The 108,888-nt window shown below is 51.8% G+C and overlaps 5 protein-coding genes and 1 long non-coding RNA gene across 17 annotated transcripts; 3 read left to right on the plus strand and 3 right to left on the minus strand.

Moving 5' to 3' along the window:
- The first annotated feature begins 3,265 nt into the window (after positions 1-3,265).
- Positions 3,266-11,287, plus strand: LOC139598891 (protein DGCR6). The gene is made up of 5 exons (XM_071445817.1): positions 3,266-3,479; positions 3,548-3,708; positions 4,278-4,378; positions 8,303-8,443; positions 10,529-11,287. The coding sequence occupies exons 1-5, from the start codon at positions 3,355-3,357 to the stop codon at positions 10,610-10,612; spliced, it is 612 nt and encodes a 203-aa protein (XP_071301918.1). The 5' UTR covers positions 3,266-3,354; the 3' UTR covers positions 10,613-11,287.
- Positions 11,288-14,830: 3,543 nt separating this feature from the next.
- SLC7A4 (solute carrier family 7 member 4) lies at positions 14,831-21,123 on the plus strand. 3 transcript variants are annotated; one of them, XM_071445818.1, is made up of 5 exons: positions 14,831-15,137; positions 16,266-17,318; positions 17,435-18,111; positions 18,895-19,003; positions 19,514-21,123. In XM_071445818.1, exons 2-5 carry the CDS (start codon positions 16,337-16,339, stop codon positions 19,705-19,707), a joined length of 1,962 nt encoding a protein of 653 aa, XP_071301919.1. In that variant the 5' UTR covers positions 14,831-15,137; positions 16,266-16,336; the 3' UTR covers positions 19,708-21,123. The 3 variants fall into 3 exon arrangements, with proteins under 3 accessions (XP_071301919.1, XP_071301921.1, XP_071301920.1); XM_071445820.1 differs by having other exon boundaries at positions 17,435-17,911; XM_071445819.1 differs by having other exon boundaries at positions 16,269-17,318.
- A 4,355-nt stretch (positions 21,124-25,478) lies between these two features.
- LOC139598895 (uncharacterized) lies at positions 25,479-28,565 on the minus strand. The gene is made up of 2 exons (XR_011682059.1): positions 27,960-28,565; positions 25,479-27,876 (listed from the first exon to the last, which is right to left on the minus strand). It is a non-coding gene; the product is annotated as an uncharacterized lncRNA (long non-coding RNA).
- A 3-nt stretch (positions 28,566-28,568) lies between these two features.
- Positions 28,569-53,370, plus strand: LOC139598894 (P2X purinoceptor 6-like). Of its 7 annotated transcripts, XM_071445827.1 has the most exons (12): positions 28,569-28,902; positions 29,008-29,152; positions 29,341-29,412; positions 31,452-31,527; positions 31,964-32,057; positions 32,337-32,417; positions 33,155-33,296; positions 33,472-33,581; positions 34,831-34,924; positions 36,474-36,539; positions 37,235-37,312; positions 38,048-38,227. In XM_071445827.1, the coding sequence occupies exons 1-12, from the start codon at positions 28,778-28,780 to the stop codon at positions 38,084-38,086; spliced, it is 1,122 nt and encodes a 373-aa protein (XP_071301928.1). In that variant the 5' UTR covers positions 28,569-28,777; the 3' UTR covers positions 38,087-38,227. The 7 variants fall into 7 exon arrangements, 6 of the variants coding, with proteins under 6 accessions (XP_071301928.1, XP_071301930.1, XP_071301927.1 ...); XM_071445829.1 differs by lacking the exon at positions 37,235-37,312; XM_071445826.1 differs by having other exon boundaries at positions 37,235-38,104.
- Positions 38,967-40,624, minus strand: LOC139598874 (transmembrane protein 17B-like). Its single transcript, XM_071445784.1, has 4 exons — positions 40,507-40,624; positions 40,105-40,283; positions 39,608-39,721; positions 38,967-39,248 (listed from the first exon to the last, which is right to left on the minus strand). Exons 1-4 carry the CDS (start codon positions 40,622-40,624, stop codon positions 38,967-38,969), a joined length of 693 nt encoding a protein of 230 aa, XP_071301885.1.
- On the minus strand, positions 43,915-99,761 carry AIFM3 (AIF family member 3). Of its 4 annotated transcripts, none has more exons than XM_071445822.1 (21): positions 99,505-99,761; positions 89,157-89,295; positions 81,641-81,854; positions 67,838-67,947; positions 66,366-66,475; positions 65,319-65,363; positions 64,042-64,138; positions 61,736-61,848; positions 58,847-58,933; positions 58,131-58,222; positions 56,280-56,410; positions 55,104-55,219; positions 54,702-54,773; positions 54,308-54,371; positions 53,278-53,354; positions 52,323-52,440; positions 51,328-51,426; positions 50,677-50,752; positions 46,898-47,002; positions 45,698-45,714; positions 43,915-45,201 (listed from the first exon to the last, which is right to left on the minus strand). In XM_071445822.1, exons 2-21 carry the CDS (start codon positions 89,185-89,187, stop codon positions 45,179-45,181), a joined length of 1,797 nt encoding a protein of 598 aa, XP_071301923.1. In that variant the 5' UTR covers positions 89,188-89,295; positions 99,505-99,761; the 3' UTR covers positions 43,915-45,178. The 4 variants fall into 4 exon arrangements, with proteins under 4 accessions (XP_071301923.1, XP_071301922.1, XP_071301925.1 ...); XM_071445821.1 differs by having other exon boundaries at positions 45,694-45,714; positions 99,505-99,760; XM_071445824.1 differs by having other exon boundaries at positions 45,580-45,714; positions 99,505-99,724.
- Between the last annotated feature and the right edge of the window lie 9,127 nt (positions 99,762-108,888).

Below are 108,888 nucleotides of genomic sequence, written 5' to 3' on the forward strand. Positions count from 1 at the left end.
CTCAGAGCCATGGTGATGTGGCAGCTCTCCCAGGGACTGAAGGCTTGGACAGACATCTCTTGCAGGAAGGTGTGTGCTCAGGGTTCTTGGGGACTATTCCCCATGGCAATATACCCCCATGCACCAGGCTCCACAGACACTCCACTCCTGTTGTATTTCTTGTCCCCCTACTTCCACCCAGCCTCCTCTGCACCACCAGCATGAGGAAAGCCCCACAGCTGGTTTGGAGGCTCAAGAAGCAGCAGCAGGACAAGATCAGCCACAGATTCCTCTGTGCCAAGGCAAGGAACATCTCATTCTCCCAGTGCAGAGGTCCTGTGGCCATGAGTACACAATTGTGGCCTCATCCTGCCCAGCAGGGAGAGTCCCACTGGGCTCTTCCCCAGCCACTCTCTCACTCCATGCTGGGGGTGACAGGATGAGTAAGGACAGACGAGCTTTCTCAGGACTGTCTGTCCCTTCATAGTTCAATCCAGGCTTAGTTAAGGCTCTTCCTGGGCATCACTACCCAACTGCAGGGTTGTTTCTGCTCTCAAGCCCCTGGGTCCAGCGGCCGTGGTTTCGTCCTTAGTGCTGGCATGTTCTAGGAAGCACCTGTGTTTCCTCCACCCATGCTGTGTCACCTGAGCTGCTTGTGGCACCACTGCAAACACTGTTGGCTGGTCAGGGACTACACCACCTCAGCCTGAACCCACCCCCCAAGAGCCCCCTGCACATCCCAACATATCTTGATGTACTCCCTGCCCAGACATACAAAGCATGGGACACCCCAGGTCACTGTGCTCTCCAGCCCCAGTCCCCATGTGTGCCACCCACCCACCTCTCCTACATTCCCAGAGCCAGCCTAGGGCTGCAGATTGTCCCCAATGGCTGACCCAGCTGCAGTCCAGCTCACTGAGCTCCTTCCTCCAACCCAAACCCCATGTCCCTCTGTCCCCATGGCACTTGTGCAGGTCCCAGCAGAGGACCCTGTCCCAGCTCCATCCCCACAGAGATCCCTGCATCCCCACCAGCATCCTGACCCAGCAATGATGCCAGTGCAAAGCTCCAGGTACCTCATGGAGCACATACCAGCTCAGATTCCCGCCCCCCCACCCCCCTCGGGAGCCCCAGGATCACCGCGTTTGTGTCGCCAGCCCCGCAGGCTGCAGAGGCAGCGCCCGGAGCTGCCGGGCTAATGAGAAATGCATGGGAGCCACATCTGGTAGCGATTGAGCCGGGAGCAGCGCTGGGAAGGGAGGAAGCGCAGATTTCCTGCAGCACAAAGGAAGGGAGAGGAATGTCCGTGGCAGAGCAGAGGCCCTGGCCGCTCCCTCCCTCCACCCTCACAGGGGTGCACAGGCACCAGATGGTGCTCGCTCCCTTGCTGGCACTGCTGAGTGTCCCTGGGCATGTGCCCTCCTCTTCCCCGGGCTGAGCCTCTCTCAGCTCCCCCCCTTTCCACCCGCAGGGATGCACCCATGGCCGCTGTCCACAGCCACGGCCACGCACTGCCAGAGCTCCTGCACAACCTCCTCCCTCCAATCTGCTGCTGCTCAGGGTCCCCACAGTCAGACACCTCCAGGCTTGAAAGCCCCCCGAAACAGCCTTGGGCAGGGAGCAGAAGCCCAGTGAAGCCATGAGAGCAGCAAAGTAAAGGCAGAGGCTGCCTTTACTGTGCCATGCCCATGAGGCTGTGACACTGAAGGGGACAAGGCAGGTGGGTTTTACATCCTCACCAGTGCAGGCAGCCATGCCAGGGGAGGCAGCTGGTCTGGTCGTGTTTCAGGGGAAACCATACCTGAGCATCACTGGCTATCAATGGGATTTAGGGTTGTGCTGCTGGGGGTATTCCCCAGGACAGCAAAACTCTGTGACAGCAGGTGACACACAGAAGGGGATATTTAGCAAAAGCTGCCATCAAATCTTCATGGAGGAGTATGGCAAAGTGTTTGGCATGCTTTCATCCTGATCCAGTCCTTTGCCCCAGTCAAAGCTGGGCAGCACAGCTCTCAGCTCTGTTTTAAAGGACCCGCTACCCAGCAGCTCAGCAGAGGCTGCAGCACTCAGCCTCTCACTGCTCCAGCACAGCAAAACCTCGTGGTGGCTCCTGAGGAAATCATTCCATGGAGGTGTGGCTACCAGGCTGGGGAAGGACAGGCAGGGGACAGGCTGGACAGATGGACACAGCACGATTAACTCCATTAGGTCTAAGTAGCCAAGGCATAGAGAGATCTGCAGTCAGCCCACCCAAAGCCTCTCCAGCTCTTGGGATTTAGAGATCCTTGAATGGAAATTTAAGGCATTGAACTGGGGGAAAGAAAGTAATTTCCATTCAGGGATGTTTTCAGGATACTCAATTTTGCTGGAGATGCTTTGTGTTCTCTCTGCTATTTCCAGTCCCCTTAAGCAGCAGTGCAGCATCTGTAGGCTTTGAGGTTCTATTAAATCCAGTATTTTTAAGGCATTCTTAACCCATTTCAATGAATCTTTCCTCTTACTAATTGAAGACAGGAACCTTTTCCTGTGCTCTGCTGCCATGAATGCACAGCTCATCCTTCTTCACCTCTCATCTCCCACACCCCAGCGTGCACGGGAAGGACCCATCACCATCCTAGAATGTAACATTCCATGTGATTTCAGGGATTGGAAGGGATCTGGGCAGCCGTGCTGCCTCATCCTTGCCAAGGCATCCACAGATATTGCCCAGCATGACCCTGGCACAGTGTCCATGGAGGATGTTCCCCACTTCACAGGTTGGAATTACTTCACAGAGTGCAATCCCACCAGCGCTGGGGATGCACCACATTTTTGGCCCTGGTTGAAGCCACCTTGTCACCCACTTTTGGCTCATCCACTCCAAAGCGGACAAATTACGTCTGAAACGCTCCTGATAAAGTCATTTAAAACATCTGTAGCTGCTTCTAAGCGGGAGCAGGGGGATAGTCCGAGATTCCTGCCCGTGCATCCCATGGGATGGGCTGGGGTGGAACCGCCTGGAAATCTCCGGCCGGGGCCCGGGGTGGGTCCCGAGGCTGCCAGGAGCGGCAAGGACGGGGATGAGCGAGAATCGCGACAGGGAGCGGCAAGGATGGGGATGAGCAAGAATCGCGACAGGGAGCAGCGGGGGGCGGGGCAATGGGCGGGGAGGGACTGGGTCGGGATTGGCTGCTTCTGGGGGCGGGGCTTGTGAAGGCCGGAGGGGCGAGGCTTGAGCGTCTCGGGGGCGGGGCGGGACGATGGAGACGTGGGGCGGCTCCGCGCATGCTCAAATTGCGGCAGGAGGGAGAGGTCGTACGGGGCTGCGCAAGCGCAGATCGCAGGAGGGCCGTGAGGGAGTGGGTGAGGGTGAGGGACCGGGCGGGGGCGGGGGCGATGGCGATGGCGCGGCCCGGCGGGTTCGAGGCGGCCGAGCAGCAGCAGGAGGTGCTGTCCCGGCAGCAGGAGCGGCACTACCGGCTGCTGGCCGAGCTGCAGGCGCTTGTCAAGGCGCTGCCCAGGTGAGCGGAACCCGAGGGGGGCCAGAGGCCGCTGCGGGTGCCGGCGCTGACCCGGTTTGTGCCCGCAGTGCCTGCCAGCAGCGCCTCTCGTACACGACGTTGTCCGAGCTGGCGCTGGCGCTGCTGGACGGGACCGTGTTCGAGATCGTGCAGGGGCTGCTGGAGATCCAGCACCTCACCGAGAAGAACCTGTACAGCCAGCGGCGGCAGCTGCACAGCGAGCACCGCGGTACCGGGGCCACCGTGGGGGGAGTTCCGGGCCACTGGGGGGACTGGAGAGGGGAGCGCTGGGGCGAGGGTCACAAGGGCGGCCGTCCTGGAGCACTAGAGGGGACAGAGGGAGTGGACAGCTCAGGAGAAATGGAGGTGGCACTCCAGGGAAGTGATGGGGACCCTGCGGGAGGAGACGGGCCTGGGGCATCTCTGGGGTGGGGAGGGGGTTCGGGGGGTACTGGCGGTGGAGGGACAGCAGGGAGACTGGTTGAGGGGGCAGTGGGGGCTTGAGGATGGCACTGGAGGGGAGGGAAGTGATATTGAGGGGGCAGGTTATGAGACAGTGGAGGACACTCCGGGTGACACTAGAGGGCACTGGGGGACTGTGATGGGGTCACTGAGGGTTGGGGGTGATGCTGAGAGGGACAGGTTGGGGGGGTTTTGGGATGGCACTGGAAAGGCAGGTTTGTGGCGCCGTGGGGGTGGGTTAAGGGAGCTACAGGGAATGACATTGCACGTTGTGGGGAGGGCACTGGGGGCACCTGGCAGCAGTGTGTCCTCCTGAGCCCCCCGTGCCATTGGCAGGGCTGAAGCAGGAGCTGTTCCATCGGCACAAGGAGGCCCAGCAGTGCTGCAGGCCCCACAACTTGCCACTGCTCCGTGCAGCCCAGCAGCGTGAGATGGAGGTGAGAGGGGCTGGGCTGGAGGTGGGAGTGGCAAGAGTGCAGAGCTGCATCCCTTCCCAGGACTCTCACAGCCCTGTTGCTGCAGGAGCTCTGCATCATCTCCAGAGGGTTTGGCTATTCCTATCCTGCAGCCTCAGGAGACACCAGCTGTCCTGGCTGGCCTGGAAACTAACACAGACACAGTTTCCCCACCTCGGTCTAGAGACCTCTTCCTCTTGATCTACCTTTTGTCCCCTCAAGGTAGGGGTGCAGGCTCTTGCCATCCCTGGTGTGATCTGAGAATCGTGGAAGTTCAGGAGCCTGCTCCAAAGGCAATGCTCCAATGCTCTCCACAGTACTTTAATGATCCATCATTATCTGGTGGCCTGAAGCCTGTATAGGATCGGTGTACCTATCCTACAGGAGTACCACTGATAAGGAGGAAACACCTCCAGTTTCATAATTACAGTAAGAGTTTCTGAGAGCATCCCAAGGCATTTCAAAAAGATTCAGTCCCAGAGGACTTTTCTGTCACCTCTTGGTGATAGATAGAGGCAGTTTTGTAATGTAAGAAAATGGCAAGTAGCTGGTTATGTTAATCAGTGGAGTTGAAATGTGGGGGTAAGCTACTTTGGTCCACATTAGGTGAATGAGAACAGTTTCCTGCCTTGGCCCATGGCAGCACCGTGTCAGTGCTTGCTGTTGTTGGATTCTTTGGTATTTCCGCATTCCTCATTTCCTGTCAAGGTAACTAAAGCCAGGCTGGACCTCTGGAAACTGTCCTTGTTACTTCTGTCTCTGAGTAACTTAGACTTCCAGCAGTAATCTCTACTGCCTGTTTTCAACACTTCCAGTATTTCATTAAATTGCCCAGATGTGTCTCACTTCTCCTTGTCTTACATGCTGTGCAACTTCCTCCTACCTGCCCTCTACCTTTCTTCTGTTTTCCTCTCCCAGGTGTCAATAGAGTCACTTCTTCCTGTCTTTATCCTCTGACAATTCTGCTGTAGAGCATTTTGGGAACAGATTGATCATCTCTGTTATATCTGATATGCGTGTAATTGGAGGTGCCCTCTGTGGTTAAAGGTTTCCATGACCAGCCCCCATGAGATAACTTGGGATTGGTCTCACAGGACAGGTAATACAAGGTGTATGTTTTAGGTGTTTGGCCCCTCAGTGGAACCCATGGCATTTAGAAAAGCTTAGCCCATCATGCAGGGTCTGTGGCCAGCAGGGCTGAGGCAAAACTTGTGTGCCTCAGATTCGTCCAAGATATGGCACTTTGCTCTAACCCAGAATTAGATGCCAACACTAAGCAATGTGAGGCACTTAAATTTGGGTGTTTTGTTCAAGTCCAAAGAAAGTCAGTTCTCCAGCATAGTAAGTGAAGGAGACAATGGCACACTGAGGTGGGTGGGAGGAAGGAAAATCTGGGGAATGAGGCATTTTAATCTGTTGTGTCTCCCACAAAGGGATTGAACCCCTGGACTGAAGAAAGTGTGAGGACAGAGCTTGCTTAGATTTGTTCCTCAGCATCCTTTAGTGAAGGAGCAGTCATCGCTCTGCCTTGGCTTCTGTTGGAGCTGGAGTTGTCTTCCCATTTATTGCCATGAGACCCTGCCCTGAATGTTTTCTCTGGAGCAGCTTTTGTGTGGTCACCTTCTAGTAGATCCAAGTTTTGCATCCTCCTTCATTGCAGGTGGTTCTGTGAAGGTTTCTCACTGTGATGGGCTAATTGTGGGCTCTGCATCCAGGAGATGTTCCAAGAGGTAGCTCCTGCCCCATGTGAGTGATAGCTGCTCTTTGTTAGGTCACACCTTTTCCAGAGACCCATGGATACCCTTGGTGCAGACACATCCCAGCCCTTCCCCAGACTGTTCATGGCCAAGAGTTCTGTCACACAAATTCTGAATTTTCACCAGGAATTGTGGGAGGGGGGAGGTGTTCATCTCCCCTCCAAGGCCATTTTAACCACCAGCCCCTGGGGCTTGTGACTTCTGCCTTTCTGTGCAGTGGGAATAGTTTAAGCACATGGATGTTTCCAGTTGAATATGTGGCTGTGTTCTCTGTTACAAAGGGGCAGCGTTGCATGAATGAAATGATGAAACTTGTGGCTTTTCACAGAATCACACAATAAGCTGAGTCAGAAGAAACCTACAAGGACCATCCAGCGCAGCTCCTGTCCCTGCCCAGACCCCCCAACAATCCCACCCTGTCCATCCCTGGCAGTGCTGCCCAAAGGCTCCTGGAGCTCTGGCAGCCTTGGGGCTGTGCCCATTCCCTGGGCAGCCTGGGCAGTGCCAGCACCCTCTGGGGGAAGAACCTTGCCCTGATATCCAGCCTAACCCTCCCTGACACAACTTCAAGTCATTCCCACAGGTCCTATCACTGATTACCACAGAGAACAGATTAGCAGCCCCTCCTCTTTGCCTTTCAAGTTCTTAATTTTCAGTGAGTCTCCCCTCAGTCTCCTCCAGCTGAACAGACCATCCGCTCCTCATATGGTTTCCCCTCAAAGCTCTTCACCATGTTTGTTGCCTTCCTTTGGATGCTCTCTAATGAGTTATTTATTTCCTACTTCTTGCAGGAGAAGCACAGAATGATGGAACGGTTTGGTTTGGAAGGGGCCTTCAAGTTCATCCAGTCCCACATCCTGCCATGGGTGGGGACACCTGCCACTATGCCAGGTTGCTCCAAGCCCCATCCATCCTAGCCTTGGACACTGCCAGGGATGGGGCAACCATAGCTTCTCTGGACAACTTTTGTCTTTGTGTCACCATCCTCACAGGGAAGAATTCCCTCTTTACATCTAGTCTTATTCTGCCCTCTCCATTTGAAGCCATTCCTCCTTGTTGTGTCTCTCCACCCTTTGTCCCAAGTCCCTCTCCATCTCTCTTGGAGCACCTTTAGGCACTGGAAGGGGCTCAAGGTCACACAGAGGCTTCAGCCCTTGGAGCATCTCCTTGCCCTCCTCTGGACTTGCTCTAGCAGCTCCATGTCTTTCCTGTGCTAGGCCCCCAGAGCTGGAGGCAGCTCTGTAGGTGGGGTCTCACCTGAGCAGAGCAGCAGAATCTGCCCCTTCACTCTGCTGCCCACCCTACAAAAATGAGCCTGTCACTGTTTTTTGATGGGGTTTGATGATTCCTGGTGTTCCCCGTGGCTTGCAAAGGAAGTCTGCTGTTCAGTGCAGCCTGGTGAGGTTGTATCACCTCTGCACACATGGGACTCTTTTTACTTGATCTATTCTCTGCTTGTCCCCTGCAGTCCTGCTCTCTGCTTCCACTCCTGATTTCCAGCATGCCTTTGTTTGCTGGGCTCCATTCTTCTCTGGAGGCATCACAGAATGACTCTGCTGAAGTTTGGGCAGATGTTGGTGAGACAGGAGTGGCCATGTCCTCCTGGTTGGAGCTATTCTGGCAAAGTTCTTCTTTCATAATTTTTTCAGTCTGTCAAAAATAGAGCCCAGCATTCAGATCCTTTCAGAAATAAATAGGATCTGTATGGGGTTTACAGCTCCAGTACCATATTAGTGTCCAGGGAGCCATCTTGATGAGCTTCAGGCCTAGGTTATTCCTCCAAGGATTCCTTCAGCCTTACCTGAGAGAGGCACATAGTTCTTGGGCTGAGCTCAGCCGTAGGTCAGGTGGTGACTTACCAGAGAAAGTGATTCAGATACTGTGGTCTTTCCTCATGGTCTTTCCTGGCCTCCAAACACTCAGAGAGCAGGCTGTTCCCATGACTTCCCTGCATTTTCTCGAGTGGCAGCTTTGCAGGTGGAGGTGTTAAGACCTGGGGCTCTGCTGGTTTCCCATTGCTGTCCTTGGACTCATCAGGAGAGATTCAGGGCCTGGTTGCTCTTGGGTTCCAAGTAAAAATTTTAGAGATGAGAAGAAGATGGGAAGAATGCAGATATTCCACTTTCCCATTGACTTTAATGTTTTTCAGGCTATGGAGCAACAGATCCGAGAGGAACAGCGAATGATGGATGAGAAGATAGTCTTGGAATTGGACCAAAAAGTAATCGACCAGCAGAGCACCCTGGAGAAGGCTGGGGTGTCTGGCTTCTACATCACCACCAACCCCCAGGTTGGTGTTTGAGCACGGCAGGCGAGGTGTTCTGACAAGAGCTTGGAGTGACAGGACAAGGGGGAATGGCTTCCCACAGCCAGAGGGCAGGCTTATATTAGGGATAGGGATATTAGGGAGAAATTTTTTTCTGGAAGGCTGATAAGGCACAGGTTACCCAGAGCAGCTGTGGCTGCTCCTGGATCCCTGGGAGTGTCCAAAGCCAGGCTGGATGGGGCTTGGAGCAACCTGGGATAGTGGAAGGTGTGCCTGCCCATGGTAGGGGGTGGAAATGGATGACCTTTAAAAATCCCTTCCAACCCCAACCATTCCATGATTGTTAACAGTGCTCTTGGGTTGGTATCTTTAATTTTTTTTTTAAAAATCTTGCTGTAGATAAATTGGGGATGGGTGTGTCAGACAGAACAATCCGTCCTTTGCCTGCCTACTCGTGGATGGTGTGCGCTGGACAGAACTTGTACTCAGTTCATAACTAAAGAGCAGAAACCCAGGTACCATTTGGCAGCATTCCCAACTTCCTGCAGTACTTTTTTCCATTGTGGGGGACCAAAACACTGTGCCAACAGCCTGCAGTCCTGTGAATCTCAAATGGGTCTGAAAAGCACTAAAAGAATTCATTTGCTGCATTTATATTCAGCTTAGCTATGAAAACTGACTTCAAGACTGTTTATTAGGCACCTTGTTCATTCTTGCATGTGACTTGCTGGAGCTGATGATCTCAGGCTGTGATTAAAGAATTGTTCCCAGTTTCCCCAGGGCATTTGCTCTCAAACTATCTGAGGAGTCACCTGGGTTTGTCCACATTGTCCTTATTTATTTATTCCTTTATGTCCTTTGTTCCTGCCGCCACAGGAACAAAAAACCTCAAAATTCCCAAGTCTTGTTGCAAAGCCATGCAAGTTTGCAGGGAGCACAGAGACAGGCTGTTCTTAACTCTGTTTTTTCAGCTGATTAAATGTCACTTTGATAAAAACCTACTGCTGGGAAAAGACAGCTTAAATGAAGCCAAACAGGCATTTTCTAACACCCACCTGCATGATTCCCAGTTGTGGAGCCTTGAACAAGCCTCTCATTTTTTCAGTGTTGCTATTACCCGGTTGTATAATGCAGAGAGCCTGTTCTCTCTCCCTCCTGCCCTGCCCTTCATGTTGTTTTTGTAAGCAATAAGCCTTATTAGGGTTCCTTTTTGCTGCATTTGTGTATGTTTGCCTTTAGGATAGGTGCCAAGACCAACCCGGATCTTGGCTTGTGCCTGTGAGTGCCACCAAGAAATCCCTGCTGGAATCTGTTCACGCGGTTCCCATCAGCTGATGTGTTTCCCCCCCAGTCTGTATAAAATGCTTCCTTGTGCAGGGGATATATTCTTACAAAAATAGGTTTTTATTTCCATAGCTCTGTGTCTGCAGGGCTGAGTCACAGACCTACACTCACAAATTATTGGCTCCACCATGTTGTCTCTGAGCTAGATGTAACTAAAGAACGAGCAGGTGGCAAAGGAACTGTGAGCTGATGTTGATGTCTCCAATAGATTGTGGTCCTGAAAAAGGGAGTTTTCCAGAAATAGGGAATGAAATGCTTGCAGGGAATTTGATGCACCAGCACAGCCATGTGTTGCACTCGCCTTGGATCCCACTCAGAGGGTTCCCAAAGCGATCCCTCCTCTTCCTGCCCTTCTATGCTGGGAAGGGGTCAGGAAGTTGGAGATGCTGCAGGGGGTGTGAGGAGGGGCCTGGAGAACCTTTTCTGGGGCTGCTGGCCCTCCTCAGCCTGCCAGCCCTCATAGCCCCTAGCTCATTTATCATGGTCAAGAAGAAAGAGCCTCTCTGGATCCTTAAGGAATCCTCAAGTGCTGGGATTCTTAAGACAGCCACAGTTTGCAGCAGGTCTGGTAAGATGTCACTGCTCCATGTTTTAGAGAAACACCTGAACAAGATGAAGCATTTGGTTTTTAGCTGCCTGGTTGATTTTTTTGTAATTCCCTAAGAACAAGAAGCTCTTGGGGAGGTGGTACAGGCCAGTCCTTCCTGCTTCCTGCAGCAGGGAAAGGAATCATCTCTTTGCACAAACGTTTTTCTCCCTTTGCAGGAGCTGACTCTACAGATGAATTTGCTAGAGCTGATTCGGAAGCTGCAGCAGAAGGAAGCTGAGGCTGAGAAGACTTTTTCCTGAAAGAGCAAATCTACTGTTCACCTCCCAGAGTTTTTCCTCTGACTTCCCTCTAAAGAGACTGTCCATGCATTTGCTTTGTATTGTGTCGGGAAGAGGCTACAGGAGTAGAAGAAATTGCTGAGACACTTAGATTAGAGCTGGGGTAGGCAGAGCCCAGCACAGGGGATGGTTTGGAGCCTGGGGATGGCTCTCAGGTCCTCCAGGTCCTCAGAGCAGTGTCAGCTGCATCTGGCTCAGGTGGGAGATGATGGAGCATGGTCACCTGCCAGGAATGTCCTCAGTGATGCTGAGGCCATCACTGAGCCAAGGCTGGGCTGAGCACTGAGCACACAGAGCCCCACTGTGTGAGGGTTACCCTGTGTTTAGATGATATAACTGGGGAGGGGGGAGCAATTCCAAGGATGCTTCTGTGTGTTGTTAAGGCAGAAACAACTTCTTAGACAGGCAGACCCTTCCCAGAATCTTCTCCAGGCTGGTACCAGCATTATCTGTATTCGTTTATCTGTATGCTGGCCAGCATCATCTGTATTAAAGGAGGATTTCAGGCCTCAGCCCAGAGTTACTGGAGTGGTGTTTGCAGTGTTCCCATTGACTCAGAAAGCAGAGCTTTTGCTTTCTTCTTTTAAACCAGTTTCCAAATTAACAAAAATAAAACACTTTCCTTTTGGGGCTGCAGCTTTCTGAATGCCAGTGGTTGTGTTTGTCCTGTCCTCAGTTGGTGAGTGGGGCTTGTGGTGGGTTAGATGGAAGCTGGGGAGGAACCTGGAGTGTTTCTGAGATCTTTCAGGGTGTTGGAAGAGCTTGTGGGTGGCCTTATGGTGGGGAAGGCTGGTGCTGGAGGAGACAAACACAAGATCAGAGCTACAAGGACCAAGGAGGCTTTTGAAAATTCAAGGCTGAGGCCCTCTCCCATTTCCATCATGTGTGGGTGTTCCCTCCCCATGGAGATGATGCTGTGATTCAAGAGCTGGAGACAAGACCTACTGGTTGTGTGGCGTCTTCACCTCCTGGATGAAAGTCCCCATCTGGAAAGCAGGCTGGTATGGGACCTGCACCACTGCAAAGTCCCCACAGAGCTCCTGGAACTGTGTTGCCACTGGACCCTTAGGTGGGAGCTCTGTGCCACACTGCTGAGCAGTGGTGAGGGGCAAGGTGGGCAACATTCCCCTCTGGAGACACCTTCATCCTCCTGGGAAGACACAGGGTAGCCACTGGCGCAGGCTGGGTGAAGTCAACATCTGTGGTCAGGTTTGTGACCAGAGCAATTGGCAAGGAAATTGCTTCCTCAGGTGAGGCTAGGGAAGGCAGGGGTGAACAGTGGGTTCTATTGCAGGAAAAGATGCCCAGGTGCTGGGGGTGTCATATTGCCTCCCAGAAGCTTCTCTTTCCTCTACACAAGCTCTCTGGAATGGCTGGAGCAGCAGCAGAGTGAGGGTGTGCTTGGAGGAGCTGGGGTTGAGGTTCCTGCCCGTGGGTTCAGCCCCACTGCCCTGCCCTGTGGGGTGAGGGATGGAGTCCACCTCGGTGCAGAGCCGCTGGGACCCAGGACTGTTGCTGTCTACAAGGAGAGCCGGCACCAGGGGCTGTTCTGGCACTGCCATTGCAACAGCAGCTCTCGGGCTTCCTGCTTCTGCCATCTGTTTGCAGATGGCTCTGCCAGGCAGCTGATTGCATCCAAGCTGAAATTTTCCATGCCTGTGCTCAGGCTGGGTTTCAGAAAGGTCAGGGTGGAGAGCTGCAGGGGGTTACACATGGGTAGCTGGTGAGAAAGGTTATCCTAAGGGAGCAAAGCCCCTGGGATGTTGATCAGATCAGCAGGATTTCAGGAGAGGAACACTTGCTCAGCCCCTGAAGCTGAACAGTACAACATGGAGGATACTGATATTTTTCCAAGCAAGTGTCATTGTGTCACCAGAGGGGGACACCATCCCACAGCATTGCTGTGCCCCAGCCACTGTAGTTGTGGTACTGCCAGTAACACAGGGCAGACCTGGTGAGAGCAACCCGAGGGGGCTGGAAGTTCTGTTGGGCTTTGGCTGGCTCAGCTCCTTGGTTCACTGACCTGTGCAGCTCCCAAACTCTCAACTGGTGTTCCAGGAACTTGTGTTTGGCTTCAGGCATCCACAGACCTGGACCAAAGATGCCTGCCCAGAGCTCCATGTATGCCAGAAATTACATGGAGAGAGGATGCAACCAAGGATCAAGTTCCCTGTTCAGGTGCAAGGTGACTAACATGAGACCTATGGCTCCATGCCAGCCCCATGTTCACCCAGTAGCTGGTGGAAGGTGAGTAATGGGTGGCAGGAAGGGACAAATCCTGTTTATTCCTTCATTTTCCTACATTTTGGGCTGTTGAGGAGAAGAGCAAGGTCCCCTCCACATAAGGAGGTCAATCCAGTGTGGATAAAGGTGAGTGTGTTCAGGTGGGAGCCCTCAAGAGTTGCACTGTGGGCTCTGAGTTGTGGGCGCAACTCGAGGGTGACATTTGGGGTGGTGACTGGTGGGTCCATGAAAATGTCAGTTTAAGTGCCCGGGAGCCATCAGAAAACTAGATGAAACATGAGAAGGGGATCAGAAAAGAAAATTAAAAACATGTTGCTGCTGTGAAGCACCTAAATGTAAATTCCTGCACCCTGACAAAGGCACGGTAGGGATGGAACAAGCTCTGCAAAGGCCCTGGGGACACCAGGGATCTGGAACACCTTCCAGCTGAGCTGGACTCCCTTATCTTTGACAAAGGACACAAGAGGAGGCAGGGTGGAGATAAAACTATGGGTGATATGGAGAGGGACTTCACTTTCTAGAAATACAAGAGCAGTAGCATTGCAGGGCACCTGTAACAGGCAGGTTTGGGTGGGATGAGTGACTGCTTGGGAAACTCCTGCCCCAGGGGGCTGCAGAGGCAGAAGGTTTATGGAGGTTCAAGAGGAGGTGAAGCACTTCTGGAGAAGAAACACCTTTTGACTTAGAGATGGATAGATGTAGTAAACCCCATAGATTTAGGAAAAGCACCATGGAGGATATGAACAATAGGAATGCTGAAACAGCAAAAGAAAATTCCTGTTTTCCTGTCCTCCACCCCTTAACCTATCTCTGTAACCCTATAAGGTAATGTCATGTTAACCCCTTACCCATTGGTCAAGCTTGGATCCTTTCCAACCCTATAAAAGAAGCACACTGTACCCCATAAGGGGAGAAAGAAGAGCAGAGACCCTTCACGGACCTCCCCAAATAAAGCCATCTTCGTGGAACAGCCTGCGCCTTCTCCTTCTCCTTCTCCTCTCTCTCCGTCTGCTGCAGCCTCCAGCCCAGGGCAGCACTACCTAGCAAGCAGAGCTGAAATCCTGAGAGCTTGCAATCACTATAGAGATGATAATCACCATGCTTGCTAGATGGTAGCCCTGCGGCCTTGGCATGAGCGAGCTAGCTTCGGGCACCCGGTCCCTACCCAGGGACTGAGCTCCTGAGCCCTAGTGCTCTGCTTTATGATAAGGCCAAATAAGAGGCTTTATTAGATAGAGGTGATTCCCCTTCACTGCCCTGCAGAGCCAGGTGGAAACACCACAGGCTTTTGCTCAGGATTTGTGCTCCTGGCCAGGCAGGAGGACTGTGAGCTGGAGGGGCCTGCTCAGGAGCTCCTCCTCCCACAGCTTTCTCTACACCTCAGTTTCTTCATGATAAATACAAACACCTGAGCACAGAGGATGTGCCTGCCCTCAAGGTAGCTGCTCCAGAGCAGAGTGAGTAGAGGCAGAGGAGCAGGATCTCAGCCTCTCGCTCCATCCAGAACTGCATCCAGGGGATGGGATTTGGGATAACTGCTCCATTACAGAATCACAGAGTAGTTTGGGTTAGAAGAGACCTTGGATTAGAAGCTCACAAGCAGGAACACCTTCCACTATCCCAGGTTGCTTCAAGCCCTGTCCAGCCTGGCCTTGGGCACTTCCAGGAATCCAGGGACAACCACAGCTTCCCTGGGCACCCTGTGCCAGGGCCTCCCCACCCTCATAGCCAAGAATTCCTTCCTAATAACCCATGTAATCCTGCCCTTTGTCAATAGGAAGCCATTCCCCCTTGTCACTCCAGGTCCTTGTCCCAAGTCCCTCTCCAGCTCTCTTAGAATCCCTTTAGGCACGGGAAAGAGCTCTAACGTCTTCCTGGAGCCGTCTCCAGGCTGAACACCCCCAGCTCTCCCAGCCTGCCTCCGGAGCAGCCCAGGCTGCAGCCTTTGGAATGTCTCCATGACCACCCTGCATCCCGTTTCTGTGCGGCTCCAGCCGGGCACACACTCCCGGGAGGCTGCCCACCCTGGGGTCGTGGAGAACCCCCCCCTGTGTCTGCCCCTTCCAGGGGCTGGAGGTGCAGCCCCGGTATCCGCAGGTTCCGCTCCCCGCTCCGGGAGGCAGCCCGGGGGCCCGCCCGGCCGCCGCCCTTCCGCCGGGCCCCGGGAGGCGGAGCCGGCGGCGGCGGCGGCGCGGAGCAGGTGAGGCCGGGGCCGGTGCGGGGCCCCCGGCCACCCTCGCAGGTGAGCGACACCCCCTGGGACCGGGAGGCGGGCTGGGATGGGCACTGTGGGGAGCGTTCTAGGGGAGCGTGGCTGGGATCGGGGTCGGGGCTCGGCGCCGCCCGGAACCGGCGTCGTGGCGGGGCTGAACAGGGGTGAAACTATCGCCTCTCGCCGCCCAGGATTAATCCGGCACCCCTACACACCCTCCTCGGTCTGGGGGTCCCCACCCTTGGCCACCCCGAACTCCGTGGATGTCCAGTGGACACCGAGCTCCGCATCCTCCCAGCTGCGCCTGTTGCGTTTGTTGCGACTGGGGACCCCGGTACTGCCAACGCCTCCGGTCGCGAGGACCTGGATGTGCAGGGCTGGGAGCCTCAGCCAGCACGGATTGTGCACGTTGTCCTCACGGGCCATCATCGGTCCTGTCATTCCGTCTCCTCGTGGGCGTTCCACAACCTTTTGGCCTCTGAGATGTGGACCCTGGTGTGGGGCTGCACTAGCCCTCCGAGCAGGACATGTTTTTTTACGTAGGTGTGGGGCTTCTGGCACAGGAAGGAGGGCAGCTGGGAGGGGAGAGTGTCCCCAGAGTCACCAATCACCCCATGGAGCAGCTGGGAAGCAGCACCTGAATGTCCCTAGTGCTGTGTCCTCCCACTGTCATGATGGCAGCTGCCAGTGTGCCTCGTCCCTGGCACTGGCTGTTTCTTGGTCTCCCTGGAGACTCCGATGGGAGCTGCTCTGGACTTCTGCTGCAGCCTCTCGGGAAGCAGCAGGATCCTGGGAGCAGGGAGATGCTGCATGCCCCTGTGGTGGGGTCCTGGCACAGCAGGGCGAAGTTCAAGTAGATGTTGGATAAGGTGGAGAGGAGGCAGCAAGGAAGCCTTCATCAGGGCCAGAGCAGACTGGTTTGGGCTTTAATGGGAAGATGCTGCCCTGCAAGTGCTGTGGTTTGCCTGCCACCCGGCACACTGGCACATGTCCCTGTCCTGTGCCACCCCTGGAGGAGGACACACTCTCTCTGCTGAGCTCTATGCTGGCTAAGGAGCCAGGGACACCTGGACTGTGCCCTGGTGGCTTTTCCACCCGAGTCCCCGGCACTCGATACCTCACTACCAATGGAATGTTCACCTTTCCCTTCCCCTCTAGCAGGTCACCAGGCAGGATCTCACTGCTGAGGACCCCTCACTCTGCTGAGGGCAGGGCCCGCTGCCTCCACGATGGCAAGATGGTTGCCTCGCTCCACCGACCTGACCCGCTTCTGCCAGAAGCTCAACCGGGTGAAGACCCTGGAGGATGACATGATGGAGACATCCTTTAACAGATGCCTTTCCACCATCGACTTGACGCTGCTGGGCATTGGAGGCATGGTGGGCTCTGGGCTGTACGTCCTCACAGGCACCGTGGCCAAGGAGATTGCCGGCCCCGCCGTCATCGTCTCCTTCATCATCGCCGGCTTTGCCTCACTCCTTGCTGCTCTCTGCTACGCTGAGTTTGGAGCCCGCGTGCCCAAGACAGGCTCTGCCTACATGTTCACCTATGTGTCTGTGGGTGAAATCTGGGCTTTCCTTATCGGCTGGAATGTGCTGCTGGAGTACATGATCGGGGGGGCCGCAGTGGCCAGGGCCTGGAGTGGCTATCTGGACTCCATCTTTAACCACAAGATCAAGAACTTCACTGAGACCCACGTGGGTGCCTGGCAGGTGCCATTCCTGGCCCGCTATCCAGACTTCCTGGCAGCTGCCATCCTGCTGGTAGCTACCACCTTCATCTCCTTTGGGGCCAAAGTGTCCTCCTGGCTCAACCACGTCTTCTCAGCCATCAGCATGGGCGTCATCCTCTTTATCCTCATTATGGGCTTTGTCCTTGCACAGCCCAAGAACTGGAGCGCTCAGGAGGGTGGCTTTGCTCCATATGGACTGTCGGGCATCATGGCTGGCACAGCCACCTGCTTCTATGCCTTTGTGGGCTTTGACGTCATCGCAGCCTCCAGCGAAGAGGCCAGGAACCCGCAGAGGGCTGTCCCCAGGGCCATTGCTTTCTCCTTGGGGCTGGCCACCGGTGCCTATATCCTGGTGTCAGTTGTGCTGACGCTGATGGTGCCCTGGCACACGCTGGACCCTGACTCTGCCCTGGCTGATGCGTTCTATAGGAGGGGCTATGCCTGGGCAGGGTTTCTGGTGGCTACTGGCTCCATCTGTGGTGAGTACAGGCAGTGGTGGGAGGGAGCTGCCCACCCTCCTGCCTTGGGGGCTGGGAATGACCTCCAGTTTGGGTTTGGGTCTGATGGGGTCTTCCTTCTTCTACTCATCCTTCAGCAATGAACACAGTTCTGTTGAGCAACCTCTTCTCCCTGCCACGCATCGTCTATGCCATGGCCGAAGATGGGCTCTTCTTTCAGGTCTTCTCCCGAGTGCACCCCCGCACACAGGTGCCTGTGGTCGGCATTGTGGTCTTTGGGCTGCTTATGGCCCTGCTGGCCCTTGTCTTTGACCTAGAGGCCCTGGTGCAGTTCCTGTCCATTGGCACTCTGCTGGCCTACACCTTCGTGGCCGCCAGCATCATCGTCCTGCGCTTCCAGCAGCACAAGGGGGATGTCCCCGCACCGGGGGCCAGCAGCAGGCCCAACGCTGAGCCCCACGAGGGCCCGTCCGGGGGCGAGATGAAGGAGTACGAGTCCTTCTCCGACAAGCTGCACCTGGTGGACAGGGACAAGAGCAAAGAGCAGCGGGAGCCAGGGCAGCTGAAGGCAGCTTTTGAGCCCTACCTGGAGTTCCTCAGCGACTTCTACCCAGGTGAGGTGGTCACGGTGGCTGTGGTGACCTTGATGGTGTCTGCCATCTGCCTCTGCTCCATCTTAGTGTTTGGCAACACCCACCTCCACCTGCCCACCTGGAGCTACTCCCTGCTGCTGGTCCTTTTCAGTCTGGGCTTCCTGCTCAGCCTCCTCCTCATCTGGGCACACGAGCAGCAGCACAGCACCCAGACTTTCCAGGTATGCCCAGGGCCCAGGCAGGAAATCCCTCTGCAGGGGTGAGGGGAGGTGGGAGCAGCTTTGATGGACCCGCAGGGCTCCCAGGCACAGCACTTTTTTGAAAGCACTACAACTGCTGAAGGAGGAGGGGAGAGGAGAGGAAGAGGGTGTTTGTGGACACTGTGTGTGGGCAGTGTTGGTGCCTCTGCTGTTACTCTGTGTGGCCACTGGTCCCCAGGAGAGGACATCCCCAGCAGTTCTGTGTCCATCCCTTGGGATGGATCCCAGGGATTGCTCCTGTCCACCCTGGGCTCCCTTCTCTTCATCCTCATAATTCCTCTGTTCCTCTCCTACCTCATCTCCTTACTTTGGCTGCCCTTCAGCTATGTGATGGAGCCCATTTTCAGCCTCCAAACCACTTCTATGCCTCTTGTGCTCCCCCTCTCCTGTTTTCAGCCCACCGGAGCCCTGATGTAGTCAGTGCAGTTTCATAACACCAGTGGTGATACCACTTCCCTGCCATGCCCCTGCCCTGGCTCCTCTAGCAAGGACCACGTTGGCTCAGGATCACTCCAGGAGCTTGTTTGGTCCTCATGATGATGCCTGTGCCTACCCTGCCAGCCTGGCTTCCAGCTCCTGGCTCCATTGTTCTTTTCCTTAAAAAAAGCGCCACTTCTAGAAATCCCAAGGTGACAGTCCCTTTGTCCCACACATTTGCTAGTGCTGTGTTTTGTCCCTGTAATTTTAAAGATTGAGAATGTGGTCCTGCAGGTGTCACCCCTGCCAACTCCTTTTCTCCTGCAGATCCCCCTGGTACCCCTCTCCCCAGCGCTGAGCATCATCCTCAACATCTACCTGATGCTGAAGCTCAGTTACATGACGTGGCTCCGCTTCGCCGTCTGGCTGCTCTTGGGTGAGTGCTCCCATGGCTGCTCCAGGGAGGGGGAACAGGGTTTGTCTTGGCACTCTCCAGCTCCTTTGGCAGTTCCTCTCCCCCATTTATGGGTCTGTAAAGCGTATCCTGCCCCTTTCTGCCTCCAGTTCCCCTTTGGAGACACAAGGCAAGATCTCCCATCATCTCCTCAGCCTCACTGTTTCCCAGATTGTTACAGCTTGTTCCTGTTAAAAGTTCAGATCCTCCTTAAAGCCCTGGGCCAGAACCACCCCCTGCTCCTGAGGCAGCTCCCTGGGACTCAGGAAGTCCTTCCCTTTCCCAGGGGCTGAGGGTGCTCCCCTTGCTCTTAACATGCTTATAACCTTGGGCAGGACACTCTTCCTCCTGCATGCAGCTCAGTTAAGCCCCCGTGGTGCTTTAGCTTCTTGCTCTGCTGGGTTACTGGCCACATCCCACTGTGGTGCCAGCCATGATGGTGCCAGCAGCCAGGCTGTGCTGGAGCCCCTGCTGTCCCTGTCCCCACTGCAGGCTTGCTCGTCTACTTTGGCTACGGCATCTGGCACAGCAAGGAGAACCTGCGGGAGCCGCGGGCCCAGCGTGTCAGCGCCCGCTACGTGGTGTTCCCGGGCGGCAGCCTGGAGGAGAGGGTGCAAGCAGTCCAGCCCAGCTGCCAGCCTGCCACCGGGCTGCCAGACACCGACACCGATGACTGCAAGAGATGACACCCCTGGCAACGGGGGCACCTGGAGATGGGAGCGTCGGAATCTCCTCCCGCAGTCAGGCGAGAGCCCCACCCCCCTCCTCCTGGTCCCTCTGACAGCAGAGCCTCTGGGGCTGCCCTGGGTGTGGGGCTCCACCTGGAGAGGATGAGGATGCTCACCCTTCCCCACACACTTCTGACAGATTGTGGAGGGGCTGGCTGCCTCCCTCCCCATCCCCTGCACTTGAGAGCTGGGTCTCGGCCCAGTGCCTGCCCTGCTCATGAGGAGCTGTGTCTTTGTTCACCTCTCCCTGAGCACCCCCTGGCACTGTGCCAGCACCTGTCTGCCAGCACATCTATGCAGCTGGGCATGCAGAGGTTCCCCAGGGACCAGGACAGGCAGCCCAGTGCTGCCCATGCTGACCCTCATCCTGAGTGCAGCCCCCCTGCTTCCTGCACAGTCCCCTTGGGAAGGAGGCAGGGGCCAATCATGCATCCCCACAGGCACCCCTGCCATCCCTATGCCCAGGGCTGCTCTCCTCAAAGGCTGGGGCTGAGGGAGCTGAGGGGCAGCTGAAGACATGACATGGAAAAGGGATATGACCAGAGTGGGTGGCTGGGAAGGCACCCCAGGAAAGCCAGTGGAGGTTGGCACAGCAAAAGCCCAGGTGCATCTTCCCAGCTGCTGGAATTGGCTGTCTAAGGGGTGGACTGGGGGCCATGCCCACAGGAAGATAATGCCATGGCCAGGCTCTTGCCCCAGTCCTGAGCAGGGTATGGGTGCTCAGGACCCCAGGTACATAGCCTCGCCCCTGGAGGTCCCCAGTGGCATCCCTGGGCTGGTCTGTGTGGAGCCAGCTCCCTACTTCTCCTGCACCTCAGCAGCACCACCTGCCCCACCATGGGGACTCAACCCCCCATGATGCCCCTTTCAGGCTCTCTAGGGCTTGGGACAGGCTCAGCAGGTGCTCTTTCGGTATTGCCCCCTCCCCAGCAATCATCCCCATGCTTTGGGGTCAACCCAGCTGCAGGGATGCCACGGGGGGGTCCCCAGCAGCCCTGCTGCAGCCACCCCTGGCTGTTTTGCCCACGAGCCCATGGTCAATCAAGTGTGAGGCTGCCAACTTGACAGGCCTTGCAGCATGGACACCCTGCCCCATCCTCATCCTCTGCATGATGCGAGGAGCTGGGGACTGTGGGCAAGCTGTTCCGTTACTTCTTGCTGGCCAGTCCCTGGGGGACCCTAGAGAGGCTGTGGGGACCCTCAGTAGGATACGCTGGCTCTGGTGAACCCCTCTGTCTGCCAGCACTGCTCCGTGTCCCACCTCGTCCCTGCGCTGCCGCCACCGGTGCTGTGGCCCCGCTTGGCACCTCTGTGTCGTGGCTTGTGAGCAACAGACTGATTTGGTCATCTTCATAAACACTGTTTCTTGCCATGGCTCTGACTGGTTGTGATCTCTGTGTCCCCAGGACTCAAGGTGGGAAGCACTCCCCAGCTGATGCTCAGGAAAGCCCCCCCAGAAAGCAGGGAAAGGGAGGGTGCCCACTGCCCCCCTGCTGCCACTGGGGTTCCAGTCATGAGGACAAGCTCCAGCCAGACCCACAGAAACCAGGACCCCATGGGGCTGGGGTAGGCTGGGACTTGATCCTTACAGTACACAAATACCCTGATACTGAGCCAGATAGGACTGAACCCCACTGTGAGCAGTGAGGACAGTGCTGAGTCAGCACCAGGGCAGGGTTACTAAAGCTTCCCAAGGTTATAAGCCAAAGGATGTGAGAACTGGTGCAATTAATAGGAATTATTTATAACCCACAGTCACCCCCATCCCACTCTGTTGTTCTCTAGGGAAATGTCCTTCCTGAGATAACAGAGTCCTTCTTCATTAAAAAGCAGGTGTTCAACAGGCACCCAGGGAGGCACAGACTGAACCCTCCTTAGTGACTCAGCTTTAATCTCAGTAATAAAGCCATTGTCAGCAGGACAAAGGCGAGTAAAAAGATCCACAGGGACACAGAAGGAAAAGGGAGCCCAATGCAGAGCTGGGGAAGGGCAGGAAAGTCCTCACAGAGAGGGATGGGCTGAGGGTGACTTTTATGTTCCCCTGTGGAGGAAAGTCAATGGCAGTCACATCTCTCAGCTCTCCTAACAGGGGTCTCAATCAGCCTTTTAAGCTGCAAAAGACCAAAGAGTTATTGAATGAGCCTTGTAACCATTGATATTTATTCTATTTAAAAACATTAATTTCTAAAAATGCACAGAAATCCCTGTTAGGCTGTGGCACACAAAGCACAGGGTCCTCCCCAGCAGAGCAGAAGGTGCCAGGGATGCAGCCAGCAGGGTATTAAAGGATTGGAGTGTAATTCTCTGGCACTTGGAAAGCCCGTGGGGCCTCCCAAGCACACTTGTGGGTTTTTTTTGTAATAGGGTTACAAAATTGGTTGTTTCATGTGTCATACACTATCCTACAGTGGTAACATGCTCTGCACAGAACATGTATTAATTAATTTTTAATTGACTACTCATTAATGTACACAGAAGAAAAGGGGGATGGCAGCAGCCATTCTACAGGAATTTGTTCCTGAAAATTGTATTAGAAAAAAATCCAAACTAATCAGCAAAGAAGGCTTTCGGCAACAGGCTTTAAAATGGCAGCCTGTTGCAAGAGAAAACACTGGCTGCCCAATCCACACTCTCGATTCCAAACAGATGTAAAATGAAACCATTCCCATGTGCAGCTCCCAGAACCCTGTTTCATGGAGCTACTTGCTGCTTCCCTGTGGCTGACCATACACCTGTTTTCCAGAGCAGTATCCTTCTCCAAATTAGCTTAAAAGTATAAATAAAGTCCTCTGTTTTCTGGAAGCCATGGCAATGATGTAGTCAGGCTGCAGGAAATCAATCACTTTCCAGAGCTGCAGGGGAGGTATGTGGGTCGGTGCTGGAGTGGCTGGTGCTGGGGTCTGGGAACTGGGAAGGGCTTTATGGGCCATGGGGCAGGAGCAGCTCTGGCACACATGCTCTGAGCTGGATTAAGAGGGTTAATGTGAGTCCTGGATGATAATCCCCACAGAGAGCATGGGAGTGGACAGGCAGCAGCCAGGGCTGGCTGAGCCTCTCCAGTGATGCTGCTGGACGGGGAGGGTAGCTGGCAGGGCAGTGCTGGTTTGTTGTGCGCTGGGAGGACAGTTCCCATAAGGCAGCTGAAGCAGGACAAGGAGAAATGCCAATCCAGAGGGGAATAAAATGGGATTTGTACTAGAGAGAAAATCAGTGCTGGGGCTGCCACCTACCCCCTTTAAATGGCAGTGAGTAACCGAGCCTGTGGACTTTAGCCCCAGCTGCAACTCAGGGGTGCTCCAGGGATGGACACAAGGACTGAGCCAGTGATGATTTTGGAGGCTTCTAGGCACAGAATCACTGCTGCAGCCCATGCAGCCCCAGGGATGGGACGAGTAGAAGCTGCAGAGATCTCTGGGCTGTGGGAGCTCTTACAGAGATCACTGGGTTGTGGAACCCATATAGATTGCTGGGCTCTTGCTTGGGAAAGCACAGGGGAGCAGGAGTTGCAGGTGCACAGTTTAATAACTGGAATAAGCAGCTGCTTCCAAAGTTGAGCCTTGTCCATGCTGGAGGGAAGAAAAGGAGAGCCCCAAGCAATGGAAGGGGGTGGTGGGTTGCACCCAGGAGAGAGCATCTCCACATCCTAATTAAATGACTTCCCAGCCTTATGTTTCTAAATTATCCCTCACCTCCCCCCCCCTCCCCCAGCTCTGAAAGCAGCACAGATGAGCTGCAGGGCTCAGGGAGGCTGGCTGTAAGTAATCCTCTCATTATCTTGCCCTGCTCCCCTCCTCCTCCTGCAGACACAGCCCGAGGATGAGGTAAGCACCACGCAGCATTCCAGGATGCCAGCAGCAGTGTATCTGCTCCTACCACCATCAGGGGAATGGCAGGTGGCAAGGTGGTCTTGTTGTCCCCTTGTCCCTGCACAATGTGCTGGTGATCAGGCAGACAGGTCCCCAGGTCATTCCAGGAGTGTTTGTGCTGTGTCTCAGCAGCCCTGCAGCCACAGCTCTTCCCTGTCTCAGCACTTTCCAAGGAGCTGTGCAAGCGAGGGCACAAACGCCGTGGGCCCATCCCTGTGGCAGAGGCTCCATCCAACACCAGATGCATCTGCTGCATCTGCTCTGGGGACAAGGGAGGAAACGGCCATTTCCCCACATGTAACACACCACACAAACACAAAACTGCAGCTACTGGCCTGGATCATCTTAGCGGTTTTTTCCAACCTTACAGATTCTATAAAAGGAGAATAAATCTTCCCCACATTCACAGGAGGCATGGAATGAAGCAGTGGACTGAAACTGCCATGAGGAAGATTTAGGCAGGAGACCAGAAACATTTCCTGAGGCAATGACAGCTTGGCTTGAGGTTGTGAAACATCTGTCAGATGCTGGCAGGAAGGAGCTGCAGCGAGTGGCTCCTCTGGAGCCAGGATGACTGATTTCTCATTACCCCGCACCTCTCTTGCTAGGCTGGAAGCATTCTAGGGCAGCCAATCCTTGCTGGAACAAGAGCCAATGCACCTCTGGGCATGGCAGCACACTCAATATCCTAAAGGAGATGAAAGTGCTCAAGAAAAATACTTGGAAAACACAAAAACCCCTTTTCTGTGTGGCAGGAGCAGCTGGAGCCATGCTGGAAGCTCCACTGCCCAGCCCTGCCTCCAAAGTTAGTAACTGCTACAGCAAGAACTTTGGGATCACCTCTGTAACTTACACCAGAGAAGTTCCACATGGAATCAGGCAGTGAGCTTCCCTGGAGTAGTAATGCTCATTTTCCAGAAACAGGCAGCTGGAGCAGTCCCAGAGCACTGCAGCAAAACAAACTGGCAGATCCTTCTGAAAGGTGGCAGAGACAGTCAAGGCTTCAAAAGGCCACTGAGCAAAGTGAGAGCTACTCAAGAATTCTGGAAAAATACCATTAGTGGCAATCAGTGTGGATTTGTGTAACCTCTGTGCTCTGACTCAGAGAGGACCTGGAAAGAGGCAGCAGTGCTGGTGTGCTGTAACACCTTCACGAGGCATCCAACTGCTATCTGGCACTTTTGCAAAGAAAACAAAAAGGAACAATATGGAATTGACACTTGGACAAAAAAAAAAAAAAAAAGGTCTCAGTACTAGAATCATTGAATCCCCTGTGAACAGGGATTCAACAAGTCTTCTGGTGAATTATTCCAAGATTGGTTTCCAACATAGAGAGAGCACAACTGAATTTGAGGAAAGAGGAACAGTGATTCCAGCAGGGGATATTAGCAGATAAATTTGGAGTAACTGGTACTTTAGTCTAACAGAACTACAGTTCTCAGAGTAAGTCCCTACATGTTAATTCCTTACCACTTTTGGCAGCAGCTGCCAAAGCACAGCAAATCCCTCCAACTTCCCACACAATCCTCCCGGCCAGCTCCAGCTCCAGCTGCCTGCTCCCTCTTCCCCCGGCAGCCCTCTGGGAAGGCAAATCCCACCTGGGAACAAGGCAGGCCTGTGCTCGGTGTCCCTCAGCCACCTCATCAAACCTCAGGACAACGGGATGCTTGAGGTCCCCATCCCAGTGCCACTGCCCAGTATAACACTGCTGGCTCACCTGGCGTGTTTAGGTTCCCAAATGGTTTTTTGATAGGTTTGTTGAGCCTAAAACGACACAGTTCTGACTCTAGTGACAAATTAATGTGTCAAAACATGGGCAAGTGGATCTTCTGCAGCTGGTGAATAAGGACCAGACTTGGAGTGTACTGTTTCATAGGATTTTAATTTGCATCTCTTGTTTGGAGAACGCAGGGAGGGCTAGGGGCAAAGGACATAACAGAAGCAATAAATGGTAAAAAAATATTTTTAAATATAAGTACTTACACTGATTTAAACCAAGCCCTATAAAGCTTCTGTGTTCAATACAGAAAGTTTTCATCTGGAGACTAAGGCAGTGTCAGGATGGTTCTGATGTTTTTAGAGACAGCCCAAATTTAAAGACTGCAGCCCATATTTATAAATTATATTTGCAAATGGTTTGGACAGACAGTTCTGAGACAAAAGCACAGGCTTAATTTATTAGATACATAACTATAAAATGATTTGTACATTTATAGGACAGACCCCACTAGGTAAATAATATAATTATTTTCAAATAAAGAAGATAAACTTTATAGAATCACAGAATGTTTTAAGTTGAAAAAAACCTCTAAGGCCATTAACCCAGCACTGCCAACTCACCACTAACCACCAACATGTGGTCTCTTTCAGCCTCAGAGGCTGGAAGAACTAATTCTTATTTTGGTGAGTAAAATTTTTGTAGAATAAAAACAATATATAGACTACAAAACAATATCTGTATTGATTTATGAATCAGAAATTAAACCATTCAAAACATTCATTATAGTAATTTTGACTCTAAAAAGGAAAAATCTAGAAACAGAGAAATGAAAACATCTGTGACATGTCCATAGATACTGGATGATTTTTCCCTCTTAATTCCAAGGTCCATGTGATCCCAGGTCATACATGAGATCTTGGACAGGCACAGGCACAAGGCCAACAGCACATCAGCTTCAGATGAACTTTCACAGTTTAAGAACAGGAGTGAAAACAATTCCCTGCTCCAAGCCTTTGACCAAGGCAGCTGCCTTTGGCTATGGAAATGGTTCCAGCTGATTCTAAGTTTAATCCAAAGTTTTCTGCTATAGCCTTTCCAAAAATCTCCCCTAAGAAAGAATACATGAAACCAAACAGCTTAAGAGTTAAAAGGAAGCTTGGGTTGGTTCATGTACTTCTCTGCAACTCTCTGTATTACCTCTAGGTGATTAAAACATCTTTTTCTACTTCATTTACCACAAGCCCAAAGCAGAAGCTGCCAGACATGAAGCATCTACGTTCTTTGACCTCATGTTGCCAAGACAGCAAAGAGGGACTGAAAGTCCAATCACTGTGACAAAGCCAGGGGCTGGTGCTCACAGGGCAGCTGTGACTGCCCTGCTCCTTCTCCAGCTGGTGGAGCCTGCCAGGGAGCTCCCACAGCCTCTTGGTCCTGGAACCCCTCCCAGAGATGCTGGAAATCCAAATAGGTTTGCTCAGGAAGTGTTCTGTGAGTTTCCAACGGGGCAGGAAAAAAATGAGGGTGTGGGCAAGAACAAATGAAAACATGCCCATGCCTGAAGCCGAGACAGCTGAGGAGAACTGTTGGACTGTAAAATGAACAGGAGGTGAGGAGGACAGGGGTGGTCACGAGCAGCCACTGCAGCCTTCAAAGGTAAAGCCAAGGAAAGCAAGCAGGAACTTGGAACGAAGGAGGTGGATGGCTGGGCTGTTCCTGGTGGCCAGAAGTGGTGAGGATTAAGGTTATTTTCTCTCCTGTGAGCCAAAGAAGGCCACTGAAGACACGAAGGATGTTCAAGGAGGAGGCTGTAGTGGGTGAGATGTGTGAGGACTGAGGATTGTAAAGCAGTGGATGGAGTGCATGCTGAATTTTGCATGAAAGACACCACCCAGGGAAAACATGGATCTGGCACACAGCATTTCAGAAATATTTACAGTTAAACGGAAGCATGGCCATGACCTTGTGATTATACAAAAGATACTACAAAATCAATTTTCTCCATCCACAGATATTAGAGACAGGAAAATTAACTGTAAGGGACCTCAGAGAACTATTCCAGACAAAATAAACTTAACAGAAAAGTTTATCTTCAAAAATGAGTAGGAAAGACTGTACTCTTTTATGGTCCAAACTACACATTTCTAAGATGCTGTGCCTGCTGAAAGCAACTTCAGGTGGGACTACCTGACATGAATGTACAGAAGGTTTATAATTTCTTCCTAAAAATATTAATTTAAAAATGTGGAGTACTCCAGGGGAGATGACATAAAGAAAAATTCTTTCTGAGATGTACTGATCCATTTACACATCCCATCCTCCCACCTGCATCCAGGGAAGGAGACGATTCTGGTTCCTGAGCACTTCAAAGCAGTCTGATGGCAAATCCCCTCTGCTGGCCAACATCCATCTCATGTGGTGAGCCCTGGGCTCTGGTAGGTCCCCGAACCTCCAGCAGGGCAGACTGGAATGGGTCCTTGATGTGTCCTTGATGTAAAGCTTGGGCTGCTCCACCATCCAGAGGAATGACGTAATTTTCATTAGCTGGAAAGAAAAATTGTCCGTCCCTTGGTCAGGAACTGGTCTGTACTGGTTTAGCACAGGCTGGAAGAGCTGGGGGTGCTCACCTGGAGAGGAGAAGGCTCCAGGGAGACCTCAGAGCCCCTTGCAGGGCCTAAAGGGGCTCCAGGAGAGCTGGAGAGGGACTGGGGACAAGGGATGGAGGGACAGGACACAGGGAATGGCTCCCACTGCCAGAGGGCAGGGATGGATGGGATATTGGGAATTAGGAATTGTTCCCTGGCAGGGTGGGCAGACCCTGGCACAGGGTGCCCAGAGCAGCTGGGGCTGCCCCTGGATCCCTGGCAGTGCCCAAGGCCAGGCTGGACATTGGGGCTGGGAGCAGCCTGGGACAGTGGGAGGTGTCCGGGCCATGGCAGGGGTGGAATGGAAGGGCTTTAGGGCCTCTTCCAACCCAAACCATTCTGGGATGCTCGTTGCGGGGAGAGTCCGCGGCTGGAGGGGGCGGAGGCTCGCCCGGCTCTCTGGCAGGCCCCGCGGCCGCTGTGCCCCGGCCCCGCCCCAGTGTGGGGGCTGCAGGCCCGGACCGAGGGCTCCCCCTGCCCCCGCCGCCATGGCAACGAGGAGGGGCGGGGCTGCGGGAGGGGCGGGGCGGGGCTGCGGGAGGGGCGGGGCGGGGCTGCGGGAGGGGCGGGGCGGGGCTGCGGGAGGGGCGGGGCGGGGCTGCAGTGACTGCGGCCGCTCTCCTCACCGTGCCCGCCTTTGCCCTTAGTCCCGCTATCTTCACCGTGTCCCCCTTTCCCTCCTGGTGCCGCTATCCTCACCGTGCCCGCCTTTGCCCTTAGTCCCGCTATCTTCACCGCGTCCCCCTTTCCCTCCTGGTGCCGCTATCCTCACCGTGCCCGCCTTTTCCCCCGGTGCCACCATGCCGGGCCCACCCTGCGGGTCCCTGCTCGACTACAAGACTGCCAAGTTCTCGCTGACGCGGAACCGGCGGGTGGGCCTCTTGCACCGGCTGCTGCAGCTGAGCGCGCTTGGCTACCTGCTGGGGTAGGGACCCTGCCCTCGGGCTGGCCGCTCCCCGCTGGGGCAGGGACATCCTCCCAGCCCTCGGGCGCGGCCGGGGGTCCCTCAGAGCCCTCCGCACATCCGCAGGTGGGTGCTGCTGCTGCGGAAGGGGTACCAGGAGCGCGACACCGCCCCGCGTGTCGCCGTGGTCACGAAGGTGAAGGGGGCGGCGGTCGCCGAGGCCGCGGGCCGGCGGCTCTGGGACGCTGCGGATCTCACCTGGCCCCCGCAGGTACGGCTGGACCCCGGGCGGAGGCAGGGACGTCACATATACGGTCAGTCATCTTGCCGCGGGTACCACAGGTCTCCCAAAGTCCAGGCAAGTCCATTAGTGCCTGTTCTGCCCATGGTGTCGCAGGGCGTCCCCTTGGACCTACCCTAGTGTCAGCCTCCCTTTGACAGCACCTTCTTGCTTCCCAGGGAGAAAATGTACTTTTCCTGGTGACCCATTTCATCGCCACAATCCAGCAAGCCCAAGGCACCTGCCCCGAGGTGAGTGAACGGACCTGCCCCAGCCCGGCCTCACAGGGGTGAGATGGAGCCAGTGGTTCTGCTGCTCAGCAGAACCCAGTGGAAGACCAGATAAAAGGGAAAATGGATTTATATTCCCACAAAACCCAATTCCCCTCGTACTCAGTGGGTCATAGTGCTCCCCAGCACATCTGCACTTGCTCTGTCATACCTTCATTAGCCAAGATGTGTATGCATATGCTCTACCAGAACTGTTTCTGTTGGCCAGGACAGGGGACATGGGGCCTCTCCAGCTCTGAACTCTTTGTGTGGTGGCACTGTATGACCATTCCAGGCTTTCTGCTGCCCTTGAACAAGAGGATGCCTTGACACACAATCCATGGATACCTGTGTCATGTTTCCTTGATAACTCCCTGCTGCAGTACTAGTGTCCCTCTTAGTGTCCTATTTTTAGGAGGAACAAAGCACAAGGTCTAGATGGTTTTCCAGCTATCCCACAATTAATTGTATATGTTCTCTGGGAGAATTCTTCCCTTAAAGGCTGGAGTCAGGCCAGCTCCTCTGCTGAGCTCTCCCAGGCTGAACCCAGCTCAGCAGATGGGGGCAAATGTCCTTTAAGCTGAACCACTGCTGGCACTTTGTACCCAAGTCAAGCACCAATTGTCCTAATGGTCCCTTCAGCTCCTGCTGTGGCCAAATGCTGCAGAGGAGGAGAAACACTGGGTTTGGGTTGGGGAAAATGGCACCAATGATTCTTCTTTAAAATGCTGAGAACTCCTAAGGTCCCAACAGGGAGGAAGACAAGTGATGTAGGGCATTTTGGGGTTCTCCCAGGCAGCCACAGGCACCTCTAGGTGCTGGGTTTGCAGTGTGCAAGCCAAGGACACACAGAGCTGAGGATTTCATTCCATTCCAGAGCTGGGGTGTGTGTGGGTGCCTGTCCCAGCCTACACCCCATGCTAGTCTCCAAGAGCTCCTCAGTTCCTGGCACTGGGACTGTAGATGACATTCATATTTGGAAAGCTTTGAATATTTAGCGGTGGCAGCTTTTGGCTTTGCAGGGTGTTTGAGTTGCCTTAATATTCTTGATGACCAGAGTATTTGGTGCTGGCAGATGAATTTGTCTATGGCCAGAGGCAGCATCAAACATGAGCCGAGCTGTTTCAGCAGCTGTACATGCACTTAAGTCTTTGCATCCTTTTATCCCTTTATGTTCCTTTTCAGACTACCAAGTTCCCTCCTTCCCATGCCTTCTCTTCCTCCCATTCCCTGAACACCTGGTGCAATCCCCAGATGTTCTCCTGCATCCCATAATGACTCCAGATCCCTAGCAGACCCTACCCAGCCCAAAGATACTGCTCCTCTAAGATCATGTTGGTGGATTTTACACCTGAATGAATGGCTGAGGCTGTCCTGGGGCAGCCCAGGGAAGGCCTGAACAGACCCCCACTTCTGAGCACACAACTGAGGATTCCCCTCCTGCATTTGGGCCTCTGTGCCGTCAGAGCTTGAGGAGTGGGTTTTTGATGAGCTGGTGACTCCTGTTATGGCCTCGGGTAGATGGGGGAGGTGTTAATGGTGTTTCCCCAGCTACGATCATCTTTTTGTGTTTGAGTAAGAGGTTTTTACTGCTCCTGACAATCAGGTAGGTCCAGAGTAAGGGTGAAGGTCTCTTGAAAAACTCATGTCATGCTATATTTAGGGTCTACTAAGCTCTTCCCCGGGGAATTCATCATGGTACTTTACAAGGTGCTTAAGAGGCTCAGTCATTAGGGCCCTCCTGAATCCCTTTTGGCTGGTTCCCAGTTCCATCTGGAAGGTCTGAGGTAGTTCATGAGGCTTCCTCTGCCACTGAGCAGCAGGACACAAGTACTCTGGAGAGGAAGAATTGCCCTTTGGACATGCCTCTCTTCTGACTGGCTAGAGGCTGGTGAATGTTCATCTCTGTCTGGGAAGGACTTGGAGAAGCAGGAGCAGCAGTGCAACAATGCAGGGGAGTGACAGCATGGCCTCAGGTAGCTGCACAGCACAGTGACAGCACTTCTCTCTGTCCCTCCCAGAGTCCCTCTGTCCTCGACGGGATGTGCACAGAAGATGCAGATTGTCCCATGGGAAACCCTGTGGTTCATGGCAATGGTACTGGGTGTTTTGCTAAAGAAACAAAATCCTAGAATGGTTTGGGTTAAAAAGGAACTTAAAGCCAATCCTGTTCCACCCCCTGCCATGAGCAGGGACACCTTCCACTATCCCAGGGTGCTCCAAGCCCCAGTGTCCAACCTGGCCTTGGACACTGCCAGGGATCCAGGGGCAGCCCCAGCTGCTCTGGGCGCCTGTGCCAGGGCCTGCCCACCCTGCCAGGGAACAATTCCTGCCCAATATCCCATCTGAACCTGCCTCTGCCACTGGGATACCCTTCCCTGTGTCCTGTCTCTCCAGGCTCTTGTCCCAAGTCCCCCTCCAGCTCTCTTGGAGGCCCTTTAGGCCCTGGAGGGGGCTCTAATATCTCTCCAAAGTCTTCTCCAGGTGATCAACCACAACTCTCTCAACCTGTCTTATATTGTCTTGTTTCTAGGGGTAAAAACTGGGAAATGTTTGATGTTCAATGCCACCCATTCCACCTGTGAGATCTATGGCTGGTGTCCTGTGGAGAATAGCACCCTGCCCAGGTAATCACACATGAGGAGACAGCAGATATTGGGAACTTTGGCTCTCTCCCTCTGTGTTACCAGGAGTCAGACCACATATGCCCAAGGGACAACCAGGCTCTGGGGGACCTCTGACATTGACTTTCTGGTCAATTAAACTCAGAGGGCGTTACCCAAGAGCATTTCTTGCACCTGTCCATTGTAGCCAAAATCTTGGGGTTGCAGGAGAGACTGCAGAGCTTGGGAAATAGGGCCTTGGCCACTGTGCAAGACTTGACTTTGTTGGTGGTTGTTTTCTAGGAAACCTCTTCTGGCTGAGGCAGAGAATTTCACTCTTTTTATAAAAAATACTGTCCACTTCACCAAATTTAACTTCTCCAAGTAAGTACAGTACTTCCCAGCTGGGCTGAGCATGCAGCCTGGTCCAGCCTTGGCACTGAGGCTCTGATGGGGCTGAGGAGCTGAAGCACTCGTGGAACCAGTGGCACCCAGGGCAGGTGGTGCTGGGGCAGTTAGGGCAGGACAGGTGTTGAGGTGAATACAGGTCACTTCAGCTGTCCTGGGTGTGCAGCTCTAATAGCAGTGGGATGGGGACACCTCAGAGAGAGGGACTGGTGTCCATCTGCCCATGTAGAGCACTGGCAGAGAGCCAGACAAGGCCAGGCATTCCCAAGCTCTCATTTGGAAGTGAAACTAATGGTTTTGTCTTTTAGTCCTTGCAAAGTGGTTTCACAGAAGGCAAGTAAAGGGCTGCACTGGCCCCACAGTTCCGGGCATGCTGACTGTGCTGCCTTACCATGCCAGGAGATATGGCATGAACTGTCCCTGCTGTTACCTGTAGCAGAGACCAGAGCTGGGTGCTGGGAAGAAACAAAGGAGCACAAAGAGGTGGAAGGGAAGGCCATGGTGCATGCTGTAGAGGATAACTCCATGTGAGATTCCTCTGGGCTGGTTTTTCTCCACCCTCTTCCATCTGAGGCTTTAGGGAAGGCATTGACTGTCCCCCCTCAAAGCAGGAGCACTGGCAGGCCCAATCCAATGGGAGGGTCCCCTTTGCAGTCCCACAGCTGGGCTCCATGACCTCCCACACCCCTGCCCCCCCCTCTCTCCTGTCTCAGGTGCAACACTTTACAAACCAGTGACCCCAGCTATTTCAAGAGCTGCACATATGATCCAATCTTCAACCCCTCCTGCCCTGTGTTCCGTGTCCGTGACATAGTGGAGGCAGCTGGAGAGAACTTTGGAGACCTCGCGCTGCTGGTACTTGTTTTTTATACAACTGTGGAAGGCAATTCAAAATTCCCCAAGGATGTGAGCAAGAAGCAGAGGACTGACCTGAAATGCTAAGGGAATGTGTGATCTGAGAATGTCTGAACAGTTAATGACTCATCTAATCTGATTCCATGCTTCTCCTGGAATAAAATGTATTTCACAGGGGGGAAGCATCAGAGTTCTTATCGAGTGGAACTGCGACCTGGACCACCCCGCTACCCAGTGCCAACCACAGTATTCCTTCAGCCTGCAGGACATGAGGTACAATTTCAGGTGAGTATGCTGGGACAGTGGCCACACAGGCCTGTGGGATCAGCGCATGGCAGTTGTTTGAGATTTCAGTTCTGATGGATGCTCTGAAAGGAGCAGCAGGGACAGGCAGTGTGCTTCGGTCAGTTCACAGATGACACTGAACTGGGTGGGAGTGTGGATCTACTGGAAGGCAGGAAGCCCTGCAGAGGGAACTGGACAGGCTGGATCCATGGGCTGAGGCCAGTGGTGTGAGGTTCAACAAGGTCAAGTGCCAGATTCTGTCTTGGGGTCAGAACAACGCCATGGAATGCTCTCTGGGGCTGGGGCAGAGTGGCTGGAAAGGTGCAGGCAGAAAAGGACGTGAAGGTGAACATGAAGCCAGGTGTGCCCAGGTGGGCAGGAAGGCCAAGGGCACATGATCTGTGCTGGCGCTGCTGGGGCACCTCCAGTGCTGGGGCAGCTCTGGACCCCTCCTGACAGGAGAGACCTGGAGGGGCTGGAGCGTGGCCAGGCCAGGGAACAGAGCTGGGAAGGGGCTGGAGCCCCAGAAGGGGCTGAGGGAGCTGGGAAGGGGCTCAGCCTGGAGAAAAGGAGCCTCAGGGGGGCCCTTGTGGCTCTGCACAGCTCCTGCCAGGAGGGGACAGCCGGGGGGGGTCGGGCTGTGCTCCCAGGCCAAACAAGGAGCCTTATTGGAGAGAACAGCCTGAAGTTGCACTAAGGGAGTGTTTAGATTGCATGTTAGAAAAAAATCTTTGCACTGAAAGGTTTATCTAGCCCTGGTGCAGCTGCCCAGGGCAGTGGTGGAGTCCCTGTCCCTGGAGGGATTTAAAAGCTCTGTAGATGTGGCACCTGGGGACGTGGGTTAGTGCTGGGTTAATTGTTTGGACTTAAAGATCTTGGAGACCTTTAAGGCATTGGGAGATGATAGCTCAGGGCAGGGCCTGTCAGTACAGGCTTGCTGTGGCAATTCCCATGCTTTGTAGCTCTTTTGTGTTTGGAGCAGAGCAGGGCATTATCCGCCTGAGGGCAGGGACCTGTGACTTGTCCCCACCTGGGCTGGGCACACTGAGAGCTGCGTGCTCCCAGTGACCCAAACTGGATGCTGAGGGGATGCTGATGCCCCACTATTGGTGCCAGTGAGTCATCACTGCATGTGTATGCCCAGTCCCCAGCCTGGAGTACACGCAGGAACCCAGAGGCCCAGCAATCCTTTGGAACTGGCACCCCCTTCCCTCCCTGCCTTTCTGAACCATCCCAATGTCTCCCACAGAACTGCCTCCTACTACTGGGGCTCGCAGCAGCAGCTCTACCGGAACCTGCTGAAGCTCTACGGGATCCGCTTTGACCTCTCCGTGCACGGCCAGGTACCGGGAGCTCCTCAGCCCAGGGCTGACTCCTCACACCACTGCTCCCACCCTGCCCCTGTGGTTTCTGCTACCCTCACTTCCCCCCACCTGGGTGAGCTCTTCACATCTTCCCAGAGTTCTCTAAGCAGAGCAGGAGAAAACAGTCTCTCCTAATTGAAGAAAAACCTTTTGGTAATGCCCTGAGGGGGGAGATTTCCCTCTCTGAGGGTCTGACATGGGGGCCATGAAGTGTTCAGTAGGCAAGGTGAACTGGGCTTCGGGGCATCCCTCTGACAGAGTTATGGTGGGAGTACCCTGACAAAGATCAACGTGAACTCTACTGAACCTGGACAATTAATCCCTTCTTGATTAAAAGTACCCTCAGGGGGAAAAGGTGTGGCGTGATTAAGGCTGGATATGCCCCAGCCATGTGCACTGAGAGCCCAGAAACGCCCTGTGCCCTGGACTCCTTCTCGGCACTGTGGGCAGGAGGTAAAGGGGGATTCTGCTTCTCTGCCCTGCTCAAGTGCAGTGCTGCACCTGCTCTGGTGTCCCCAACAACAGAAAGATTTGGAGCTGCTGGAGTGAGCCCAAAGGAGGCCATGGAGATGCTCCAGGGGCTGGAGCCCCTCTGCTCTGGAGCCAGGCTGGGAGAGCTGGGGGTACTCACCTGGAGAGGAGAAGGCTCCAGGAGAGCTGGAGAGGGACTGGGGACAAGGGATGGAGGGACAGGACAAAGGGGGATGGCTTCTCAGGGTTAGACGGGATATTGGGAAGAAATCCTTCCCTGTGAGGGTGATGGTGCCCAGGCACAGGTTGCCCACAGAAGTTGTGGCTGCCCCTGGATCCCTGGAAATGTCCAAGGCCAGGTAGGATGGGGCTTGGAGTACCCTGGGGTAGTGGAAGGTGTCCCTGCGCATGGCAGGGGGTGGAATGAGATGAGCTTTAAGGTCTCTTCCAACCCAAACTATTCCATGTTTCCAAGATTGTTGATGCTACTCTGTGCAGCATGACTCACAAACTCAGTACTTAGCTTTCCAAAGAGGGAGCCTGTGCTGAGAGCACTTCCCACACTGAGAGATGTCCACAGCTGGTCTTTTATGTTCATAGTGCCCTTTCACCTGAAGAAGGTGAAGAACACCGTGCAGGACAGGGTGTACCACTTCTAGGCTGAGAGAGCAGGTCCAGGAGCTGTGGAGCAGGAGAGAACAGCCAGAAGAGAAACCACCAGACTCATTTGTGAAGGGAGGGATACATCACATCAGGGTTGTGTTTGCTGGGATGTGGTTCCATAGGCGGCAGCTGCAGCAAGAGGGAAGTTCCTGCTGTGCCTGCAGGAGCAGGTAGGTCACAGTAACCTCTGCTGCTTCCAGGTCATCAGGCACCTCAGTCCCTTCTTTGACAACCAAAGGGGGATTTCCTACAAATCAGCATGGGGAAATATCCCTGGATCCTTCCAGCACCTCCTGACGTTGAGCATGCTGCCCCGCAAGGCTCAGCCCACAAGCTTCTCACCCCTCTGACCACTCTTCACCCTCTCTCTTGCCCCTCCACTGTTTCTCACCAGGCTGGGAAGTTCAGCATTGTTCCTACCGCCGTGAGCTTTGGCACCAGCATCGCCTTCTTTGGTGCTGTGAGTACTCCAGATACACTCTTCTCCTTTGGTCCATGCCTTGGGAAGTGCCACTTCTCAGTTGTTTCCCTGCCTGCCTGAGCACAAGGCTTCCTTAGTGGCAGCCAGCACAGAGGGGAGATGGTCTGGCAGGGTGTCAGCTCAGGTCGCCCTGTGACCATTAGTAATGACACCACTGGATTGGGATCCTAAGTGCTGGCAGAGTCACATCTCATGGTGGCCAGGTTTATGTGTGGATCCTGGGACAGAGCATCACTGGAATGCTGCTGTCAGGAGAGAGCAGCTCCTCTCTGCTTCTCCTCTGACTGAAGGGATGCAGTGTCCTGTCACTATGGTGGAGCAGTCCCTTGTAGAGCCCTTCTGTGGCTCTTCCCTTCCAGCAGAGTAACAGGGAAGTCCCCCACCTGCACCCCTTTCCCCCCTGACATGCTCATCCCAGTCCATATGTGACCGTGAAGGTGCTGGAACAGCCCTCCCTGTCCATCCATTGCAGCCTGGGGATCCTGTCTGACCTCCTGTGCAGCTCCTGGGACCAGGCTGGGTCAGAGAGGAGCCAGTGGAGTTGGCTGGAGGCAGGACTGGCTCGCTGCCCCAGCAAATGCCCACAGATGGCTGCAGGGCACAGGGGGAGCCAGGATGGAAGGCCAGGCATTCCTGTGGGAAGGTTCCCATCTTCAATGTTTGCCTGTCTCCAGGCTACAATGGTCTGTGACCTGGTTCTGCTCTACCTTGATGCAAAGGCTGACCTTTATTGGAAGGAGAAGTTTGAGGAGGTAAGGAGAGGACCACATGGGAGAGAGGAGGGTTTGAAGTGAATCATTTTGGATTTAATGATTTTCTTCCCTTTGGTTAAAACTCAGTTCCCAAGATCAGGGGAAAACCTGGTGGAGCAACTCTTAGTTTTCAACTTTTGGGCTTGGTTGCTAGTCTGAACTGGGAGAAGGATCCAGCTGGTGCCGGGAGTCAGGGAAAGTTGCACCATGACCTCAGCTACTGTCAAAACGTGCATCAGTGGGTCACCATGGAGACCTTACCTGGAAAACTGACCCAGCTCTATGCTTTTCACCCTCTTCCAAAGGGAATCTTATGGGACTCCGTGCAGAGAGGCGCCAGCTCTTCAGGGCACATCCTGATCTGTGGTTCATTGAGAGGTTCATGTGCTAAGCATGACCGCATTGTGAGAATTCACTGCCCTGGTGAATCAGGGAGTCACAGGGAGGCCCCTACAGACCAGAAGAGCTGGCAGCCCAGCCTCAGGTCATTTCCAGCTTTGTCTGGCCAAGTCTTTGGAGCCTCTGAGGGCTGAGATCCCCCATCTCCTGGTGAACTGTCCTAAAGCTGCTCCATCCAATGAGGGGGGAAACTTTCCTAATGCCTGATCTCGAATCCAGAGTGGGGTGGGGGTCCTGGGCAGTGAATCTGGTTGCATGGAACCAAGCAGAGTAGCCAAGGGCCACCTGGGCTGCCTCCATGCCTGTTGTATACTGATGTCCCTGTTCATTTTGCAGGCAAGACCCCCTAAAGGTAAGCCTAAGGCCACAGCTTAGGGACATCGGGAATGCTCCACCACAAACACCTTTCCCTGCAGAGCCACCTGCAGGTAGATACGATGGGGACACGGCTGCAGCCCTGGTGGAGGAGAGCCAGTGCTGGCCCAGGTGGGCACTGCTGGGGTTAGGGTCTGCCTTTCCTGCAGAAGCACTGGCAGCAGCAGCAGCAGTTCTTGGCTCCTGGAGCACAAAGCTATGCCAGGGGCAGCTCCCAGCACTGACAGCTGGTGCTGGAGCAGAGCTGCCCACGGAGCTCCCCCAGAGGGTGCTGGGGAGTAGCTGCTCCTGCTTGGCACAAGAGGCTTAAAGCATTTTGCATTTCTCCATGTTCCAGTGATCCTGGGCCTTGATTTCCCTTGAAAAACAAGGATGCAATGGAATAAAGCTGTTCTGGAAGTGGGAAGAGGTTTTGCTCTGTCTCTAGCCCTGGAGGGACTGTAAGGTTGTGGAGTGCTGCTCTTGCACCTCATGGCACCCTTCCAGCTGGGATGGCTTCATGTAGGCCACCTGGATCCTCAGAAGCTCCCTGGGAAGCTCAGGGAGGGTTTAGGAGCCACGTTTTAAGTTCCAGCCCTGGGCTGGTACTTCCTAGGGGTGTGCAGTGGCTCCTGCACCCTGATTCCTGCCTCCTGTCAGGGCTGATGCTGAGCAAGAACAGGCATAGCCCTGGGGTGAGCCAGAACATTTCAGAGGTGCTGACCCCTCCCTCCCACTTTTCCCAGGCTGTGTTAACTGGTGCAAGGCAGGGATCAGCAGGGCTGTGCCTGGCTGCTGTTCTGGGGCCTCCACAAAGCTCAGAAACAGTGTCTGTGGGTTTGAGCACTGTTTAATGCTCCTTGCCAGGACCAGCTGTGTGGGGTGGAGGGGTCATGCAGCATCAGCCCATCTCGGCTGCCTGTCCCCCTGTGCCCCCAGGCTCCAGCCGGCCCCTCCCACCCTCCTGGAACTGTCGCAGGTAGAACTGTGCTGCCAGCTGCTTGGTCATAGTCCTCAGCACCAAGAAGGCAGCCACGATCTCCAGGAGGAGGAAGGCCAGGAACAAGCTGTGCATGGGCACCTCCAGCGGCAGGTGGATGACCTGCCTGTCTGACAGCAGGAAGAGCAGGAGGGGCAGCTGGATCAGGAAGGAGAGGAGCAGGAACCCAGCCAGCTCAGGCACCTGCAGGATCAGAACCTGCTGAGGTAGGGCAAGGAGGCAGTGGTGGGCTGGGGGGACCCTCTCTGCCCCTGGAGGCTCCTGCGTTAGCCTCTGCTGGCCTTGGAACCCGGGGACCAGGGATGTCCCTGCTCCATTGAGCTGTGGTCAGATGCTGTCAAACCCCTGCGTGGAGGGACACAGCAGGAGGGCAAATGGGTCCCCTTCATTTCCTCTCTCCAGGTCATGCCTTTACCCACGATTCTCTTCTAGGACAGCTTCAGGCAGACCGCCAGAGAAAGGACAGTGATGGGCACATGGCTCCTAAGTGAGGGGATATCCAGCTCCCCCAGCTGGGCTGGGCCAGGGCAGGCAGTGCTTACCTTCTCCTGGAGGTTCCCCAGGTAGCCCAGGTAGAGGCGGGAGCCCTCAGCCAGCGAGAGGATGAGGAAGGCTGTGACCAGCAGGAACTGATAGTGCCACGGCAGCAGGTGGTACTGTTATGGGGGCACAGCCTTGTCCAAGTCCAGCTGTCCATGCCCAGTTTCCCTTTCCCTGTGCACCACTCCCTGCTCTCCATGCCCAGCTCCCTGTGCCCTCCTCCCCATACCTAGCTCTTCATGCTCTGCCAGCTCTCACCATGCTGGTTCCCAGCTCTGCCTACTCTTCCCCCCCATTTTGACCATTCCTGCCTGAAAGTTCATGATTTCTATCTCTAGCAGAGATGAGCAATCTTTTCTCATGGGGGTCAGGGCATTTTGAGGATCCATTAATTCTGAAGAGGCTCCTCTGTCCCCTGCCCCCTTTTTCCCCCACCCATGCCCAGGGAGACATGGCAGGAGCAGCTCCCCCCATCCCTACGTGCCCCATGGGATGGTACCTTCAGGTGCAGCATAATCCCCTCAGCCAGGCACCAGACTGGGAAGTAGTAGACATTGAAGTACAGCATCACCTGGAGGGGCAGGCTGGACAGCACCTTGTGAGCTAGGCAGGACAGGCAGGGATGGGCAGGCTGCTCACCAGCCCTGGGCTCCCCCTGCCCAGAGGGACCCCCCCCCCCTCACAGCTTGAGGGGAGCAACAGACCCCGGGTCCCACAAGCAGCTGATTGCAGCAAATATTCTTATTTTTGCTCCCCTCCCTGGTGGGTGGGTTCAGGGACCCTTTGGGTGCTGGTGCCTCAGAGGCACCCAGGGGTTTTGGTGATGTGCTGAGCAGGGCCATGGGGATGGACAGACAGCCCCTGTTCCCAAGCCCCGTCTGCAGAGCCCCCGTGCCCATACCTGGCTGGGAGGTGGGGGCAGCGCCGCTGTCCCACGTCTTGTTGTTGATGAAGAGGGAGCCACTGAAGGCCACCAAGCCCCGGCGCAGGCTGGGGGGCAGCGGGGTGGGCACAGCCATGGACAGCAGCTGAGCCCTGCTCAGCCCAGCCCGGCTCAGCCTGGATTAGCCAGGAGGGAATCAGTGAGGTGACGGGCCAGGCTAATGCGCAGGGCCACGCGGCCATTGGCTCCCTGGAGACAGGGCTGCTGATCTGGAAGGGGGATCTGGGAAGGGAGAATTCCCACCTTGGAACACCAAGCCCATGCACGAATCACAAGGTGGAGTTGCAAGAAAATCACAAGTCACAGAGCATCCCCCCTCAACAGCGTCTCCAGGGGCTTGTACCTGTCACTGTGACTTGCAGCAACTGCACCCTCTCCCAGCCAGGCTCTATCAACACAAATATTGCTCAAAGACCCCTGACAGATGAGGATGCCTCATGAGAGGATGGTACTCTTCACCTGAAATGCTTCTTCAAGGCCTCCAGGTTCATGGAGCATTTACCCATCACTGTGAGTTCCTCAAGCCTCATCCAGGCTCAGGGGTGCTGGACAGCAGTGGGGGATGTGGCTGAGCCAGAGGTGAATGAGAGGAAAAGGTTCTTCAGGAACTTCAAGTTTAAAATCACAAAATTATTAAGGTGGGAAAACTCCTCTAAGATCATCAGGTCAAATTATTATCCCAGCACTGCCAGGGTCACCACTAAACCATGTCCCCAGGTGCTACATCTACACATTTTTTGAACACTTCCAGGGATGAAGACTCCACTGCTGCCCTGGGAAGCCTGCATAAGAGCTGGACAAACCTTTCCATGAAGAAATATTCCCCAATATCCAAGCTGAGCCTCTCCTGGCCCAGCCTGAGGCCGTTCCCTCTACTCCTGTCCCTGTTCCCTGGGAGCACAGCCCGACCCCCCCGGCTGTCCCCTCCTGACAGGAGCTGTGCAGAGCCACAAGGGCCCCCCTGAGCCTCCTTTGCTCCAGGCTGAGCCCCTTCCCAGCTCCCTCAACCTCTCCTGGGGCTCCAGCCCCTTCTCCAGCACTGTTGCCTTCTCTGGACACTCTATAAGTGTCAGTCAGTTCTACCCAACAGATCTGGTCTCACCTCATGATCTTCAGCCTCCAACTCACCCCATAAGGTGCATCAGAGAAGCTGCCTCAAATAGTGGGAGCAAGTGCTATAAATGAGTCCTTAAAGGGCCAGAAACTGTCAAGGAACACAAGAAACCAAAGAAAGAGATGATTCTTTTCCTGGATAAAGCTAAAATGAAATTGCAGAGCTCACTGCCATATGCTGCCAAAACCAAACCATCTGGGACTGAAAGTATGGTTAAACCAGCATCTGATTAGCTGAAGTTGTAGGATCACAGAATGGTTTGGCTTGGAAGAGACCTCAAAGCTCATCTCATCCCACCCCTGCCATGGGCAGGGACACCTTCCACTGTCCCAGACTGCTCCAAGCCCCATCCAGCCTGGCCTTGGACAGGTCCAGGGATCCAGGGGCAGCCACAGCTGCTCTGGGCATCCTGTGCCAGGGCCTGCCCACCCTCACAAGGAAGAATTTCTTCACTATATCCCATCTTCTTCCCATTATTCCAACCTGCTCTTGTCCTGTCCCTCCATCCCTTGTCCCCAGTCCCTCTCCAGCTCTCCTGGAGCCCCTTTAGGCCCTGCAAGGGGCTCTGAGCTCTCCCTGGAGTTTTCTCCAGGTGAGCACCCCCAGCTCTCCTGGCTGGGCTCCAGCCTTCAGAGGATCTCTGTGGCCTCCTCTGAACTTGTTCCAGCAGCTCCAGGTCCTTCCTGTGCTGGGACCCTAGAGCTAGATGCAGTTCTCCAGATGGGGTCTCACCTGCATGGGGCAGAGGCAAAGCCCTAGCTGTCCCCTAAGTCCTGCCAGCACACAGGTGAGACATGGGCAGGGTGACAGGCACGCCCCCAGAATCTGAGGAGCAGAAGCTGGTGGAGAGCTCAGGATCTGGGGGCATCGGGTCTGCAGTGGCAGGCAAGGTAAGCAACCAAGATGGTACCTGGGCAGTCTGGTGGAGGTAACTGACACGGGGCAGTGCAGCTGGGGGTCACTGCATGTGCCCCGGCTGGGCTCTCATTCCTCATGGAAACAGGCAGTTTATTAAGAAGAGATGGAAACTTTCTGTCCTGGCATTAGAGATTGCAAGACAGGCCTGGAAAGGTGGCAGAGAACACAACCCAGGCTTGCCCAGCTCCAGGACAGACTCACCACCGGGAAGCATTTGCCAAGGCACTGGATAAGGAGTCCCACGTTCAACACCACCCCACACCTGTGCAGAGGAGCAATACCCATCTGAGCCAACCCTGCTCATGACCTGACACATGTCCCAAGGAAAGCTACAGTGGTGACTGGGATTTCTTGAGTCATGGGTGATATTACCAGCCCTGGTTGAAACAACTCCTCCATAAAAAGCAGGGAATGGGACTTGTTACCCCCACTGCATCTGTAGGCTGGGACAGAAGGTCCTTCCTCAGCCCCTGAATGGTCTTCAGCCCTGTGAACGTGGTGGTGATGCCCATTTTATGCAGCTCATGCCCAATACTGGATGAGGCCCCATCAGAGGCAAAGGAGGTCAAAAAGCATCTTCCTGAAAAACAAAGTACTCTGCCACTGTGTCCCCAGTGTAGCAAAGTTGTGCTGAGGGAGCTGCCAGTCTCACCCAGCCTGGAGAATATGACAGAGAACTTGGGAAAAACACACAGCTGAAGGGAATGCCACCCTGTGGTGCCCTAGAGTCCCCTGGCACTCCAGCTGGGTCCCCTGGGGAGCTACCAAAGCTGAGTCCAACTATCCCACCAGCAGGACACAGGATACAAAGCCAGATCTTTGTGAGTAGTGAGCAGAGCTGAGGCAGTACCTGGGCAGCTGCCTCCACCTGGGCAGTGCCCCCAGCCCTAGGCCACTCGGGAAGAGCCCTGCCTGGGGCACCAGGATTTGAGCAGCTCCAGCCACCCCTGCCCTCGGAGGAGGACCTGTGGACAGGAATACTGACATTTGTCTTTTGGAGCCTGAGATGAGACTTGCAAGTTCCCATTGCTTTGTGGATCCAGCAGACACACAATGGTCCCTGTTCATCACAGGATGTGTGCTGGAGTGTGCACATCCTGCTACCACCCCTCCTGGTCATTCCATCTGGGAAAAGCTCTGCAGTGAAACCAGGAGAGACCAGCCAGAGATGTGATAGACACTGGGGCATTTCTACCCAGCCAAGATCTGAAATACTGGAAATACAGGTGAGCTGGACACAGGTGGTAAGTCTCCAGAGAAGCGGTTCTTGAACAATCTGGCCAACATGCAGAGGTGACCCAAGGTCTTGGAAGGAATCAGAAATGACCCAGACCCCAAGAATAGTATTGCTTTAATTCACAGGGGGTGAATCAAATTAAAAATATAAATCCTCTTGTTTGGGACACAGGGTAAAACACTGACTGCTGGGGAAGGAGTTTCCCCCAGAACAAAGAACTGGAGTCTCTCCAAGGGGGACTCTCAACCCCCACTCTGCTGGGCTGATGGACTCTGGACTGTGGCTGGCCAGGTCCACTCCTGAGCTGGAGACATGGCTCTTCTTCAGCATGGGACCAGAAACAGGACAGCAGAGTACAAGCACGATGGGCTATGCAGCTTTGTCACTACACTGGACAAGTGCCAGAGAACGGACAGCCAGAAATGCTCCCCCAGTTATTTTTCCTCTAATAACACCTCAGCAACAGCACTGATCCCGTGATAGCATTAAGGAGAGATATCTCAAGGCTGGCTGGAAGGGTGGCCACCCAGCCCAGGGCTGCAGCTGAGCCATCACAGCTCTCAGGTACCCCTGCAATGCACTCCGGCAATGGGCCCAAGAGCTGCCAGTGCCCCAGCCCAAACCAAGCCCCAGGAGACAGGGAATGAATCCCAGCCCCTTGGCTGCTCCAGGACAGGAGATTCTGGGATGGGGACTGATGAGCTCCAGAGCCCTCAGCATGGACAGAGACTCACCTCTACTGGTGGGGCTGCACAGGACCAGCCTGGACAACACAAGCACCAGCTGCACAGAGATCACCCAGTGTAATCTCCTGGCCCGCCCAGATGCCCCGGGGGGTGGGTGGGCACAGGGAGAGCTGTGGCAAAAGCGGCAGCCATGCAGGAAAGGAGCAGATGTCAGGCTCCGCAGGGATGCGTGTTGGAGCTCTGCTGGGAGCAAAGGGAATTTGGAAAGGAGCATCATGCATGAAAGCACAGGAGCAACCAAAGGCACTCGTGCTGCTTATGGGAGTGAGGGACATGCGTGGGGCACACCCGCCTGGGGACCCTCAGCCCTATGGCAGCATCCAGAGCCATATGACGCCCATGCCCACTGCCAGTGCCAAGCCTCACACTCTCTGTGGGCTGCTTTTCCAGCATTCCACAGCAATTGCAACAGCAGAGCCCCATCCCCAGCCCAGCAGGTACAGGGACAGAGGAGCTGTGTGAGATCCTCCTGGAAGATCTGAAGGCAGGTTCATCAAAGGGAAATGGCTGAGCCATGGGGTTCCCACCAGGCCATGGAGCTGCTGTCCCATCTCCCCATGGCGAGTGCAGCATCAGGAGAGCTCAGCCATCCGTGGCTTTAGGTGCCCTTCCCTGTTAGCCATGACATGTCTCCAGTTCTAAAAGAGAGAAAAACAACAGCGCTGTGAGGGGTTTCTCAACGTGCGCAGGCAAATGCTCTTGGTGTGCCGTGGTGCTAGTCCAGTACTTGGTGTCCATCCCAGCAATCAGCTGCCTCCTCTGCACTCACACCTGTCACTAAACTGTCCAAAAAGTCACCTGCAGGTCCTCAATTCTGTGTAAAACTGAGTTCAAACATTTTATTTATTTATATTTAAAAGCTGCCCTTCAGCTGAAAATCCATGGAAAGCTGCCAAACCCCCACCAAGCAAGGTCCCAGCCAACAGGATCTGTGCCGGATGTGGCTCCTGGCAGCCCCAGCCCTATCACCCAGCACTGCCCCACATGTGAGGGGGATGCAAAATAAGGACACCCACCCCATAACCAGTGTCTCCACATGGGAATTAGGGATATGGCCCAGTCAGGGGGGCAGCTGTCCCTCCTGCCAGCCCCTCATATCCAGCACACTCAGGACCCCAAACCAAACGTACTTGCCGTGACGAACAAACAGCCTAAAGTTGTGAAAGCAGCAGGAGACAAAGAGAGAAAAGACATTCAGGTTTAATCTGGCTTCCTCCAGCCCCTGAGCCCTACCACAGTCCCAGCAGCTCCTCCCCACCCCCAGGATACCCACAAGATACCTCCCTCCCAGCCACAAAGTGGGACAACAGCAATCATTTCCCGATGTACCAGGGTGATGGCACAAGAAATTCTTCCCTTTGAGGGTGGTGAGACCATGACACAGACTGCCCAGAGAATCTCTGGCTGCCCCATCCTTGGAAGTGTCCAAGGCCAGGTTGGATGGGGCTTGGAGCAGTCTGGGATAGTGGGAGAGAAGGGGGCAGGGGGTGGAATTGGATGGGCTTTAAGGTCCCTTCCAACCCAAACTATTCTGTCATTTTATGGACCCTGTCTCAGCTGAGGGGGCCCACGACATGCTCCCCATCCCAGGGATGCCCAGGGAGTCTGAGACACAAAGCTTCCAAGGGGCTGGGAGTGCTCCTCTCCCTGAGCTTTTGAAAAAATCTGGTTTTATTTCAGATGTGGAAACACCCATGGAACAGGGACCCACATTTCCTCAGCAGCTCTGATTCCCACTCTAAAGGCCTCTTCCCAGCTGTTATCACCTCCCTGGAATTTGCCTTCCAGCACCCACCCTCAGCACAAAACTATGCTCTTTCCTCTGCATGGTCTAAAAAGCACAGTGAAGGGAGAAAAATTTCCTTTGCCTATCAGGTCTGCTCCAAGGAATTGGAGGCTGAGACACCACAGGCCAGCATACTCGCACGACCAGCTCTTTGGGCTGGGTTGTGCATAGGGGGTTATGCACAGGCTACACACCCAGTCCCTCTCTGCAGGTCTCCTTGACTGACTGGGTGCCCAGGTGCACCCCAACATCCAGCACTGCTTCCTTGATGATATGCTAGTGCCCAAAGGCAGAGAGTATTCCCATCCCATCCTGTCTGTGCAAGGATTTGGGTCCTTGTGTTTAAGACAAACCCCATGTGTGGGGGATGCCAGACTTGGAGGCAGCTGACAGGTAGCACAGGGGGGATGGAGGAAGCAGAACAGGAAGGGAGATGCAAGAGGGGTATGGAGACGGATCAGTGTGAAAGGCTCAGCTCTGCCCAGGACCCCATGGCCGTGCTTAGCCTCTGCCCTGGCACTGCCACTTCCCACTGCCTGTCTACTTACTCTACATCACGCTTCCGGATGGTCCTGCCAGCAGCCAGGACCTCGGCCACCTTGGACACAATTGGGTCGTAGTTCATGCTGGCCACAGCCACCACCTCGTCACTCCTAGGGCCGAGCAGAGCAGAGCAGTTAGGGCAGCCTGGACGGGCACAGTTCCACCACCCAAAACCCACCATGATGGAGAGAAGAGGGAGACAAAGAGGAGCACCCACTCCAGAGCCAGGCCTGATCCCAAGGTATGAGCACCACAGGGACTGGATAAAGGTGGCTGGAACAAGGATCAGGAGAGGGTATAGAGTGGCACAGCAGGCCCCATTGGTTCTACCAGTGTTGACGATGATGTCATGAGCATCACTAGGGTGCCTGGGTGATGGAGACAGCTCTGCCACCCTGGCATCTGTGGGAAAACACCACCAAAGTTGGATCTGATGGTGGATAAAAACCTGGACAACATGAAGGATGCCCAGCTGTGATCCCTGCGCTGCTGCCCTGTGCAGAGGGAGTGGAGAGGCAGGTGGTCAGAATTTTCCTGTGGAACAGTCAGTTGGGATGCTCCACATCCCCTTCCTGGTCCCTACCTCCAAACAGGCAGAGTGCCCCGCTCTGAGCTGCTCCATGGGCACTGGGACAGCTGGGGTGTCCAAACCCTGGGTCCCACAGCCCCAGCAAGGAAGTCCCCGTGTATATGAGATGTCCAGGTTGGCTGACTGTCCCCCTAGCAGGATCCCAATGCAGCCTCAAAGGTTGAGAGGAAACAAATGAAGGAGAAGGAAGAGGATGTAAAACTGCTGGAGGAGCTTTGGCTAAAGGTCACAGGCAAACGAGAAGGGAGGTTCTCGTTTGGAGTTTGCTGAGGTCAATCCAAGTGTAAACCTTCAAAGCCTGACCATGAAGAGAAAACTGAATGCACAATGTGAGATCAGGGTAAGATTTTAAACTCTGGTGATATTGTTGAATAAACTGAAAAGTAGAAGCACCCACTAAATCAAGATCTGCTCTTAAATCAACTGCCAAAGAGCTCTGGGATCAACAGAGCAAAGAGCAGCTGGGGTGGGGAGGGATATATGCCTAATTCCCAGGACAAGGAGAGCAAAAGCCATGTTTCAGAGGACACTTCAGCCCTGTGCAGCCACGGAAGTTAAAGCTATCTCTCACATCTGTCTACAAAGCCATGGGGCATCTCCATCACAGACTGTTTCAAAAAACTCCCATTCCTAAATAAGCTCATGGCAAATAAAGGAGAGCAGTTTCCTGAGCAGAGCCAACTCCAAGCTGGGAAACACAAAGTGGTTGGAGAGACCTACCCATCAAAACCAGGGGGAGATGTGCTGTTCCAAGCAATGAATAACCAAGGTGTGCAAGGGAACCAGAAGGGAACCACCAGCTGCCCACTGGCTCACCCTCAAACCCCAAAGGGGCCAGCCAGGAAGGTGGATGCAGCCCAAACATTTCTGTCCGCAGGACATAGGGTAGCTGCTCCTTTTGCAAAATAGTTCATGGCGTGCTGGTGAGCTGGAGCACCCTGCATCAGCAGCAGCTTTTGAACTCTTTGTCAGACAGATGGGGGAAGCCAGGAAGAATCCCTCTTTTTCAAAAGGTTTTCAAAGGTAACAAGAATTCCCATCCTGAACTTGGGATTTGGAGCAATCAGAAATCTTTGTGAAAACATATGGAAGAGGGAAGCACAGTGAATGTGTCTACATGGTCTTCCCTTCTTCTGCAGCGTCCAGCGTAACAAAGGTGGGGAACTGTGAAGAATCACAGAGAAAACTGAATGAACAATCACAGCAATTCCAGCAATTCCCTGTTCTCCAAGATCTTAGGGGCAGGAGGACATCAGTCAGTTGTCAAGGCAGTGTGCCATGGGGACATCTGCAGAGTGCTGTCCCCTACACCTCCCAGCACAGGGCCTTCCTTTTATTGGCCTCTACACAGCTCTGAGAAAAATGCTTTCCTCTTCAAACTCTGGGGCAGAAGAAGCCTTATTGTGAAAGCCCATGCTGAGTACAGGCTGTAGGAGCGGGAACCACCAGTGATTCCTGCAACAATTAAGGAGGACCAGGAGGAGAAGAGTTCAAACATAGGGTGGGCACAGCAGAAGGAAGCAGGAGGAAATGGTCAGCTTGGGACTGTCCTCAGTCCAAAAGCATTAGCACCAACTAGCAGAACCACCACCAAAAAAGAAAAGACAAAGAAATGCTCCAGCGGCCTCTCACAGACAGAGAGCCAAGCAGTGGGGGGCACACTGGCTGACCCCCACCAGCCAGTGCTTCCCAGTACCTCCAGCTCTCAGCATGGAATGCCATCCTGGTACCCACACGCCAGCTCCGGCAGACCCTCCTGGGTGGCAGAACAACACAGCCTCAGCAGGGACCTCCAGGTCTGCCCACCAAGCCCAGGTCCCCTGGCAGCCCCTGTCCCTTGCAGCCACCCCACGGAGCGTGGGGCCCTGGCATGGAGCAGGGATTATGCACCTTGTTCAGGGCGTTACCTTTGAACACACTCAGATGCTTAATTAAAGCAACCTGATGCTTCCTTTCAAATTAGGGTTGGGATAAAGAGATAAAAGGCTCTCATGTGGAAAGGCTGCAGGAGGGGAACATCCCCACAGCAGCTCTCCTCAGCACAGGTGGTGCCTTGGCATGAACCCACCCCTTTAGGCAATTTTGACCAAGGTTCCAGCACACTCTGAGCGGTATCCAGTGTGTAAAGGTCCCTGGGTGCCAGTTGGAGCCCCATCCCTGCAGCAGGTGTTTACCCAAGGTGTGCAGGTACCAGGGAGAGGAGGGTGAGCACTGGGGATCCTCAGGGTGATGCAGTGAGCCCCATACCTCTTCAAGCCCAATGTACGCATCCATCCACCAGGCTCCATTCTGAGCGACATGGGCAAGTGGGCCACCCTCAGGGAGGGAGAAGGCATGGGGTACATTGGAAATGGGACAGAGGGACAGTGAGATGATGTCTGCAGAGCCAGAGCTGGCTCCTGTCCTGAGCTCCCTCCTCATCCCTGCCTGGATCCTACTGCCAAGTGGTTTGACAGCTGAGCTGGGCAGCTCTTTGCTTCCCTGGTTTCCCTCTCCCTATCCTTAATATCAGAAAGCACTTAGAGAAACCCCTCTAGTTCCAGCATGAGGATGTTCTGTGGCCACTGGTTTCAGACTGGAATGGACAGAGGAAACAGAAGAATAAACAGCAGCAAATATTTTTGGGATAAATTCATGGTGCACTGACTTTGCAGTCTAAACAGCCAGCATGGCTCCAGAACAGCTGAGGCAACACATCCCAGCTGCCAACACATCTCAAGAATGCGCTCCCAGGGAGGGTCCCAACCTGGGGGGGGAGCTGGGTTTCACTACAGATATAACAAAGCTCCCAAGTTCCTTCAAACCTTCACAGCTTGTGATAGAAGAGTTTTTTGAGCTCAATTTGTCAAACCAGAAGCAGAAACAGTGATGCTTGAGCACTCTGTCCAGCACTGGTCACAAATCATTAACATGATTCCATCTGGGAAGGAAATATTTGATAGGAATTGCCAGTAGAAGCTGTCATCTGCTCACAGAGATTATGAGGGCAAAGGGCAGAGACACCAGGCCCAAAGACCAGTTTAACTTGTTGTACAATCAGAACATCATTTCTCCAGGGCCTTGTATAAGTGTTCCACAAACTCCTTGTGCAGAGGTGAACAAAACTGACTGACAGAAGCTCTGGCAGAACTATTTTCCAGCCTAGCAATCTCAGATGAATGCCTGTGTAGGAATATGGACAAGAAAAACACTTACTTGGTATAAAATGCCACAAACTTCAGCTCATCTAGATCTCCCTGAATGACAACATCATCGAATCCTTCCCCATGACCTGGAAGGCAAAGAAGAAGTGAAATCAGCAGCAATTCCTCCAGATCCAGCTCTAAGACAGGGTGTTTCATTCCAGCACTAAATGGAGAATGTCCTGCAGTGACCAAAAGACCAGCACCAGGAGATGCAGGTACCAAAAACCACAGAATCACAGGAGAGTTTTGGGTTGGAAGAGGCCTTGAAAAACACCTTGTTCCCACCCGCTACCATGGGCAGGGACACCTTCCACTATCCCAGGTTGCTCCAAGCTCTGTCCAACCTGTCCTTAAATACTTCCACAGATGGGGCAGCCACAGCTTCTCTGGGCAACGTGTGCCAGGGCTTCATCACCCTCACAAGGAAGAATTACTTCCCAATATTTAATTTAAGTGAATCCTCCATGCTGTTTACAGAAGTGCACTTCATGGCAGATGGGTTTTAGAGGAAACACTGAACCTCTTCGGAAGCCAGGCAGGGAAGCAGCCCTGTGGCAGAGGTCAGTGGGGAGGGTTCACAGTGAAGGAGGTGACCCTGGCTTCTCTATCCCAGGACACCTCCAGCAGCACAAACTCTCAGCAGCCCCAGGGAGCCCCTTACCCGCGTATCGGATGCTCTTCCCGAACATGGCTGTCCACAGGTACGGGACAGTGCTGATCTCCGTGCCGTGGGCCAGCATGTTCAGCGCGGCGATGCGGCCTGCAAGAGAGCACAGGGATGGGGGAACTGCCACCCCAGGGCAAGCTCCATGCTCTGCACTCAGGCCACATCATCAACACCAGCAGTCACAGAGTACAGGGAAACAAAAAACTACGGCTGAGAAAACCCACACAGCAACCAAGACAAAGCAGGAAGCACACAAAGATGGGCTCAGACTCCTTCCCATGGTGCATCTCCTACTTATCACCTCCACTGGCATGAGCCATGTACCCATGAGACTCTTTCCCCCCAGCTTGTGCAATAGTGACAGGGTTGAGAGTGTGCTGAGCTCCTACCCAGATGGGGATGGGACGGACAAACCCTTGGAGGGCAGGGAGACCATTGGGGTACGGTCCTTGCTGCAGAAACATATCTGGACATGGGAGAGGTGTCCAAAGGCTGAATTTGGAACTGTGGTTCCAAAACCTCTCACCCAACGCACAGGAAACCTCTCTGTGTGACTGTGGCCATGAGGGCAGCCCATCACACCAGGGGTTCCAGGCTGACGAGAGGCGAGAAGGGTTGGAGCTCTGCTGAACGCTCCCAGGCCAGCCTGGCAGTGTGGGAAGCCCAGCTGGGAGCCTGAGCCCAGGCTGGCATTAGGATGCAAGCTCCTAAGTGTCCTGGGGCAGAGAATAGCGCGGGCTCCTGCAGCAGTGCCAGGGAGCAAAGGGAATATGGGAAAGCCTGTCCCTGGGCTCCTCTGTGCTGGTGATGAGGCATTGTTAGGCAAAGCTTGGCAAGAATGCTGACACATGAAGGCATAAGATACACATGCTTCAAAATGTTCAATACAACCACCCAGTCTCTCTGTTGGCCCTTGTCTCATTCTTGCCCTGGAGGGTTTGGAAATTTCCTGAGAATCTGGAAAAGGCTCTTTTCTGCAAAGTACCTACCATGCATGTGGGCCATCTGCCAGTGGGGGACATTAACCTTCTTGTTATTCCTCAAGGCCAATGGAAATGTGACAGCATCTCCAGCAGCAAAGACCCCTGGGATGTTGGTCTGCATCATCTGCAGGGGGGAACAGAGGTGGCATTAGTGGGGTTTGCACCCTACAGAAACTCCACAGCTGGAGTGGTCCAGAGCTGCCACAGTCCCTCAGAACACAGGGAAAACCTCTGCTTGGCTGTGGGACCCACATGGGAGATTTCACTCAGCCTTCTTCACTTTCAAATGAGAACACACATGCAGGGACCTACAGTATCCCTCAGCCAGTGGGTTATCCAATAAAAAGACACATGGACTGGTGTCCTGGAGCCTCTCTCAGAAGTATGAGGCTTGTTGGTGTTGGCTGATAGAGCACAGCTAATTGCAGGGATGAGCACTGCATGGCACTGAGCCCCAGGGTCCCGACATGCTCCTTTGCCCAAGGCACCAACACCCACCAGCTCCAACATTGCTCCTCCCATCACAGTCCCTGGTGGTGGGGAGAAAGGATGAGATCCTTTAGGATCCTTGAAAAGATGGATCTATCTCAATTTTTTCCCCTCTAAATATCCATACCAGGAAAGCTCAGAGCCAGACCCAAGCCAGAGCATCGAGGTCTGGGGTTTGCACAGCCCCCCTTGCAGAGGGGGTTCCCAGGCACTCCTGGTGATGCTTCCAGAATTTCATCATCTCATAGAATATCCTGAGATGAAGGCAACCACAAGGGTCATTGAGTTCAATTCCTGGCCCTGCACAGGCCAACCCAAAGAATTAAAAAATTCCAATTCTGCCATCTTGGCAGATAAAAAGCCATGAAAAGCCCCTGTGGCAGCAGTTTGGAGCCCCAGGGAAGCTCAAGATCAAAAGAGCTGACCCAGCTCCTCCTGCTCTCCCTCCCACAGAGGCTGCCCCTGGGCTCACCTTGTTGACCACGATGAAGCCCTTGGAGTCGATGTTGATGCCACTCTGCTTGAGGAAGCCTGTCGCTGGGACTGCACCTGGGGGGGAAGCCAAAGGCTGCTGCTGCAGTGTCCAGTGTTCCACAGCCCTAGGGGCTGATCCTGAGGCCTTTCCTCCCGCCAGGACTGGGGGGCTGCCCTCAGGGACAGGCAGCAGCTGCTCTGGGAGTGTGGAGCAGGGCCAGGTACCCTACAGAGCCCCCACTGCCTCTGGCCCCTCACAATCAGCCTCTGGCCCCTCAGGATCCCTGTCCTGTCCAAGCCAGCACTGTAACCTGCCCACTGCCCTTTTCTAGTGCTAAGAGATAATTTTCAATTTCATTCTCTTTTATAGATAGTTTGAAAGAAATTGTATTTAAAAGGGAACCTTTGAGCTTCCAGCCAGAGCTCTTCAGCCTCCCCCTAGTCTGTGCATTTCCTTCACCTTCCTTCTCCTTTCTTAATTTTTTTTTTACCTCCAACCTCTTCACAAATCAGAGTAGTCAATAAAAACAATAAAACCAGACTTAAATTAATTCTGTGGTTCTTCCAGTCCACAGCATTTTGAAGAGGGAAGGAAAGGGAATTTCCCCACCACCACTATGAAGTGTAAAGGAGAAATATATCATATTCTTTGGGATATTTTCTTTTATTTTATAGTATAAGATACATTTTTGATTGCTGTCAGCAGCAATTAAAAAAACACACATTAAAAATTCAGTTTGGGGAAGATTTAATTAAAAACAGTTTGAGAGGATGAAACTGCTTTAAATGGTTTTTTTTTCTAGAAAAAAAATATATTACTTCTGAAATATATTTTCAGTTGCATTTCGTTGTGGGGGCTCTAGAAATGCCTTTTTTAGATATGCAGACTCATGTGTGGTAGTCCAGCAGGGCTAGCAGACCACTTCCAGGACCCCTGGCCACTCAGCCCCAGTGACTTTCCGCTGCCACATCCCCTCCAACTTCTTCTCTGCCCTCCCTCCGTGGCTCAGCCCCCACACAGCCCTTACCAACACCCACGACACAGACGTCAGCACGCAGGACCTTCCCACTCTTCAGCACAACCTCCTTCAGCTGCAGGAGACACAAGGGGCAGGGGACACATCAGAGTTATTTTAGGGACAAAACTCCTCTGTAGCAGCAGGAAGCCAAGCTGGCAGCTCACCTCATTTGTGAAATGCAAATTGACCATAATTCCTTAGAAAAGCAGCAGGAGGTGAGTGGGATCAATGCAGTCACCCCACACACCACACTGGCACACATTTGCTCCTGGAGGCCAAATCCAGGAACATGAATTTCAGCAGATAGGAAAGAGGGGAGAGCAAAACCCCACTAGGAACGGGAATGGCAGCTCTGGGGGATGCCACAGCAGTTCCCCCCAGGGAGCCCCTGCCCACCACTTACCTTCCCCTCCTGCTCCCGCAGCTCCGACACCTCTGTCTGCATGTAGAACTTCACCCTGTTGTTCTCAAACATCTGGACAGGGGACAAGGGACAGAGCAGGGGACATCAGGGCCCTGAACCACCCTGGTCCTGATGTCCTGCTGCCCCCTACACTGCCTTGCCCACCCTGCAGGCTTGTCTCAACCTGCACTGCTAAGGAGGTCAGCATCCCCACATTCCCAACATGGCTCTAGAGGTATTCCATAGCACATGGACCATGACGGGGAAAATACAGCCCATTCTCACTGACTGCTGTCATCACAGCTTTGTCAATAAATGTGAAATAAATTAATTAGTGCAATAAGTGAAACAAGCAAAATCTGCTCTGTTATCAACCCCCACTAGATGGGAAAGCAAGGTCACCTTCATGACAGCACGGCCAACCCTCTCCCCAAAGAACTTCTTGAAGGGGACATGCTCCAGCTCCACCAGGGACACCGAGTGGGCCCTCTCTGCGAGGTAGGCGGCCACCTCCATCCCTGGGGAAGAGAAGCAGGTCCAAAGAGCCACGTTAGCCCAGCCAGCACTGCCCTGTGTCCCTGGCTGCAGATGAGGAGCAGCCTCACCCGCTCCAAATGGGGAGGCTGGAGCTGCACTCCTGGGAGAACTGGGGAGCCACCAGACCTGATCACACCAGGGGTCACACCAATTCAGGTGTTCTTAGATGTAGGTTTTAAAGACCAAAGGGAGAAACTAGCCAGGAAATTCCAAAGTGCCCTGGGAAAAACATGGAACAAGGGACCTCAGCCAAGGGAAACCTTCCTCCTACAGCTGGGACAACGTCAGCTGTAGTCTGAAAACTGCTCTTGGGAGTAGCTGTTTTCTCCCATCAGAATGGTAGAATATTGGTGCTGGGAATTGCATGGGAACCTCCACCAAGACATCTTCTGTCTGTGGGGGTTTTTTGGAAATGAATCTTTTTGATGACCTGCAGTTTGCAATTGGCCCCCTTTACCACATGCTTTTCCGTAGATCATATTGATTCAACCATGAAAACAAGTTTATCTTTTATAAAAGAAGAAAAACAAATCATTAATATCCTATAATAAATTCCCATTTATGTTTAAGTCTTGCAGGATCCACTCTTATTCTGTTAGGACCCACAATAATTTTGTTGGAACCATATCAAGCAAAAAGAGTCATCAAAGAAACAAGATTTTTCCTCCACATTTTAAAAATTCACCACACTACTAAAATGTAAAAGAGAAAAATCCCACAGGCTCCCATCCACCAACAAGCCCCTTCTGACTGAAGCCAACTCTAGACACACCAGATTTGGACTCACATGAGCACCAGTACTTGTCTCGCCATGTACTTTTCAGACTGGAACAGCAATATCTATGCCCATGCCAGCTCAGTCTCTTTGAAAAATCAATTTCTCTGGCATGGAAATGTCCTTACACACACCTGGGGCTGGAGGTTGGACTAGCCCAGGTCCAATTTCATGGGAGTGTTACCTCTAACTGGGCAAAGGACTTTACCCATCTGCAGACAGAGGTGGAGAGCTGGGACAGGGCCACGGGCCAGGCAAGCACTCACCCAGGAAGGATGCTCCCACGATCACAACATTCTTGCTCGTGGCCAGCTTCACCACACGGTTGGCATCTTCAGGCGTCCGGATGTTGAAAACGTTTTCCATCTCCTTACCTTTGCAGCTGAGGGTTTTGGGCCTGAAAAACACTGAGGGTGATACAGCTGCTTTTCTCAACTCTGTGTGGTTCAGTGCCCAGTCAGGACTGCAGACACTCCTCCCAGGGCTCCAAGAACATTCCCAAATTTCCTTTTTTCACCTTTCTCTAGGCTGGAGACATTACATGGAAAAACCCAGATGCTGGTGGCAAGTGGTGGAGCAGGGGATGCTGAGCAGCCACCCCAGACCCCATCATGGACTGGTGTACCCACAGGTCCAGGGGAGCTCCTTGCTGGGGTAGTGCAGCCAGCGCAGGATAGGCATTGCTTTACAAGCCTATGCTCAATTATTGGCATGTCACAAATTTTTTAGAAGCTTAATGGGACACAGAAAACTCACTCTAACCTCCAGCAGTACTTTGGAGCCAGATATTGAAAGTTTGATAAGGCTCTGCAGATGTAGGCTACACTCTCCATTCCCAAGGACACACTGCTGATGCTGTAGCAGCTTAACTGTGACCTCCCCAGGCACTTACTGTAGCCAATATATTTTTAAACATCTGGCCCCTGCATAACTGTCTCACATCTGGAAACAGGACAGAAGTGCCTAAATAATTTAGGTACCCTAAAAAACCCAGTGTACCTGGAGCTTGTGCATGAGGACTTTGAAATTATTGCCAAAGGTTTAATCTTCTTTTGAACCTAATTGGGTGGTTGGTGCACATGGCATTTTGGCTGTGATCCTGTACACCCTAGCACCAGCTATTCACACCTTGTGGCACTGGCTATGACTGGTGGCACTTTGGTTTCCAACGTGAGTCCCTGCTTTGGCTGATCTACAGCATTCCTTCCCCAGATGATAAATTATGCAGGGACCGTATTTCTCCTACTTCATTTTATGGCTTGATGTAAGGAACCAAGGAAGGAGAGCCAGGATGCCTCATTTTCAGCTTAAACTGCTGATTTTGACAAACCTCCAATCGAAAACAAACTGGTCCACTACTTCCAGGGCACAAGTGATAACAGCAATCTGGAGTGATGCTCAGCATGCCAGCACATCAATACCACCTTTCCCTATGGCTGGACCAGGTTCAGTCCTGAAAATTCCTATTCTGGGCCCAAGGCTCCCAAAGGGTCAGTTAGAATGGGGCAACAGCAACACCTAATTAAGGCTGCAATAGCAAAGTGTTAAACCTTAATTGCTGAAAAAGATCTTAAAGGTTGGCAGAAAATGAAAGATGGAAATTGAGAGGGATGAATTATCTGGTTGTCAGGGTTGAGTGTTATCAAGGAGTGAAAAGAAGAGCAATGTGGCAAAAATGCTCTCTAAAAGAATTAGGATACTTCCACTTTGGAGCTTTTGTTAAAGAAAATATGTTCAAGGTCCTGGTACCACCCCTGGAAGTATCCAAGGCCAGGTTAGATGGGGCTTGGGGCAACTTGGTCTAGTGGAAAGTGTTCTCTGTCCACAGCAGGGGTGGATCTGGATGAATTTTAAGATCTCTTCCAATACAAACCATCCTGGGATTCTGTGATTCTATAATACATGATGTAGATATATATGAAATAAATAGATGATGATATATAGATGTAGATACATACAGTCATTTCCAATATATTTTGTGTTCCTTAACTTTTCCATACTCAAACAAATCCAGTGTTTAAATTCACCTGCCACATTTCATCCCTTATCCCCAGGCTCCTCACATTCTCAGATAAAACAGTTTCTCTTGATCTTTGAGATGTTTGTCTGAAGCTTACGTGTTTCCCGTTGCTATCAGCAGCTTGTTGTACTCCATCTTAAACCCATCCTTGAACACAGCTATCTTGTTCTTGACATCCACAGCCGCCACCTAAAATCATTCCTAAATAACGTTAAGGGAAGAAATCCCAGATTTTCACCGAGGTCCCAGCCCCATCAACTTGTCTGTCAGGTTTTAGTCCTCCATGTCAGTTTTAGTTAGTTAGCTGGCTGCTTTTAGTTAGTCTGTTAGTTTCAGCCCCACCATGTCCACAGTTTGGCCAACCCACACCTTAAATATTCCTAGTTGCATTCTCACAAATGTCTCCCAATATAAATAAATTAATCCCAATATAAATAAAATAATGGGGAGAAATATTTAAGCCATCATTGTCTTCACTGTTTGAAGGCTGATTATCCTTATCAGATAGCACCTGGCTCCCCAGATCCACATGAGGAATGGCAGGTAACACATGATGGTCACCACAGATAGCCACATCATGGTCACACCAGAGTGCCCTTCCTCCCACAGGAGCATTGTGTTTTGAACACAGGAGCTGTGTTTTGAACAAGCACAGGCAACCTGCACTCCTGGGAAAAAGAGGGGGGCTGGGGGAGACCCAACATTCATACAGTTGCATCCAGTGAGCCAAGAACAGAGACAGTGGCCACATTCCCTAAATACAGCCTTTGCATACTAGCACTTTCCTTCAGGCACACACAGGACTCTCCTTACCTGCATTTCAGTCAGGACTTCAATGTCATAGGTGCAGAAGAACTCCTTGGGGCGCAGGGCAATCTGCTCAGGGTGGGAATCCATTGACTGCAAAAAAAGCCATTTTTCTGTCAGCTGCTGTGGATTGAACAGGTGAGTGGAGAACTGGCTGCTACCAGCACAAGTCAGCACTTGCTGCATGGGTTAAGGGAATGGTTCTACAGGGCTGGAATGAAAGCCTGTTCAAGTAGGAGTTGTCACAAGAGGCTGGCCTTGGCTCTGGTGCCTTCTCTGCTGGTTTGGCATGGGGCTGGTGCTGAGCAGCTAAGGCAAGATCACAGCAAGTGCTTCAGAGTGTCAGCAGACATAACTGCAACCCCTCCCAGTACACACAGGTTCATAGGAGCAAGAGAAAAGACTCATTTTACAACACAGGTGGTGAGGCCCTGGAACAGGTTGCCCAGAGAAGCTGTGGCTGCCACATCCCTGAAAGTGCTGGACTAGAGCAAAACCTGGTCTAGTAAAAGGAGTAAAAACCACAGCAGGGGGAGTGGCACAGGATGACCTTTAGAAGTCCCTTCCAACTCAAACCATTCTATGAGTATTTGGAAAACAGCCAGTTACCAGGGCAAATGGAAGCTAGAAGAGCAATAAGAACAAACAGCATTAACACACAAGGATTCACTTTCAAAAGCACCCAAGTTATGCTGCACAAGTTCCATCCAACGCTGAAGCAAGCGGGTGGGGCCCATATCTGCACATCTTCAGCTGCAAGATAAAGGTTCATGCTTTTACCAGCCTTCCCTGGTCACTGCAGTGAGATGTACATCTTTACACACAGTGCTGAGCCCGAGCTCATCTGTCCTCCTGACTCTGTGGACACAAGCTCAGACTCAGGCTGAGAACAAGCTGAGCATCAAGTGACCAAGTTGGGTATGCAGGGTGCTCCCTGCTCGTGTGTCCCTCACTGCCTGCAGCGTAGCAGGAAGAGGCAGGGATGCCATGGTCAAGCCCTGCTACAGATCACACAGTGCCAGCAGCAGCATCTACTCATGCCACACAGGGATGGTGTTTGGGTTTGACCCAGGAGCAACAGGGCATGCAGGAATCAAGAGCTTTCCTATTCGCCCATGGAGATGGATGTGCAAGATCCTTCTCCCTGGAGGTGGCCTGGTCAGGGGCTGGAACAAGCCCTCACTCTGACTTCAGACAACGCTCTGCTCAGGAGAGACTGGTGTCACACGACTTGAGGCAGGGGCAGGGTCATACAGGTTTTACTGCAAATTCTTTGAATACTCCACATTTACAGAGAGAAACACCTGACCCCTCTGTGACAGTGTGCAGGAAGGGCAAAGCACAACAGTACACAACCACCATGCCTTTTGCTGCTGCTTGGTGCTCTGGGGACAGTAACAGAGATGTGGCAACACACAGGTCATGGTCCAAAGAAGACAAAGGGAAACAGCTCAGCAGGACCTGGGGACAGACTGATAACAGGCTTTCAGCAGGGCAGAGGAAGGGCACTGCTGCAGTTTCAGGGAGAAAGAGCTCTGCTGCTTACAGAGCTAGCAGTGGTACTCCTCCACTAGCTTGTACAGGTGTAGTCCCACACACAATAGGATTAAGAAAAATTCCATTTTTCCTACCCTCTTCCCAAAAATTCTGCCTTCTCTTCCATGGGCTTTGTGTACCTTTCAAAAGCAACTACAGCCAAAGGTGTTCAGTGGAGGATTTAACAAACCATGTACAACATCTCTGCCATGTGTAATGTTCTTACTATTTAACAGCGAGAAGAAGAGCCAGTCTAAGGCTCATACATGGGGATGAGTGTTTGGAAGAGCTGTCTGGCTGGGACAGGGACTCTCAGATTCTCCAAGCTGCTCAGCACAACCCCTGTGATGCTTGGATGCAGGTAGCAGGCAGCTGCTCTTCACTCCAGGCAGGACTTGCAGAAGCACAGAAATGGCCTGAATGCTCCCAAAAAGTCATGTGCATGTTTGCCTGTCTTTGAAAATCACTTTTTTTGGGTGCTGGAAGATGGTATGATTGTAGTAGTCCCCGTGGGTAAGGTAAGCATTCCTGCCATGAGGATGAACACATAGTTCACCTTATGTTATCTTCAGGCTCCAAGGTCAAATGCTGCTGTCCAACTTGAGCTGCTGTCTGACATCAAAGAAGGTTCAGGAATCAGCAGCAAAAAAATCTGATTAAAGACCATCCTGCGTCTATAAACTGGAATGCAAAATGGGATGTTTATCAGAAAAAGCAACCTTTGCACTTCCATCAAGTTATCAAGCTGTGATGACAGCTGAGAATCATCGTAATTACAGCACAGAGCATCCCTGGGCAGCAAGAAACAGACACTAATAAAAACTCTGGTAGACAACACCATTTTTCCACATGCTCCATTTCATTGCCTTAAATATTTTTGATCCAGAAACACTTTAAGAAGACCCATCCAGGTACAAGCTGGATAAGAGAGCTACCATTTCATCCATAGAATCATGGAATGGTTTGGGTCGCAAGGGACTAAAGGCTCATCTCATTTCAATTTGCAGGGATACCTTCCACTAGACCAGATTGCTGCAAGCCCCAATGTCCAACCTGGCCTTGGACACTTCCAGGGATCCGGAGGCAGCCACAGCTGCTCTGGGCAACCTGTGCCAGGGCCTCACCACCCACACAAGGAAGAATACCTTTGTTTTTCTGCTGGAGTAATCTTAATTCAGTTTGAACAACTCCTTTTTGTGTTTCATATTTCATTCAAGGGAAACAGAGACAAGAAGATTAATGAAACAGAACCTTGCAGCTGCAATGAATAATAGCGGGGAAAGGCCCTAGAGCAAATTTTAAAATTGGGGAGCAAATTTTAAAACTTGGGAACTGTGGCATACCCAGAGTGATACAAACCTTACTGAGCTTTGGTCTGTCATAGGGCAAGTGTCTGTCCATGGTGCACATCACAATCCGGTCAGAGAAACCCTCCTGGCGCAAGGTCTCTGCACAGACCAGCCCAGCTGCCCCTAAGGGAGAAGGAGACCAGTGACAGCCATGTGTATGTGGCCCTGGGAGGTCTGCACTGCTAAACCCACTGGGGCTGACTCCAAAACCACAACCTCCAGCAGCCCTGGCCTCACCTCACAACCTCTCCTAACTCAAACAGCTCACACAGGAAGCCAGTTGGAGCAGATGCATGAGGCAGCAGAAGGGATGCTCTGTCTATGGACCATGACATTAATCCTCTTGTCTATCCCTAAACTGTCACAAACACACAAAGAGCACACCTGAGGAGTGTTGCTAAAGCCTACAAACTCTGACAAACTCCAGGCCATAAGCAGCCACTTAGAACCTTAGACTTCTCTAGTCAGAGAAGGGCCTGCTCCTGGTGAATTTATGTCCAAGCATGGAGAGTAGGAAGTCCTCCCTCCTCCACGGCCAAGGTGTTGGTTGTGTGACTCACTGCAGACCATTTTCCATCTATTTCTTTAAGGGTTTTTTTGTTCACTTGTTTCAATCACAGAAAAAAACTCATTAAATCAAACAAAAAGCTGCCTTGGGAGCTCAGGTGAGAAGTCCGGAGTCTCTTCTCAGCCAAGGAAGCCTCACTCCATGATAAGTGTTTTTAGGGCCACAAATTCTGTAACACCACTGAGAGAAGATGGACCTGGACCATATGGTTTGGTCCATCAACAAGACACTCCCACTGATGGAGCTGGGGGACAGTGGAAGAAGGGACAGGCAGGTGGACATCCTGTGGATGCTGCCAGGAGCATCCTGAGCCAGAGCTGGCACTGTGCTGATGTCAGGATGACCCTCACATGAGCAAGGAACTGCAGTCAATTGCTCTCAGCTCTGCTGGGCATGGCTGGACTGGCAGTCTTTCCCCAATACTTCCCCACAAAGCCAGCTTTGAAATCTCCTTTGGTGTCCACCAGAATAGACTCTGGTCTTTAAGAGACCTGTAAATTTATCTGGTAAAGCCTGAGAAAGTTTCCTCAGCAATGGCTGATGTTGTCTGTGGAGCGACCTTGTTGAGGATTGTGATAACTGTCCAGACCTGCCGCACACCAGGACATTCCAGCTGACCTCAGGGAGCAGTATGTCCCACCCTGGCATTCAATCAACAATCAGCAAGGGCACAAAGAAAGGAAAAATGTCACCCAGCAACATGGGAAAAGCCAGTCAAGCTGGTTTTCCCCTCCGCTCAGACTGTGAGATGCACCTTAGATGATCCCAATTTGATGGTCCAATATCCAGCTTGGATCTGGTGACCTCAAGATTCAAGTAAGAACAACCCATGTGCGAGGAGCAGATGTTTCCTCACAGACCCAGGAACAGAAGCTCCCGTCCTCCTCCCACCCTCCATTTCACCCCAACACGGCCCAGCCTTGGCATCCAACCCATTTCAGAAACTTGGTAGAGATGCTTCACCTCATCCATTAGGCTTTCCACAAAAATGGCAACACACAAATGGAGCTGGGACAAGGGGAGGGGAAGGGAAGGGAAGGGAAGGGAAGGGAAGGGAAGGGAAGGGAAGGGAAGGGAAGGGAAGGGAAGGGAAGGGAAGGGAAGGGAAGGGAAGGGAAGGGAAGGGAAGGGAAGGGAAGGGAAGGGAAGGGAAGGGAAGGGAAGGGAAGGGAAGGGAAGGGAAGGGAAGGGAAGGGAAGGGAAGGGAAGGGAAGGGAAGGGAAGGGAAGGGAAGGGAAGGGAAGGGGACAACTTGGCAGCTTTGCTGGTTTTGGCAATCTATTTTTGGGATCTGACATTTGCTGGCAAGGTTGAAGAACTTTTATCTTCAGAGAAGCATCTTGAGGTGAGAACTTTGGAGGTGCAATGGGATGAGATGGTGATGTGCAAGGTCCAAGAGAGAAAGGTGTATCGACACCACAGGGACCTGAAAAGACTTCATCTCATCATCTGTGGAAATCAGGGGTTGCTAATGTAACTGGGAAGGGAGTAACAGGAAGGGGATTCAGGATTCACTCCAAAGCATGGCAACAGGGAACTGTAAAGCTCCACAGACTGGACCACAGAGCATCTTTGGATCATTAGCATGTAGTACAAAAAAGTTCAGGATGACTTTCTGGTGTGACCCTTTGCAGAGGGAGGAATGCAAGAGGGGTGACGGGTAGAGGGTGCAGGGCACACAGACACCCCCTCCGTGCATCCCTGCCTGGGAGGGGACACACAGTGACCCCAGCATGTGCCACCCTTACCTGCACCAATGATCAGCACATTGGTGCTGCTCAGGTTGTAGTTGCTCAAGGAGATGCACTTTGCCATCATCTTTGTCCTCCTCTGTGTCTGAAGAGCCTGTGTCACCACCAAAAAAAAAGAAGAAAAGCAACTATCTTTACTCAGTGTTACCCTGGGCAGGCAGGCAGGGGTGGGGACAACTGTAGCAGTGTCATAAACCAGCTTGGATAGGAAGGGAACAACAACACCCTTGTACTGAACAAGGACTACAAACTCCTGCTCATCCAAATACCATTCCAATGTCCAGTGCACTGCCCCTTACAAGGTACAAGAGTAAAACAAATCCATAATCTTCTGCAAAGGCATGCGACTACTCAGAGCTGGGGTGGTGGTGGGGCAATAGAAAAAGCAGGTGTCCTTGTGCAATTCTGCACCAAAGGTGAGACAAAAATGAAAAAAAAACTCTTTCAGGAATTTTATCCTGAACCTGAGCAGAGCTTGTGCACCTGATATCCAAAGCTGAGGGACTTGTCCAATCCACCAGAGCACAGGCATGGACCTGTGCCAGTGCAGCCCTGCTGCACAGACCCCCTGTTCCCAGGCATTAGAGGCCAAAATCTGTTCCTGATAGAGCAAATAGACTCAGTTTCCCCTCATCACATCCCCAAATCAGCTGGAGTTGAAGTGCTGCTGTTCAGGTGACATCTCTGGATCTAACCCAAGTGCTCTAGGGGCCCACTGGGGCTCTGAGCCACTGGATTTGCACATGTGGACATACAACCATGCATCAAAAGAAGGCTTTTCATGGAAAGAAAGATGGCAGTGGCCTGAATGGGCTTCATTATGCATTCCATCAGGGCGGGAGAGCCCTTTCTACCCCTGCATCAGGTTCCTCTCCAGCAGGAGCTGAGGTGTGGGGTCAGGAGGAAGCACAAGTGGCCTCTGCCATCACCATGCCAAAAGGCTGGAAGGTGGAAGAGGCCTCTTCCGATGGGCCTGCTAAATTAAAAATTGCTCTGAGCTTAAGGAAACATAGGACAAGTGCAGGATAAACACCTGTAAGGCCTGAGAATGTGGACAGCCCAGGCCAGGTGTCCAGCAGCTGCAGGGAGGCTGGGTGCAAGGGGGACCCAACATCTCTGCCCTGCTCCACTTGTACCTCCATATAAACTGGATACTCACACATCACTCTGCCCAGGCCAGAGGATCAAAGAGAAGCATTTCCCCCCACCGCCATGCACATACAGCAAAAAATGAAAACATTTGTCTTGATTTTTGGATGTCAGTGGCCCCTCACCTGCTTGCTTGCTCGGATGTATACCTTCTCCTTCTCAATCTTCACCTGAGGGTGACAGAACAGTGCTGGTTTGCAGAGCAGCAAGGGTTCTCTCTGGGCAACAGCTAAGGAGCAAGGGGTGATGGCACGAGGTCACCTGTAGGAGCAGCTCAGACCATGGCAGGGCTCATCCCAGCTCGAGGCTGTGGGATCTCCTGCCTCGGATCAACCCCACACCGACATTCAGTGTGCAATCTGATCCCTACCCAAATCTTACACATGGTTTCTCATTCCCACCTCCCTCCTACTCCAGAGATCTCCCAGACCGGGCACTCCCAGGTTCCCAGGAGGTACCTGATGCCTGTGGGTGGGTGCAAGGGAGCTTCAGGGGGGAAGGAGCTGCCCTCCACTGGTGACACCAGCACATCCTTGGAAAATATTTGCTCCATGCTATACAGAACATTGCTTATCCCAATTAAAAGAGTCATTTTGTGGGTGACACGGAACTGAGTGGTGTGGTTGATGCTCTAGAGGGAAGGGATCCATGCAGAGGAATGTGGCCAGGCTGGAGAAGTGATTCCCACGTGGGAATCTTATAAGGTTTCAATAAGGGAAAATGCAAGCTGCTGCAGCTGGATGTGAGCAATTTGCCTTACCTGTCCAGACTGAGGGATGCAGGAATTGAGAGCAGCCCTGAGGCAGACTGGGATTGTTCACATGGAGAACAGAGGCCTAAAGGGGCTCCAAGAGAGCAGGAGAAGGACTTTGGACAAGGGGCTGCAGTGACAGCACAAGGGGGAATGTCTCCCACTGCCAGAGGGCAGGGATGGATGGGATATTGGGAAGGAATTGTTCCCTGGGAGGGTGGGGAAGCCCTGGCACAGGGTGCCCAGAGAAGCTGTGGTTGCCCCACTCCTGGAAGTGTTGCAGACCAGGTTGTGGGCTTGGAGCAACCTGGGATAGTGGAAAGTGTCCAAGGGGTGGAATGAGGTAAGCCTTAAGGTCCCTTCCAACCCAGACCATTCCATGATCCTATGGTTTCCTCTGCTGCACGGACAAGGATCTCACCTGGAACCTGGGTAAACTATCCAAGCCGGGAAAGTCCTCAATGTCACCTGTGCCAATGTTGAAGCAAGCTCCATGCCAGGGACAGCGGACTCTTCCTTTGGACAAAACCCCTGCAGGGAACATGACAGAGCAGGGTTGGTGCTGCCCTGCAGCTGCCTCCCATCCTGTGAGATGCACCTCTCCTACAGGACACATGATAGCTGATGCGAAACTGGATGGGCAACAGTGGAGTTTTCTCAACATGCACACTGGGCATGTTTGGGACCAGCTGGGATCCCCTATGAGCAATTCCTTCTAAAATGCCTTGGATGGCAGGGTCCTCCAGTACCTCTGGGCACAGTTCCAAAGCTGTTTACTCTGGGATATAACTTCACTCTCCAGCCAGGATGGGGCTGCCATCCCCAGAGTCTCATGGTCATTTTTAAAAGTCCCACTATTACCCAGAACAAGTGGTGCCGCAAGCAGAGCATCACTGATTTAGAGTACACATGTTTCAGAGCAGACCCTGGCACAGCAAGGCACCTGCACTCACTGGGAAGCATAGGCATGCCCAAAGCCATGTGTACATTTCTCTAGGTGTTGGTTCAGAGGCTGCTACCTTGGATTTCAGCTTTCCCTGCTACAGTGCCAGGGCAGGGAATAGGCCACCATGTGGCCATGGACTGGTCCTGAGCTTGTGTCTCTGCTTGCTGAGGCACAGCAGTGACACATCACCACCATGGGTGGGGCACAGGGGCAGCCCCCTTGCACCTACAGCTGCAGCAAATCCCCAGAGAGATCCCTGTGTGACAGCCAGTCTGAGGAATGCACCACAAGTCTCTGAAAGGGTGGTGAGCTCTCACCTCCAGGGCAGCGTGGGGCTCCTCTGCCCTGCTTAGCAAGAGGCTCATCCCAGGGTGGGGGGGCTGAGAGCATGGCTGCTACACCCAGCACAGCTGCTGGGCCAGCAATGCCCAGAAGACACTCAGTGTCTTCCCCAGGATCACACCTCTAGCAAAGCGCCCTCCCACCCCCAGTTTTGGTGATGTATGTCAGTACACAGACTGCTGCCATTGCTTAGGCTCGGGGCAGGGACCTGCCTGAAGCCTGTGCTGAGAAAGTGCCAGGATGCATATTTTTAGATGCCAAGATGGGAAACCATTCCACTTCATCCCACTTCAGTCAATAACATGAGCAATGCTCTTTTTGCTACTGAAAGGATCCCATCAGCCCAAAGAGTGTCCTCTTTCCCCTCAACGAGAAGAAGCCCCAGCCCTGTGATCAGCAGTGGCAGATGCAAACCAGAGCTGGCAAAGTGCTCTGGGGAGTTTTGTGTAACTCCAGCTTGTTCCCATGCCTTCCCCAGCCAGAAGATGCCCCGGTGATGCTGAGTGTGCAGTGCAGCGCTGCTGCATGCTGGGCAGCACAGCCAGGGGGCTGTCCTTTGTCCTGTGATGCCCTTGGTTGCTCTCCAGGACATGATGCAGACTGACCTTTGACCAGAGGAGCCCCATAGTGGGGACACTTGTGTCCCACGGCGTGGAACTCCCCGCTCTCCTTGATGAGCAGAGCCTTCCCGCAGCCCAGGTCCACTTCCCGCATCCTGGACAGGAGGAATATGGAAACAGATGGCAGAGCATCCCCCTCACAGCTGATGCCACCACTCCACCCTACAATCCAGCCCTAGTCCCACCAGGCTCCCCTCTTCCTTCAACCTGCTCATTACTGGCTTCAGGTGATTACAGATATAGGTCATTCCTTGTCACCAAGCCAGCTTTGGAGGTGGCTCTGCTGAACAGACTGGGGCACATCCAAGCTGGGCCATTCAGTGGCAGCATCTAATTTGTCCATCATTGTGCCAAGAGGCAGCTCAAAACACCTCCCCACCTGCTGGGGGAGCTGGTAGTGTCAGCAAGAAACCAAACTGGTTTTACTGTGACATCAGCTCCCCTCCTGGCCCAGCAGCTCAGCAGGCCCCTGCCAGGCTTGTGTTTGTTTTTCAAACCAAACACAATATCTCCCAGAGCTGAAAACAAGGAGAGGTGACTCTGAACTTTGGGGTCTACCTCCCACACCTCAGGGTTTTTGCTCTGGTCCTGGCCAGTCCCAGGGTCACTTTTCCTGATAAATCCCTCAGGACAGCAGACATCTGTATGTGACCTTCTTGATGTTCTCCTCAGCTGCTTTTGCAGAGTGGAGCTCACACAGTGACCTCCTACCAGCACCACGTTCCTGGCCCCAGCTCTGCTGGGTTCAGCTCTGCTCTGCAGAGGAGCCAGCAAACCTTCAAGCCATTCCTATGGAGGGGTTCAGGTTCTCTTTGAAATCTCACAGTTGCTCACAGAACAAGGAGGAACATTCTTAAATAAAAAGGGATCAGTTTAGACTACATATAAGAAAGAAGCTTTTATAATGTGAGTAGCAGGATGCTCTGCCTGGAATAGGGTAAGACAAATCAAACAACACCCAGTTTTGCAAAGCTGTCAGTGGTGAACTGAGAGGGGGTGTCACACTGCTTTTGGTCTTGAATTATGCTAAATCCAGTCTGACTCATCAACCCCAAAGTTAAACATTCTGATAGCAAGAGGAAGATGGGGCAGATACGGTAAATTATCCTTACCTAAAAATGCTAAGCTGGAACAGCTGGCCTGCAGATATCTGACTGACAATCACTTTTTACTCTAAAAGTCCTGCCCCTTACAAATAGCAGGTTCTTCTAACATATCCCTTCTTGGAGTGTGTGTGGAGATTCCTCCCTGGGGTGGGGACACCCTTCAAGGTCACTCCTCAAGAGTGAGCAAAGGAGATTTGCCCACGCTCGTTGGTCTGGGTGAGTGACATCAGTCTCTATTTCATAATCATGGGGTTTTCCAGCTTTAATAAAATTACTTTCATATACTCTGTTCTACTCTACTATTAGTTTTAGCTTTTATCCTGTATAGTACATAAGATTAAGATCTTTTTGTCTAATCATTTATCATAATAAATAATTTCTTTTTATACAAATATATCTGGTTTGCCATCCCTATCCCTGCAGGAAAAAGTTGTACAAAGGTTCAGTCGCACCTTCGTAATTCCTTAGACTTAAACTGTTGGCAATGAGGGTTAGGATTGGATCCAGCCACACCAAGGCTTCTCTTAGAGAAGGAGTTTACAAAGGCAGGGAGTCCTTTCTGTACCTCCTGACTCAACAATAGCTTCTCTCACAAACTTTGTCTGAAATTCCCACTCCACCCGTGACAAATTGACATAGCCAGCAGGATGGCAAATAATTTTGGGAAAGAGACAAAAGGCTTAACAGAATATTTATGGCAGCAGAGGACACACATTGACACTGATAATCCTTGGTCAGTGAACAATTGGTATGAGTGGGAAAGGATACAAGAGAATCAAATAAAAAAGGGATCAGTGGAAGATTAAAAAGGAAGAGGTGTCATGTGTCATGTAGTGAGATTATGCTTAAAGGCTGCATGGCAATGGAGCTAATAAAAGAAATAAAAGAAACTAATAATCTGAAAGAGGAAATAAAAGAAAATATGTACAACTGTCTTTACAGTTATCAAAATGACCAATTAAAGAAACAGCTAAAAGAATTCCAGGAAAAGACAAAAGCCTTGGAAGAAAAATTAGAACTGATATTATAAAAGTCCCCAGTGCTGAAAAAATGTGAAAATTAATAGTATTACCTGAGGATTGGGATGGTGATTTTTGGGAAAGCCCTGATGAAAATGCTGATGAAAGAGAATGGAACTCTGGTGAAATAATTCAATGTTCACCTCCGAGAGAGGAAGAGGTTCCAGATTTTAAAATGGAACACATAATTAAGACCAAAGTGTCCAAACAACCCCAAGAAGGTCAGAGGAGGAACATGGACAGAACTTATGGCCTGGGACCCCCTGCAAATCTACAGGAAAAATATGGAAGAAAATCAGGGGAGTCAGAAACCAAGTATTTGTGGAGAGTGAGTCTCTGGAAAAGCTAGAATATTGCTGAATGGAACTCAAGCTAAGGGATACTGGGGGCCAGAAGTCTTATTAAATCTTGGACCTGAGCTTGCCAATCAACCCTATTCAATAACCAGTGAGGCTGCATATTGGGCAGGAGCAATAAATGTTATGAGAAGAGGAGACACAGCTTCCCTACCCACACGGTCATCTAATGAAATCTCTGCTGCTGTTACAAAGGCAGCTTTTATGTGAAAACAGAAACACCCCAATCTCCACAGAGGTGGCTCCTAATTAAGACTTCCATTGAGAGATGCCCCTGCAATGATAAAAATTTATTTAGTGGGGCGATGAGATGAAATTAGAAGAGATGTAATGCATAATGAAGGTGATTATCCCCACATAATACAAGCCGGCAAAATTCTTGCATGGCTTGGGAACCAGACAAGGAAAACGGGCTAAGAAAGCCATTCTGGAGAGCAAACTCAGGCTATTGAGAAGAGTCTAAAAACTTAAATGCAGATACCTCCAGAATGCTGGGTGAGGACTTTTAAACATACCCTACTTGAGAGAAACAAAAGATCAAAACTCTGCTTACTTCTGGGAAGAGCAAAAGGAGGTGTGGATGAGGATGGCAGTGATCTTAGGAGTCCCCTGTGATGCCCTCAGGGGACAGTCCAATGCAGGATAGCAGACTTAGTCAAAGTGGTGAAGGATGGGGAGGACACAAGTAATGGAAAGCCTCCACAGGAAACCCCCCTCAGTTCTTTTAAGTTAACAGAAACACAAAAGGAAAAAAATACTAAGCTCTGGGTGAACTTTGGGCCTTCTCACCCAGCTCATTACGACCTATCAATGATCTGATAAGGATGGGCCCCATATCTACTTACCAGTAGGACCTAGAAAACAACATTTGAATTTTTAACTTACTACAGGAGCCCAAATATCTCCAAGCACCCCCACAGATGCTGAAAAAATAAATTTAAGTTTTAAATAAGGAGAGTCCATCTAACAGTATTCAAAGGACAAAGTATTATATATTCCACTGTCAAAGTCTGTTTATGGCTAGCTGGGGAAAAACAAATGACCTCACACACATTTGCAATCACAAATCATGAAGAAAACATTTTAGGATATGGTGCTCTCAAAAGAAATTTGGCAATTGCACAACAGGAATGTTCGGTCATCCAGACCCACAAAAACTGCATATAATAATTTTTCTGAAAAAAATAGAAAATGAATCTATTAAAAATTTAGAACAAAGGGTATTATATTTAGGACACATATCCCCTATAATTCTCCTGTTTGGCCAGTGAGGAAACCAGACATGAACTGGTGCTTAACGATTGATTATCGGTGGCTGAATGCCAACACGGGAAGACTCATCCCAAACACTGCCAGTCTCAGTGCCACCCTGCAAGCAGCTGCACACAAATGGACAGCAGTTCTAGATGTAAAAGACATGTTCTTCATGGTTCCATTTCAGGATACTGGAGAAATCATATTCCTGGATTTTCTATAGAAAAGACTATTGTATGCATTAATGAGCAAAAGCCAGACTTAGGGGTGGCTTGATAGTCAGAAAAGTTAGTTACAAATGCTAATAGAAGAGTTAAAAATATAGTCATCACTTGGAGCAGTTCATTCCAATGATCCTATAAGAGCTGAACGGGATTTTGCTGAACATGGGACTTACTGTAACATGTTCTACCAAGGCCCACACAGACCTAAACAACCATTAGGGCCCAGTTCTGCAGCATTAAAAGATCCTGAGAAGAGATATACTCTGACTGGGAAAAGAGATTATTATTTCTGAGCTCTTAAACAAGTAGAAAAAATTCAACAGCACCAATCTATGCAAATCCAAAGACCCTTTAATCTGTTAGCCAGGATTAAGAAGGGCTATGCTCCACGAGGTGGGATTGCACAAAGACCAAGAGTGCATGAATGCTGTGTACATGTCTCAGGAGTCACAGGTCTAATGGATATAACTGAAGGGCCAACAAAACCTGCACAATTACAGACAGCCATGATCCTAGATATGCTGGCTTTGCAACAGCTACTAAAGCTTAGTGCTATACTTGGTGATCCTGCAGTTACATCATACTCTGAAGTTAAAGACGTCTGGTTCACCAATGCCTCAGACAAACACTTTGATGGTAAATGGAAGTAGAGAGCAGTTATGAAGGAACATCATGAACCTGTGCTAGGAGAGGGTCAGGCTGGACATTAGGGAAAGGTTCTTCCCCCAGAGGGTGCTGGCACTGCCCAGGCTCCCCAGGGAACAGGCACAGCCTCAAGGCTGCCAGAACTCCAGGAGCCCTTGGACAGCACTGCCAGGGATGCCTAGGGTGGGATTGTTGGGGTGTCCTGTGCACGGCTGTGAGTTGGACTGGATGATCCTTCTGATACCCTTTCAACTCAGGATATTCTGTGATTCTATGGATGGGGCTCTGAGCAATCTTATCTAGTGGAAGGTGCCCCTGCCCACAGCAGAGGGTTAGACCAGATGGCCTTTAACAGTCCCTTCCAACCCCAACCATTCTGATTCAATGATTCCATGGTGCAGTACCCTGGATTAAAGCGTGATTAGCACAGCAGGAATTGTTTACAACATGGAGCTTGGCAGTTTTTCACCTCACTGGGCCACACATCTCTCCTTGAGATTCAGCCCCATCCTGGCCAAACCATCTCTTTGTTGATCATGCACCTTGATGCAAGCCAGAAAGAGCTACTGAACACACCCCTCTCCTGAATGAGTGATTGATGATGCCACTAGCACTGAAAAGCAGCATTTTACAAAATCCTTTCTACCACCTCTGGGTTGTCCAAGGCTCCATAGCCTTCTGTTCCAGCAGGGATAAACTGAGCAATACACACCTCTACAGCATCCACATGCAGGTGAATTTGTCCACAGCATCTCTCAGGGATGTAGGGATGTTGTGCCTCCTCCATGGTGCCCAGAAATTCTGCCTCTGCCTGCTGCAGACTGGCAGGGCACAGGCTCTGCACTGCAGCTTCAACTCGTGCTTACATTTGCCAGAGTTCCCATGGCCTGCAGACTGTGTTGGTGGCCATGTGTCACTGGTCAGTGGCACTACCTACAGGAGCACAAGTCTTTCAACCATCTATCATTCCCAGGAAGCTGCTCATTGATCCTCTCTGCAGGCTGGAGACTGGGGTGCAGAAGGCTCCAGCACCAAGGTCTCCACTCCTCCACCTGCCCAGACCTTGGCCAGAGACATTTCCACAGCTTTGCAGAACAGTGTCCAAGTGTTGCTGAGTGACGCTGATGTTGCTCTGCACTGAGCAGATCTTTACTCTCTGCCCTCTCAGTGTGCCTCCACCAGCTCTGCCAGACCTTGCTCTCAGCACATCCTGTCTCTTCTCAGCTCTCAGATGCTCCCTTTCCAACCAATAGTCCCAACACACTCTGTGCAATCCATGGTCTGCCTGAGGCACTGAACCTCTTTCCAATGCAACTATCAGCAGCTGCTTCCCAGAGCAGAGTCTTCCAGCTAGCCATGGAGGAAAGTAAGAGCTGAGGAGACAGCCCTCATTTTGTACAGAGCTGGACAGGGAGCACAGAGCTGCTGGTCCCTGGAGACTTCCCCTCTTCCAGCCAGAAAGCCTATCCCTACACAGCTTGATGTTAATCTGGAAATCTGGTTGCTACCACTGCATGAAGAGGACCATCTCTACAGCTATCCCAACACATTGCCTTTGGGGTGCCAAACACATCACCATGACCATAGCAAACCCCACTTGCTCAAGGAAGTCACTGGCCATGTGTGATTCCAGAATGCTATTCATGCACACCAGGTTCCAGGGTCTCAGAAGAATAGGACAGACTTTGTGTGCTCACTCCTTCTCAGACAACATCCCAACTCAATCCCGTTATTTGCCCTCAAGCTACATAGACACTTGCCCCACTCTGCTTTGAAGCCATGGAGGTCACAACAGGGCTCAGCTCACCAACACTTCTGTTCCACCCTTAAACCCAGACAAGCCAGACTCTGGGCAAGTGCTTCACCTGCATCAACTGTCCAATGACAAATGCTCAATTCCCTAATTTCCTTGTCACCTTGGGTGAAAACCAGCAGAGTCCACCACTCCTGCCCTTTGTCCCATTAATTTGGCCACCTGGCTCCTCAGAGACGCAGCTCTGCTCCCTCCCCGAGTAGGAGACTCGGCACTCGGAGCTCTTCCCTCTGTACAAGGGGAAGGGAGCAGTACAAGTCCTGCTGCATTCCTCAGCTGATAAAACCTGTTCAATGGCAACCATAACTCCCTGGGAAGATACGATAAGCTAAAGAATTTACAGCTTACCCAAGGAGCTGTGTGAACTGAGAGAGTCAAAAACAAGACCGGGTGTCTTCAAGCCAGCACACAGCCACCTGCAAGGCTCCCATCCTGCACTCACTCCAGAGTAATCCAGAGAGTGATTTACACTGCCCTGCACCCCGCTGAGCTGTTTACTCAGTTGGGAATTTGTCCTGTTGTCCCACCCCACTCCCCACTCTGGAAGCACAGCTAAATCTCAGTTCTGGCCTGGAAAGGTCCTTTGCTTGAGAGCTGTGAGAGCACCGAGGGGCTGTTTTCTGTCCAGTTAACCTGCTGGGAGGCTGGATGGGTACAGTAACACTAGTTTATCCTCCAGTATCTTTCCGCATCTCAGTTCTGATGAGACTGTCCTGGTAGCAGAAAGACATAAAGGTTGGGCAGAAAGCATACTCTGTGCTTGTAGACTCCACTAATGCAAGGCAGCGGTGCCCAAAGCCTCATGCCAGCACCCTGCGCTGATGCAATGCCCATGCACACCCCTGCCCAGCACACTCCTTGGGAGAATCATCCCAGAAAATCACTCTGGGTACCAGCACAAGGGGACTCCTTCAGCTTGGCTTATTGCTTACATGAGCTGTGGGACTGTCTCACAGCACTCCTATCTTGACTTGGACCCAGCCTGCTAGAGAACACCTTATTCTCAACCCAAAATATCTGGTGTTGGCACATCTGCTGTCACGCTCATAGCATGCTGCAGCAGCTGATGCATATGGGACCGGCTCCTAGACCAGTGACAGCTCCTAGCCCTGGCTTTAGCTGAGGAGCTAAAGCTCCCTGCTATGGCCACCTGCAGCCAAGTATGTTCTCACAGGCTGCAGCGAGCTCTTCCTCACCTTCCCTGCAGCCAGAAGAGCTCTCCTAATCGTTTCATCTATCATACTCCCTGCTCCCCAGTCAATCTAGATATTCACAGAATCATAGGGTGGTTTGTGTGGGAAAGGACCTTAAAGACCCTCTCATTCTACCCCCTGCCATGGGCAGGGACACCCTCCATAGACCAGGTAAGGCTGCATCTTGACCCTGGAACAGAACCCTACCTGTGCAACCAGTATTTCCCAAGACAGTTTCCCCCTTTTTCTTCACTCCACCATCAAGGTAATTCCAGTTTCTGCCTGTGCTCGGCCCTGCTCCCCTCCAACCCTGCTGCCACTGCTCACCTGCACAGGTGGCAGTAGGTCACCCGCACCTCTGCATGTCAAATCTTCTTGCAGGATACATTTTATTTCTCTGACCCTCTGCATCACCCACCAAAAGCACCCACATTCTTGAGCAAAAAACATCCCACAGATGGGTTTGTCTTTGCTTGAGGTTGAATGGATCCAAACTTACTTCCTTAACATATTCTTTCTTCACATGCACCACGGGGACTTTATGCCCTTCTACAGTACATAGAGGTTTTCACTAGGCAGGGCCAGCTTGATTGGTGGACCCTCTGGCATTAACTGACAATGTGGCCATCACTAAACATGGATTCCAGTGTTTGAAGATCCCACTACCCACTGATTTCAGTGTAGTTTCTAACAGTGCATTGCACCATTCCAGTTTCCCAGGGGCTGGTGCATGACAGGGAATATGGTATACCTGCTCAATACCTTGTGTTTGTAAGGTATAACACCTTGGTCAGTGTTAATAAGCCCAGTTCCTCCAAACTTTTTACAGAGCCCAGGTGTTTATAGGGATATTTTTGAAATTAGTCCCATTGTCTGACTCAATTCTTTCAGTGCTGCTGTGTTGCCACAGGATTTGTTTTCCAAGGGTCCAAATGGTGTTCCAGGCAGTGGTGTAAAGCATGGGGTATGTCTCCAGCCACCCAGTCATGCCTCCTACCATTGTCAGCACATAATGCTTGCCTTGGCAGTGAGCTCGCAGCAGGTTGATACAATCAATCTGCCAGGCCTCCCCATACTTACATCAACAACCACAGGAGCTTTACCCACTTGGCCTTCTTGATCACAGCACACTTTTCACAATCATGGATTACCCAGGATATAGTGTCCTTATTTAAGTCCACCCCTTAATCATGAGGCCATGTTGCATCTCTTCCTTGATGGACTGAGGTATTATGGGCCTACTGAGCCAGAAATAATTCACCCTTATGATGCTAGCCCAGACCTACCTGAGACGCTTTAATCTTGGCAGCTCAATCCACCTGTCCATTGTTGTGACACTCCTCAGTGCCAGACTCTCATGGACATGTGCATGCACACGACGGACTTTGACAGCCAACTCCTTTGCCCAGGCACCGATGTCTCACCACAATTCAGCATCCCAGAAGGGTTTCTCTCTGTGCTGCTAGTTTGTCTTTTTCCATCGTTCCAGCCAGCCCCACAGAACATTTGCTACTATCCCGAAGTCATTGTAGAGGTAGTGTTGGCCATTTCTCTCACTGAGCAATATCTAAAGCAAGCTGAAAAGCTTTCAACTTTGCAACCTGACTTGATCCACCTTGTCCCTCAATACCTTGTGCCACTCGCTGTGTAGGGGCCCAAACAGCACCTTCCCATGTTCAATGCATCCCTGCAACAAGGCAGGAACTGTCAGTGAAGAGAGCACACTGCTTTTCATTTTCAGGTAGCTGATTATACGGGCAGGGCCTCCTCAGCACATGTCACCTTCTCCTCCCCCTCTTCTGATGACAGTCTGAAATTTTCACCTTAGGGTCAGTTTGTTATGATTTCTAAGATCCCAGGACTACTGGGGTTTCCCATCCAAGACCACTGTTGATCAGACCAATCTACTTACTCCAGGTAACATCAATGGCATGATGTATGGCAGAGACTTTCTCTTTGAGCACCCAGCCCAGCACTGATAGTTGGGGTGCCAGAAGAAGCTGTGCTTCTGTGCTAATCACTTCTGAAGCAGATCAAACCTCTTAACAAACTGCAAGTATCTCTTTTTCATTTGGGGTGTAACAGGCCTCAGATCCTCTGCGTACCTGGCTTCAGAACCACAGGGATTGTCCTCAAGTCTCCCAGGTACCTTCTGCCAGGGGCTCCAGAAGGACCATTCTTCCTGGCTGTGGTGTAGAGCACATTTTTGTCACCCTGTCCTGTCCTGACTGGCTTAAGGACTACTGAATCAACAATCTCCTGTTTAATTTGTTTCAAGGCTCCTTGTTCTTCAAGACCTCCCTGTAAATAATTCTTCTCCTGTGTCACATGATAGAGAGGGCTGACAATCTGACTGTACTCTGGAATATGCACCCTCCAAAAACCCATAGCTCCTGGGAAAGCCTGTGTCTTCTTGTTGGCTGGTGGGAACAAAGCTGGTGTTTTTTAGGCTACATTCATTGGAATCTGACACCTTTGAGAGAATACCTTTCCCTCACACTTGACACGAGCCACCTCCAGAGGTGATAGTTTCCGTCTTCTTCCCAATTCCCTTGTGTTTTGGTTTGAAAGACAGGTCTGCTAAGGAAGGCAGGAGCCTCCATTGAAATACAATATATTACCCCCTTCCCTCCAAATTATTAAGGGGCTTTCGGGCAAAGATTTGGGAAAAGGAATAGCAGCTCTTTCCTAGAATGCATACCAAGGCAAACAGACAACAACTGCGACATTACCAACACCCAGAGCCAGAGACTCAGTCCCAGCCGTTTCCCCTCTGGTGCAGTTCCGGGCACAGCCGGCAGGGGCGCTGCTGGCTCCGGGCAGGGCAGGGGCGATGATTCCCCCGCGCCTGCAGGGGGCGCTGTGGCTGGGACGGGAAGGGACAGGGGATGGGGCGGCCGCTGCCGGGGCCCCGGCAGGACTCTGGGACGAGCAAAGGGAACGGCAGGAGTGAGCAAAAATATCCCCAGAGAGCACACAACATGTACTGAACTCTGCAGCTGTAGCTGGAATGGTGGGGCGTCCCAGCAGGGAGGGGGTGCAGGGCTACAGTGCAGTGAAAACTCGGAGCAGTGGCAAAAGAATGGTGAGAGTGAGGCCGTGGCAGCCTGGCTCTCGAGCAGATGGTGAAAACCCTTTTTTAGTGAGGTAGGTGTTAATAAAGTCCCGGTTCAGTGCCTGCTATCCCAAGCAAAAGGCTAACCCCACAGTAGAAGAAGAAGGACTGGCTTGGGCTCCAGCAGTGGCAGTGAATTCCTTCCCACAAGCAGCAGCTCCAACCTCTCCAAGCAGAGAGAGAGAGACGGAGAGAGAACTAGCAGCTGCCCCATCTCTTAGAGCTTTTAAAGCTCCATCTTTTACCAGCCCAATTTTCTCGGTATCTCTGCCCCTGTAAGAGATACCTCAGATAAGAGGCGTGAAGCCAGATGCCCTCCTCCCCAAGCTTGGTCACTTCTTTTACCCAGTCGTTCTTGTTTCCTATCAATTTATGGGACTAAATTCTGTGAGGAGAAAAAAAACTCAAAAAACATCCCAACATCCTAACCCCCAACACCTTGTCGGTGCCTACATCCCAGGACAGGGATCCCAGTTCCTTGGTTTCACTACCACCTAGTTCCATATCATGGACCGTGATATCCCAGCACCGGAGCAGTCATGTCGCCAGGGGCTCTCCTGACTCCTGATATCCTGTCTTTTTGGATATCCTACAACTCACACAGGGACAGGGATTGGGTGATTGTCTCTGGCCCTGCCTCTTCCCCTGTTGTGAGGGCCCTGCTTCCTCTTCATCGCTCACTAAGCGGACAGATTTTGCCTTGGATGTCTTCTTCCATATAGGGCTGAGTGCTCCCAGCATGGGCTGTTCCTGCGCTTCAGCTGCAGTTGGAGTACCCATGGTGCCTCTTGCTCTTCCTTGCTCCTTTTCTCCCTGAGAGTGCTGTCTAGTATGGAGCACTGTCTGATAAACAGTGGCCAGGGCCCAACACATTGCATAACTTTGCACCTCTCTGGAATTGCCACAGCATTTTTCTTTCAAATATTCTCCCACTTTATTGGGATTTTGTAATTGTTCAGGGCTGAACTTCCAAACCACTGGAGCAAAACAGTCCTGTTTCTGCCACATTACATGCCACTCTTGACTATCCACCCCTGGGGGAGATCTCGAAATGACCTTCCTAAAAATCTCTTTTGTAACTCTAAACATGGTGTGGACTGCACTGAGGAGACCTGGAAGACTTAGCAACAAGAACAGGCTTTCCTTAACATACAAGGGAAATTCAAAACCCTCAAAAGCTGTTGTCACAGGCTTGAAGGAAGAAAAGGTGGTGAAACCTGGGGAAGATCTTTGTCCCCAGTGGTCCCCAGAGACTGGGTATGATTATTAATGGAGTCTCAGAGGCAGCACCCGAGGACAAGGCAGGAGGTCAACCCTGAATACACATCCCAAACAGCCCTCATTGTCCTTTGTGTTATCATGTCATAAACCAATATCCCACAGTGCACCAACAGAATGATCCTGATCCCTCGCCCTGCTCTCAAAAGGAGCACTGTGCTGGGCACAGAGAGTATATATGAAAATACAGACAGAGTGAGGTACCGCGCCCACGTGAACAGACCAAGCAATGTTGCAGCCAGTTGCTCTGCACCTAATACAACAAATGCTTAGATCAAATTTTGTTTCCTACCCTCTCTGGGCAGATCTGTTGATACCTCAAGCCTTCCCATCCTATGCTGGGTATTAAATAAGGCTGCTGTTGTTTAGGAATGGAATTCCCCAATTTAGTGCTCCCACCAAAACCATGCTGCTGCTCACCCTCCCTCCCCCCTGCCCTACCTGTGGGTGGCTGGAGGAGAATGGGAGTCACAAAAGGCAAAGATAACAAGGCTGAGATAACAATTTACTGGGATCAGCAATGAGAGAAGAAAACCAACAGTAACAGCCAGAATATTAATAACACAAGTGTACAAAAGAGAGAGCTAGTCACATGCCAAATTGCTCACCCAGAGCTCAGAGCTCACCATCCCACTTCCCATCCCTTCCAATGCCTTGGAACCAGCATTACCCCAGCATCCTGGGCACCACACTCTGTCCCCCACAGTTACTCAACCAGAAGGAACCACTTCTTCCCACAAGAGACTCTCTTCCCCTGCCCCGGCACTGAGATGAGGTTGTATAGAATAACCTCTGGGTCCTGCCCATGCACCTCCTGGCTACTGCAAAAATTAACCTTGTCCTGGTTGGAACCAGGATACAAGCCAAGCAACCTCAACTGCTCCACATCTTGTGAAGATTTAATCCACTTAATCCAGAAAAGACTCCAACAGAGTCCAGTGCATCCTTCTGCAGAATGGTATAATACATTAATTCCCATTGCAATGAAGAAAACCCAATTTATTTCTGGATGAACTTACCTAAGAAAATGAATTTATGGCCCATGAAACTTCTTAAGTTTAGCACAAAGTACATGGATCACAGGCAATACTTCAATTTAAAGCAAACAGCTGCCAGACTCCTGCTGTGTCCCACACACCTTACATTGCTCCCTCACTGCAACAAAAGCTATTCCAAACTATTTTCTTTTACATACAGATAGAGCCTTCCGAGATGTCAATGGAACCTACACTTCTACCCCAGAAAAAAGGCACCTGTAAAGCACAGTGACTGGGACAGGCACTCTTTAGATTTCAGAATATTAAATCAGGGTGCCCAGGTGAAGTGTGTTGTCATTTACAAAAAATCTGAAAATCTGCATCCTTAGTGAAAGAGCAAATTGATGAGCTCAGCTGAAAGAGCCAGGCACTGCAGACAGGATGGAGCACATGACCTGCCCCATCAGCTCCACCCATGTGCTTCTCCTACTGTTTTGTAAAGTTACTGAGGCTATAAATTTATTTTAAAATGTCTAGGTTGGTTTATACAAGTTGAGAAGAGCCTTCTGAGAAATTCTGCTACAGAACATCACCTCTTTCTGAGACAAGTCCCAGTGCAGATCATGCAGGGAACAGAAGACCTTCTGGTAAGAACAGTTGTCACTTGTCCATGATGTATTTTTTTAAGATTAAAAAAAACTTACCAAGTTAAATTATCATCTCCAACAACCCTAAAGAACAAGACAGGGCATTCAGATTAGGTTAGAAGGTTTCTCAAGTTTTATCTGCAAAAACTTTGGGCACTTACTGTCCATTCTCCAGGTCCTTTACATGGCACACAGATGCTTCTACCATATCCTTTGGGTTGTGGTAGGGGTTGCTGGCAATTGGATGCTCCTCAAGGTGGTAGTGCCGGGCAGTCCCATTGACTTTGTAGATCAGAGGGCTGGCTTTCCCATTGGGTGACATCTCTTCCTTGCTTCTCTCCTTCTCAGGTATCACAACTTCAATTTTCACTTCAACTGCAGGAATAACCCAAAACCTTTGTTAAAATGAAGCCAGAGGTTTTGCTGCTTTTTGCTGCTCTATCATTCCTTCTTTCCCTGAACTTGGAAACAGACATCAAAACAGATATTTTTTGTTGGCTTGACTTGGAAGATAAAACATTTAACATCAACCTTGGCTTGATTACCTGAGCCCATTATTCCTCCATTCTTTCTGCATCGGGCACTTTGCATTCATAAAGTACATATTCTTGAAAGCAGACATGCTTATTATTGAAAGCAAAACAACCTCTCAGTTACAGTTCTTGTCCTGTTTAGTGGAAAACAGCTTCAGGCAGCTCCATATGAAGCATGCCAAGGTCTCTGGGGCTCAGACAGACTTCAAAAACCCCTTTAGTTGTTTGTAGGTAACGTTAACTGAAAGAGAAAGCCAACACTGCATGGTGCATAAAGCTGCTTCATTAGATGAAGACCAATTACTAAGGAACTAGAAATATCAAAAATTATTTCTACATGAGGTTTTGAGTGTGGAGTGACTCTTCAACTGTAGGTGAGAGAAGCAAGGATGGTCCATTTTTCTCATGTGTGCACCAGTGAACAGGTCTGACAATAAATCATCCCTATCCTGGAAACCAGAAGACCCAGGTACACATGGGAGCAGGGACTGTAGGGAGCAAAGGCACTCTCCTCGGCCACCCAGGTGAGGACATGCAGAGAAGTTGTGTCCGCCCCTGGATCCCTGGCAGTGTCCAAGGCCAGGTTAGATGGGGCTTGGAACAACCTGGGACAGTGGAAGGTGTCCCTGGTTATGGCAGGGGGTAGAACTGGATGAGCTTTAAAACCTCTTCCAGCCCAAATCATTCTGTCATTCTGTGTTAATATGAGCTCCCTGAAGGCAGTGCTTACCCATCCCCTGCCACAGGCCCACCCAGCTACACCCCTATGTTCCACTCCATGCCTGGGCTGGGCAATCTGGTCACAGCAGCATCAGAAGCCACTGATAAGCTCTCACATAACAAAGTGGAAAACAACACTTTATCTCCAAGTGACTTCATCAAGCTAAAGCCATTAATATAATAATAAATGCCTGGGAGTTGTATAGCAAACCAGGGGAAAGTGCCAGAGACTGGTGAAGTGACTCAAGTACATGGGAAATCATTGAGCTTCCCCCATCTTATAAATGTCATGAACAGGAAAATCTGTTGTAGAAGATAAAAGTTGAAGTTCCCAAACTAAACAGGTAAGGAAAGGCAGAGGAAGAGTAAAAACAAGCCCTTCAGCAAGGCTTGTGAATGACAGGGATGCTGGGTCTTCCCAGCCTGATCTGTTGTCCCAAAACTTTTATTGCAAGAATATTGAGAGAACAATGGAAGAACAAGTCAGGGAGAAGGTTGTTCATTTTGGAAGGGAGAAAAGCAGGTGACCATGGCCATTCAGGCCCTGGAGGCAGGCAGCTGTCTCAGGAGTCCTGCACATTTCTGCTGTTTGTGCCTGCTCAGCAAGGCAAGGGATGCATGGCTTTTTGCCGAAGTGCCAAATCCCTGTGCTCACCGGGACAGGATTCACCAAGGGTAGTGACAGATAGATCCAGGAAAGTGATTTTCTGTGTATGAATGCTGAACCAACAGAAAACATCACCTTCTGCTGTGCTCTTGCAGCTGCAGGAGTTAATGCAAATGAATAGGCCCTGCACCATAAATTAAAAACCCCACATTGCTATGAGCAAATCTGTTCCTGGAGCTCTAGAGAAGCAGCCAGGCTGCTGCAGGCACCCAGTGAAGAGGCTGCTCCCCATGAGCACCTCTTTCCTAGGGCATTGGAAGAAGCAGACATGGATTTTCCAGGACAGAGTTTGAAAATATAATGAATACCCATTTATGCCAGTCCCAGTGAAATACTTTTGGCCCAAGAAACAGGAAGCTGATGTCATTTAATTTCACAGTCAATCTGCACAAAATGTGTCAGTGTATCCTTGCAGCCAGACTGCAGAGCCAGACCATGTCGCAGGATGAGACAAAGGTTGGGCAAAGCTGGTGGCTCTGAGCTCTAATGGTGAGGGGGACATGGATATCAGTGAATTCACCTGCAGGGAACAACTTCCATCTCTCACTTGGCTGATGCCCCAGGACTTTGTTTTCCAGAGCACATTTGGGTCAGGTGAGCACATGGCGTGCCCACTGATTCACAGGCAAATGAACCTGCAGGGATGAAGATGGAAATGTAGCTCTGAGCTTTCCCCTTCTTCCTCAGCTAGAAAAACATATGCAGGAAGCAGTAAGTCTCTGGCACTCAGCCATCCCCACTTGGCACCCACCAACACTGCTGGACAAATGTCCAGAGGAAAAGAAAAAGAGTTGTAAAATCTTCCCTCCCCTATTTTGGGCCCCACACTTCACTGCTTGCCTCTATGAGGGGCATATCCCACTTGCCTCTCAGGAGCCCTCTTTACCCCCATCTCCTCCTCCTTCTCATGCCTCTCAGCCCCTCATGGATTTTCCCTCTGGCCTGAAACCTGCATTCCCAAGGGACGATCCCTCCAGGAATCCAGGGCTAAGCAGCACCTGAGCTGATCCAGCAAACTGGTTCAGTTGCCATCAGGGAAAATGACATTTAAATGAAATATTTATAAACCCAAGTTTAATTTAATACCAAATCCAATTGGTAAGGGGCTGGGGCCAGTGTGTTCCAGCTCTTTGACAGTCATATCCTATAGCTGCTAGAAGAGGGCCGGGACAGCAAACTGTTTGGAACGTTTTAGGCATGTTATTACAAATCTAGACAGTAGGCAACTCCTCAGGAATATAGGTAGAAATATGGATATAAATATGGATATTGATACATAGGTATGGACATAAAGGTATAGATATAGATGATATAGATAAAAATATAAATAGAGATGTAGAGATGTATAGGCATAGATATAGATGACAGAAAGAGACAGAAGTGTGCCTGCTTGCCCTGTGCCACCAACATCACTTATACACATACATATGTGTGTGTAGGTGTTTGTATAAGTTCATGCACATTTTTAAGATATCTCTATAGATACACACTTACATAGATGAAGAACCAGAAGGCCAGGGCTGGAAATAGTTTATAAGAATATAGAAAAAAAAGCAGAGAAACTAGCTGAGCATTAGCAAGTGCTCATATCACATATCTACATATACCTCAGCACTGCAAGCTCTCACTACTCGAAAATCCTGAGTCAGCTTCTCAGAGTCATAGAATCATTTAAAACACAGGTTCTTGACAAGACTATAAGTGTTGATAGATTTTTTTTTTCTCCCAGGTTTTCAGCCTTTAGGTCGAGCACTACTGGCATTCTTCACATACAATCAGGAACCATGTCCCAACACCATTTATCACTGCTGGCTCAGGTGTTGTTTTTCTCTTGTGGCCACCATGTTCTTGTGCTTTGCCTTGGTGTCATTCACGCAAGCAGTCAAAGCTTAATATCCCATTACATCTCCTGTAAATTTATTCCTTCTCCATCACTATTCACAGCCTGGTGGGACTAGTTGAAATCTCTGCTTGCTCTTGGAGAGGTACTTTAGATGTGAGACTGGAACTGTTGACATTGATCCCAAAGCAGGGTGCTGGCAGGTGGCTGAGCTTCAGTGCAGGGTCACAGGCATTATTTTTTAAAAATTAGGGCAATTGGATGCCCCAATACTCCTTTATCACAGGACTGGGTTCCCAGTACGGCTCAGAGCCCTTCTGGAGGCTAAATTTAAATTATGGATATTGGGCCATTGAAAGGTTGTACTTCCAGGTACCCGATACTTAAAATACTAGAAACCAGGAAAATACTGAGCTAATATGGGAAGAGGGATTTGACACGAGCCAAGAGCTGACTTGAGCCAAGGAGAGTCTGAATAAGATGAAGATGCCTAGATATAAAGGATGGAGGAGCTGAGCTGGCAAGGGGAGAGCAGTGTGTCTGCCTTCCCCAGCCCTAAAACCCTGCAATGCCCCAGGGTGTGCCACTTCAGGGCTGCAGGCACAGGGCAGAGGAGCACTGAGGGCAGGGAACAATCTGCTGCTGGCTGTATGGTGCCAACAGCTTTGGGAGCAGTGGAAACCAGAAATGCATCAAGGCATGATGCTGGAGGGACCAGCAGGCACAGCCAAAAATCTCAGATTACCCCAGCAGGGTTTATTTTCCCAAAGCCAGCACAGAGTAAATCCACCACCATGGGACATGCTTAGGGCTCACTGTGCCCTGCCACAGCCGCACTCTCCAGGCATCCCCTGGGCTTGCCCACCCCACCTCAACTGCAAGCCCCAATGACTGTGACTTCAGGTGGTCTCAAAGAGATTCCAAACCGTTTCTATGGACCACTTCTCCCCTCCTTCCAAGGCCAGGCTGGACAGAGCTTGGAACAACATGGTCTTGTGGAAGGCGTCCCTGCCCACAGCAAGGGGTTGAAACTACTTCGTCTCTATAGACCTATCCAGCCCAAACCCTTCCATGATTCTATCATTCTGTTAAAAATGACAGAGCCAATGGCAAAACCACCATGTAAAATGTGCTTGGCTCTGCTCTCCCAGGTGCTCTGTCAGCAAATGCTACAGTCCAAAACCAGGAGGTAGGACTTATCAAGCAAGGCTGGGGACAAGCTCAGAGCCAAGCTCAGATCACACAGCCAATAGCATCCCCTCCAGCACCCTCCAGCAGTGTGAAGCAGCGTGCAGGGAGCACACTCCCTGCTAAATGCATCCTCCATGCAAGGGTGAAGCCCACTCCAAGATACCCCATGTGCTGCCTGCGACTGCCCTGCTATCAAACACTGAGCCCAGGAGAAGAAGAAGAATCAAAATTTATAGATTTTGAAGCCACTCTCCTAATAGCCAGGGCAGAGACAGAGCTGCTGCAGCTCACACAGAGCTGGCACATGATGGTTCCTGACACCCATTATCCTGATCTGGCTGTGCTGTGGGAGCGGGTGCTGGGATACCATGCAGGCTGCCAGCTGGGCAGCTCATCCCCAATGCATCACACATCCGAGACAAATCCAAGGAGAGAGTTATGCAGAGATTGAGAACTGGGCCTTCAGAAGAGGATCTGGCATCACGGGACAGCACTGGAGATAACAGCAGACTACTTCACTGTTTGAACATGAGCTCTTAATTAAACACTGAAATATCCGGACAGGGATGGGTGCTGCAGCAGCAGCCAGACCTCATGGCTGGCTGGCAATACAGTCAGCACAGCTATTTAGAGACTCCACTCCCCAGAGCTCTTGTATCACTCATCTGCCCATCAAAAGGTGATATGTGCACAGTGCCAAGGCTATCTCGAGGGTTCTCAGAACGACTCAGGGTCTCTCTTGTAATGAAGGAGGTGGAGCAGATAAAGATCTCATGTACACTTTGAAAAAGGGCCTGAATCAATTCTGTTCACTTCAGGCTGCATCCGAAATATTCCCTTCATGTGGAAACAGCACTGATGGAGCAAATAGCTCTATTCTGTCCCTGCTTCTTATTCAGAAAAGGAATAGTAAAGTCCAGTACTCAGTTCTAATACTGTACAACTCCCATATGAAACATCTGTGAAACCCTTTGCTAGAACAATCATTATCTTCAAATGCCTCTGTTTAGCTCCTTGCATTTGCAGGTTTTATAAGCCTGAGATAAAGCCCAGCAGCCAGTGGTGAGCTACCTGGGGGCTGTGGAAGGCTTGTGCAAAGCCTTTGAAGATGCTAATCCAAACCAGAGCTGAGGGATGGAGGTCCATTGCAGGGTGCCATTTTCAGGCATCTGGCCCTGCTATGAAAATACAGCTCTCTCTCTTAGCTGCAAAAATCTGCAGCTAAGGAAAACTGAGCATTGGTGTTCCAACACTGGTCCAAGATTATACAGTTTTGCTGATATGATACAAAAATAAGTGGAGCTCATAGCAGAGTTTGTCATAAATTAAGTCAACAAAAGCATTTATTCCTGGATGTGTTTTTACCCCTCAAGCATTTTAAAGAAACATATAAACAGGGCTTTCACAGAGAAGACTTACAGGTCAGAGTGTCCAGTGCCATATTACCTTGGTAGTGACCCATAATCACAGTACAGGTCAAGGGCAGAAAGGCACCTTTATTTTCTCATTGTGCCTTGCATACAGGCAGGGACGTCATTCCATGAATGTTTGGTGAGACAAAACTTCTATTGCCCTTCTGACCCATTTAGTCCTTCAACCTGAAATCCCTCCTGCCTCAGACAGTAAAGACAGATTGCCAAGGAAAGGTCTCCAAAAGACATCTTTCCACCCACAAAGGCTACACAGGGATGCTGACTGGTCTGATAGATCATCACCATTCTCTGATTCCCCTTGCCCTGGGACACAAGCAAGTAACAAGGACAAGGTCACCCTAAGCTCTCTCTGAGGCGGCCAAAACAAGCTCCAGGATGGGAGCTGGGAGCGCTCCTCCATGACAGCTTCAGGAACACTGACAGGACCAACCATAGCTCCCTGGGGTCCTGTGCCAGGGCCATGCAGGTGCTGCAGGGGTGTGAGTATGGGTGATCACACAGTGCCTGCTCATGCCCAGCCTGCTCAGGACAAGGCTGAGCATTGACGCTTCCACACCAGGCCCCCCTCAACCAGCCAGTTTGCCTGGGCAGATGGCACCACCCCTGGCCCTCACACATACACCCAACCTTCCCCAAACCATAGAGAGCAGGGAGCCCAGCCAGCCCAGCCATGGAACGAATGTGCCAGGCAAGGGGAGAATCCTTGATGTCCAGGTGTCTACAGCTGCTTTCCCCACCGAAAGCAGTACAGATGGTACAGATGAACAAGCTTCACCAAGAAAATAAAATCCCAAAAGCAGAGCAGCTCCAGGACCTGGTCTGCTCCTTCCCAGGCCATTCCCTTCCCGCAGGGAAAGAAATAAGGGCTGGCCAGTGTGCCTGAGTGACAAAACTGTGGTAGAAGGAAGGTGCTGGAGCCCAATGTGTCTATGCTGGGATAGCTGTCACCCAAACCTACACTGGGGCATGAGGGGGGCAACTCTGCTCCAGATCTGGCAGAAAGGTAGAAGCAGGTGGGTGGTCAAGAGCAAGGCAGTGTGACCAGGCAGAGATGCCTCCCTCGCGGTACGGGGTGAGCTCCCGTCCCACCCACCTACCACCCCCCTGGCACTGTTGCAACCCCCCACAGCTCCCTGCCTGGGAGTGAGAGCACTGAGGAATTTGGGGGGATTAAGAGTCCAGTAATCCGCCCTGCAGGAGCCGAGCATTAACATTCCCCCGGCCAGCGTCCACCGTTGACCTACTTCTCCCACGGGCACAGTGCGATGGGGGCCCGGCGCAGAGAGCAGTCACCTGGTTTGGGCTTGGAGAAGCATCCTCCCATGGTGCCGGGCGGGACGGGCAGCGAGGGCGGGGGCGGGCAAGTCAGCGAGAGCGCGGGCACATCCTCGCATGGTACAGGAGGTGTCCCAGCTCCCGCGGCGATCCCCACCTGCGTTGGGCAGAAAAGCTCCGTGAGAGCTGGCACGGCCGGAAGGGGAAGCGAACCCGTGATAGCGCTGCCGCCTGTGCCCACAGCTGCCGGCAGCACTGCGGACACACGCTGTGGGCACTCCGGTGACCCGAGGGACACGGGGACAGCGACCTGCTGGGGTCACCGGAGTGCCCACAGTGGTGGGGCAGCGCTAAATTCAGTTATAAAGTTTATAAATTCAGTCATCAAAGTTAATTACAAAAACCCCCATACCATTTATGGCCAGACTTTAGTAACTTCCCAAAGCCCTGCCTTTGGTAATTAAAGCTCTAAGCACACAGGTCGCAGCACAAATACAATGACTGAACCATAAATACATTTCAGTTGGGGTTTTTGTGTTATTATTAGGAGACTGAAAAAAAAAAGAAGTCTATTCTATTGCACAGTCCTCAAGTTCCCCTATGCCAGTTATGCTCATTCCTGTAGAAATGCCATTGGCTTAGGAACAATTATTTAGAGAAAGGGGTTTTGCTATCAGACCATTAGCATCAACCTCCTTTTTTTTCCACTATTGATTTTTTTTTTTTTTTTAATTCTTAAAGTCAAGTTGTGTTTCTCTTACTAGCTTTGACTTGAGGTGCTCTCAGATTTGGTACAGACTAAGAATTTAGATAAACCTTTCCAATTCCATTCCATGACTGAAATCAGCAAAGAGTCATCCAACACACTGGCAATAAAATAGTATATTTAATTTGTTTTACTCAGTCCTGAATTTAACTGATTTACTATGAGTTTGCCGTATATTTTTCAAAAAGCCCTCTGATCTGGGCAAGAAGATAAAAACAATTTCTGAATTATATTTTGAGACAGGCAAAGTAGGTTTTTCTGTATCTTATAAAATGCCTCGAGATCTTTACAATAAGAAGAAATTAGAAAAGTGCCAGGAGAGAGATACCAAGTACCTTCTCTCCTTAACTTAAACATCAACTCAAAATATCAGGATGTATCCCTCTGTTTTCAGCTATATCCCTCCAAAACACAACTTCCAACTCTCCTTCCATGCATAGCATCACCTCTGCTAAGCCCCAGCTGTGTTGCAGAAGCAGCTTCAGAGCCTGGATTATGATGAATAAGCCATCCAAGCTATAGAGGAACACAAGCCTGGTGCCTTGCCCATGGTGCAAAGCAGGCATGTGCTATTTGATACTCGGCAAAGAGGGATTATTAAATATAGAGGGAAGAGCTCTTCTTTCAAGAGCATCCCCAGAAAGTAGCATGACAATGTTTATACAAGAGCAAATGCAAAAAAAAGTTACCATGTCAGAAGGTGCATAAATGCAGAGGAAGATTTGGGAGCAGTGGGGGAAAACAGAGTGGGGATGTCACATGCAGTAGCTGCTGTAGAGCCCTTTGCCAGAACCAGCAGAAAGAAAGGGAAAATGGCTTTGTACCAGGCAAACCGAGTCTTGGGTCACTGATGTATCAGTGATACAGGGCAACAATTTAGTGCATATAATAAAATCCTGCCACTGGTGCCTCAGGAGCAAACCAAGTCCCCACTAACCCAGAACAGCTCTTTGCAGTGGACTTCCTGCAGCACAAGTTGACACTGTGGCGTGATCCAAGACAGGATCATGGCCCAGGCAAGCAGTGCCCTGGCTGCACATATAGGGGACCACAGCAGGGACCCCTGGACAGCAGGTGAGTTGAAGGGTAGCTCCCAAATATGCTTCACCAGAGAATCACTCCCACTTCTCCAACCCTCTCAGAGATGCTGATGTGGGACTCGTTTCTAGCTGGTCTGACTGGTTTTAACAAGGACTTGGGGGGATGTCAGTTTCTGAATGTCAGAATGTCACCCATTCATCCAAGATGCCTTTGCTTTGTTTGGACCTTAAAGATGGCAATCTGCAGCCTTCCCCTCAAGCCCACTTCACATCTCCTAATTTCTCCACTGATGGTCCCTCCAGTCTTTCCAAAGCACTGAGACATCTGCACCTCCCAAAGCAGGTCAGAGGGAAGTGTTTGCTATCAGAGGTGTCCCTTCTCCACTCCTAGAGTTCCCCAGGCAAAACCAAAATGGTTCTCGGTAGGATTTCAGCTGATGACATCAGAGGAGAAGCCACCTGGCTGCTCCCAGTCTCAGTCCCAGCAAGCACATGGAGATGCTTCAGAATCACCTGAGACTCGGATGGTTGCAGAAAGGCACCAGCGTCCCCTGTCAGACCAACTCAGGGGACACAATAGGGCCATGTCACTGTTAGTGGCATCCAGAGGCATCGATCCAGAGCTGCATCCTGCAGGATTCGTGGCCAAAGCCATAAGCTCTGTTAGGAGAAGGAAATAAGCCCATATACAACACAAGGTAGCTGAACACAGGATCACCTGTAAAACCTTGCTAGGTCCTGAAGGGTGACAGCCTGACCTGAACAAGGTGTCCATGCTCAGTAAACGAGTTCATCATCTGTTCCCTGAACAAAACAACACTCTGTGGCACACAGCTGAACAGGAACACCTTCAGCATCTGCTCAGAGAGGGCAAGAAGGAGTGGGCTACCAAAATATGAGGTAACTGTTGTGGTGCTGAGGAACATACTAGTCCCATCCCTAAAAACTCTAGTGTGAATGAGGAACCGGCCCCTACACCAGGCTGTCTGCATCAGAACTCCATCATCCACAGAGAGCACTACCCGAGCACACAACCAGGAACACCAGCCTGGTCCCCAACAGGAAAAACTGGGAAAGTTATCTAACAGGAGAAACATTGGAAACAGTCTACTGCTACTGACCATGAGCACTTCCCCTGCAAGGCAGCAAAATAAGCAAAATATGCAACATCAAGCTTCAGTGCAAGTCAGGGATATCAGACCAGACAGCCCACCTGGCTCAGCCCAGTGTCCACTGCCCAAACATGGCCAACAGCACCCATCTGCCACAAGCAGGCAGGAGCAGGGCAGGAAGGCAGGGACACTCCAGCCCACACTTCCCGCTGGGCTCAGAGTAGAATTCAGAGCCTGCACCACTTCTGAGCAGTGCAGTGCTGGCAGAGCTATTATTAGCACTGTGCTTCTGCTCTCTGCAGTGCCCCAGGCTCCTGTTTTAATCCAGTGCTCTGCTGTGACTCCAAAATCCTTTCCAAGAGCTAATGTGGCAACTATATAACTATATAGGTGTATTAGTACACCATAGGTATAAAAAATGTTTTTTCCCTGAGCATGAGTTTGTGTTTATTCCCCCATATAATTTCTTTACCTGGCACCCAGGTCCCTCCCATCCAGCTGCAGCATCTTTCAGCATCTGTCCTGCTGCTGTAAGTAATCCTGCATTGCCTGCCTAGAAATCTGGCAGAGATATGAGCACCAGGCCATGCCCTGTGACATGGACATTTCCCAGAGATGTCAGTTTGCCATCCCAGCTTGCTCCAGCTGGAGACCTCTGTGGAGCACTGAGCAGAGACACACTTGTGCCACTGTTGACCGAGTCCCTCAGCTGTGATTCATCTGCTGTGTGAGGGGGGCCTGGTGCACATGGACACCAGCTGCACCTGTGCCCTCTCCAGGCTCCTCCAGACCCTCTCACTGAGCTTCTGGCTGCACACTCACCTTTTTGTGGACATCACCCTGACCCCCATTTCCGTGGCCACATCAGCCCTGGGTGCCACTAGAGGAAGAAGAGGTGAGAGGGCTGCTTCTCATTCCTTTCCCACTTGCCCAGCACAAGTCACCTCACCTGGTGAGGGGGTTTCTCTACCTCTTAAAGCAGCTCTGTCCCCTCCCCATCCCTCTGTCCCCTCATCTCAAGCCCTGGACCCAAATTTCCTCTCCTCAGTAATGTGGGACCTCCCAGTGTCATCAAGAAGACGACTGATGTGATCTCCTGGCACCAGGGGCTAGCAGGGGCTGCCAGAGAAGGCAGGGGCTTGGTGACAACTCACCACATGCTCTCAGAGAAGGGACCCTGCCCTGGGGCTGAAGCACGGAGGAGACAAAGATGCTAGAGCAGCTGCCAGCTCCTGAGGATCCTGGATATGGCTGCCAGAATAAGAAACATCTCTGTCCCTGGGTCTTACAATCCCAGATCCTCCAGGCTTTGCACAGCCCTGGTCCTCCCACAGCTGCATCTCCTCCGCTGCCCTGTCATCCTCTTGGGACGGACCCAAGCTAGCCCTAGGTCTGCTGGGACACAGTTCAGGTTCCCAAAGCTCAGGAACATGCCTATCATTCCAAGGAAACTAGACAACAATGGGTGCTCCCATCCTGCCATCACCAGCATCCAACCTCCATTCTCCCAGGGAGCTCAGGATCAGGTGCTCAGCCAGCCTTTCTCCTCTCTTGATGTCAAGGCACTACTGCTTGGACTGGTTTCCTCCACAGCTGGAAAGGCCTGAATGATCTCTGCCATGAGTCCAGCAAGCAGACTCCAAGGACTTTTATCTTCACACAGGTGAGCTCTCTGCTTCCTTTGCAGTGCTCTGCAGCAGGATCTGAAGAAAAGCTGGGGGCAACCTGGCAGAGCACCTAGAAGACTTTTGAGGAGGTTTCTGAAGAACCATTGGAATTCAGTGAACAAGTGGGACATGTGGGACCTGCTCTGTTCCCAAGGAGATGACTTCTTCACTGACATCACCAGTCTGCAGGAGAAGGGCTACAGGTCCATGGAAAGCCAAGGTCCACACAAGTGAGGATGAGGAAGGTCTCTTATCAGACACACACCAGGATCTCAAAGCAGAGGTCAGCAAGAGATATCTCCCAAAGACATTCTGTCAGGATGAGGAGGAGAACTTCCCCAAGGTCAAGGGAGAACTCCTCAGTACTGGAGAACTAAAGAAAACCACAAAGGAGAGGTAGGCACTGTGAGCCCTGGGGTGGCTGTTTCTCAAAGGGAGTGGGCTCAAAGGGCCAGACAAAGAGACATCACATCTTTCAGGAGCTTTTAATGCAGGGAGCATTAACATGGCAGCCCCAAGGCAGTTGTGGTCATGACCATGCTGGTATTAATCTCCCATCAGCGTGGCACCTCTTGCTCTGCACCTTCTGCCCGTGACCATGGAAGAATTTAGGCTGGAAGAGGTCTCTAGTGGTCATCTGACCCAATTCCAGCTGTGAGCAGGGTGACATACCAGCCTGGATCAAACCCTAATTCTGCCTTAAGCTTTGGAGAATGGACCCAACACTAGTCATGACAGGACCCACTAACATCTGGAGGTCCTCAAGGGTATAAGACCTTTTTAGATTGGTATCAGTGGGAAAGATTCAATGGTATACAAAGAACAAGAAAATCCATTCCTGGCATCTGGAGACCACCACAGACCTACCCATCCACACATTTGCCAGATGCAGCACTCATTAAAAATGGGAACAAAAGAAGATGTTGAAAGATTTCACTCCCTCAACACTTTGGAGCACTAATGGTCTCCTGATGGGACTGGAAATCAATTTTTACTCCCAAGATACCCCACTTCTGGAGTATTTTGTGGTGCTGAGCCCCCCTGAGGTGCCTCAGTAGAGGAAGGAAAGGGGTTAGGCAGCTGTGCTGTGCCCTGAAGCGATGACAGCTGCACAGGTCAGGCACAGGGGCTGCTCACATGCTCAGGTAACAGCTCATTGCCAGTTTGGGATCAGGAAGGATCTCCCTTGGAGATTGGCACAAGTGCCAGGGAGCTTTTGCCTTCCTCTACAGCTGAGAACATTACCCTTTGCCAGGCTCCTCAGGGCTGTTTCTGGCCAGGGATTCCCTGCTGTGGCAAGGCCAGGAGTCCAGCTGTGTGTGTGATCTCTCCACCTCTCTTCCCCATGGCAGCTTTGTTTTCCTAGCTTTCAGTCACTTTTAGCATAGGTCTTCTAAGGCAATGTCCAACAGCTCTGCACTGAACAGGAGCTGCTGGTTTTTAACTGCTCCTGCATACAATAAAATTTTCTTTTTATTGAATCTGGGTTCTGTTGTCTGCAAACATTTGCTTATTTCTGCCCTGAGAAATTTATCCTTCAGGAGCTTTATCAGTTCCTACAGAAAATTTTTGGACTCAGGATGATGTTACAGCTAATTGAAGAGCTCAGCACTTTCTTATTGAGACATCCTTCATGGATGTCTCTAAAGGGTCCAGGTCAAATAATTTCTTTTCTGCTCTGTTTAAGGACTGAGCTCAACATCTGGAAAACTTGCTTGTCTGCTCTACAGAGTAAAGGGTACCGTGTGCCCATTCCAGCCATTCACATCCAGCTCTGCAAGCTGGTTCCACATCCCCCAAGCAGGAACAAAGGAGGAGGGGGCAGCTGGAGTCTCAGAGCATCTGGTGTTACCATCCATGCTTGCAGGGAAAAGCTGGCTCTGACTCTGGTCCCTGCTGTGGGAAAAAACAAGCCCTGATCCTAAACCATACTCTATCCACTACAATGCTGCCAATTCTCCATACATGCAAAATATTGTCTTTAACACAAGGCCAGCAGGAGCCATGGAGCAGTCCCAGCAGCAGACCTGTTTTGGTCACACCCTACAAGCAAAGTGCAGCACAGATCCCACCACAGCCTCTCCAGCCTATCCCACAAAGCATAGTCTGTCCCATGTCCTCTGGTCCCTGGACACAAGGACTCTGGTCCACCTCGTCCTGAACATCAGCAGGACGCAGAGCATTCTTTCCCATCTACCTCCTCACCACACAAAATGGCACCTAACAAGGACCCCATGCCTCAGCCCCACCTTCACCCTCTGTGGCTCCATCCCAGCCACACACACACCAACCCCGACCCACCACACACCCCCGGCACATCACCAGCCCCCCCCCCCCCCCCCCACCAGATTCAAGTCATGGTGTGCTCTTACAAGGACTGCCCATTTCTCTCACTTTTCTGGGGATTTGCTCTAGTTTGACTCTCACAGTGTTTAGTCAGAACTAGAACTAGAACTAAGCCACCACCCCCACCAGGTTCCTCCATACCTGTGCCAGTATTAGAAAGACTTTAGAGTGGTGACACCACATCCCCCTGTCCTTGATGAGTACACCCAGACTGTCCTTCCCCATCACATCCCAAAGGCCCACTCTTGTTTCACATTAGTGCCACCATGCACAGTCTCATGCTCACTCCTCCTCCATCTGTGTTCAGTGGTGCAACTCCAGCCACCAGTGATGCTTTCCACCTCCAACTCCTCAGCCAGTTTCAGCTGCTTTGTGGGCAGAGGACATTAATAAAAATATATAACGTGGATCCAAGATTCCTGCAGTTCACCAAGCAGTACACCTGTCTCTGCTCCAGTGATCCAGTGTCTGGCCCTAGTGATCCTGCCAGGGACCAGGCTTCAGCCCAGAGGTGCACCAGCACTCTCCCACAGCTCACCTCCTTCCCTTCCCAAAATCAGCCAGTCTCCACTGGTGTGGCAGAGTTCCAGTCCATCTCCACAAAGTCTGTCAGAGCAGGAGCCAGCACATACCCCACAGTGAACACACCACACTCCTCATGGTGCAGAGTGGTGGTGAAACAGTATTTGGGCTCCAGCTCTTGTCCGAGCACAGCCACACTACCAGTGTTCCACAGCCCACAGGCACCTTCCTGCCATTCTCACCACCCTGCAGAGATCAATCCCCCAAAAACCACAGAAGCCACTGGCACAAAGTCCTACTGACACCCTGAGCTGCCTGCAGCTCCCCTCTCTGCTCACCCTGGGGTCCATCCTCCACCTGCTGCAACACCCTGGGTGCCACAGCCCATGATCTTAGTGAGCAACCCCCATGTTTCCCAGCAAGGTCTGGCTCAGCAAAATCAAACTGCCCTGTCTCCAGGGCAAGCCAGACTCTGCTGCCAAAAAAAGCAGCTCTCTCCACAGGACACAGGACTCTGAACACAGCTCAGGCATGGTTGGAGCACTGGGGAGCCCAAGGCTCTACCCCCACCCCGTGGACCATGCTGTGCACTCTGTGTTATCAACACCACCCGCAGAAGCCCTGCTCTGACCCCAGGGAGGGGCACAGGGCTTGCCTGCCAAGAGAAAGGCAGACAGTGTGAAGATAATCAAGTCACACAGAAGACAGCATAACAGGGGATGATGTTTTTAGGGCAGGGAGAGCTTGTATTTTTAAAATAATATGAGGATGAAAACAGATGGTCTCCATCCCGAAGTTACCATTTTTGTCAGGAATCACGCTACAAAGGATGAAAAGAGAGTCCCACAACCCCTAGCTGCGGTTCCCAGACCAGCAGATCAGCCTTCCAGAATGGGGTGCCCAACTGGGGGACCACTCCTGTGTTCATGTCACTGCTTCTTGTCCCTCCACCTCGAAGATGCTGCACACAGGACATGGTAACACTGTGCAGATATGCAATGCACTACTGCCCACCCTCTGCCCATGGAGCAGATGAGCCAAAATCAAGGGGGCTGGCACACAGGAACCCCATTTTCTTGTCTCCCTGGTACCCCAACCTCCCCTCTCTAGCTTTTCACCCCATTCTTCCCTCTTGATAGCTCTCCAGCTAGCTTCCCCTTCCCTCTGGCCAACTCTCCCATTTTCACTTTCCTGCCATTTCCATGCCCATCCCAGTCCTGCTGCTTGGCTTCTGCTTCAGGGTCCCCCAGCTGCTGATTCACAGTAAATCCAACATCCCCAGAGCAGCACTGGACCCCTCCTTCACTTCCTGGTCTGTCCTCCCCCCTGTTTGCCCAGCCCCCTCAGTATCGCCCTCCTGCCAAAGCCTTGCCTCTCCAGCCACTTCCTGGTGGGGTCCAAGATTTGCTTTACACCCACCTGGAGAAAGCAGCTTGCCAGGTGATTTCCTTTCAAAGGGTCTCAAGAAACAGAAGCAAAAGTCATGCTGCAAAAGGGCGAGAGCAGCTCAGGGCCCCAGCGATGGGCAGCGCGGCCCCGTCTCAGCGCGGGCAGGGAGGGATGTGGGCAGGGATTGACTGCCCCGGTGCTCTTCACCTTGTCACCAGGAGTTTGTGTCAGCGGCAGCACAGAGAGCTACAAAGCTACTGTTTCATGTACCCCGTGGCTCCCGAAGAAGTGCAGCAGGAACGCCGTGTCAGAGCACAATCAAGGCAGGATTGTGTTCCTGGCTGCTGCTTCAGCAATTTACCAGCTCCAGGTTAAAGGCCCATTCGGCAGCACTATCACTGCCACCCTTCCGCACACCTCTGTGAGCTAGACTGGAAATCATTAATCATGGGATTTGGTTCAGATCATAAAGATCTGCCAATAAAAGTCATAAATGTTGGAAATTCTCCCTGGGTGAAGAGTGATTGATGCAAAAATCAAATCATTTCACAACACGAGAGACCTTTTCATTTGCTCCACCACAGGCAGCCAAGCCCCTGCTGTGCTGCCACTGCCAGGTCCCCATTGCACAAAAGCAATCTGCAAACCTCACAGGAGCTGGAACAGGGCAGAAGGAGTTTATCCCGGCAATGTTTTCCACAACTAACAGCTACAGTATAACACCACAATCCAGCTCCCTTCATCCCACTCAGATGTTCCCTCTCAAAGGAGACCATGCAGTTCATGGAACCATAGAATGTCATGAGTTGGAAGAAACACACAAGGATCATGGAATAGCGTGGGTTAAAAGGGACCTTAAAGCTCATCTCCTTCCACACCCCTTTGCACAGGGAGGGACACCTTCCACTATCCCAGTTTGCTCCAAGCCCTGTCCAGCCTGGCCTTGGACACTGCCAGGGATGGAGCAGCCACAGCTTCTCTGGGCAACCTCTGCCATTCCCTCACCACCCTCACAGTGGAGAATTTCTTCCTAATATTTAATCTTACCTACCTTTCTTCAGCTTAAAGACATTCACCCCTGTCCAGGCAAGATCATAGTCCCCCCTGGTCATGAGGAAACAAACTCGGAGAACAAGCTGGCAGGAGGACATGACACAGGGACCTAAACCCCGTTCAGGACAAACACAGCTTTTCTCCGCGACCCATTTTTATGCCGCTTTGATTTCCTGGGCATTCGCTGCATCTCAGAAGAGATGCGGAGACATGCGGCGCTCTCGCACCGCCTGCCCCCGGCTCCGACCCCGGCCCTGCCGGCAGCTCCGGCTGTAGAGGAGCCCCCGGGCCGGCGCCGCGCCCCCGTGATCCCGATCCCCGCGATGCCCCTGCTCCTGGGGGTACCGGCGGCCCCACCGACCGCTCCCCCCGGCCGAAGGTGCGGTGCGGTCCTGGACAGCGGCCCTGCACTGGGAGCTCCCCTCGCTTCACATCTTCCCGGGACGTATCCCCGCCGCCCCCCGCGCTTACCTGGGCAGCAGCGGCGGTGCCAGCGCGGCGGGAGGAGCGCGGCTGGTCCCGGGGCGGGGCAGGACGCGGGACCCGCCCCGGCCGCGGGTGCGGAGCGGGAGGTCCCCGCCGGCCCTGCCCGCTCTCGGTACACGCGTGGCGGGAGGTCCCCGCTGGCCCCGGGCACACAAGGCAGTTGGTTCTGCTTGGTCCCACGGGGCTGCCACTGCCGGGGCTATTCCTGCCCACCTGAAATACCCCGGCCCGGCCCTTCCCAGATCACTTGCTTTTACATTTTCGTTCTGGATTCTCTGCCCCCCGCCCCGCCCCCCCGAAGACAACGATCTGCACCACCCTCCTCTTCCTCCTGCCTGGAACCTTTCTTCTCCCCAGAAAACTCTTTCCCTCCCTATCACGTCATCTAGCAGTGTCAGCATCTTTCTGTGCCTTTTTCTATCACATACCCCAAATCTGTTCTTTATTTTCAGTGAATGACTTTTGAGATCACCCTGGGTACAAAGGAAAGTTTTCTCCCCCACCTCCAGACAGTTTTGTCTCGGGTCGGTGCTCTCCTACAGCGCAAATATACAACTCCCAAGGCTTTCAAGCCATATCACTGCACTTCAATATCCAGCTTCAGTTCCCTGCTCTGAGTGGGATGAGTGGCTTAACTGGGCTATTCATCTGCAGTTCTCACTGCTGGTAAAAAAAAAAAAAAAAAAAAAAAAAAAAAGCAAAAAACTACCCAAGGATGAAGCATTCCAGTGTAGAAGTTCCAGGGACCCATGTGCTTCCAGAGCCTTGGGAGATCGACAATGGGTCCTCGTGGAACAGCCTCAATTCCAAGACAGGAGAAATGATCCCATGTCCAGTGTTCTGCAGGCAGCTGAGGAGCATCCCTGCAGGTGGTGCTGTGCCTCCCTGGGGCATGGTGCAGAGCTCCATGGGATGTGGTATTGCTGGCAGCGGGGACCTGTAGCAGAACCCTGTTACCTTTCCAGGCGCGCAGGATTTTTGACCTGTGGTGTGAAAAACTGTTCCTATGCAAGCAAACAGCAAGGACTGAGCCTTGGAAGGAGTAAATGGGTTTGCAGGGAATTATCCTGAAAGCAAGCTCTATCACACGCTGTGGGTGGCCATGCTTTAAGATGAAGGAGAGTTGATTTAAATTGGATGTTGGAAAGAAATTCTTCCCTGTGAGGGTGGTGGGGCACTGGCTCAGGTTGCCCAGAGAAGCCATGGTTGCCCCAACTCTGGAAGTGTCCAAGGCCGGGTAGGATAGGGCTTGGAGTAACATGGGATAGTGGAAGGTGTCCCTGCCAATGGCAGGGATATGGACTAGATGACCTTTAAAAATCCCTTCCAATCCAAACCAGACTGTGATTCTATGTTTAGCTGGAGCCACAAGTGGACAACATTTGGGGTTGTTTCGCTGCACCTTACATATCTGAGGAAATCACGCTAGGGATGGGACTGTGAGACATGAGCAGTACTGTGGGGCTGCACTGCCCCAGGAGCAGCAAGAGATGCAGTTCTGCCTGCTGCGGGGTGACCGGGCAGGAGCCCAGAGGGATGTATGTCTAGAGGGTCCTTCCTTCCCCAGAAACCTCAGAGCTACTGGGTAGTGCATGCCTCCATAACTGTTGTTTCTTGGCCTCCTGGCACTGGCTCCATCACCCTGACACCACTCCCTCACTGAGCACTGCCTGCACTGCAGTGTTGGTCACTGAAATGTCACAAGTAGGTCCTGCCCCACTAGTCTCTGCCCAGCTCCTGAGCTGACCCAGTCACCCTGTGGTGCTTGGGGTGGTGTTCAGCCATGCTGCTGGTGGTGGCAATGGGTGCTCTGGGGCCCAGTTTGCAGGTCTGTCCCAAGTGGGACAGTGGTGCCTTGCTACAGGGCTGACAGGGCTGTGCCAGCAGTGCCAGGCAGCTGCCCACTGTGCTGCAAACCCTCAGCTCTCTGCCTTCTCCGCAGTTCTCAAGGAGATGACAACCTGCAGCCCTTCACTTCCCACCACCCCAGAATTAACAGCCCATCATGCCACTGCAGCAGGGACAAGGGCAGGGGGTGTCCCATGCAGCCTGGGGGCAGGCAGAGCCCTGGGAGGCCAGAGAGATGCAGGGAACAGGGTGATGGGCAGGTGCTGAGGTGACCCCATAACCCAGTGGTGGAGCCTCCAGCATCCCCAGATCTGCTTTCCAGGCTGGATTGAAGCCTCTGCTTCAATGTTTCCTTACAAGAAAACTTCTGCGCTTGACTGCACATCCCTGCCGTGCATTGCCCTGGGAAGGAAGTCCTGGAAGAGGAGTTGGGTAGGGCAGAAGCGGAAAGGGAACAAGGGAGAGAGGCTGTGCAAATGGAGCAGCCCAGGGGAGGGAGCAGGTGCAGGCAGGGCCGTGGGTAGGAGAAGGAGTGCTCAGCTGCGACATGAAGGCACTTTGAGTGAGGATCAGCCCTGGCATCAACTGGCACTTTCAGTTTCTTAGGAAGCGACAGAGCCAGAGCCTTGGATCTTCTGGGATAGCTGGGCATGGCACATTATGGCAGGGGCATGGCACATAATGCCATGGCACATTAGCAGACACTGGCTGACAGCCCCAGCCAGTTCTGCGTTTTCATCAGGACTTTGCAGAATGGAACGTCCGCAGTGCTGGTGTCTCCGTGCAGGAGCGCCAGGCACTGGGCTCCTCCCAGGCTCCCTAAACAGGAACGCTGCACTACAACAGCAGGCAGATGGACAACGACCTGACCCTGCAGCACTGTGAAATCACCTCCAGCTGCTTTTTGTGCAGTATACCAACATGTAAGCACAGGGTGGGCTGGGGGAGGTGAGTAAAGATTTGTCCAAAGGGGCGAGATGGAGTGGGTGCAGATCAGGGTGGTTCCTGGAGAGGCACCCTGGCCAGGAGAATGGGTAGGAGGGAAGGAGCCAGGTGGCTGTGGCTGTGTGTGCCCCAGGGAGGTGTGAGAAGATAAGGAATCATCACGTCAGGTCATGCCGTGGTCCTCACTGACAGCCTGGTGAGCAGGGCTGCTGGAGCTGCAGGGTCATGGGGAGGATGTGGAAGTCACAGCACTCATGAGAGTATACAAGGGGACTTGTGCAGCTAATGGGATCAGGAAGGCTGGGTGAAGATTACTGGAGGACAGCTTCTATGAGGCATAAAGGACAATGTCTCCCTGTTGTTCAGGACACAGACTGAGGAGACAGTGAGCAGCCTTCACACACCTCTGACAGATGCTTCTCGAGGAGCAGAGAATGAAGGTCTCACCTGAAGCTAAGGTAGGTGCCTGAGGAAGGAGCACTGCAGGGCTGGGGGAAGGCAGGACTGCAGCACATGGGTCACTGTGAATGGGGGTCCAGCACTACACACTGCCACAGCAGCACCGTATCAGCTGGCAGGAGCTGCCCTCAATCCCAGGAGAGGGATAGACCCTGATGGTGGGCCAGGCAGGCTCAGTGCCCATGCCAGCCTGGTTCCATCCTGCAGGAGCAAGGAGCAGGGCCAGAACCACACTTAGTGCTGGGGATGCTGCTCATGTTCTCAGGCTTCTCCTCCTGCCCCCAGCAGAACAGGCTTTTGTTGGTCCTGGTAAGGCACTGACACACCCACACACAGAGCAGACAACCTGGGACTGATTCTGGCTGTCATCTGCAGGGTCCAATGTGCCTTAAGAACCTGTTACTCACAGCAATTCTTCTCTCTCCAGATGAGTCTCATCACTTTCACTGCACTAACTCAGCACACATCGCACCATTTTTTAAGTTCCTGGAAAGGCAAATACCACTTGCTCACATCCCTAATTTGTTCTTGCTAAACATTTCAACTGCCTGTGGCCACTTTCCTCCCTGCTCTGCTACACCCAGGCAGAGTGGAATCAACATAGGAAGTGAGCAACCAACAACATTTTGGGAAACAGCTCTCTTGGGAAACAGAAACTCCCCCATGTGGAACTTCCAATAGCAAAATATAACCTAAAAATCAGTGGGTGAAATACAATTTGGAGCTCCAGGAACTGTTCTGCATGGCCATCCCAGTAGCTCTCCTGCCTAGGGGATGCAGGGATGAACCAATGCCTTTCCTCTAGTAGCACTGGCCCAAGTGCATCATATGCCTGAACACAGAGATCTGTATTAAAGAGATGGTGAGCCTCAGGCATGGCTAGTACTTGTTTCAGGTCTCAGGGTACACGAAGTGCCAGTCAATGATTTTTTCACTGATGTCAGTGATGTTCACAAGGCTCTGATCTTTGATGACAAGCTGTGTAGTGCTCCCCTATAAATCCCAGCACACCCCTGCAAGCAGCACCCAGTGCAAAACACTGCACTCAGACCCAAACTGGCTACATGTGTGTTGCAGGGTCTTCCAGAGGCATATCTTTCAGAGATAACCTAACACCTTCTGAGGTACCTCACCTGATAAGAGCTATCAGTCCAAGCAGGAGCCCCTTCCAGAAGCTAGTCACCCCTTCCCACCTGCAGAGCCATCTCCCTGGTGCAAGTGACCTCCAGTGCTCCATCGCAGGCCTCAGTTTTGGGCAGAGGTCAGCAGGGACCATCATCTACAGATACACCTTAAACAGGCACCTGAGCAAGGCTGACCAGGTGCTGACCAGATCCCTCTTCCACTTGGAAGTGCAGCTTGGGGTTGTGCAGATGGTGCATCTCCTCCACTTCATCCACCTCATAGGTACAGCAGCCACGGGGACCTGGGAATCCCAGTCCACCATCTTTCAGCCTGTCAACCTCCCAGGACCTCTCCAGCTTCTTGGACACCTCTCTCCAGACAGGTCCAAATTCTCCCTTTCCTCCAAAGTCCCCCGCTCTTCCCTGTGTTCCTCTGCTTTTCTTTAGCGTCCTTCATCCTTCTCTCACTTCCTAAGCTCCAGCTCCACACCACCAGCCTTTCCTTGCCCCAACACTTGTCCCAGCTACTACAGTGACCTCTGGACACTCACAGCCCAGCAAGTCAGACCTGCCTCGCTGGGAGAGTTTCCAGCCCTTTTGACCTCTGACAGCTGCAGGTGGCAATGGCTGTCCCCCCTCTGCTCCACCAGGACAGCAGCTGGCCAGCTGTGCCCGTCCACCGCCTGAACCACTCTGGGGTAGGATGCAAGTGGTCAGAGCAAGCCTATTATATCTGATTATATTAGCCTGCCAGGTTAATAGCAAAGTGTGCTCCAGAGATAACCCAGGAGACTGGTCATCAGCAGAGCCTCTGGCCCACTCATCCCTAAGGATGTAATCTCTGGATGTGATCAAACACCGGGTGACTCCCACAGTGCCCACCTGCATCTCAGTATGTGGTATGTGAGCTTTGCAAGCAGGACACTGCATGGTGAAGTCTGGTAATTTTCGTGGTCCCATGTTGCCACCTTCAGATCTTCCAGTTTCTGAGCCCTCAGGAAGGCTGCCAAAGGCCTGCAATGCCCTCCAGACCCCAAAGCCCAGGGCACCTAAAGCAGAACATTTCATTGTGTGTGGACATGTTCCCTTTCTGCTGCTAAAGCCTCAAAGAGAAGGGGCAGACCGATAGAAACTTATAAAAACCTTGTTGCCTCTTTATCTTGCAGAAGATAAACACCAGCCCATATTCCACGGACCACTTTAAATCTGGGAAGATGACCCTGGAGAGACTGTCCTGACTGACAGCTTGCTTTGTGGTCCTGGAGAATCCACCTTCTCACTGCCCAGAGTGCTTTGGAGAAGGTTATGTTCAACCTTAAATTCACTCCCCGTGAGTGAATGGTGGTGGTGCAATGCCAGCTCTTCAACTCTACCTGATCTCAGATGACAACTCAGTGGAAATAAGTTAGACAGAAGCCCTGGCACAGGGTGCCAAGAGAAGTTGCGTCTGACCCATCCCTGGGAGTGTCCCAAGGCCAGGTCAGCTGGGGCTTGGAGCAACCTGGTCTACTGGAACATGTCACTGCTGATGGCAGGGGTGTGGACTAGGTGACCTTTAAAAGTCCTTTCCAACACAAACCATTCAAACAAATGAAACAAATCACTCACATGTGATTCTGTGATTTCCTTTGCTGCTGAAGGGCAGTCAGGTTTACCAGCACCCAAATCCTGACCTTTTAATGCAGAATCCACAGTGCAGAGCAACAATAAGTCCTCTGAACCATCCAGTCTCAGCCCTGCCCTGCATGGCTGACTCATATGCCAGAAGAAGACAACCAGTGTCACACCTGGTGAGAAGTTACTGGAAGACCCTGGTTCACAGTCCAGTGCTGATGCCTCAGACCTGTCTCTCCCCATGACAGAGCCTCTGCTGCTCCAGAGGCTGCCTGAAAAAGCCTGTCCCCATGCACAAGCCACAGCAAACTGCAGATGTTGACATGAACCCAACATCAAAACTTTCTGTCATTTCTCTCCAGCCTATTTACCCAAAATGAACAAAATCCACTGAAAGTTCAAGCAAGCAACCTGACTTCACAGGACCCAGGTAACAGGCCCACAAAAATAGCAGACACACAGGTCCCTGCATCTTCAGGGAAAGTCTGACTCAATAGCATCTGCTGCACATTCAGAAGAAAACCAGCAGGATCCCATTTAAATTCCATTTTTCACATCCATGAAGTCAGTTCCTTTTTGGACCATTTGAATGCCATCACTGATGCTGCTGGACATGCCAGTCAGGGCAGGACAGTCTGTTCTGGCAGCAGGGATCTACAAAGAGATTTTTTGGGTCAAGCTCAGGTATAATTTCAACTTTCCTGAGAGGAGATGGCAAGTTTGGGAAGCTCAAAGGTGCTTCAGGGAAGTGGTGACATGCTCCTCACCTCTCTGTGGATTTGTGGGATGAAATGAGGCCTCTGCCTCACTAATAATATTTTATCTTTTCCTTCTCTGAAACACATAGAGAGCACATTGCTGCATGTTCTGGTTCCAGCCACGACAGGTTAATTTTTGCAGTAGCCACAAGGGGCAAGGCCAGGATGGGAGTTATTCTGTACCACCTCATATTATGCACAGGGTGAGGGAAGGGGTCTCTTCTGGTGGCTAGTGTGAAGCCTGTGATCAGGGTAACATCAGATTCCACATGGTGAGCACTCACATGTGAATTGTTCCCATCTTGTACACTCAGTTATTAATTCTGTTTCTGTTACTGTTCTGTTTCTTATTTCATTGCTGTTTCCAGTAAATTATTCTTATCTCAGCCTGTGATTTTTACCTTTTGTGCCTCCAATTCTCCTCTCCAGCCACCCGCAGGGTGGTGCATAATTTGGAATGTTTCACAGCGAACACTGAATTGGGGAATACCTTTCTTAAACCGCAACACTGTGGAAACAGACTATGAGTGTGTCTCTGCTCCTGGAAGGGTTGAAGATCCTCAGTGCAACCAGGATGTGTTATTAAAAGGAGAAAGATGGGAACAGAGAGGACACAGAGCTGACTGCGAGGTGACAAGGGAGGCAGTGAAGGTGGTAAGAAAGATGTGTACTAATGTCTTTACAAACAATTTGATGGGTGAAAGTATTGGTGTTAATGTCTTTGACTTCAAGTTGCAGGTTTGTTACAGAATCCAGAGCTGGGTTAGGGTTAGGTTTGACTCCTGAAATAGACAAATGGGTCTGCACAAGCTGGAGCTGCTGAACTTTAGGGGAAAATAACAGGTTCAAGGGGGGATATGTGGTAGGCGGTTCAGGAAGGCTGTACCTTCCTAGTACCTTAGCCAATGGGGAAGGAAAGAGGGCAACATGTGGCTGCATCCTCCAAAACGTGGAGAGATAAAACCCTGTGGGCATGTACCCCAGTTGCCTCTCTCCCTTTATTCAAATAAAGTTGCAGAACTTCTCTGTCTCCTTTATGAACACTGGCTTCTCATAGCATGATTTTCCATACAAGATGGGGGACTCATCCGGGGTCCTTTCACTGTCTGGGCCTGGCACACAGGAACAGGAGTTGGAGGTGTGCCTCGCTCAGTTTTTAGGCGACCAAATCCCTCCAGCACTGGCCAGCAGCAGGCAATTGATGGGGTACCTGAGACTGTTCAGGTGACAGACAAGAGGCGGACCAGGGGGACCAAGAAGAGTCCACAGGAAAAGACCACTGGAGATCTCACCAGTGAGTACAGTGGGACCCTCAGGGTGTAAAACATGGCAGGATGTCCAGAGAGAGCAGTAAAGGAAAATCAAGAAAAGGGATGATGATCCCAAAATACTTCCAAAGGGTCCTTTGGGAGAATGTTGAGATGGTTTGCACATTCTCCCAGAGGTAGTTAAGGACATGGATGACCAGGGGGGGAAATAAGGGGAGTTGGAAAGGGATCTCAGCAACAGGGAATGGATGCCGAGAGAGAGCAGTAAGGGAAAATTGAGAGAGGGTCTCGGTAATTGCCACACCCAGAAGGGGCAATAAGGGAAGTTGAGAAGGACTCTCTGCAACAGGAGACTGATGGTGTTGGTTTGAGAAAGGATTGTTCGAAGGGGAGTGTGGAGGAATGTGGTTAAGGCAAACAGCAGAGGGATACTATGTGATAAGGAAAGAGAAACAGTGAGGATTGGGATGTTCTCCACCATATCTTCAAAACATGCAGTCTAATACAGGGCCCAAGCCTTTCGTATTCCCAGCTTCCAGGATAGGGAAAACAGGGAGATATTGTTCCTATGCCTCCACCCCTCCCCAGGTCCTTATGGAGCCAGAGTGGAGGATGTGTGTTTTTCGACTTACAACTCAGGACTTAAGGGGGTTTCTCTATGGCGAGGAGTACCGAGACCAGGTGTCAGACTGCAGGACTGGGGACGTGGGCTGGGCACCTGTTCACAAGGTATGGGACAAGCCGAGGTTGTGGGGCTCAGTGCTGGGCAGTGTCTGACACCACCACGCCCACGGGCAGGGGCTGCAGTGCCCCCCGGCCCCATGAGGCTGCGGGATGTTTCACCTGCCCGTCCCTGTGGCTCCATCGGCTGTGCCCATCCACCAGGACCTTGTGCTTTACAGAGCTTGTAGTGCTGAGAGAGCTGCCCGGAGACCTGGATGAGTGTGCTGGGGGATGCGTCTGGACACTGTGGCAGGACTGGGACTGGTTTTGGTATAGGGTGTAAGATAAAATCTATCACTAAATCCTGGCCTGATATAAGAAGGGATTTTGCTTGGGTCACAGGGAGGTGAGAGATTTTGCAGAGAGTTCAGTGGCTTTGGGAACATGAGAGCCCACAAACAGTGATAGCACTGGCTGGAGAGATGACAGAGCAGGCCCTTGCAAGAATTGGTTAGGAAGGCACATCAGGTATATGTAAGAAGGGGTGAGGAAAAGGTAAAGGTACAGGCAAGAATAAAGGCACAGTTTCTAATCAATGTGCCATTTGTAAAAAAAAGAAAATAGAACTTTAGAAATTGATTGTTAAGGGTGTCAGGTTTTCTATTGTACTGGGGGCTCACCACACTGGAG

Source organism: Agelaius tricolor, unplaced genomic scaffold (assembly GCF_023055355.1).
Source record: "Agelaius tricolor isolate 1412-34295 unplaced genomic scaffold, bAgeTri1.0.p SCAF_20, whole genome shotgun sequence".
In the NCBI taxonomy this organism is placed as follows: Eukaryota; Metazoa; Chordata; class Aves; order Passeriformes; family Icteridae; genus Agelaius; species Agelaius tricolor.

What these genes read in the sequence shown, in the direction of transcription:
- LOC139598891 (XM_071445817.1), top strand. Translation starts at nt 3,355, where the DNA reads ATGGCGATGGCGCGGCCCGGCGGGTTCGAGGCGGCCGAGCAGCAGCAG. An exon ending in CCCAGCAGCGTGAGATGGAG is followed by an intron (nt 4,379 to 8,302) that starts GTGAGAGGGGCT and finishes AATGTTTTTCAG; the next exon opens with GCTATGGAGCAACAGATCCG. An exon ending in ACATCACCACCAACCCCCAG is followed by an intron (nt 8,444 to 10,528) that starts GTTGGTGTTTGA and finishes CTCCCTTTGCAG; the next exon opens with GAGCTGACTCTACAGATGAA.
- AIFM3 (XM_071445824.1), bottom strand. Translation starts at nt 89,187, where the DNA reads ATGGGAGGATGCTTCTCCAAGCCCAAACCAG. An exon ending in ATAGTTTACCCAGGTTCCAG is followed by an intron (nt 65,364 to 66,365) that starts GTGAGATCCTTG and finishes TGTCACCCTCAG; the next exon opens with GTGAAGATTGAGAAGGAGAA. An exon ending in TGCGGGAGCAGGAGGGGAAG is followed by an intron (nt 54,372 to 54,701) that starts GTAAGTGGTGGG and finishes TGTCTCCTGCAG; the next exon opens with CTGAAGGAGGTTGTGCTGAA.
- SLC7A4 (XM_071445818.1), top strand. Translation starts at nt 16,337, where the DNA reads ATGGCAAGATGGTTGCCTCGCTCCACCGACCTGACCCGCTTCTGCCAG. An exon ending in ACAGCACCCAGACTTTCCAG is followed by an intron (nt 18,112 to 18,894) that starts GTATGCCCAGGG and finishes TTTCTCCTGCAG; the next exon opens with ATCCCCCTGGTACCCCTCTC. An exon ending in CGCCGTCTGGCTGCTCTTGG is followed by an intron (nt 19,004 to 19,513) that starts GTGAGTGCTCCC and finishes TCCCCACTGCAG; the next exon opens with GCTTGCTCGTCTACTTTGGC.
- LOC139598874 (XM_071445784.1), bottom strand. Translation starts at nt 40,624, where the DNA reads ATGGCTGTGCCCACCCCGCTGCCCCCCAGCCTGCGCCGGGGCTTGGTG. An exon ending in TGCCCCCACCTCCCAGCCAG is followed by an intron (nt 40,284 to 40,506) that starts GTATGGGCACGG and finishes TCAAGCTGTGAG; the next exon opens with GGGGGGGGGGTCCCTCTGGG. An exon ending in GGATTATGCTGCACCTGAAG is followed by an intron (nt 39,722 to 40,104) that starts GTACCATCCCAT and finishes CCCCCATAACAG; the next exon opens with TACCACCTGCTGCCGTGGCA.
- LOC139598894 (XM_071445826.1), top strand. Translation starts at nt 28,778, where the DNA reads ATGCCGGGCCCACCCTGCGGGTCCCTGCTCGACTACAAGACTGCCAAG. An exon ending in CCCAAGGCACCTGCCCCGAG is followed by an intron (nt 29,413 to 31,451) that starts GTGAGTGAACGG and finishes TGTCCCTCCCAG; the next exon opens with AGTCCCTCTGTCCTCGACGG. An exon ending in GCATCGCCTTCTTTGGTGCT is followed by an intron (nt 36,540 to 37,234) that starts GTGAGTACTCCA and finishes GCCTGTCTCCAG; the next exon opens with GCTACAATGGTCTGTGACCT.